The sequence below is a fragment of the Paramormyrops kingsleyae genome, chromosome 10, assembly GCF_048594095.1.
Source record: "Paramormyrops kingsleyae isolate MSU_618 chromosome 10, PKINGS_0.4, whole genome shotgun sequence".
NCBI lineage: Eukaryota > Metazoa > Chordata > Actinopteri > Osteoglossiformes > Mormyridae > Paramormyrops > Paramormyrops kingsleyae.
This window is the reverse complement of record NC_132806.1, coordinates 14,284,335-14,397,515: the sequence shown is the minus strand read 5'-3', so window position 1 is coordinate 14,397,515 and position 113,181 is coordinate 14,284,335. Positions and strand designations below refer to the sequence as shown.

Sequence of the window (113,181 nt, the reverse complement as noted above, 5' to 3'; positions counted from 1 at the left end):
ACACAAAGACACTTCGCCATATAAGATCAACACAGACCTGCCAGAATTACTCTGTGCTGATGAGACACAGGGGTTGTTGTGCAGGAAGATCACCAAGGCAGGACAGAAGGCTTGGAAGCAATAAGCGATGGAGCCAGAAGTCAATGGAGGATTTGAGTCTTTGGGAATGTGGGGAACAGTGCCCCCTGGTGAGCAAGCAGAGATAAACCAAGTGAACAGGCAGGACATGGGTCTCGAGGACAGTGTGGCACATCCACATCCCTACGGCATCCTGCAGACCCACGCATCTGCTGGTCATACGACCCACATTAAGCACTACTGTGTTTTCCCACTAAGAACCCAGATCTTTCTGGATGTTTTTGTGCACTGGAGCCCCAGACTCCTTCAGCTATGTTCTTCATAGCTGACTGTAATGTCTGTGGAACTTCGCATTGTGCACCCTGTTGTTTTATTGTTACATAATGCTGGATGGTGCAATGACTCTGATGTCCAGCAGGTGGAAACAATGGTACAAATTTTGTGGTATTGGATCTCTTTGCCTGGAGTCTTATATGTGTGAATACTAAGGCTATATACTAAAATTTCCTTCGCCAAGACTGTCTTGTTACTCATCAGTACTTTATGCCTAATATTCCATCCTTATATCTTCTAACATTCATCTTATCCTGGTTCACCAGGGGGCTTATCCCAGGATGTGAATTACTGATTTATACACTGAGCACATTTTATTAAAGTAATTACTAAAGTAATTCAGGATATCTACTCCCAGGTACAACAGCCAAAGGCCCACTGTGGTCATTAACATGCTTAAGCTATAAGTTATTACTGCTATAAGAGGGGTTCCGTGTTAGGCAGACTCAGAGGGTTGGGATCTCCTTGAAGGACTGAGTAAATCTCTGCACGATTTTGCTGAAGCAAGATGCCATTTTTGCTTCTTCCTCCCACCCTTTCTTACATTCATTTTGAAAAACTGGGAGCAGTAAAGCTTTAGAGAAGCTTGGGGCTGCTGGTTTGTCTCTTTTTCTTCCGCAGACACCCAGGTGTACTATGAGGTTACTCTGAAGCTGAGCACAGCAGAGGTGGGACAGACAGTGTCCATCCCAGGGTCCAGCTCCAAGGCAGGTCCAGAGGCGAGATAGTTTGGAGAAATCCAGGAGCTTCCGCTTCATCCCTATTTACAGATGTTTGTGCAGAAAACATCTGGCAGTAAATGGTGGAATGAGCAGCAGGGGGCGTTACACAGGTCAGAGATGCTGTAATTCTAGCCAGATCTCTGATACAAAAGATCCCACAGTTGCAGTTCTGGTCTGAGTGATGATCCAGTAGATCCAGCTGAGTTCTTGGTACAAAAAGTATCCCACAGTTCCAGTTCCGGTCTTGCTGGTGATCCAGTAGATCCAGCCAAAGTCCTGGTACAAAAGATCCTGCAGTTTGAATATGACTTTTAGTGCTAAAGAATCTGGTTTTACCACTGACCTTTCACCTTGAGCTTTTGTGAACAGCAGACTAACTAATTTAATCATCAAAAAAACTCATCACACCTGATCCTGTTCAAAGAGCAAAGGCCTTAGGATGCAGAGGGTGTGGATGACGGATTGTCTTCCTTAATTCTTGATCTGAAGAACAAGCTAAAGAACCTCAGTGATTGTTTCTAGCAGTGATGGCTTTGGTGGTCCTGGAACGTAGGAAGATGTATTGTCCTGTTGATTTAGTGTTTATTTCGTGCAAATTGGGGTCACACAAGCATCTGTCAGGACATAGCAGAACACAGGATAATATCCAAAGTAAACTAAGGTTATGGGGTATTCTGCAAAGCCTGGGGTGGCATTTCCCACGGAAGCACATCCGGCTGCAGAGTTCATGGACTATGTGAGGCTCTGGCAGCGGTACAGTGGGCTCCCCAGCTACGGACATTTGGGAACCGGATTTGGACCCGGAGTCGGCCTGTATCCATGAGCTGCAGTGCTACACTGATGGCTTGAATTTGTATTTTTTAACCAAAAGTCAATGGAATTCAATGGCTAAATTGCTAATTTTTAAAAATAACAGAAAAATAACCAAATAAAATAATAAATATAACAATATGAAGATGCAAGAGCATCAACAACTCACAGATATATCAATGTAAGTGCCACATATAGATAACATGTACATAAGATATATCCATCCATCCATCCATCTATCCATCCATCCATCCACTCATCCATCCTCTAACTGCCTGTCCTCGTCAGGGTTATGTGGAGCTTGTGCGTGACATCACAAGGTACAAAGCCAGAAAATAAGATATATGTCACTATTAAAATAGTTATATGAGTATAGTATTTAAACTCCCATTGTGGATGGAGATTTATAAAAACAGCATGTATCAGTAGCACAGCTCAGATTTATTCTTATGATTCATTGTTGTGTGTGTGTGTGTGTGTGTGTAATATGCTTATATTACATTGTGGGGATGAGATGCACCCCACAATGTAATAAACACCTGTTATTTTGATGTTGTGAGGTCCCCACAAACTATGTCACTGCATTCAAAACACTAAAAATGCCTCAAGTCTTGTATTTCGTTTGGTTACTTATGGTTAAGGTTAGGGCTGTCTAGAGGTTAAGGTCGTCATATTGGGATATTGTGTTTGTGCACCCCTAGGCTGTGGCAGACCTTGTGTGCAAACGAGTGTCACTCACAACTCGGCCAGATGGAGGCAGCACCAGCGACCTGCAGAGCATTCCCCAGTTTGATCCAAGCCTACCGCAATGGTCCCAGCTCTGTCTGGGTCCCGAAGGATGATTGTTCAGTCCACAGCACCGAGTCACACCTCTGAGTCACAGCACCAAGTCACACCTATAGTCACACCTTCAAGTCACACCTCAGAGTCACAGCACAGAGTGACACACGTCAGTGATCAGTGGAATCCGTCAAAGACTGCTGTGCGTTAGAAAAGCTTTAAACAAAGGGAAGGCCCATTCTCCTCAGCAGCAATGGAGTGCACCCCCACCCCTACTGAAATTCCACTCACCACCCCCCCCCACTAAGTCCACCCTGCCCCCAGTGAAAGTGCAGCCCCCCCCCCCACTGAAAGGCTGCTCTGTCCCCCACTAAATGTGCACCCCCACCCCCACTGAAAGTCCTCCCCCCAATAAAAGTGCACCTCCACAGTTGTTCTCTTTACTACTGCCCACATTTCTTCTCCATAACAGGGACACTCTGTACATGTGCTGGCTTGCTGCTCATTTGTTTGTTCTCTCTTACAGGAAGTGAAGAGGCAGGGGGGTGTCATTAGTGCGCATCACCAGCAGGGGGAGCCCACAGAAGGTGGATAGAGAGCCTGCTGTGGTTACCCGCTCCTACATTGATGCTTGTTCTGAATATTGGCGGGGGCCAGAAGGGTTATATTGCTCACAGATTTGTAGGGTTATAGGTCAGCAAAGCAAGCAACGAGAGCCGAAGGTGTCGGCTGATTGCAGCATCTGTTCCCAGCACGGAGACACCGATATTTCCAAAAAAACGAAAGAAAAATCACAGACACATTCTCAAAACAGCTGGAAATTGTAAAAAGCAAAAAAACAAAAAATGACTCTGAGAGGTTGATATTCATGTGTTTATTTTTGTTCGTAATTGACTGAATCCTACTTTTTTAGAGACAATGTGATGAAGCAGCGGTGATGGCTTGCGGAGCAAAGGAGAGAGAGATGTGGGAAGAAGTGAGCAGACAGAGGAGGAGTGACAGGACAGAGAAGGATGGAGGAGGAGGACAGAGGGAGGAGGAGGAGGGGGACATAGACAGAGTGAGGAGTTTCAAGTGAAGAGAGATTGTTATGATGATAGGAGAGACATTAGTAATGAGGAATGGATGGAGGGAGTAAGATGGAGGACAGAAGGGAGAGTATGATGATGGGGAATGAGGAATGAATGGAGGGAGTGAGGAGGAGGACAGAGGGGAGAGTTTTAGAGAGACGGATAGCAAGAAGAGGAGTAGATAGAGGGAGTGTGTAGTGCAGTGCAGTCTGAGCAGCTCAGCCTTCCCTGAGTTGTCATGGAAACCACCTCCCCCATCCTGGTACACTCTCTCTCTCTTTCTCTCTCTCTCTCTCTCTGCTCTGTCTCATTCCCCTGTTTTTCCCTTCTGCACACATTGTGTGTGTGTGTGTGTGTGTGTGTGTGTGTGTGTTTTAAAGCCTGCAGTCCTTCTTCTCTGGAGCTAAACTCAGAGCCTGGCACATACACACGCACGCTGCTCTCCGTCCTCCCCGCCCCGTCTGCTGGCTCTACACCCACACTATTACCCTGCTCCTTACCACCGTTTTCCACCAGGCTTCCCTCACGCTTTCCATTCTCAGGTCGGCCTCCTTCTTGCCGTGTCATTTCCTGTCTGTGTGTTTCTATGCCCTGATGCCCTCGTGCCTGATCCAGCCAATCAGAGCATTGACATGACAAAGGCTACAGGCTGATGACCCCAGTTATTCTGTAGAGTCTACACAGTCCAGAAGGGTACAGAGAGAGGCGTCCGCCAGTCCTCAGGTGGGGTGTGATACCTGGTGACCCTGCACCTTTAAATCTATCTCTGCATCGTTCTCCATATATGGGCTGGTGTCCTGTCATGTGACCCACAGCTAAACACGTGATGTGCTGTTACAGGAGGTGTGAATGAGAGCTACTGCAATGTCACTTTTCCCAGGAAAGCACTGCATTCTGTATTTGACTTCTGATTAATCCCCGCTGTGCCTGAGTCTGTGTTTTACAGGTAGACACCTCTGTATTCATTCACTCTGCAGATTCTTCTCAGATGCTGTCAGCCATTAGACACTTGAATATTATAGCATCTCACTGGCCACCAACTGTACGAAACAGGGAAAAGGGAGCTGGATCTGAGCTGATGGTAAAGGCGCTATATCAGGATGAGCTGATGGTAAAGGCGCTATATCAGGATGAGCTGATGGTAAAGGCGCTATATCAGGATGAGCTGATGGTAAAGGCCCTATATCAGGATGAGCTGATGGTAAAGGCCCTATATCAGGATGAGCTGATGGTAAAGGCCCTATATCAGGATGAGCTGATGGTAAAGGCCCTATATCAGGATGAGCTGATGGTAAAGGCCCTATATCAGGATGAGCTGATGGTAAAGGCCCTATATCAGGATGAGCTGATGGTAAAGGCCCTATATCAGGATGAGCTGATGGTAAAGGCCCTATATCAGGATGAGCTGATGGTAAAGGCCGTATATCAGGATGAGCTGATGGTAAAGGCCCTATATCAGGATGAGCTGATGTATTTGTGTTACATGCTCAGGGTGCAGGCAGGCTTCCGATCCGCCGTCTCTGATGTGTTATGTAGGCGTCTGCCCACTGATTGGCCCTGGCTGATCAGAGCCACCGACGCGTTTGGTGTTTTGTATATTATATAACATTAAAGGAACAGGCCGGGTTCGCTCTGGAGACGGCGGTGCGCCCACGCAGACACACACACGCGATAGATATATTGTGGGGACTCTCCACTCATTTCTACGAGCAAATCCCCTAATCCTGACTATGATGACCTTAACCCCTACCCAGCCTTAACCTTAACTGTAGGTAACCAAACAAAGTACGAGACTACTGGCTTTTTTAGTTATTTTAGTTTTTTGATTGCATGCTGATTTTTATAAAATTGAGGTTTATATTGTGGGTATCTGACTAATGTCCCCACAAGCTAAATAGTAACAGGTTTTATCACATTGTGGGGACATTTGGTCGCCACAATGCAGTAAATCAAATCCATCCACCCACACACAGACACTTTGGATTAGATCATTATTCCCTGTTTAGCTGTATCTTATTCTTCTTTTTTGCGCCCTGCACTGGGATGGGATGGTATATAGTATATATAGTAAGTGCATGACATACATGCACCGTTATGATTGGTTAGTGATGAATGATATATAGTAAGTGCATGATATGCATGCACCGTTATGATTGGTTAATGATGAATGATATATAGTAAGTGCATGACTTACATAAAACATTATGATTGGTTAATGATGAATGATATATAGTATGTGTATGACATACATAAAATGTTATGATTGGTTAATGATGAATGTACTTGGGATCAGTGCGTAATTAACACTTAGTTTTGTTTCATTAATCCATTAAGTAAGAGTGTACTACTATATTATTTGTGCCCCCTCAGGTAAGGTGTTAGCGATGTTGAATTTGATTATGAGTTTCTTTAAGGTAGCTCTTCCAAGCCCCGCCTCCCCGCTTTGATTGGTGCTGATTAGAAGGATCTGTGTTATTGAAGCTTCACTCTCTTGGAACTTTTTTTTTTTTTAATCGCTCATGCTCAGCCTGCAAAGCTGCATAAGTTACAGGAATAGAACCACATGGTAACGAAATTACTTTCCTGTGCATGTAATTAAGGGCACAGTCTGACACATACACACATTTGTAGTCATATTACATTTGGTCCCCACACTGTAATATATACATAACCCCCCACACACACGCACACCCATACACTTCTTACTTACAAGAGGCATTACTGTATTATAAATAAAGCTTTATTTTAATGTTTTAGCATTGTTCTCCTCATATCCTTCCCCTAAACCAGGTAACCCTGCTAATCATGTGCACAGTTGCTGGTGGTGTGAGACACTTCCCAGAATGCACCTTTGCCCACAGAAATAACAGAGGGTCACCTTAAACAATACACCACTTGTCTATCTGTGTAAAAATGATAATTTCCAAGTTGAAGGTGCATTTTCACCATCCAGCCGTTTTGCGGCAAATATGTGTCCAGTCCCAAGGAGTATGGGCCCTAACGGGCATGTTTTCAAGATGCATAAAGAGGAAATTTGCCTACTACTCCTTGAATATTTCAATTCATCATCCAGACGAACCAACAGTTTGTCTCCATGGTGACGGGTGCTGATTGACAGGTGCTCATGGCGAGTCAGAACCTCCTTCTTCATGTTGGTACCCCATGTCCTTCTGTGTCCCTCTGAGGCCCCAGAGCCCTGGCCCCCTTCATGCTTTTTTGGCACATGGCCACCTGACAAGGGACTAATTTTGAAACTTGTGACGTTCTCTGGAGGTGACTGTTATTTCTCTTATTGCTATTATTATCATTATGATCACCGTCAGTAAAACCCATCTTATGTGCCAGGTTGCCTGAAGTACCATTTAAACCCTGCAGTCTGAAAATCTGTGGTGGTGCTGAGCTGTGCATGATCTAAGACTTGACTCTGTGGGGTCATTGATGTCTCTGTCTCTGGCTCACACGGTGGTTTAGAGACTCAGGTTCTGCGAGCATGCCCCTTTAAGAAGCAGCCATTGACACCCTATGTACCAGTGTTCCTGTGCATCCTCTCCCCCGAGGTGCACTCCACAGCCCGTTGCGCGCGCCGCCCCTTTAAGAGGAGCTGCCGGAGCTCTCCGCTCTGCTGCCGACGGCGAGGCCGGCAGCCGATTGGCCGAGCGCATCCAGGGCCAGGCGCTATGCTGCAGCCTCCCTCGCTCTCCCTTGCTCTCCCTCGCCCCCTCAAATCTCTTCGTATAATCAGCAAGTAGGACAGGCAGGCGGGCGGCAGGCAGGCGGGCAGGCGGGCGGAGCGACGATTTGGAGCTGCAAGGGAGGAAAGCAGAAGGAAGCGGAGCGGAGGGAGAGGAGAAAAAGCACAGGGAAAGGGAGGGAGGACTCCAGCAGAGGATTAACCACATTTCACGCCTCAGTTTAAAGATATCCTGCTTATATGATAGACACGCACGTCCACGCCGGCAGAGCCCAGCGTCCTAACCCAGCTCATAATCACATCCGAGAGTGTGTCTCCAAGATGGACCTGTGAGATCGTGAAGCTGGCGTGATCCTCGCGTGAAGCTGGCGTGCAGCTGGCGTGATCCTCGGCTCTCCGTGGGACACATCATGCACTGAGGCTCCGCTCGCCACTCCGTGTTTCTCGCCGGCATCTCTGTCCTTCATCCGGCTGCCGTGAGGGGGGGGGGCCACAGCGACAGCGTCCCCCCGCCGTGCACCCCCAGCATGCTCAAGCACCAGCACTGCTGCAGGTGCCCAGAATGCGAGGCGCCCCGCCTGGCCGCCATGCGCCACGGTGACTGGCAGCCCGAGCCCTACGGATACCCGGCCGGCTACGGGGGCGGCGGCCAGACGCTACCGTCCTCAGCCCCTGGAGGGGGGGGCGGCGGGGGAGGAAGCGGGGGCACGCTCGGGAGGAGCAAGGGGAAGAGCTCCTCTAAGGGCGCCGCCAAGGCCGCGGCCAAGATCAACAGCAACGGCTCAGAGGGCCAGGGGGCATGGTGGCCAGAGTGCACCTGTACTGGCCAGGAATGGTACGACCAGGTATGCCACCTCTGTCACTGGGAGCGCTGGGCATAGTTAGCTGGGAGTGTTGGGTGGCATTCACTGAGCATGGTGTGCAGGTTTAACTGGGAGTATTAGGCATAGTTAGTTAGAAGTGTTGGGTGCGGTTAGCTGGCAGTGTTGGGCACGGTTAGCTAGGAGTGTTGGGCAGGGTTAGCTGGTAGTGCTGGGTGTGGTTAACTGGAAGTGTTGGGCACAGTTAGCTGGCAGTGTTGGGTACGGTTAGCTGGCATGTGTTGGGCATGGTTAGCTAGGAGTGTTGGGTGGCATTCACTTAGCGTGGTGGGCAGGTTTAACTGGGAGTATTAGGCATAGTTAGTTAGAAGTGTTGGGCACGGTTAGTTGGCAGTGTTGGGTGCGGTTACCTGGCAGTGTTGGGTACGGTTAGCTGGCAGTGTTGGGCACAGTTAGCTAGGAGTGTTGGGCACGGTTAGCTGGTAGTGCTGGGTGTGGTTAACTGGAAGTGTTGGGCACGGTTAGCTGGCAGTGCTGGGTACGGTTAGCTGGCAGTGTTGGGTACGGTTAGCTGGCAGTGTTGGGTACGGTTAGCTGGCAGTGTTGGGTACGGTTAGCTGGCAGTGCTGGGCACGGTTAGCTAGGAGTGTTGGGCAGGGTTAGCTGGTAGTGCTGGGTGTGGTTAACTGGAAGTGTTGGGCACAGTTAGCTGGCAGTGCTGGGTATAGTTAACTGACAGTATTGGGCACAGTTAGCTGGCAGTGTTGGGTACGGTTAGCTGGCAGTGTTGGGCACAGTTAGCTAGGAGTGTTGGGCAGGGTTAGCTGGTAGTGCTGGGTGTGGTTAACTGGAAGTGTTGGGTACGGTTAGCTGGAAGTGTTGGGCACAGTTAACTGACAGTATTGGGCACAGTTAGCTGGCAGTGCTGGGTACGGTTAGCTGGCAGTGTTGGGCACAGTTAGCTGGCAGTGTTGGGTACGGTTAGCTGGCAGTGTTGGGTACGGTTAGCTGACATGTGTTGGGCACAGTTAGCTAAGAGTGTTAGGCACAGTTAGCAGAGAATGTTGGGCACATTTAGCTGGGTGCAGGGAAGGAGTCTGATTTGATAGTCAGGTTCCTGTCCTGCTGTTTCTGGTGTCTGCCTCAGGATGACGGTCTTATACAGAGGTGGTGTATAGCATCAGCGTTTGCTGTTACACACTGGAGTGTCACCATACAGGGCTGAGAAAAGCGTAGGGAGTGTGGCATTCCTAGCCGAAGTGCAGGATGCCGAGCTTTAACTGCACGTCACCCCAGCTCTGAGAGTGAGATGCCATCACACTGCGCCACCATGAGTTTGGCAAGGAGGGCAAACGTCTCTTGTCAGTCAGAGGAACGACGATGGGGGGGGGGCGAACATGAGGAGTAAGCCAGAAGTCCCGAGGAATCATATAAAAAGGGTGAATGGGGAGTAGGAAGAGTGTCACTGCAAGCAGCTTCCGTTTGCGGCCACCACCTAAACAATCCAGTGAGGCTGGGTCCCAGCATGCAGATCCCCCCCCCCCCCCCCCCCCTGCTTACGCGTGAAGAACCAGTAAGCATGAGAAGAAGAGAAGGAGCTGGTGGAGCACGGAAGTAAGATGGAGAGTAGGATGTCCTGGGCAGAAGGAGAGAAATCCCCATGTAGAGCTGAACATAGGCAGAAAGTTCCGGGTTTTCCTCAGGTTCTCCTCTGGTTCTCCATCGGCACCCTGCAGTACCCTCTGTGCAAACAAGCATTTTGGAGATTAAGACACAGTGATCAAACACAAAGGCAGGCAGGCAGCAAGTAAGAAACGTGAGTGGATTCAGATGCAGAGGGTCTGTCCTTAGGGTCATTTTAGACACTGGATCCTTAGAGCCATGGTTCATCTGGGCATTGGCGCCCCCTATTGGTTAGCTCCTGCAAGGCCTGTCACAGGTGGATGGATAAGAAGTGTCACAGGTAGGGATTTGTTGAAAGTGAGTAATGAGAGGAAAATCAAATAGCATGAGAGATGGGAAACAGGGAGGAAGATTTTATGCGTTACATACAGTAAGACTGTGAACAGATTCTGGAAAGATTCCGATGAGCAGAACCTAGAAAGCTGTTGGTTTGTGAAAGAACAGCTCTGGCTGTGTGTCCTGCTGTTACTCTGTGTGGCTCAGCCAGTTAGGATGCTGTACTTGTGAGTGGAAGGTCGCGGTTCAAATCCCAGGGTCAGTAGAGTAATTTTACCGTTGGGCCCTCAAGCAAGACCCTTAACCCCCAATCGCTCTGGGGACTGGCTGATTATGCTTCCTGTCACTCTACATTAAATAAAGAAAAATAGTGGTTGACAGGGTGTGTGTGAACATCTCCACCTAATATGTCTCAGGCTGGCTCTAGTGATCACCTGGTTCTCCATCACTGGCATGGTGAAGGGTGGAGGTCTTGGTATAGCGCACATGACTAAAAATGGTGAGATGTAAAAGAGGGAGATAAGAATACAAGGGGCACCATCGGCGGGATTCCGAAACCGAGGGCCACGGAGACCCAGGGGAACCTGCTGCCTTCAGGGCCCAATCTGTGAGAGTCCTCCATCCAGCTCTGAGGCTCAGTTCTGTGGCCAGGATCACTGTGAAATATTCATGGCCCTTTATGTTATTTATTAACTTGGAAGATATTGAACATTTTCCAAAAGCTTCTCCTGGTCTCTTCACCCCATTTCCAGTTTTTTGTGTCCACCGTGGGCAACGTAAAACACTGTGCTTGTATGAGTCGGGTTTGGCATGAAGCGGGCCCTCTGAAGGTGTATGGGGGAGATGTACTGGCTTAGATCAGCACTGGAATGGCCCTGGATCAGACCAGGAGCAGCCCTGACATTATGTATTGGGGTGGGCTGCTTAATAGGTCAGGAGTCTGTGCCAGTGATCAGACAGTTGCTGGTCCAAAACCCTGGGACAGCAGACTGATGCTGCTGTTGAGCCCTTGAATATGGTGATTAAGCCCCAGCTCCAGGGGTGTTGCATGCTGGCTGACTCAGGTATCGCTCTAACCTGTGTGTGTCTCAACGGAGAGCATGATTGGATATCTGAAAAGAAGCATTCAAATGTACCTGTACTCATACTTGTATAAATGGCATCTCATTTCATTATAAAACTTCAGAGTTTAATATAAGCAGACTGTGTCTCCTGCCAGCTGTTTCATAAGGGTGTCCGCTTGCATAACGTGGTGATGTGTCCGTTGGCTAGCAGGGTATGGCAGTCAGCAACAGATCAGAGTCATTCACACTGCTTGTTGTATACCTCAGCCCAGCTCTCAGGATTTTAAGGGCCGTCAACAAGCAGCACTTCTGTTCTGGGTCTGCTGGATTCTCAGGTTCATGAAAATTCAGGATTTAGTTTCTACCCCGGTGGCGTGTTTGCACTCTGTCTTCCTACGCGTTGAGTCCGTGTGGCGTGCTGTCATGTCACTGCGCAGCCTGTGATTACAGCAGCCCTTACTCTCATCTTAGTGGATGCAAAACGGGTGAAGAAAACCGTAAATGAGTGTTGAAAAGCCCCCCTGCTAGATTTTAATCGCCGTTCCGGCCAGTTGCGGGTGGTGTGCAGGTCAGTGGGATGGATGCTGTGCCTGTGCTCAATCCCAGAGTTCACAGAATGATTTTACTGTTGGACCCTTGAGCGTGGTCTTATTGCCCAGTCGCCCCAGGGGCCATCTGACCCTGCATTCTCTCAAAAAGAAAAAAAGTCACTTTAGATAAAAGCATCTGCTAAATAAATTAATTTAAACTTTCTCCTGCAGTGTGAATCAAATTTCTGCTTGGGCCTGGAATGTAGTGGTGATCACATGATGAGGAAGCCACCAATAGTAGAGGAGAGAGCCCTCAGTACAGGGACACACAACAGCATAATATATTCACTGAGGGGGAGGTGCGTGGTGGGAACCCAGGGCAGTGGAGCAGGTCTGAAAAGCGGGTCAGTCTGTGAGCAGCGCAGTGCGAGGGGGCTGGAGCGCGAGTCCGTACCGTCACCGTGACACATCCGGTGGCCAGACGGGCTGGCGCGCAGTGGCGTCTCTCTGGACATGCTGTCTGTACAGTGACTGATGATTACAGCACTGACTCATGCTCTCTCATCTGAGCAATTGCTCGCTTGTTATGGGGGTCGTGTGCAGACAAAAACACATAGGAACAGAATCCATCCCCATCCCTACCAGGCTCCTCTGAGGACCACCTGGCGCTGTCCTACAATGCACTGCACCAGACTAGACTGACCGCTTAGTACAGCATTATGCTACAGATTGCGTGTGTGACACAGAATCCACGGTCCAGCAGTCGGTCCATTTCATTTATCCAAAATATCGATTCAGATTCTGCGTACAGATTTGTCACGTTACAATTAAAAACAAAGTTCAGAGAGTGACTCAGCTTACAGGAAAACAGCGAAAAGGACTTTGCGTCGAAACTGGAGCATGTATATTTGAACAGGGCAGCAGTGTTTGGTTAAAAAAAAAAAACGGAAAAAAAAGATTGTAAAACAATGGCATCTGAAGGGGTTAGGGGTAGGTGTAGGGTTAGGTGTAGGGTTAGGTGTAGGGATAGTGTCAGGGCTGATCGGTGCACAATGTGCCTCTTTGATGTTGTGTAACAGTGCGTTTCTGCGGCTCTTATTCCTGCTGAATAACACACACGCTGAACTCAAAATGAACTCAGGATGAGCCCTCAGCTGGACTTGACCCAGAATTCCCAGTATGTCCCTGAGACACCAGCATGTGACCTCAGGTACACACACACACACACATGCACGCACACACACGTTCTGCCCCAAAGGGCCAGTAAATCGGTGCAGCGTGAGTCGCCCTGTTTAGCTGCACCATGCTGATGGCTTTGATCTGTGGTTTTATACTGACCTACAGAGACAGAGCGTGCAGTGTAGGTAGCCCCCCCCCCCACATCAACAGACCCCACCCCCACCTGCTGTATAGCTCCAGATCTGACTGTCCGCAGTATGAGATAGTGAGTCTGCTCATTGCTCAGTGGTTGGCTTGCACCTTCGACTGCTTTCCGCACTTCTTAACACCTAATGCTTAGGTTATGCTTTCGTGCTGCTAATTCCTTTGTGGTGAATTTTTAAAACCGCTGTCTCTCCACTTTTCCTTACAGGACCTGGACTGTGACGTCCACTAAACTTCCTTCTTTTATTTTTGGCTTCTGTTTACTTATTATCTTGTTGAGTGAATTAGAAATAATTGGAAAACTGAAGCTAAAAAGAGTATATTTTATGTCCTTGTTTACTCAGTGTATTCCCCACTGCCACCCCCCCCCCCCCCCCACCCCACCCCACACTAATGACATCAGAGCAGTGTGTTGAATCTAGGAGAGTAACACAAACCTGCTTTTTGCTCACTAACCCGAACCCTTCACGGAGACTGTGCTGCATCATCGCTTCCTAATTTAAAGTCAGTAAATTCCTTGAATGATGATGGTCAAATTTCATTCAATCATTTCAATGATTGTAAAAAAGTTGAGTCATGGAGCTGAATGGCTCATAAATGCTGAAGGAGGGTGCACCCCCCACCCCCATGGTCCCGTGCCCCCTTCCCAGGCCTCTTACCCCACACCCAGCCCTCGTGCAGCTTCTGCAGCTGAAGCCCAGCATGCTGCATTGCTGCAGTCGCAGCCTGTAGCGGCTGCTGTCCTGTTCAGCTGATCATCAGGCATTGCAGGCAGGTTGCATCAACCCAGCGAAGCCCCCACACTCAGTGCGCTCTCCTGCCTACAGACTCTACATCAGGCCCTGCTTCTTTTCCCACCCAGAAGCAGCAAAGCCTACAGAGCTCATGGATCAGGATTCGGCACTATCACAGTGCGCTGGCCGCCTAATGACAGCGGATGTGATGGGATCTGTGGGAGGGGTATGTGGGCAGGGAATTGTGGGATGGGCTTTGTGGGATGGGCTTTGTGGGAGGAGCTTGTGGGCAGGGAATTGTGGGATGGGCTTTGTAGGAGGAGCTCATTGGATAAGCTTTGTTGGTGGAGCTTGTGGAATGGGATTTCTGGGAGGAGCTTGTGGCCAGGGAATTGTGGGATGGGCTTTGTGGGAGGAGCTCATTGGATAAGCCTTGTTGGTGGAACTTATGGGATGGGCTTTGTGGGAGGAGCTTATTGGATAAGCTTTGTTGGTGGAACTTATGGGTTGGCTTTGTGGGAGGAGCTTGTGGGTAGGGAATTGTGGGATGGGCTTTGTGGGAGGAGCTCATTGGAGCTTTGCTGGTGGAGATGGGATTTGTATGTTGGATAGGCTTTGTGAGTGGTGCTTTTTGGATGGGCTTTATGGGAGGAGCTTGTAACTTTCTGGGTTTAAGGGATGGCTTTCAGTAACCAGAGTAGTTTAGGAGGGCCAGGGAATCTGGCTACAACACAGAGGGCAGATTGTGCTGGAAAACCCTGAGGTGATATAAAAGTTTAAAACAAATCCTTCTCTGCTCGGCCTGGCAGTAAACAAATCAACATACGGATAAACATGCACATGAATGTATTCATCAGCTGCTGAGTAGCAGCAAAGTGTTGTTCCTCTGTTCTCCCCACTGCAATGTGCTGCCACCTTCAGCTCCTTGCAGATTTTCTAGGCTGAGGTGGAGGCGTGTTGCTGTGTCGCTAGCAGGGCAGCATGGAGAAGCCCTCCTGGAGGCATTTCTCTGTCTCCTGCACGGCTGGGCCAGGACTCGCTGGGAGTGCTGGATTAACAGATCCCCTCCAGGGTCGGAGCAGACCTGGCCCTTCTACCCTCAGCGATCTGTCTTGACCACACACATTGTGAATCACAACATTTTGTGACCTTCCCAAGTTTCACGTGGATCTTCTCGAAGTGTGTTTTTCGGGGGTTTGGAGTAAATACCCAGTGCAGACCACATCTTTCCATGCTACGCCCGTTCCCATCTACCTACACCAATGACGCAAATGTGTCATTTACATCACTGCTACAGAATGACACGAGGCTCACTTCCCAGATCGTGCTCGGTCATATGACTCCTATGGGTTTGTGCCAAGGTTCTGCCTGGATGGGGCGGTAGGACCCAGTGCTGTGCAGCCGCCAGAGCGGCATAGGGGAACCAGCTGTCAGACCCTGGTACAGGCCTTTAGGGCTGGCTGTGTGTTTGCTCTATGCCCCTGCCTCGCTCTGTATGAGAATGTTCCAGAAACACATGCTCTGGGAATGCAGCTGGATGCTTGAACTGTGAATGGGAGAGCCTCACTGTACTTCCTGTGAGCCATAGCACCACCATCTGTCCCCTCTACTGGGCCTGTCTGTTCCTCCCCTTTCAGGGAGAGACACTGAGAGCAGGGGGGAAATTATACAGCACAGTATGGCCCCCAGCCGGGGACCTGGGGCGGGATATCAGGGAGGAGATGATGTTTATGCTTTATGCTGTATAGCATAGCGGTGCTGGCTATGTGCGAGCTGGTGCGCATCATACCATCTGGCTCCTGCTGCCTCCGTTCGACACTCACTGCCACCCCCCCCCCTCCCCATGTGTGTGTTCTTCCTCCCTGCAGGCCAACCCACCCCCTGTGATGGTGAATGCAGACTCCCTGGATGCTGGTCCTTATGTAAGTACCTGCTCACACTCCTAACTCCCACGGGGGGGGGGGGCTGTAGAAGGCCTGGTCACTGAGGAAATGAGGGGCCTGCTGGAAATGTAAAGGAAACATCGTTATAATGTCCCCATGACATTTCTGAGGAGTGTCCAAACCCACAATCCTGCATCTGACTGGTTCTGTAAGATAAGGTATAATAAGGGAAGAGATGATTTATTGATCCCAGAGAAACACTGTTGTTGGTACTAACAGGAATGCATGTTTTCCGCTGCAGGTAAACGGGAGTGATGGGATGTACAAATATGAAGAGATCATCTTAGAGAGGGTGAGCATTGTTACTCTGAAGATCATTGCTGCAATAGTCTGGTATGTCTGCAGACCAGCATTGAGTTTGACTGAGCTGAAACACTGTCCACTAGATGGCGCCTTTTGCCCAAAATAAATACAGTGATGGAAGGACGATGCTTCTCAAGTCTTTTATGAGCCTGGTGTGTAGGACGGCATTTGTCAGATGTTCAGTCCCGCATTACTGAGTGCTGAGAAATAAAGTCTGACTGACGTCCGAGTCGCATCAGCCACGATCACAGAGCAAGGGCAGCCCCAGCCAGGCAGGAAGAAAGGAATGGAGACAGATGGAAAAAGAGGAAAAGGGAAGGAAGAGGATGGGTACAGAAAAGAGGATGTGAAAGGGTAATGGGGGAGAGAAGGAGAGATATCAGGGAGAAGGAAGGAGGGAGGAGAGACAGGAGAGAGAAGGAAGAGAATGAATAGGTGGGGCAAAGGCAGCAGATAGAAGGAAGACAAAAGGAAAGAGGGAGGAGAGAAGGAAGGAGGAGGGAGCATACAGCAGAGTAAAGGAAGGAGGGAGGAGAGACAAGAGAGGGAAGCAAGAGAAGAAGGGTGAGAGGAGAGAGGTACTGCACGCATGCTGCAGCCCAGCTGTGATGTCTGATTACCTGAACACAGGGAAACTCCGGGCTGGGCTTCAGCATCGCCGGAGGGCTGGACAACCCGCATATCCCCGAGGATCCCGGCATCTTCATCACCAAGATCATCCCAGGAGGGGCGGCTGCCATCGACGGCCGGCTGGGGTCAGTCACCTTGAGCGTGACCCCTAATCACTGCTGACTGCGAGGACTTTGCGTTTCCTTGTAATCAATATGCCCCCCCCCCCCCCTCCCAACAGGGTGAATGACTGCGTACTGCGGGTCAATGACGTCGACGTTTCCGAGGTGGTGCACAGCCAGGCAGTGGAGGCGCTCAAGGAGGCGGGGCCAGTGGTGCGGCTGCTGGTGCGAAGGAGACACACCCCCCCTGGGACTGTGCTGGAAGTGAATCTGCTGAAAGGGCCCAAGGGTGAGACACACACACACACACACACACTCATGTACATATATACACACAAACACATACACATGCACACACATACACGCACACCCTCTGTCTCACAGACACACCTTCCTTTCCCTCAGGTCTGGGCTTCAGTATTGCTGGGGGAATTGGCAACCAACACATCCCCGGAGACAACAGCATCTACATCACAAAAATCATCGAGGGTGGGGCTGCGCAAAAGGATGGGAGGCTACAGACGGGGGACCGCCTCCTGGCTGTAAGAGAGAGCAACTGCATTCAGCACTCCCTGAACATACTGAACACACGAGCACACTGAACACACTGACAGAATGACACTAAACACACTCGAGACACAGTGACCAACCAAACACACTCATCACACTGAAAAGACTGATATACTGACACTGAACACATTAATAAGACACACAGACACAGTGACATACCAAACACACTGAGCACAGTGAAGAGACTGACACATTAAATGACACTGTCATTCTTGTTCAGTGACACATTGCTGCCTGTCACACACTCCTGGTCTTGTTTGTGTGTACAGTTCACTGCGTCGGGAGCATTACACATGGGGACACACCGGCGTGTCTGTGTGTGTGTGTGTGTGTGTGTGTGTGTGTGTGTGTGTCTTTGCAGGTGAATAACATCGTGCTACAGGATATCCGCCACGAGGAGGCTGTGGCCGCACTGAAGAACACCTCCGACATGGTTTACCTCAAGGTGTCCAAACCCGGCCCCGTGCACCTCAACGACATGTATGCCCCCCCGGACTACTCCAGCAGTATGTACCTTCTGCTGCATCCCCCATCTCCACTTATTCACTTCTTTCCCCCACAAACTCGATGTCACCACCCTAGTGGCTACTCTGGGTATCTCTACTTTTATTCTCCTTCTCTTCCCTCTACTGGTCTCACACTTCCTACAGCCTTCCCAGGAAGGACAGAAAACCACGTAGGCCACAATTCCGGTGTGGCTTACATGAGCGAGCCCCCCCAGAACACTCCCCCACGCTACTCGCCCTTACCCCGACACATGATGGTGGATGATGATTTCACCAGGTGAGTGATGGACAGCAGGGAAGAAATTCTTGCCTTTCATGATGCACTGCAAACCCATTGTAAGATTTTCCATCTGCTGAATTGTTTGACTGACAACAGGTCAGGTTGCATATTCTGCTCTATGGCACCAGAGGGCAACAGAGAGCAATAAAGCAGCTCGTATTCTGTCCGTGAACACTGGCCCGTCACCAGACTCTGAGGTGTATACAGAGTGGATATCGGCCTGTTCCCAGACTCTCAGGTGTATACAGAGTGGATATCGGCCTGTTCCCAGACTCTCAGGTGTATACAGAGTAGATATTGGCCTGTTCCCAGACTCTCAGGTGTATACAGAGTGGATATCGGCCTGTTCCCAGACTCTCAGGTGTATACAGAGTAGATATTGGCCTGTTCCCAGACTCTCAGGTGTATACAGAGTGGATATAGGCCTGTTCCCAGACTCTCAGGTGTATACAGAGTGGATATTGGCCTATTCCCAGACTCTCGGGTGTATACAGAGTAGATATTGGCCTGTTCCCAGACTCTCGGGTATATACAGAGTAGATATTGGCCTGTTCCCAGACTCTCAGGTGTATACAGAGTGGATATTGGCCTATTCCCAGACTCTCAGGTGTATACAGAGTAGATATTGGCCTGTTCCCAGACTCTCAGGTGTATACAGAGTAGATATTGGCCTGTTCCCAGACTCTCAGGTGTATACAGAGTGGACGTCGGCCTGTATACAGAGTAGATATTGGCCTGTTCCCAGACTCTCAGGTGTATACAGAGTGGACGTCGGCCTGTATACAGAGTAGATATTGGCCTGTTCCCAGACTCTCAGGTGTATACAGAGTAGATATTGGCCTGTTCCCAGACTCTCAGGTGTATATAGAGTAGATATTGGCCTGTTCCCAGACTCTCAGGTGTATACAGAGTGGACGTCGGCCTGTATACAGAGTGGATATTGGCCTGTTCCCAGACTCTCAGGTGTATACAGAGTAGATATTGGCCTGTTCCCAGACTCTCAGGTGTATACAGAGTGGATATTGGCCTGTTCCCAGACTCTCAGGTGTATACAGAGTAGATATTGGCCTGTTCCCAGACTCTCAGGTGTATACAGAGTAGATATTGGCCTGTTCCCAGACTCTCAGGTGTATACAGAGTAGATATTGGCCTGTTCCCAGACTCTCAGGTGTATACAGAGTGGACGTCGGCCTGTATACAGAGTGGATATTGGCCTATTCCCAGTCTCTGAGCTGTATATACAAACAGGGCTTGGTACTGCTCTGAGAGTCACAGTACTCAACAGCTGCCCCTGTCCACACACATCCCTAAATGGCTTCCCAGCCAGGGCCAGATGCACACACTGACAAAAAGGCTCAGGAGTTATGACCCTTCTGTGACCCGTCAGAATGAAGCCACCTTTGCACACAATGTGCACGACATACCCTGAAACGGTGGCATACTCTCAAAGCTGGTGTAGGTAGGAATGGCAGAGCAGGCAGGGTGACGGCAATCAAACCGTTAACAGCTCATTGCAGCCGATTTATTCTTAGCTCCTCTGACACGCTTAAAATATCTCTGGCAGCTGCCCCACCCCCCCCCCTTCCTTTGTGAAAAAGCACATCTCATGGCAACGACAGGAAATCCACAAGAACATGTGAGGAAAAACCCCTGTGTGATGTGCAGAGCAGAAGAGACATGGAAAGTCGCGGTTCCAGCCGCAAAAGCGAAGCGTCCTCATCCAAAGAGCATCTCTGCGAGTCAGTGCTGTTCCAAAGCCTACTTACCACATTAGCACACGGGAACTAGGACTGTGTGGGGGAAGAGGAGAAGAAGAGGAGGATGTTGGCCAGTAATTACAAACAGAGAGAGAGAACATGAGAGAACTGGAGTGGCAGAATGAGAGGGGGAGAACCAGAGGAACTGAGAGAGACAGAGAGAGTCAGACACAGAACAGTCGAGAATCATTCCACAGCCTGGGGTGTGCTTGCATTCCTAGAGAAGATGAACTGAGGTGGGACGTCCCATGACCAAGTGGGACAGCTTGTTTTCTCCCCGTGAAAGACACACATAACATTCCTGCTGAAGTGCTACAGCTCATTCTCGTTATCACACAGATGTCAGGGGTGATGTCTCCTTGCTTGCTTGCTTGTTGCTGCCAGACGGCCGAACTCTTACAGGATGGAAATCTGTAGCTTCACTTGGGACGTCAAACTACTGGCAGGTTCCTCTGACAGTTGTGTGTGAGAGAAACCAGAAAAGTGATTTGTACATGGCCAGGGGGAGGAGCCGGGGGCGGGCCCTGACTCACACTGGGGAAACTGCTCTTTGGTGGAGGATTCTGTCCGCCCCTTGGTGACATGGGGAATCACCATGAACACCTAGACACAGCAGTGATTGTACCAGTGTGTCAAACGGCGCCAAGAGCAAGACAAGACCAGACTGGGGGCCATCGACCAGCACCTCCGATTCCCCAGGAGCAAACACCCCAGCAAGAGCTGCCATGTTCACCGTGAACATTGCATCAGCCACGCCACACCTGCAGAACCCGGCAGAACACCCCGGAAAGAAGCAACTCCCTGTCCCAGAACAAGGCCCCAGGTGACTGGGGTGCAAGGGGGCCACGTCCTGATCAGCACTTTGGGTTGGACAGAGTGGTACCATGTCTATGTGTGGATCTTTGTCACTATCAGGGTGACCCCCAGGGACAGAGGTGACACCGATGGTGACATAGACTTTTCCTAATAGAAGGGTTGGGGCGGTTGGGGTTCTGTGAGGGGGGGTGTGCATTTGTAGAGCCTGTGTGTCTGTGTGTGTGCTCAGGCTTCCATGTGTCCGTATCTGATGACTTTTTGATGGTATCTCGCTGTGGTTATTACTTGCTGTTGAGTCTTGCCATTGGTTTAGCGTGAAGCTAACAGGAGCCACATGCAGGTTTGCCCACGTGCCAAAACCAGGAAATACAGAGCCCTTTAATGCTGATCTGTGCATGAGCATCCTAGCGGCCTCTGTGCTAGCTCTCTCCAGACCTTTCTCCCCTAATTCTCACCTCACTCCACCAGGGAGGCACGGAAGGTGGTGCTGCACAAAGGCTCCACGGGGTTGGGCTTCAACATCGTGGGCGGCGAGGATGGCGAGGGCATCTTTGTGTCTTTCATCCTGGCGGGTGGGCCAGCCGACCTGAGCGGAGAGCTGAGGAGGGGTGATCGCATCCTCTCGGTGAGATCTACTCTTCCTGTAGGACAGGTTGTCAAGGAAGACAAACAGAGTACATTTACTCTGTGTGTGTGTGCGTGTGTGTGTGTGTGTGTGTGTGTGTGTGTGTGTGTGTGTGTGTGCCTGCCTGCCTGTAGCTTCTCTTGCCTCCTACCTTGATGTAATGTAGATTCCGGGTTCCCAACCGTACAATGACCACAGACCGGTTTACATTGTGCAAAAAAAAAAATCACAGATTAGTAAAACTTAAGACTAATTTAAGAAATGTAATAAGTTTAACCGTATCCATTTCTTTCACATGCAATCGTGATGCGCGATCGTTAGCGGTCACAAAATGTGCGTGGCTTGCAACAATATATCATTTATTCTTGGAAATTAACTAACCCCGCGCAAACCCTCTAGTATCCCGCAATACGGTGGAATATCGGGAACCCCTAAGAGAGATGATTCCTAATGTTCTTCCAGCTGAAATGAACTTAAAAAGCTCAAAGCTGCTTTGGACTTCAGTTCTGGCAAGGGCGGGGGTTCCGGCAGGTGCGCTGACGTATCCTCCTTGTCACAGGTGAACGGCGTGAATCTCCGCAAAGCCACCCATGAGCAGGCGGCGGCGGCGCTGAAGAGGGCGGGACAGACGGTCACCATCATCGCCCAGTTCAGGCCAGAAGGTACAGACCACTCGGTCTCCTCAAACGCAAGATAACAGGAACGGCATCCAGGGATATTTTCGTGCTGCTTTCTCGCTCATTCATATGGGCGGGTCGTACTGTCAGGATTGGTGTTACTCTCCAGTGCTGTGCAGAGACTTTCTGAGGGACAGGTGAAGGTTCCCGGATGAAGGTTGAACTGATCAGATCCCAGATGCACAACCAGCGCATTTCCATTTAAATATCTGACAAGGTCCCCAGTAGCTTCATGTTTAAACTGTAAGATCACTTTCTGCCTGGTCTTCCAATCTAGTTGATGACCACTTCTGGGGTCTCATAGCTGGAAGTTTGTTTCGGCTTTAGGCACAATAAAAACGAAGCACAGCCCAAAGCAGAAACATAACCGACTCAAGCAGTGCTGCGGAGTGTATTTTAAATACAATAAATGCACTAGCGATCCGCAGATTATATGGTTGCCGCCCGCTGGAATAATACCGGGTACCCGGTGTGTAGGTGCAGGGTGTTGGCTGGCGCTCCGCAGAAGGGCGTTAGCCGCTCCTAGCCCTTTAAGGCAGGTAGGAAGCGTATCGGCGGCTCAGTTTCCCGCAGCGCCCCAGAGGAAGCCCTGCTCCGCAAACGAGGACATGCTCTGCCGAGGCTGATTGGCTTCGTGCTCGGACTCACCCCCAGGAGGATCTGCCCACCACGGCGAGCGATTGCTGGAAGCCGGGGACCTACACAGTCTGCGAGAAATAGGCTCCGTGCGAGCCGCGCGTGGGGGATGGAGCGCCCCGGGTGTAGCTAGAGCATGGGAGAAGTGCCGAGCGCAGGGAACCGTACGAGCAGCCAGTAGGCTTGGGGAGGGAGCGGTTTTGGACAGCACCGAAGCAGCGTCCGAGAGCCGGAGCAGCCGCTGCTAGCATGTTGGCTGGAGGTGGCCGCGGAGCCGTGACTCCTGTCCGGCCGGGTAGAGGAGTGAACAGGAGCGCCGCCGCGCCTCTCGGTAAGCGATCCGTGCCAGTGCTGGAGCCGGCTAGGTGACCGTGACCGGCCGTCGATCAGGAGCAGCTCGTCTGCTCCCATTCCGAAGCTGCGCTTATACTTAAAAAGTGAACTGATTTCCTACTGTCGATCTAAACTTGTGTGGTTAGGGTTAGGTTTAGAGTGTTAAAATGAGAGTATGAGTTATAGTTAAGATTTAGGAGTTAGACTTATGGTGTTAGGGTGAGGTTTATGGTGTTAGGGTTCAGGTTACGGTGTTTAAGGTTTGATTTAGGCTTAGGTTTATGGTTAATTTGTTTGGGTTAGGGTTTTAGGGTTTTCAGCTGGTGTCCTTCAGCATCTAGCTGTCCTGTAATACTCAGGGCCCCTGCTGAAGACTTGGCCTATTTAAGAAGAGGCGTCATCACACACACACACACACACACACACACAAAACGCCATGGCTGAAAGCAGAACAATGTGTGTGCCATCCCAGGGAGATCAATGGAAGCACTGCTTCGTGGAATTACCTTAAATATTTATTAGATGATGTCATACTACATTCAGGAATTCCGCCATCACCCTTGGTAGCAGTGGTAAATACCCTGAGCTTTCAAATCTTTCGAAACATGTTAATGGTTGTTTCAGCACTGAGGATGGCAGAATCAGTTTGGGGGTTTGGTGTTTGCTGCAGTTGCCCCCGTCATGGTCCCAGTAGATCACTGCGGTCAGTGTCAAGTGTAACCCAAAACTGGCAAGGCTGGGCACTCCCAGCAGCGAAGAAGTTTACCATCGAAAGCACGAGTCTTAGCCGAGCAGTGGGAGTAGCCAGCTGTTTGTGTGGATCGTGGTGTCAACGTCGAGCAGATGCGAGTTTCTGTTGAGACGTCTCTTCTTTACTATGACAGGAATGTGGCAGCGTAGGTTCTGTTACGGCATGTCTTCCTGTATAGCACGCAGACTCGGGCCCGGCCCTGCCCTCTACGGTGTGGACCTGCCCCCAGGAGCAGCTATTCCGGAGAGCATTTGGCGGTGTGGGCTGGGGTGGCATTGAGATTCAGGGGGGGGTGGGGTGGGGGGGGTTCTCGCTTTCCAAGCCTCGTTTCGATGTCAGTTGAGCGGCTTCTGCGCGGTTTGCAGATATACTTTTCATTTCTCTCTTCTCTTTTTCCTTGCCTTCTTAACAATTCCTTTCGATGTTCTTGATTATCAGACCCTTTCCCATTTTTCCTAGGCAATAAACATTTTATAGAAATAGGCTTTAGGGCCAAACTTCCAGAGGCCAGATCTGGACAGGCCGTCTGGCATGCTGGGCCTTTTCCCAGTGGGCTGATGGCTTTGTGGACCACCACAATTTTTCATAGGGGACTCCCAGCCCCCCCCCCCCATGAATTGGCAAAATTCACAATGGTACATAGGTGCGTGGGCCAGTCTGGACAAAAGTCCAGAGCCAAATTTTAATCTCAGTCCAGCCCTGCCAAAGGCCACCCAAGTCTGGCTACAGGTGTAAAATGTGCCTCTTTTACATCACCTATATGCAGGAGTTGGTCAGGATTATGGGATGGCGGTCAGGTTTCTGCTGTTGGTGCACCATTGGGACCAAGGCGGCTTTCTGTCTCTCTTCTGGGATGCTGGTGACGCTATAGGACTATAGCACCGCATCCAGACCGAAACGCTCTGGGGCTGCAGAGGAGGCCTCATTTTCAGTCTCCCCTTCTCAGCAGCTGCACAGAAATGTCTCCTTTGCTTGCCAGGAGAATTTGCACGTGCATGTCTGTCGGATTGGTCACCAGCTTGCCTCTCCCCGACGAGTCACCATGCTTTGATGGTGACAGGTTCCTTGTCCATCCCTGTCGTCCGCAGTGACTGTGACAGTACTGTGATGTTCTGGCCCAGCCGGTCTTACAGAGGGACAGATATAGCCATCTGAAGAGGTTGGGTTGGGCATGGACTCCTCTAACATCCCTGCCGCTTGGGTTATTTTACGGCTGTGCCACACGGCACTGGAACCCCCCAAACACATAAACACTATCACCTGTTTGTTTTCCCACATCGCAACAGGCCTCGGCAACCAGTGTCTCCCCAGTTACCAGCAGCGCGGGGCTGTTGCCTGGCCTTTTTTATCGCCGTGTCACTGGGCGGCTGATTTGGCTTCGTTCCATGTGTAGCTGCATGGATGCTCCTCACAGTCCCTCTCTGTGGTAACTTGACTCGAGTCATGTGAGGTGTAGTGCCCAGGGTGGAGGTGAGGTCCCACATGGAGACAGTGATGCTCTGATCAGTTTGTTTCTGACCTGGATCCTGGTCACGGTCCACTCCAGCGCCCTCATCGGTCCACTCCAGGGCTTTCCTCTCGCCGTCCTTCTGCTTGCCCCGGGCATTATGATATATGACGTCAGGTCGTGGTTGCAGCTGCAGCTCGCTCGCAGTACCTCTCTGTTAGGAAGCCTCTGTGTCCATCATTAGCAGACCATCGGTCCCTTTGACTTACTGCCAAGAGCTCTAGGAACTGCGCGCGGAACAACCTGTTGGAAATGTCAGTTAAGATAGACGTCAGTTTAATGTGCGTAATTTTTCATGATGATGCCGGCAGTGAAACTTGCCAGGTGTGCTGGTGCAGATTAGAGGAATGATGTTTTTTTATTCTGTGTAAATGAAAGATCAATCTGTGTGCCAGATAAACATCTCAGGCCAGTACTTTGAAGACCTTTTCAAAATGGTCCATGGACCAAAAAATTCCTTGTCCTCCTCTACAGAGAATGGCTGATCATCTCCATTATTTGGTACTAACCTTCAATATTGATTAAGTATAAATATGGACCAGCAATATCAACCAAGACTGACACATTGGGCCCATGCTGATATCGTGATTTTTATTGAAAATTGCCCAATACCAGTGTTAACCAATATATTGTGTATCTCTAGGATGATACCCTGGGGTGAATTTGAATTGAACCTGCATATGGCTCCACCCCCTCCAGGGAGAGCCTGGGGTTCTGGGTAGTGGCTTACGGGATGTTTCTTTCTGGCAGAATACAGCCGCTTTGAGTCCAAGATCCAGGACCTACGGGAGCAGATGATGAACAGCAGCATGAGCTCAGGGTCAGGCTCCCTGCGGACCAGCGAGAAGCGCTCCCTCTACGTCAGGTATGACCCCTGGACACTCACACACCCAGGTGTCTGTCGGTCTCTGTGGGGCACCCTTAGACCCTTATGGGTGTCTGTTGGACTATGTCCCTTACGGGTGTCTGTCTGTCTACATTTCCATTGGATGTTTGTCTGATGAGCTTACAGGTGGACTTTAACACTTCTGCAATGTTTTGGAGAAGAACGAGGCTCTTGTGTAAGCTCCTGACTTTCTGTGAGTATGTAGGTACTTTTAGGAGTACATGCACAGATAAAATGGTCTCCGGAGTGGTGAAGTTAAATACAGAGAGCAGTTAGTGGATTTTTAACTGAACTCAAAGCAAACACGGGTGAATGTAGGTCATAGCGTTGTAAATGTAGGCCTTCCTCTGGGTGATGTCACATGATGAGTCACTGGGCGCCCATGCCATGACCAAAGTTAATGGAAAACTTTTTTAGACAGAGTCTGGCCCACACACACATGTATATTATGGAATTACAAAGTATATGATGTAATGTCGGTAAGTAGGAGCAGAATATATAGAGCTAAAGGAGGTGTTCAGTCACTTTTGATTTAAAATGGGCTTTAGGTTCTTAAAGAACTCCACATATTTGTGCAAATCCTAAATGTGGGAGATCAGTTTGAAGAGCAGGCATTTGAGTATGATGGACAGCATCCCTGAGGAGGTGGGGCATTCAGGGGCAGCGTCCTTGAGGAGCTGGGGCATTCAGGGGCAGCGTCCCTGAGGAGCTGGGGCATACAGGTGCAGGGTCCCTGAGGAGGTGGGGCATTCAGGGGCAGCGTCCCTGAGGAGGTGGGGCATACAGGGGCAGCGTCCCTGAGGAGCTGGGGCATACAGGTGCAGGGTCCCTGAGGAGCTGGGGCATTCAGGGGCAGCGTCCCTGAGGAGGTGGGGCACACAGGGGCAGGGTCCCTGAGGAGGTGGGGCATTCAGGGGCAGCGTCCCTGAGGAGGTGGGGCATTCAGGGGCAACGTCCCTGAGGAGGTGGGGCATTCAGTGGAAGCGTCCCTGAGGAGGTGGGGCATTCAGGTGCAGCGTCCCTGAGGAGGTGGGAGTGGAATATGAGGCTGTGTGTTTGGGAATTTCAGGTATTCACAAAACAGCCTGCACCTGGAGGAAGGCGGTACTCTCCTCCGCCAATCCTCTTACTCGCTAGCTACCTGGCGCTGTTCTCACCGGATATCCTCGTCCTTGCGTGTGAGCCGCCCAGAAAACCAGCAGGACGGGTTTACGGTGTTGTACAATGATGGCCCTGTGTTTTGGTCACCAGCCTTCAGGGCAGGGTTTTCCAGACCCTGGGACGGAATACTTTGGGATTAAGCTTAATCCCTACGTTTTGTGAGGGGTTGATGTGTGTCATCCCTTTGGTGCCGAGCAGTGTCCTACCTATGAGAGTTAAACCATTTGGCTGTCACAAACGTAGTCTCCTGTGTCGCACTATGCGGGGCTCTGTTCAACTACAACCGCATCTGTGACATCTGACTGACAGTCACGCGCTTCTTTGTCAGGTTGTACAGGGCTCTGTTTGACTATGACCACACCCGTAGCAGCTGACTAACAGTCATTCACGTGGTTTTCTGTGTCTGGATGTTCAGGGCCCAGTTTGGCCATGACCACATCCGTACCAGCTGAATGACAGTCAGAAACGCAGTTTCCTGTGTCCAGCTGTGCAGGGCCCAGTTCGGCTACAACCACACTCGTAATGTCTGATTGACAGTCACAAATGTAGTTTCCTATGTCTGGCTGTGCAGGGCCCAGTTTGACTACAGCCACACTCGTAATGGCTGACTGACGGTCACAAACATGGTCTCCTGTGTCTGGCTGTGCAGGGCCCTGTTCGACTACAGCCACACACGTAATGGCTGACTGACGGTCACAAACGTGGTCTCCTGTGTCTGGCTGTGCAGGGCCCTGTTCGACTACAGCCACACACGTAATGGCTGACTGACGGTCACAAACGTGGTCTCCTGTGTCTGGCTCTGCAGGGCCCTGTTCGACTACAGCCACACACGTAATGGCTGACTGACGGTCACAAACGTGGTCTCCTGTGTCTGGCTGTGCAGGGCCCTGTTCGACTACAGCCACATACGTAATTGCTGATTGACGGTCACAAACGTGGTCTCCTGTGTCTGGCTGTGCAGGGCCCTGTTCGACTACAGCCACACTTGTAATGGCTGATTGACAGTCACAAACGTGGTCTCCTGTGTCTGGCTGTGCAGGGCCCTGTTCAACTACAGCCACACTTGTAATGGCTGACTGATGGTCCCAAACGTGGTCTCCTGTGTCTGGCTGTGCAGGGCCCTGTTCGACTACAGCCACACACGTAATGGCTGACTGACGGTCACAAACGTGGTCTCCTGTGTCTGGCTGTGCAGGGCCCTGTTCGACTACAGCCACACACGTAATGGCTGACTGACGGTCACAAACGTGGTCTCCTGTAGGGCTGCAACAACTAATCGATTTAATCGATTAAAATCGATTATTAAAATAGTTGCCAACTAATTTAATAATCAATTAGTTGGGTCTACGTTGTTATACACATAAGTACAGTGGCGACCTCCTAATTTGGGAGCAGTAAGCTAACCAAAGCCGCGGTGGCAGTAAAGTACCATTAAGCTGGATGCCGACCGCCATAAAAGAAAAAAGTAAATGCACATAAACGCCATTTACGCACCTTTTAAATTTACAAAACAGCTTTTACTCACCTTTTTTAAGATCACTAATGTTAATGATATAGTTACCCACCGTTTTTACTGCTGTGCATATATATAGTTTACCCACCTTAAATTTCTTGTTACCACTACACCACTGCTTCATTTCTTCACGATAGAAGTTTATAGTAATATCAAATGTTGTAGTACTCAAGACCAGTTTTTGAAGGTCTCGATCTTGTCTTTCAATCAGCCGTATTTGTACTCGTTCTTGTCATGGACTCGGGATTTTATTTCGAGACCATAACTCTGAGAATATTCTTATTAATGAGCCGTTTACTGTCGAATTGAATAACTAATAACTGCAACCAATGGCGTTACTGCCGGCCGCGTTACCCGCCCCGTCCCTTCACACACGCACATGTGTTTAAATGAACGCAGGGGAAGTTGTGGTTGTCAACACAATCAGCTATTATGGGGCTAGAAATGCGGCTACATATACCACAACGTGTTTACCCTACCATTCTATTAGGTGGGCGCCCTAAGTTAATTTTATTTAATTTCATTTTCTATATAGCTCCAGATCGCAACAGAAGTCATTTAAGGCTACCTTTCCGATAGAACAGGTTTATATCTTGTCCTTTTATTAAACAAACTAAATAGCCTTATGTTATTTATCTTATTTACAGTTCATCACTGTAGTATGCTGAAACAACCGGACACGTTTTAAAACAAAATTTGCCGCCTGCCGTTCACGGGTTTTTCGTCACCAATCGTCTTATTTGCGTTGCTCAGTAATTTTTAGCGTAAGATGCGGAAAAGGCTTTTTCTTCGCAATAAATGTTTACTTTATTTGTCCGTAATAAATGCAGACAGACTCGCTGGCGTGCTCTCTCCCCCTGTCATATATGTGTATCAACATTAAATAACATTAGACAATTATTTAATAATATTCTTAGTAGCAGCAGTGGTAGTCTGTGTTTTTACATTAAAAAACTGGAGTACTGAATACATTATCTAAAGCACCATGCTGTTTGCACTTTATAAAACAAGATTTTGTGTATTTCATTACGTTGATTCAGCTGCTACAAATTATTAATTTTTTTTGTTTACTCTTAATGTAGCATACATTTGTTTTTTATGTGAGTTGCTGGAAACAACTTTTGTACAAAGACAGACTGGGTTATTAAAAATTGCTGGAAATCAAATTGTTTTTTGCCCCCCCATCCGATTAATCGATTAATCGAAAAAGTAATCGACAGATTAATCGATTACCAAAATAATCGTTAGTTGCAGCCCTAGTCTCCTGTGTCTGGCTGTGCAGGGCCCTGTTCGACTACAGCCACACACGTAATGGCTGACTGACGGTCACAAACGTGGTCTCCTGTGTCTGGCTGTGCAGGGCCCTGTTCGACTACAGCCACACACGTAATGGCTGACTGACGGTCACAAACGTGGTCTCCTGTGTCTGGCTGTGCAGGGCCCTGTTCGACTACAGCCACATACGTAATGGCTGACTGACGGTCACAAACGTGGTCTCCTGTGTCTGGCTGTGCAGGGCCCTGTTCGACTATGACCGCACCCGTGACAGCTGCCTGCCCAGCCAGGGCCTGAGCTTCTGCTACGGGGACATCTTGCACGTGGTCAATGCCTCCGACGACGAGTGGTGGCAGGCGAGGCTGATCACGCCCCACGGGGAGAGCGAGCAGATCGGGGTCATCCCCAGCAAGAAGAGGTACTGCTATTTTTTTTTTCCATGGTACAGTGTCGACTCGATGAGACAATTCAGAAATCAGTACAGGAGAGCGGAGAGTCGCCCGCGTGTAGCTGGTGGGGCGGAGGAGGTCCCTGCAGCTGCCCAACTAACCCATCGCCTCTGCCAACAGGGTGGAGAAGAAGGAGCGTGCACGGTTAAAAACTGTCAAGTTCCACGCTAGGACGGGTATGATCGAGTGTGGCAGGGTGAGTGTCCGGCTGCACCCGCCACCCAGCCACTTGTGGTTCTGACTGTGGGGGAAGGGTGGCAGTCAGAATAAGACGGCTTCTTTCCTGGAAAACTTATGGCAATTACTCTGCTCAGGTGTCAAATGTCATGCTGTCATGCTGTGACCAATTCCCAGTGGCGCATCCTGTCCAGATAAACAGTAAAACCAGCAGAGTGTATGAAGGCACAAATCAACATTTATTTTGTCGTTTTGTGTGACTGGTTCATTTTAATTTCGAAATTGTTTTCTTTCCTCTATCCGTTCCTTACATGTCCAGATGTTACCTTACAGATGTACACAGATGGTTATATACTGTGATACAGAAGCACATGCACCGCTGGTTGTGTGTTTTACACCCCGCTTGTGTGTCCTGCACCTCACACCCTGGCTGCTTCACAGCACCCCCATCCCCCGTCATCGCCATGTCACTGTGAGCCATCCAAAATGCAATGACACAGAATCGTGCTGTGCTGCTGGCATCTCGTGTTGGGCGGGGCGTCCCTGTGGCCCCTCACCCCCGCATCCATCCCTCACCATCTGCATTGCCCCCACTGAGTCAGTAACCCCAGGCCCCCAGAGCCTCTCCAGACTGCTTTAGCGGCTGATTCACACCTGTGAGTGCGGTATTTTTTGTCCCATTGTTGACTTCATGGAGGCAACGAAGAGCTGCTTAGGTCAGAACTGACGCAACCCCATCACTTTCAACTGGAGTTAACACCTCCCCCGAAACACTCCTCCCTTATAAAAACACTGGGGGAAATGTAAGCTATGTGGAATCCAGTGATCTGGAATGCATCCTTTTGGATGGGAATGTCCCCTGGTTAGTTACCCTCCCATTCTCATTGTTTCATCATTTGTCGTGCATCTCATTAAGGCTCATTTATGTTTGTCTTTCGTTCTGTCCATCTCTCTGCTCCCTGCAGTCAGTCAAACTAAAGCGTAAAAAGACATTCATCCTCTCGCACAAGTTCCCGTTTTACAAGAGCAAGGAGAACATTTTGGAGGAGTATGTGCAGCCTGACCGTGAGTACCCATGAGTACCCAAGGGGACAGGGCGACGCCCACTCTCCTCAGCACTTTCCTCCCTCCCCTCTCGGCTGTGGGTGCTGTTGGCCCTGGGGTCACTCACGTGGGGGTGGGGCTTTGCTGAGAATGTGTCAGGAGGAGAACCAGCCTTATGATGCTGTGTTCCTTTACTTCTTCAAATTGGTTTTATTTGTCTTATGGTATTAAATGAATTTGCATATTTCAATGGCAACCAAAAAGAACACAATGGGGAGCCACATGGTTTACATTCTGCTTCAGCCTTAATGAAGCTTTAATGAAGATATTAGGACCACCCCAGAGTTCCTGGCATAATTCTTTAGCTTCCTGAAAAGTGGTGGAAAAACCTTCCGACACCATGTAGAGCAATATCATAAGCCGTTATTACACTCTGTGGGTGTGTCCAAATTCAGGGGCTGCACCCTTCTAAGGCTGCATTCAAAGACCAAATGCACCACAGAGGCGCGACAAGGCTGTGCCATTTGGAAGGCTCCTTCAAATGCAGCCTAGAAACACGTCCTCCTTGTGCCGAATCGCAACATCTCCCAACATATCCCAAGACTCCTCTCACAGAGCTAAAATGGGTGTGCCTGGCTAGGCGATAGGAGGGGCGCTTCATAACTCCAGGGTAAGGGTGGGAACATAAAGTAATGGCCAGACTGTCCCGTTTGACAACGCTTTCCGTTCGACCTTTGAAGAACGCAGCCTACAAAGGTTATGCCTTCCTAGACCGTGTCCTTCGAAGGAAGCAGCCCCTGAATTCAGACACAGCTAGTCTTTATTGTTGTGTCTCCCACAAAAGAAGGGAAGTCCTGCCCCTATGCCAAGGCCTCCCATTGGCCACTGGGCTGACTGGCTAGAAGGTGCTGGTCCTCTCCCTGCTGTCTGTCTGTCTGGCTCTTGCTAACTTCTCTCCCCCCTGTCTACTCTCTTGTCTCCGTTTCCACCTTCTCTTCTTGGAATGTCTTCTCAGGACTTCCCAGGGTTAAGCGATGACTTTTATGGATCAAAGAGTATGAGTAAGTGTGTGGGGGGGCTTTTTTGCAATTTTTGCAACCTCAATCCTCGCCTGAGAGGTCACTGTAATTTTAAAGAGTAAAAGCTGAAAATCTTGAACCAGACATATTGTTGGTCCCTCCAGATTCAGTTCTGCAGGGCTCATAAATGAAGTTGGTTCTGTAACTCTAGTCTAGTCTGATCATACAGGATAGGTAAACCAGGATGGCTCTAAGGCTTTTGCACCCCTTCTTAAGATTCCCAACTGTTGGCCATGACATAAAGGCACCCCAGGCATGAGGCTTGTCTCCAAAATATCTGAGGGACTTTTGCCTTGAAGGTTCCACATAGAGTTTTAACTATTAACTGAAAACCCCTGCGAAAATAAGTCAGTATGTGGGTGATTTTTGAGATGTTTTTCTTCTTCCCTAGAATGTTTGACATCTAACACGAGTGACAGCGAAAGCAGCTCAAGTAAGTAGGCCCTGTTCCATGAGATCTTCCGTGAAATCCACACCACACATCGCTGAAGTCACTGTCCATGCTGTTTTAAAGCCTCACTTTTGTTGAATGCACATGTGTATTTTAGGCTCAGCCAGCCCAGCCCTTCTCAGCTCTCTCTTGTCATTTCAGAGGGCCAGGAAGACACCATTTTGTCCTATGAACTAGTGATCCGACAGGAGAGTAAGTGAGTTAAATGCTGACTATTTTTCATGATTGCTTCAGAATAAGGTTTTTAACATGTTTTTTCTTTAAACTCTATTTAGTTCATTACACAAGGCCTGTCATCATCTTGGGGCCGATGAAGGACAGGCTGAATGATGACCTCATCTCAGAGTTCCCTCACAAGTTTGCCTCTTGTGTCCCACGTGAGTGACCCAGTGCTCTGTCATGACGGCTTGGTGGGCCTGGTTTCCTTGGGTTGGTCTTCGGCTCACTGTGTCATTTGGCAGACACCACACGGCCCAGGCGGGAGACCGAGATGGACGGTCAGGACTACCACTTTGTGGCATCACGGGAGCAAATGGAGAGGGACATCCAGGACAACAAGTTCATTGAAGCTGGCCAGTTCAATGAGAACCTGTATGGCACCAGCGTGATGTCTGTGCGAGCAGTAGCACAACAGGTACGCGACACCTAAAGGATCAAAGGCTTTGCCCCGGGGTTTCTCAAACATCACGTCACCCAGCCTTACGTACAGAGTTCCTTGGAAAACAACATAGTACATGTAAAACTTCTGTGTCCCAGCCCATGATCGGGAAGCCCCAGTTCTTAAATTGACGTTGCTCTGCCTTTGTCGTCCTGTTACAGGGTCAACATTGCATCCTCGACGTGTCTGGGAATGCCATAAAGCGGCTGCAGCAAGCTCAACTCTACCCAATAGCCGTCTTCATCAAGCCAAAGTCTGTTGAGGCCCTCATGTGAGTCTCGCATGCTGTGCTAAGCAGGCAACAGCTGAGCATAAAACATGCTGCTATCTAAACCACATTAAATCTGTCTTTGGGCTCAAATAATGAACATGTTACCTTGAACAAATTCATTTATATTTGATCATCTGTTCAGAGTCCTGCCCTAGTTAGTTTTTACAGGTATGAATTTTTACCTGGCTAATTACTGATCTGTCTAGTTCTGTAATGAATGCTCTATTGTGTTGTTCTTCTCCAGGGAGATGAATAAGAGACAGACATATGAACAGGCCAACAAAGTCTTTGAGAAGGCAAACAAGTTGGAGCAGGAGTTCAGCGAATACTTCACAGGTAAGAAGCACTCACCAAACTCACACAGTCTCCCACTACTTGACATGAGGCTGGCTCTACCTTATTGCTGAGGGGGCTGAGCTTGCTGGATGGTTACACTAACCCCCCACCACCACCTTCCTTACACAGTAATTCTACAGGGCGACTCAATGGAGGAACTTTACAGCAAAGTGAAGAAGGTCATCGAGGACCATTCTGGTCCCTACATCTGGATCCCTTCCTCAGAGAGGTTTTGAGCCCCCCAGTCCTCTGGTCCCAGGAGCCTCTCTTATCTCTACAGACCTACATGTGCTGTAGGGTTTTCTACCACTTCACGTCTGACGCCACGACTGCAAATGTGTGTAACTCCTGCATGAGTTTTAGAGAAATCCCCTCAAATCTGGAAGTAACATTCCAGGCTCATTTTATTCGTGGACATGGAAGCAAAAGGAAAGGTACGTGGCAGAAGATGGACAGTGAGTCTGAATGTATGAAAATGTGTACGAAGTGGGGTCTGTAGATGCTGCTGTCAGATTGGGGATGAAGACGGAATAGTTTTTTTTAAGTGTATAAACACTGGTGTTAAAACACAAGAGTAGAAGGTTGACAGGCATTTTGTTTTAGTCCTACATTGTTAACAGCATATGAACTGACCCCCCCCCCCCCCCAACCACAACCCCCTATGATGCTCAGACTATTCTGCTCATGCTTTGTTTTTCTAATTTTATGATGTAATTACAAACTGCTTACATTTTAAATGGCTGCATCAGGACCTCTTCAGAAAATGGGGAATCTGGATAAAATGGCATAACAATGGCAAATTGTTTATATTCTTGAAACTTCCACACGATTGGTAAAAATGTACGATTTTAGTACATATTAAAATGTTTTACACATGATCAGGTTTGACTACACGGTGGACTTGTTGAATCTGATTTTCTTTGTGTGTGTTTACTTTCTGCTGGGAATCAGGGAGTTTACAGGTGAGTGTGGACTCTCTGTAAAATGCCAAATTGCCCTGCATAATTAGCTAAACACAGTTTAGAAGGGCAATCATTAAATGTGATTGTGCCTGCAGTTAGGCAGTGGGGTAGTAATTTCCTGTTCCCCCTTGCTTTCACACCCATTGTTACTTTAAAGAGAGAGCTTCTCTTCATACTTCTGGTTTTCCTGTGGTAAAGGGAGGGTGTGTTACCATTGATAACAGCAGTCTTTAGGAGTACTAGACGCTTTCTCGTGCTCCATGAGGGATTCACTGCACTCAGGAACTGTAACTTGGGCCCCAGCCACTGGAGGACCCCACTGTAAAAGTGAGGAGTTTTATGAAGGGCCACACTTTGGCAGAGGCTAGTGAAACACAGACTGATGTCAGGCTGGACAGAAGTATCACTACTATTGGGAGTGTAAGGATGCTTTTTAAAATGTTTATCAGAGCTGTCCTCCCATGCAACATGGCTGCCTGGGCCTCCTTAATGTCCTCCACCAAACCAGCCATTATACGCGACACACTGTTTCAGATCTGCGAATGTAAATGACCCCGAATGTCTCGCTCCCAGTGCATTATGCAGGGGCTCAGACTTTATATTATTTATTTATTTAACGTTGTGTAAGTCGGCTTTGAATTATTCCAGGGCTAATTTCTGCGCAAATGATGGACAGTTTTAGCCAATCACGGCAGGGCTGTGAGTGCCTCTTTAGGCAACCTGTGTAGATATGGACTCATTGTAGGAATCATGAAGTCATCACTATAATTCAGGCACCAGCCTGCCTCGGAGGGTGCAGGTAACTAAATATTCAAGGCGACAAGTCCTCAAACACAGCTGGCACTGTTTCCACAGGCAGCCCTGTGCTTTAGGGTTTCCCTGTTGTTAGAGCTATATGTTTTTTCTTTTTCTTTGGGGAGAGGGGTTATTCCCGCCAGTTGGTTCAGTTGGCATGGTGGCTTCCTGGGGCTGACCTTGCTGGAGTCTGAGGAACAGAACAGTGCGTCTGCAGTTTCACGACGGCAAGCTTCATTTTGGCTGTTTTTTTTTTTTTTTTTGCTTTTAGTTCTTGGAGTTTGAAATAAAATGTGATAAAGGGTTGCAGTTTGTTTTTTCCATTGACAAAATAAGCCCACAGCAAAACTTTGACTGCTTTTAATCCATAACGAGCTGGTTATCTGTGTCTGAAGGCTCATCACTCCATCACACTGAGATCTTGGGATCTGCCCCTTTTTTCTCCCAGACTTTACCAAGCACAGTTTATGAAACGGATTGAGGGGAGGCCAACCACTTACTGCACACATACTGAGAGTCAGCAGAGAGAACTTCACAAAATCGTAACGAGGAAACAAAATTCAGTAGTTAAAAACTTCTATCCAAGCCAACAGAGGATTGTAAACATTAGGGGATCGGGGCAAAGGTGCCGTTTCAATGTAGGGCCCAAACATGGAAAACGGAGGAAGGCCGTTAGACAGACCCTGTGACAGAGAAGGGCCAGCTGCTTACTCATCTATGATGACATTCCTGTTTGTTTTATCCAGCTGGTCGAGCACCTCTGCATAGAGGCTTGACATCTGTAAAGAAAGCAAGGTGTGGCCTTTCACACATCACTTCACCTATTCGTACTGGTGGTCTTTTTCCTAAAGAAACTGCAGGATGTGAACCACCTACTGGTTAAATTTTCTTTGTGCCTATACTGGCTTTTATCCAAGGGACCAAAGGTCAGTCCACTAATTAGATATTCTGAATCCAATCCAATGCAATAAACAAATGATACTTTTCTGCATGTGCAGTGAATGGGTTCAGTTGGGTTTATAGAGGAATCAAACAATGTTTTTATGTCTGTCACGGGGAATGGCCTGTACATTAACCAGTGCCCGCTGCATTCTTCACATATGACAATGGTCTTATCCAATGTGCATGGGTGGGAGTTCAGGGCATGAGCTCCCCCTGGTGGCCGTACCTTTATCCGGTAGCTCTCCTGCAGGGACCGGAGATGGCAGAGGAAGGCCATACCCAGGCCACACCACCTCTCTGCCTCAGGGAACTGGGCGAGACTGAAGAGCAGGATGCCTGTGTTCCAAGCCCGTGTGAGCAGCCACAGAACCTCCAGTTCCGGCAATTCCTCAGACTGAGACAGCAGATTGGGTACCCAGTAACCTTTTTTGCCATTACTGTTCTTTCTCCCATTATGATGTCGTGCCCTTCTCATGGCCTCAGTCAAACACACGGCCACCAGACCGGGCCTGACATTTTTAGCATGGTAGCGCTACAGCAGGCATGTGGTCTAGAAGTGCATTTGCACAGATAACTGCCCTCACTTGCATGTCACCCTTCTGGGAGGCAGGCTGTCCTGATTAAAGGCTTCAAGTGGCTCATTAAGGATTTTCTTCCAGTGTTAAAAGAAAACGGTTTGCCTTCTGAATGGCCTCCACCACACAGACCACCATGAGATGGTGGTGGATTTTAAAAGGGGTCAGTGGAGCTCACCGCAGAGGCGATGATGGAGCGGGCCTCCTCAAAGTACCCCCACACCTCCTCCAGCGTGCGGGGCTCCACCTCGGACACGCCTCCGGGCAGCGACAGCTCGATCAGACTGCACACCCACCGGCTGCGGGGGAGAAGGGGTGTCAGGCCGAACAAGCACCGCTTGTTTACTCTGAGAGAGACTGAGCCCTCACCTGCAGCGGGACGGGTCCTCCCGGGGCTGCTTCCTGTGCAGGGACAGCGCCATCTTCAGGGCTCTCTTGGACACCTGAGGGAAGTGAGCCGGAGGCTCCACAGCCAGGGCTGTGGGAGAGAAAGAGAACAGCACCGGACAGACACAGCTGGACTCGGCCCACCTGCCAAAATAAACCCTCTCTGATGTGAGAAATTGAATGTTGTCCCCAGGGAAAGGAATGGGGACTGTCTTTTCCCAAAATAATTTTCACTTCTTTGAAACCAGAGCTGCTCATTACAGATGAAGGCAGCCAGCCAATCACGCTCACATGCTGTCTGGGGGGGGGTGTCCACCCAGTGCAAGTAACACAATGCAGATAGTTCCTCAGAAGACACCAGGCAGCTCCAGCACTCTCTATTCCTTGCCTGCAACTGTCTCCAAAGTCTTGGTTTCCACAGGGTCCACCTCGAGGATGGCCTCCAGCACGGCCTCCAGTTTGGGGTCACTGAGCTTGGCACGAGCCTCAAACTCGTACAGGGAGAGCAGAGTGTCGGTGGGATCCCTCAGGAAGTCTCCTGTGGAAACAAGTTTCATGCTGCACCGCTTAGAAATGCCATTACAGCTACACATATTGGAAAAGCAAGCGTTTGATTACCTGGCAAATTCTAGAAAAAGAGTTACTATGGGAGGAATTGAAAATGAATGAGAGGAGACACCTGTGGTTTTTAGAGTTTTCCAGATTTCCCTGCAGCTCTGAATGTGCTCTAAGGCCTGCGTCAGCTGCTCTGTCTGAGGAGTAAATGGAATCTTTGTGACACACTATGCCCTCTAGTGGCTGCTAGCTGACATAGCAGCTGGGAGAAACTGCATATGAGCAGTGCAGTATTGTGGGTATTCCCCGGAAACCCTACCTGAGGTGCTGATTGTGCAGACATCCTATAGAGCTCCAGGCAAGCTGCAGCAGCCATGAGGAGGCAGGTCTTCTGCCCCATGAGCACAGCTTTTTCAGGCTTGCAGAACTGGGACAGCTACAAATGTGCACATGATCACGCGTGTTTGGAGGGAACAGACCCCATGGGAGGTGCTAGATAAATGTCCAGACGTAGCTGTTTCCAGTATCTGGGACAGGAATTGCCATCAGCCCCGGGTACTAACCTGATAGGAGAGCACAAAGAAATCCCGCATCCTGTCAGGAATTTTCACACACTGGAGGGCCAGGTTCCATGCTGGGTAATTAAAAAAGAAAAACAGTCAAAGGGGAGGGTCTCAACTGCTGATTGGGGAGGGGATGGGGAGGGGAGAGCATTTACCGATCTTCCTGAACCAGCTGGCCTCATCGGCCCGTTTTGCTGGGTCTGAGCCAAGCTCGCTGGGGAGCTGGGATACCTTCTGCAGAGCTGTGAAGGTGGGGGGGCGCATGGTTAGCGGATCACTGTGTACCAGACTGAGAGATGTCCTTCTACAGGCAGTCAGTGTCATGCGGGGAGATCCGGTGGACAGACAGGACCTCAGCCTGCTCTAAACCCACACCGAGGTGTCTGTAAATGTCAGATGTCCACATTCAGGAGCTGATAAGCATGACTCACCCATTGCCAGGTATGACAAGACAGCATCCAAATCTGCATCACTGCCAAGACAGAACACAGAAGAGTCGTTTTTAACTTGGAAAAGTTATTTACATACTTCCTTCAAGTGCAAATTAACTACTATGAAAATGGACATTTGATAAAACCAGTGAGGATCGTGTTTGACTTTGGCGCCACCTGCTGCCTGTATAACAACTTCCTCACTAACTACCAACCTCATTTCCTCACTTTCATTTTCCGTGGCAGAAAGAACAAGCCGAACCAAACACCTGTAAAAGACAGAGGGCCTCTGAGGTTTACAAACAGACAACCCAGCATATCTGTGTTATGAATTAACCTGCACCCACCTACTTACTGTCAGCTCCTCACAGCATTATTCATCTAGTCCATTTTTTTATGAAAAAACTAAGAAAATGGTCCAGATTACCAGATAAAATCCTTCAAATACCTCCAGCCCAAAACAGCAGCAGTGAGCCAACCACAGTCAGGAAATTCAATGTCAGCTGATGTGTACCCATGTGGGAGCTAGGGGGCGCCACAGGTGCGTCTATCTGCGGTGTGACTTACCGCAGCGCCCTGAGGGCCTGCGCGCTGTCCGCTGAGCTCTGGCACAGGCTCCGCAGGGCTGTTGCGGCCGTGTCCGGCTGTCCATTCTAGGGGATCACATACAGGCATGGTCACCACACACCCCCTTGGTCGGCATGGTAACTGCGGGCAGCACAGGTCACTTACCTCTAAGGCCATGTGTGCCGCCGCAGCCAGCAGGTCGGAGGCTGCACGGGGCCCCATCAGGAGGCGCTCCTGGCACGAGATGGGCTCCACCGAGAGCTTCGCCATCTGCCTCACGGCTTCCGTGGCTGTACAGACACAAGCCGGGTGAGCCAGGGGATGCATGAGCTTCCTGTGCAGGGTGAAACCTTTCAACCCCCACCCTGGTGCAGAAACAGAACTGCCATCAGTACCCTGCAGCATGTCCTTCTCCAGAAGTGCCACCTTGTAGATGCTGAACTGGGTGAAGATGTTGCCGGGGTCACATCTCTCAGCCTCATTCACGGCATCCTTGGCCTGTTACTCGCATATCACCCATTATACCGTCAGCATACAAATCATTAACAAAGGCTGCCAAAATGGAGGATTACATTTAATGGCAAATATCAGGGTTTGGCACACATCTGGGATGGGGTTGCAGGGAGGCCTAGAGCCAAAACTGCAGGTACCTTGGTGCTTATGGACCGTTTGCCCAATAGTTAACAGCTCTAATGGTGCATTTTCAAACAAGCCATGTAACCTTGATCTATTCTAATGAAAATATTCCCTTGAATACATTTGTGACGTTTATGGTAAGCACTAGTATAAGTCATACTGGGGTCCTTCAAAGCAGGTGCTAGGCATCTAAACAGCTTAACAGGGGACCTGGCCAGGGCAGTACTGAGCACAGGCCCACAAGCAGCACCTTCTCCAGCTGCTGCAGCTGCAGGAAACAGGAAGCCCGGTTCCGCTGCAGCTTGGCCAGGTTCTGATCCATGGTGCCAGCCGGGTAGAAACTCAGGGAGTAGCTGTACCACTGCAGGGCCTCTGCGTAGTTGTGGGCCTGGTGGGTGTAGGAAGAGGCTTCAGGAAGGCGCCCGAGCAGCCCTGAAGGTGTCTCTGTGGCACCGACAGGCCTGGGCCTACCTCAAAGTGCCTGGCGGCTCGGTCCCACAGCAGGCTGTGCAGAAGGCAGAGGGTCTGAGGGGACAGCGGTTTGCCGGCATGGTGTTCTGTGGGCAAACAGACTTTCTGAAGGACTTGGGGGACTCATCCTACCACTGCGGCCAATCGTGGTGTCACTGAGCTACCATCATGACTGTGACCTGCACTCTGAACCCAACCCCTGCTTACCTCACAGCAGCACGCAGCCGCCACCCTCCAAGCCCAGTCCTCCGGACCACACCCCACCACATACCCAGCCACTCCTCCAGTACCTGCCATGATGCGCTCCACCTGCTGCTTCCCCTGCGCCTCCCTGCCCCTCTGCAGCAGCAGCTCCACATGCAGCACCAAGGCCACTCCCAGCTCAGGGCTCGACTCAAAGCACTGGCACACCTGCTGCAGGAACTCAAAGGCCAGGCTCTCCCTGAGCAGAAGGGGCAGAGCACCAGCACCTTTCACTAATAATGGCTACATGAAGCTTCATGATCCATTTTCTGTATTTTTTGTTCCCACAAGACGGCGCTCTTGGTTTGCTTTGGGGCATGACTGGAGCCCTTTTTTGAATAGAGGGCACTATCTAGTGATGTCAGAAAAAACAGCAATTGGTTCATGAAGCTTCATTTTACCTATTTGTCCATGAGAAGATTTGCTTCCAAGCACAGAGCTTATAGCATGCAGTTTGCCAGCCGGTTTGAGGCTAAGAGCCCAGGTCAGGTGACCTACTGCTGGACAAACTGCAGCTCATCATGCTATCTGACTGAAATCAAAGCAGTTCACTCACAAATCTGTTGATCATTTGCGAGTTAAGGTAGACATCAGTGAAAAAGCAGGGGTTGGATCCCATTGCCAAAGCTCTGCAGCTGTACCTGTTCTCTGTCATGAGCAATCTCACTGTGCTCAGACAAACATCAAGAGGAATCTCTGGGCCAAGCAGCTGCATTATGGCTGATCACAAGGGTGGGAACACAGACAGGTGTGTAAAATGTCACTTTAATACATAATACATCTGATTCATTTCATAAACTGTAACCAGCTCTGCTGAGCGGGGCTTCATTCACTATGACCAGTCATGTTTTCTGAAGCCATATTTTCTGAGCTATGCAAATTTGCATTACACCCACCGGCTCTGACGTGTTCGTCTTCGGCTTTGCAGGTCAGTAAAATCCGCATTTTTAGGAATAGTCCTGATGGGTGCACGCTTTCCTGAAATGCAGCAACACCTTACACACTGGGGTTTCGGGACTGTGGGACAGAGGCTGAACCAGGAGCTTTCACAGAGGCGCGCAAACAGTTCCAAATACCGACACGGGTGCACCTTGTTGGCTAAGTTCACAGCACTGAGGGCCTTTTCCTTGTACTCCTGATAGTCCCACTCCAAAAAGACAGTTGCAAGAAGCCTTAGCACTTTGGCCTAAGCAGAGACAGAAGGAGACAGTGGACACTTCACACAGCCTCCTTCATTTTTCTGCCACTTCGAGCTGCCCATCGCAGGTCAGGCACTTACCCTCACTGAAGCTCCGGGACCAAACTCATTCATCTTCCCGATGTCATGGCTCTGGCTGCAAAGCAGGACCAACTCGCCTGAGCCCTTACAGCTACCTGCCCGTCGGCAGAATGTCAACCACTCACAGCATCAGTTTGAGCCCAAATGAGTCAAATTCATTGTTCTCCTTAAGTGTTTTGGGAGAATTACTATTAAACAGTAGGATCTCTTGGTTGCTCACAACCACAAGTCACATTGGAGCAACTGAAAGTCATAAGCAAGTATGTATAAATATCATGAAAACATCCCTTTTTCTTTTTTTACAGGTACCATGTAGTATTGTGCAAAAAATGCTCCATAAACCAGTTTATAATGACCCAGAGTGTTTCCCACTTTCCTTCACTCTTAACACAGGTACCTCAGCCAAAAGGTGCTCTCCCTGTACTTTTTCAAGTTGTAGTTGTTAATGCCAAAGTTATAACACAGGAGACAGAGGTAGCCAGTCTGGAAAAGAAAAAATAACATTTTCCAGAGCCTCACTGCACAGGATCCTCAGCATTACGGTGTGTGAGGGTTAGATAAGACTACCAACATCACTTTCGATTTTCTTAGCCCTAGGAGAAGCCCCAAAATAAGCTCAGTATCCTGGAAGGGGGTCCGTACCTCTTTGGGAAGCCGCTCCAACATGTCCTTGCACCGGGAGACCTGAGAGACGGCCCCCTGGTGGTCATCCTGCATCAAAGCCTACAGAAAGGAGAAGGGTCAAGGGCACAGACAGTCAAACAGGTGTCTGAAATGTTAGCGTTACTGAAGATGAGCATTACCCTATTTGGTATTCATAATTCACTTTTCTGTTTATAGAAATGACACATATCACAGTGTTCTCACAGATTCAGCCTGGTATGTCAGAACTCTGAAAAGGTCTTTCTCGATGTCTCCTTTTGGGATGTTGATATCCATCCTTCTCTCACCTCGGGACATGAGTTTGCTGTATAAGACCTCCAGACTCTGGAAATATTAGGAAAATATCATATAGAATAACAACAATCATCCATCTTCCAACTGCTTATCCAGTCAGGATCCTGGAGAGTTGTAGTCTCACAGGACGAGGCACAAGGCTGGAGTACACCCTGGATGAGATACGAGTCCACCAAGGCTATGCATGCAAAATTGCACAACATGGACATTTTAGAGACACCAGTTTACAAAACTGCATGTCTTTGTACTGTCAGAGTACGTGCAGAAAGCCCATGTAGAAAGAGTAAATATCACATACACAATATCACATGCACAGAGCAGGGGTAAGATTCAAAACCCCAAACCAGGAGGTCTGAAGCAATAGTGTTACCCAAGGAGTCATGGTGCTGACTATTACAGACAACAATGGGATGAAAAGTATAGTTTCACATATACACCATAACTTTCCCAATCTGTCTGAAATGTGGAAACAACAGGTAAGATAATGTTTAAGACATGGGAGTCGGCCTCAGAAAGAGCATTATCAATGTCAACTTATCCAGGCACCGTCATGGTGATCTGCAGCTTACCCCAGAAGACATGGAGCATAGAGTCAGGCTTGGACAGGGCCCTTCTACAAACACTTACACATTCAGCACCCAGGACTACTCAAACTAACCATGTCACCTGCAGAGTACATATTTGGACTACAAGGAAAAAAGCTGTCACCCAGGGGAATTCAAACAAGCCGAAAATGTGAAGTTTCAAGTTGAGTACTGTAGAACTATCATCTTTCAGACTTACTTTGACAGCAAGGCTGAGAAACTCATCTGCCATAGTGGGATTTTTGCAGTCAAGCCACGTTCTGCCAGTCTTGGCGGCCATCTGCACATACAGAAATGCTTGTAATTTCTACCACAGACCGGGCACTGCCTAAATGTCCATTCACCCATCTCCTAACCACTAATCCTAAACAAAGTCGGGGGAGTTAGGGTTGGAGCCTATTCCAGGCAGCACAGGGCACAAGGCTGGGAAACACCACAGTCAACACACCAGTTGATTGGTTTGGGCAATTTAGAGACACCAATTAGCCATAGTGCATGTCTCTGGGCTTGGTGAGGAAATATACACATCACAGAGGGAGTATGCAAACTCCAAAGACACCGACATGTGGGATGCAAAGTCCCAAACTGGAGGTGTGAAGCTGCATGTCACACTGTGCTGCCTGAAGCTCTTCCTTTCAAGATTATTTGTCTTTCTAGATGTCATATCCTATTTTTTAGTGAAATGTTTCAATTTCCTCTTATAATGGGCTCTTTATTGGTTCTTCACCTTATTCAAGTGGCATCCCCCCTATTGTCAGTGTTAAGGCACACATGCCCCTGTTTCGTGGTGACACCCACTACCTCACATTTCCTGTTCACCTATGCTGATTTTTATGTGTGTGTTTAGACAGGGCTCGCAAACTAAAGCAAAGCAACACAGATCTCCTACTCAGACACCTGCAGCAAGAGGTCTACTGAAGTTAATCAGGTGAACTCACCAAGATCTGTCTGCGAAGTGTGCTTTCTGATGGGCTGTCGGACTCACACACATACAGCAGTCTGCATGCCACGTGGCGAACTAATGGTAAGTGATTACAACAGTCCAATAAAGACATGTGTATGTCATACTGTAATTACAGTTGCTCAAAAGCCCCATGCAAGGTTATTTTAAAGGCCACATAGGTCATAACAATGTGATTGTGCATATAAAAACATTTCCATGTTTGAAGGGATTGTTGCTATCTATCATCTACTTGGTCTGTAAATATTTGTATAGTTGTACAGCTTGTATGGGTGTGTCACGATCGCGGGGAAAGACGAAACAGGAAGGCGAAAATCCACAGGCAAACGGGTTTATTACCGTGACCAGGACAGACAGCGACGCACATTAATGACGGATCTGGGGAAACTAACTCAGACTCTGACTAAATACACAGGATAGGCAGAAAATAACAGGCAACAGATGATGACAATCGGGAAGTAACACGAGGTAACGAGGGGGGCGTGGCACACACGAGGATCGGACGAGCCGGGCGTGACGGAGTGAATATTTTTAGTGAAATAATTTGATTCTAATCAGCTGTTTTAATTACAGATCTCTCTAGTTGCATGTTCCTCTTTAACTGTGAAGAACTGTACATTCACTTGCAGATCTCGAAGTTTACACGGTTACCTTTGGCTTTATGCTCGAGACCTATAGCCGAACCCACATGCTTCGTCACTGCCCAGTTCCACAGTTGTACGGCGGTCTCTTCCACCTGCATAAGCGGAGTACGGACACGCTAGACCGCTAAACATATTGGCGCATGCGTGCTGATCGAAATGATTACAAGTGTTGGATTAATTATGGAACTACTACTAGGGTGACCACCTAATCCATGTCAGGAGGGACACTATGAGCTACTTCAGCTTTTACGAACTACTTTAACGCTGAAAGGGTTCTGTGCTCTGCTAAAATGTTTGGTTAGTTCCTAGATTGAAAGACTCATCCAGCTGTTTCGCATTAACATTACTGACACATATGCATGATTATAGGAGACTGACCAATCAGCACACGGCAAGAACCCAGTGCTTAAGTGAAATCCTGCTCCTTTTAATTGAAACGTATGAAATGGTGGTTTACAAATCCTGTTGTAGCTCATAGTGTCCCTCCTGACATGGATTAGGTGGTCACCCTAACTACTACATATCATTAAAATCTAAATTTTGGTGGAAGGGATTATCTTATTTAACGATCTCTAAAGCATATCACTGAACTTTAGCTGATGACCTGTAAATTAAGTGCACAACAGAGGTAGTTTGCGCGTTCCAGGTATGCGCGCGCCCCGCGACGCACGTCCGCACAAATGGTTCCCACCTCTGGATCCCACGATTTGGCAGCGGTCAGAGTTTTCAGACTTGAAACTTCATTGAACAGGTTTTCAATTATTTCGTCTATATTCACATTTATTTGGTTCTCCAGGAGTTTTTCTGTGGAAACTAAAAGGAAAATGTAAAAATAGGAAATGCAGTGCTTCCGAGCCCGCTAAACTGTGTCAGACGAACCGGAAAAAAACAATATACCACACTAAATAATTTAAACCGGTTGCTGGCTGCGATAACACCTTGTAAAAGACTGTCAGGCAGCGTACTGGGTGGTCGAGAACTACCTACCTTTAATCTGTGCAAATAACGTTTCCATTCGTAAAATTAAAAATTTATACTGTGTGTGAAATGGCTTACGGGTGTGTAGCTGTACACGGCTAACCGGCACGCGGGGCCTCGCGCGAATGTCCGCGCGCCCTCATGTTACAGGTAGGTTTGCTATACATCCTGATTTTCCTGGGATTATTCTCTTTTTTTACTGTCTGTCCCGGAAAATTGATCATCTTTCCCGGGACGCCTATTGTCCAGGTTTTCCATTCATATATTCATTAGTTTAACTTATGAATAAACCTATAATTCTGCTGTTTTTGCATAAGTGTTCTCTCCCCCGCCATTTTGAGAGGTCTACATAGGCTTGCTGGTCTCTGTGTTGCTGCAGCGGACGCCTGCTTTTATATACCACATTCAACGCAGATTGTATGGAAAAAAAACCACCTTTGCGGAATGGGTATGGCCTACCCAAGCAGACCCGTTCTCTGCCTCCCGTATTGTGTGCCCAGCCAAAATTTTAGTGAAACATGAAGAGAAATTGGCACTCTACAACCATTAATAAACAAAAAAGCATCAGCATGGCAAACTGTATCCGTACACTGTATATCCAATATTTCCATGAAGAAGAGGGTGTTAAATATGGGCTATTGGAATTTTACGAGGACCCCCATGAAACCAGTAGAGCCATCTATGAAAAGATAGTGGACATCACAGAGTCATGTGGGCTGAGTGTCAGTAAGATCAGTGCATGTTGTGCTGACAGTGCCTCAGTTTTGGCAAGCATAATTCCGTTTTTCAAAAACTGAAAGATGTCAATCCATATATCATAAAGGTCAACTGCAAGTGTCACTTGATTCACAATAGCCTGAAAAATGCAAGCAGGATTCTAAGTTCAGCAGGACATGATGTGGAGTGCATTGTCCTTAAAATTCACAGCGAGTTCTCTTGCTCAGCCAAGAAAGTAGAATATCTCAGAGTTCTGCGAGTTTACTGTAGTACAATACAAACAGATTCTGAGACATTTACCCGCCCGTTGGTTATTCCTACTGCCTGCAATTCATCAGATCTTAGAATGTTGGCCTGCCCTGAAATCCTTTATTTTCCGTTAGGGAAGAATGATTGTCCTGCTGTTATTTGGAAGGCAATGTGCAACGGTGATGCTGCAGACAGCGGTGATGACGTGACAGTATCAGAGTGTATCCTATTGCTCATGCATAATGTCATGCAGGAATTTGACAGTGCAATTCGAAAGTTGGAAAATGAGAATGACTGAGTTTGTTAGATTGGCCGACAACTTCTTTGGAAAAGGTGTCCAACATCTAGAAGCTAACTTTGATTTTGATGACCCGATACAACCTGCCTGCGACTGAGCGCTCCAATTGAATGGAATGCGCTCGAAGAATTAGTTGAGAAATTGAAACTGAAGGACATTGACTTTGACAAGCTGTATGATAGCTGTACTGAACGATGTGTTTGAAAGCATTCCAGAAGAGCTGACCCCTGACAAGAAATGGGCATTTTCTTTCAAGAGGGAGAAAACAGCGACAGAATTGCTGAAAGTGGTATCGTTTGTTTTGTCCGTTCCCGTCAGCAACGCTTATGCTGAGCGTGTATTTAGTCACATGGAAGATGTGTGGTCCGACAAAAGGAATAGGATGTCAGTAGAGATAGTCAAAGCTGAACTCCAGATCAGACTGAACTTTAAACTGTCCTGCTTGGAGTTCAAAGCATTCGGACAGAAGGAACTTTTGCAGGCAGCAAAAAGGGGTGAGAAGTACAAATGGAGAAAGAGGTGAGAATTATTTAGTGTTCAGTTAAAGAAATATATGAAAAAGATAAATTAGGCTAAATTAAAATACTGTGTATAGTCTAAAAATCTATATTCAATATATAGACGGGGAGAGCAGCAGGGAAAGGAGGCAGAGTTCAGGGCCAGTGGCAGTGCGAGTGCGTGTGTGTCAGAGAGTGCACCACCCCCCCCCCATATATTTCTTGAGAAAGCTGGGTCAGCCAGTCCCTGGAGCATTTGCGGTTATGTGTCCAACGACCATGGGGTCAGCACCAGTGACTGATGAGCCACACACCAGGCTGTGTATGTTTGTAACAAATATACGGGAATTGGCAAAGGTGCCTCCCATCTTCATTTCTTGGGCTCCTCCTGTTGTGCAGTTAACTGGCACCTCAAAATTTCCCATTGTGTGTGATTGAATGTGCCCTGTGACAGACTGGCATCCCATCCTGGGTGTACCCCTGCTTTGTGCCCTGTGACAGACTGGCATCCCATCCTGGGTGTACCCCTGCTTTGTGCCCTGTGACAGACTGGCATCCCATCCTGGGTGTACCCCTGCTTTGTGCCCTGTGAATATCTGTTTTCCTGTCCAGGATGTTCCTCAGCCCTGTGGTGCATGAGATAGGCTGTAGGTGCTCCTGTGGCCCTAATTGGGAAAATTGCTTGGAACATGGATGAATTTGACCAATACAGATTGCACATAGTGTGTGATTGTGTGGTATAAAGTATTTGGTTTATTAGTAATTCAGGAAGAGTGAGGCATAGTGACTGGTGAAATGAGATTCATTCATCTAACAATATAACTATATAACAATAAACGATTCAAATCGTTTATTGTTATATGTATAGTAGAAAAGTACATTTCTCTGTGCAATGAAATTCTTACTTTGCTGTCCACACAAAATGCCAAGGTACAATATAATAGAAAAAATAAATACTTTTAAGTGTAAAGTACAAAATAGCTTAATATGCAAAAAATTACAGTATGAGGTAGTATGGTACGGTATGGTAGTATGATGCCCATTATTCATACTCCTGTCGGCTGTTAAGGAGTGGAGGTTCTAGATTTCACATTTCTGTACCTCCATCCTCAGGGCAGAAGTGTGAACAGTCCGTGTTGGGGGTGTGTGGGGTTTTTGAGGATGGAAGCAGCTCTCCTCTGGATTTTGGTAGCTGCTCTGCAAAGAGGGCAGCGGAGTCCTGATGATCTTCTCCGCAGTCTTCACCACTCTCTGCAGGCGTTTGCAGTCCATAGCTGTAGTGCTGCTGTACCACGCTGTGATGCAGCTGGTCAATGTGCTCTCCACAATGCAGCTGTAAAAGTTGCTCAGGATCTTTGTTGACATACCAAACTTCCTCAGCCTCCTCAGGAAGTACAGCCACTGTTGAGCCTTCTTGACCAGTTCTGAGCTATTAGTTAAGTTCTCCCCAAACGAGCATGATGGGCCGAATGGCCCGCTCTCGTTTGTAAATTTCTTATGTTCTTATAATAATAATAATAATAATAATAATACATTTTATTTCAAGGCGCCTTTCAAGAACCCAAGGTCACCTTACAAACATAATAAAAACAAAAACAATAAATTACAATAAATTACAATAAGATAAAAAAGGAAAAGCTATAGACATAATTGACTGCAAGTAAATACTGTAATTAAAGTAAGTAGACCATTTTGAACATATGTGTTTTGAGCTGTGACTGAAATGAGGAAAGGGAATCAGTGTTCCTTAGTGCTGGGGGAAGTGAATTCCAGAGGCGAGGGGCAGAGCGACTGAAAGCTCTTTGCCCCATAGTAGTAAGACGGGCAGAGGGAACAACGAGACGAATGGCAGACGATGACCTGAGAGAACGGGAAGGAGTGGCAATATGTAATAGATCACACAGATAGGGAGGGGCGAGGTTATGGATGCACTTAAAAGCAAAGAGTAGGATTTTAAAGTTTATCCTAGCATCTATGGGCAACCAGTGCAGTTGTTGGAGAACTGGTGTGATATGATCTCTTAACGGAGTCTGAGTTATGACCCGAGCCGCAGAGTTCTGTAAAATTTGAAGTTTATGAAGAGATTTGTTGGAAAGGCCAAATAGGAGGGAGTTACAATAATCAATGCGGGAAGTGATGAGACTATGCACAAGGATTGCAGCAGCATGGGAAGTAAGGAAGGGACGGAGTCGGTTAATGTTACGTAGGTGAAAGTATGCAGAACGGGTGATGTAATTAATGTGGGACTGAAAAGAGAGTGTACTGTCCAGTATGACACCCAGACTCTTTACCTGGTGGGAAGGATGGATAAGGGAGTTATCTATGTCAATAGGAAAACTATGGGATTTTGTTAAAGTAGAAGGTGTACCAATGAGCAAAACTTCAGTCTTATTACTGTTAAGTTTTAGAAAATTGGAGGAGAACCATAATCTAATCTCCATAAGGCAGTTAGAGAGGGAAATGGGGGGAAGCGATGAATTAGGTTTCGAAGAGATGTAGAGCTGGGTGTCATCTGCATAAAAATGAAAATCAATGTTATATTTCCTGAATAAATGGCCAAGAGGGAGCATGTATATGAGGAATAAAAGAGGCCCCAATACTGAACCCTGGGGTACACCTGCAGAAACAGGAAACAATCTTGAGGAGTGAGATTTAAATTGAACAAATTGAGTGCGGTCTGAGAAATATGAGGTGAACCAAGTGAGAGGAATATGACTAATGCCAATGGATGTTAGTCTGTTTAAGAGGATATCATGAGAAATAGTATCAAATGCAGAACTGAGATCCAGAAGAATGAGAATGATGAGAAGGCCAGAGTCAGCTGCCATCAGAAGATCGTTAGTGACCTTTATCAAAGCAGTTTCAGTACTATGACCGGGGCGGAAGCCAGATTGAAATTTTTCATACAGATTGTATTCATTGAGGTGAGATTGGAGCTGGGAGGCAACAATTTTCTCTAGGATTTTTGAAATGAAAGGGAGGTTCGATATAGGGCGGAGATTGTCAAAGTTATTGGGGTCTGCACCAGGCTTTTTGAGTATTGGGGTAACAGCAGCAGTTTTCAAGGATGAAGGAACAATTCCAGTGTTAAGGGAAGAGTGAATAATACTGGTTATAAGAGGAGCCAACGAGGGCAAACAGGCTTTAACTAACACTGTAGGGAGGGGGTCAAGCTGACAGGTGGATGGTTTAGATTTTTGAATGAGATTTGATACATCAGTTACAGAGGGAATGGTGAATCTTGAAAATAGCTGACAGCTAGACAGTGAAGTGAGTGGGGAGTTAGCTACAGAATTAGAAGCTCCTATAGAGTTAAGTTGTTGGTGGATATCAAAGATTTTAAGAGTAAAAAAGGACATGATATTGTTGCAAAAATCAGTTGAGTACATATGGGGGGGGAATGGATCAGGGGGTTTTGTAATTTTTTGAAAGAGAGAAAAGAGAGATCTGGAGTTCCCTTCTCTAGAACTGATTAAACCGGAATAGTATGTGGATTTGGCTGAAACTATGCTGTTCTTATAAAGCAAAATATGATCACTGTACATTTCTTTGTGTATGGTAAGACCGGTTTTCTTATACAGACGTTCCAGCTGCCGTCCTTTGGCTTTGAGAAGGCGCAGATTGGGACTAAACCATGGTGCTGTTTGAGAGAAAGAGACAGAACGGTGTTTGAGGGGAGCAAATGTATTAAGAAGATTATGGAGGTTGTCGTTATAGTGTGAAACAAGTTCTTCAGGGGTCGAGGAGCTGTGGATGGGTGAGAGTTCATCTATAGCAGATGAGAAACTATCCGGATTAATATTACTAATTTTCCTAAATGCAATGTCACGAGGAATACAGGTTTTAGAAGCAGACACATTAGCAGTAAAAGAAATAAACATGTGATCAGATTGAGGAAAAGTATTAGCTTTGCAATTTGTGGGGGTGACACCAGAACAACAGACCAAGTCCAAGATATGACCTTTAGAATGTGTAGAAAATTTGATGTGTTGTTGTACTCCAAAACTATCCAGACAGGAAGTAAAATCTCTGGAAAGAAGGTTGTTGTCATTGTCCATGTGTATATTAAAATCACCAACAATTATCATATTTGGAGTGAGTACAGAGAAGTGAGTGAGTAGAGCAGTAAAGTCATTTAAAAAGTCCTTGTTTGGCTTAGGTGGCCGATAAACAGTGCATATGATGGTGGGAGAGGAACCAGGGAGCTGTATTGCTGTGTATTCAAATGAATGGAAGAGTGGTGCTGAGAGAGGGAGGACTTTCCACTGCTTCCGGTGAATTATCGCGAGACCACCACCCCTCCCTGAGTTGCGAGGTTGACAAACGTAAACAAACTCAGGTGGAGTGGAGTCATTAAGCGAAACAAAGTCATTAGGCTGTTGCCACGTTTCAGTCAGGCAAAGAAAGTCCAACTTACGGTCGGAGAGAAGATCCTGAATGAGCTGCCCCTTGCCAGTGAGAGAGCGGATGTTTAGTAGACCGAAGTTGACGCTGGAGGTGCCGTTTCTGATAGTTGGCTTGGCCGACCTAGCAGGGTGTGCTAGCGTGTTGTGGCTGACAGTCCGGTAGGTATTGCGTGGAGGACGTCGAGATCTGGACCAGATGGACTTTATGGAGTTAGTGTCATTGATGTTGAAGTTTCGCCGGGACCCTCGGTGGATGTACCTGCGACGGGGCTTGAGAGCGATGTCTGGATGGAGATGCAGAGACACGGGTGGAGGGACAGATAAGTAGAGGCGAAGCCTAAAAAGTTCGCTTGCGGAATACTGCAGCAGAGCTGTCGCCGGGTGGTGAACAATGGATAACAAAATCCCGGTGAGCACAGACCACACACACAGCCTGTAGATCCACATCTTCAACAGCGGAGCGCTGGAATATAGCCGGCTTAAAGGTCCCGATGTGGTAAAATCCAAACAGACAGCAGCAGCGTGAGCATGAGACACCCGCAAATGTTATTAAAATATTAAAATATATCAAGGTACGATTACACTTTAGGTAATCGATTAGAAGTTTAACAAACTTAAAAAACAAAACTTAAAAACAAACTTAAAATAGTAAACCGCTGAGTAGCGGCAGCCAAGCGCGCCAGCGTTCACTCAACGATAGAAGCCCCGAGCAAAGTGGGGAGTCATCTCAAAAGGGTCAAGGGATGTTCTTAGCTGTGTGGTGTTCAGTGTCCAGGTGAGGTCCTCACTGATGTGGACACCCAGGTACTTAAAGCTGCTCACTCTCTCCACTTCAAGCTCCTGGATGAACAGTGGCTGATAAGGCCTCCTTCTCTTCCACATGTCCACTATCATCTCCTTGTCTTGTCTGTGTTGAGGGTGAGGTTGTTGCCCTCACACCATGACTTGAGACCGGCCACCTCAATCCTGTAGGCCGCTTCGCCCCTCCAGTGATGCGACCGATCACTGCGGTGTCATCTGCGAACTTCAGGATGATGCTGTCTTTGTGGGAGGCGACATAGTCGTGGGTGATCAGGGTGTAGAGGATGGGGCTGAGGACACAACGCTGTGGGATGCCAGTGTTTGTGGTGATGCTGGCTGAAGTCCTGTTGCCGATCCTGACAGACTGAGGTCTGCCAGTCAAAAAGTCCAGGAGCCAGTCACAGAGGCATAAATGGTGACATTGCTTTTGTTCAGCTCTGCAGCAGGAAAGGAAAAGCACAGTAACTTGCTGCATAGTTATAGAACCACAAGGTGGCACAGTACTAAAATGGAGCCGAATGGCTTAGTCAGAGGAGAGTTGTCTACCTAGAATAAACACACACACAAAGTTGGAGACAATGACCAAATGGGAATCAAAGCCGTAACTGTGGAGGTTTAAGTCGGCAGTACTGGCTGTGCTGTTCCATAATGTATGCTAATATTACTCAAGCAATGTCTTAGGCTAAGATGCGATGGGGAATTCTCAAGAATGAACAGCTACGGAACATGCTTGGTCATATAGATCTAGAAGTACAGCAGATAGCAGTGCTTGGTTTTAAGCCTAGTGCTGAAGGTGTGGGTGTAAAACTAAGTAATCTGGGCTGATGCTCTGGAACAGTAGTCGAAATGAACCCGAAATGTCAAGACGACCCTGTACGGGATGAGGAGTATGGAAGATGGATCCCTAGATAGGTGGCAGTATATGTTTGTTCTCCTGGTTTGTGTTAATTATTTGCTTGCTAATTAGTTCCTTTACATTTCCTTTGTACAGCTCCTTGACTCATCACCTTTGCCCATATATGCCTGTGTTGCCATGTTAACATCAGGAATGCCTCTGGGATGGGGTTCTCCTGTATATTCATGGCTGAATCATATTATATGGACAACATTATACGGACAAAAGTATTGGGACGCACCTCCTAATCATTGAATCCAGGTGTTTCATTCAGATTCATTCCCACAGGTGTTTATAATCAGCCACATAAGTATGCAATCAGGTTTACAAACATTTGTGAAAGAATGGGTCATTCTGAAGAGCTCAGTGAATTCAAGTGTAGTACTGTCAGAGGATGCCACAAGCAATAAGTCAGCTTGTGAAAATTGTTCCCTGCTAGATATTCCACGATCAACTGGAAACTCGGCTACGAATGGCAGACCATGCAAAGTAACAGAGTGGGGTCACGGAGTGCTGGGGCACATGGTGCGTATATGTCGCCAACATTCTGTTGACTCAATAACTTCCAAACTTCCTCTGGCATTAAGGTCAGCAAAAAAGTGAAGGGAACTCTTTATGCTGCAGCATACCAAGACATTTTGGACAATTCTGTCCTTCCAACTTCGTAGGAACAGTTTTCGGAAGGTCTTTTTCTGTTCCAGCATGACTGGACCCCAGTACAGAAAAACCAAGGTCCATAAAGACATGGTTGGGTAACTTTGCTGTGGAAGAACTTGACTGGCTTGTACAGAGTCCTGACCGCAACTCCATCAAACACCTTTGGGATTAACTAGAATAGAGATTGTGAGCCAGGCCTTCACGTCAAACATCAGTGCCTGACTTCACAAATGCTCTTCTGGATGAATGGGCAAAAATTCCCACAGACACACTCCAAAATGAAGCTTGACACCACAAACTGGCCCCAGTTCTCCAGCAAAAATGGCTTTTGAGCACTGTGCTTTTAGGTTAGCATTTCAAGCATTATTATCTAGCCACCCTGCTGGGGTGTTAGCCTTAGTCTGAGGACTTACTTTAGGGAAAAAAAACAATAATAAAACTATGCGCCTACACTTCATATAAACTGATTAGACTAATCTGATTTGTCTTGAATACTTTCCTATTGCAACCATGGTTACATTCAAGCATCTAGTAATTGCATATTAAGAGATAGAGTTTGTCAAAGGTTAATTTTAATCCATCAAATCCGTCATTCTTCTATAATCCAGTGCAAAGTCACTGGAGCTTATCCCAAAAAGGAATGGACACTGAAAATGATTTTTATAGGTAATTATATGGGGAAAAGCATATTATATTGAAAAAGTGAAGCGATAGTGTATATTAAAACAGCTAAATAACACACGTACACACACACATTTATTTATTTCGAATGTAGCCTACCCTTAAACTACCCTACAGTATTGGCCGATCCCCTGAGTATTGATAGGAATAAAGTACAAGAGGATAAAAATGTGAACTCCCATAACCTGTCTTCTTTGGGGTGGGAGCTTGTTTTCTATATTAAGCCAGAGTGTCTGCAGCTCGGAAAGTCGCTTTGAGGCATTACTCGCGACTCGCCCCATTTGCACCAGAAAACCCCGTTCCAGCTCATCCTGTGACGCCTCCCTTCCTCTGCATTTCCTATAAAAGCCGCTGGTTCAAAGCGTGCGATCACTGCTCAAATCGGAGAGCTGCAAATGCAGTGCGGACACGTTTATTTTTAAAAAGGCATCGGTACCATTTATTACCCATCATGGAAGAAACTGGTTGAAAATCAAGTACGTTTATAGAAGCGCAGCACCTGTCGGAGATTGGCAGACCTCTGTCCGGGGGCCTGGAGTATAAGGAATACAAACAATATTCTCTTAAAGTTTATTATATGGACAAACTGGTCCTTTGAATTTATTTCCAGAAGTATACACATCGTCGGCACGTTTCCCAGCGGTGTTTTCGCGGGGCTTTGGGGAAGTTCCCGTACCCCGCTGTAATCCCACCAGTGAGAATGAACAGATCTCCGTGCGCATCGCTCTCACTCTTCTTATACTGTGTAGCGAGTGGTGAGTCCGGCAATCTTGTGCATGATTTCTTATATTTCCCATTTCTTCAGCCATGAACCATACCATTTGCCATATATGATAGGCCAACTCGGCTTCAAACTTGGTTTTTCGACATATCTGAGTGCCCTGGTATCAACACTGCCCTTGCGGGATATAAAAAATCGCAAGTTGCCAATGTAAAATGTTTGTATTAGTTAGGTTAAGTTTAAAAGCACCATGTAAAACAAAGTGTCACATACTAAGTGTTGATACATTTTTATGGTTTATTCGCACTTGATTATTTTGTATTCTTGAATACAAATTGTATTCGTTTCTATAGAGGAATCGTCAATGAAAAGCGAATTATTTCATTTATTTCATTTGCAAATTTGAAAAGCTGACGCATTTGTCTATGTTTAAAATTTATTTTAAAGTGTTATTGTGGAAAAAACAGTGGCATATCAACGGAAAGTGTTTCTTGTACCAGTAAACTCCGCATTTACGTCGTGGGTGCGGTCCCTATTGTCTCCACTAGAGGGCATGGTTGCGCTGAATCTCTGCTGTGCAATGGCTCGAAGCGCTGTTCAACTTGTAAAATGCTGGAAGGGGGCTTGTGCTTAATCAGTCATTCTTGTCAGCGCGTTATTACCCGTGTGTTTGTAAGGACACTGACCCACAATAGTATTTCAATAAGGCATATATGAAGTACACACAAATGAGACAAACCGTTTCTCCCACAGTTGAAGAAAGTCAGACTGATTTGATAATCTAAGGAATGCTTGCACCAAGGGCCCCATCGTGTTTGCTGCTTTTCCTCCCAAATCAGTCTATGAATTGATTTGGACTGAGTGAGCTGTAGATGTTGATATACAAGTTAAACCATTTAAATACTGAAAACAACATATGCTTTAAAATATTACTTACATGAGGATTGCCAATTTGACAGAACCTAATAATAACAATAACAATAATAATAACATTTACACCTTCTCACACAAGTTAACATTCTTTGCTTGATTTATGACCCTATAACAGCAATCTTACTTACACAACAATGTATACAGATTATACCAGTTAATGTCTGCATCCCAACACTTTTCACAGAATTTTTATTTGTTTAAGAGACAGTTTTTTTCAGTGGTTGCCTGCAGATATTGAAGTGTTACATGAAGACATTGCTAATGATTTTGTAAAGTACTAAAGCTGATCCACGCTGTTTTCCATTTTCTGTGCATATGACCTGTGTGATCATACAGAGTGATAATGTCTTTTGTTATGGACAGTTAGTTACTTCTCCAATCTCTCCTTAATGCGAGATCACTACAACGGCGGTACCTCTTATTCGTCATTGTATCACTCCTAGTTTTCGGAGAGTTTTATCATTTTATTATACCGCATCAGTTGTATCAGTGCTACAGATTTGCTTTGATGTCAGACTGATATTTTGAAGAAGAAGATGCATGCAATGAAAAGTATCCGTTCCTTGTTGTCCAACCTGCCACACGGTCACGCAACCGACGTCCAGCTAGTGGGAACAGACTGTTCAGAACAGTGTTAGGAGCCCAGCTATGAGCACCAGCGAGAGGCCGGGGGGTCATGGAGGCTGCTGATGTTTGCACAGATGCGGAGGAGTCTGAGAAGCTAAAGGCATGCTCCTGTACCGGATGGGTTTCAATCTGGATTTAACTGGATGAGACCCAGTTCCAGGTTTGCATAGTGTAGGGGTTCTGGGGGGAGGGGCGGGGGACTGAGATGTTGTGCAGTGATTACAATAGAAGTTTTGCCGTAGGGTGATTTTACGTCCCGCATTGTATTCTTACAAATGCAAACATAAACCATGATTCAAGTATGAGCGCTATTGGAATGAAAGGTTATAACACAGACGGCTTTGATTTCCATCTTTCCTGACAGCCCACCTCATTTTGCGAGTGTGAAAGGCTGTCAGCCTCCCTAAATATCCTGCTCTACCCACAACCACAAACAGCAGCTTCCCCCCCCCCCTTCAAATGATGTAATGTTTCCCAGCCTGCTATTGATCTTGAGCATATTCTTCTGGGTCAGCTATGTTCCCATATGATCATAATATGGTTTTTTTAGCATTGTGCACCTTCCCTAGTTCCCTCCTCACGAACTGACGAGGCACGGGGAGGATGGTGCTTCAGCTTCAGTAGAAGTTGGCCAAAGGCAGGGGACCTCAAGGGGGATCTAACTTCACATATCACACAATGTCGCTGAGCTCAATGAGGGCTGTCGGCTCCCTCCTGGTTTTCCGTCATGCTGCTTGGCCAGAAAGTTCAGCAGCATCGTGACATTTTCTGCTTTCTCCTTTTCAGTTATCTGAGCGATCATGACAACCTCTTCATCTGAATTACATGTTGACAAATGCAGGACATAATATTGCTGGACTGAGCCGCTGGCGTGAATCGGTAATGATTTGTGTGATTATTTGAGGCACTCAGCACTCATATTAGGGCTGGTCAGACCAGTGCGTGATGAGTAGCCACTGAGCCCTTGTGTTCCATGTCTCCCATTTCCTAAGAGAAAATAGGAGAGGCCCGGGATGAATCTTGTTCGTACTGTCTAAGTATCCAGGCTCTTCAGATTTGAGTGTGTGTGTTTGCATGGATTTTGCTGTATTTGTAGGGAAAAAACTTTGAATTATTTTAAGTTGTAGCACTAAGGATTCGTTGCAGTGGGTTAAAACATTAATTGCCCTTGATGGGACATTGATGCATGGCGTGTGTTTGAGTGTACTGTCACTTTTAACAGGAGAATCTGCAGCCTAACAAAAACAATCCTATTGCTTCTTTAGCCTGGAAAGCAGGCCAAGCCCTGCTCCTGGGAGCCTGCAGTCCCCCCTTGCTGCTGAATCAGTGACTACACCTTATTTTGGAAAAAGGCCTCACTGCCTTTCCTTTCCCCAGTGAAGTCCATAAATCTGCCTTCAGCACACATTGTGCTCTGGCTCTCCATTGTCCTCTCCGAAGATCCAGATGTAAAGGCAGCTCATTGCCGAGGCTCTAGCTTTGGTTTTCTGCGACCGCGTGGCACAGTGGTATGGACTGGGACCCTGGAGCCTGCAGTGGACCGGCACTGTCAAACAAAAAACATTGTTCTCCTTCAAAGTAAAAAGCATGAGTAAAGAATAGACCCGTCACATTACACGTCAGTAGCTTTGGGTGAGAAATGCTTATGGAAAAACTGTGTTAGAAAGGATGTTTGAGCCAAAGAATAACACCCCAGTTCAACCCACAGACAGCAGGTCCTCTCCAGTTTTTGTGGGGTCCTATATTTCCCTGCTGTAAGTGCATAATAACCAAAGAATTAAAGGTAACGGTCATGGCTGGGGTATTCATCACAAAATCATGAGTCTGTCAGGACCTTTGCAGAAGAGACCCATTTAAGGACTATGCAGAAACAGGGAGGGACTGACAAGAAGGTCCTTGCTGGCTTCTGTGTAACTTCCAGTGGCCGCTGTTCTGCTACCGTAACCATGGAAACCACATATCGGCAGTGAGTCGCCTTGCCTTTCCTCTGCTCTTTAGTGCTTATCAGCTAGCAGGCCCCAGAATATTTTTGTTCCTTTTGTCTCTTCAGTCTCGGATTCTGTAACAAGGGCGATCGGTGAGGTGACGCGGCATGGCCGTGCCTCGCGTGACGTGCCCACCTTCACCCTGAGCCTGCCCTGGCTCATGGGGCAGTCCTGCCCACGTGGGCGGATGGCACTGCCAACGCAGGAAGTACACAGAGATCCGCTGCCAGGCCAGTGAGCAGTTCCGTGCATTCTTCTCCAGCGGGTGGGCTTACAGCGATGGGGGGGCTTTCCCCAGGCAGACTGAGATTCAACAACACCCGTGGTCTGCCCCGGGGGAGTACAAGGTCCTGCACTTACCATGTCGCCATGGCATTTATGAGTGTATTTACAATACAACAATACAGCTCAACCATTAGCCTGTATTGTTCCCAAAGTGTGCCTTTGTTTAGCGAGCAGCCTGGTGCTCTTCATTGTTTTGACAAGGACATTTCTCATGTCCCTCAGGGCAGAGGTTCATCTCTGATCATGTCGCAGTGTGTTTCTCTTCAGCCTTTGAGAGCAGTAGTTTGTGCAAGCAGTTTCAGTTTAATCACTGGCCAGACGGCTCAGCCTCTCTGCACCCCCTAAACCTCCCATTCCGCTAGACACATCACCGGAACACAGCTGATGTCGGCCCTGGGAAGCTGGAGTGCAGGAACATAGCATGGTGGGGTTTGACTAAGGAGATTCCAAGTCCTGCTGAGAAAGTCAGCAGTAGATACTAAACTAGAGACTCAAGGGCCCATGATCTGCACAGCTCTCTGATTTAATGCTTAAAGATTTTAGCTCATATACCTTTATTTGGGTTGAGTAGATGATGCTCAGGAGAAACAGTAGGTACTCGTCTGGAAACCTCTGTAGGTAAAAACCCACCAAAGAGGTGGCGACACTACAAAGGTACAGTACTATGCAAGTCTTAGGCAGTCAATGGAAATGTTTAAAGCTGTTTATCTGGGTAGTAAGTGCACATTTGCTCAGAACAAAAACATGATTTACTATTAGAACATATGCAATAGTAATTAATAGTAATGAGGTGTTGACTAGGTGTTGCAGTGACTGAGTCAAAAAATCCTTGGCTGTTCTGGATGGTTTCTGCAAATACTGGGGTGGCTTTTGGAGAGGTTTTGAAAAGGCTAAGCTGACACACTTTGACAGACATCACAGTTTTACACCAAGATGAAGATCATCTAAACATCATCTTCTTTGGTTGCCTAAGACTTTTGCACAGTGCTGTATATGTGTCCCTTTGTGTGAATTGATGAGCACTAGTATGAATAAAAACCCATGTGGAAACAAAGAAGATACTGCAAGCAAATTAACGGCACTTACTGACCCGGCTCCCCCGATTTGTACTGCGCTTTGGATAAAAGTGTCTGCTGAATAAATAAACGTGAATGCAAATTAAGCCATGCCTTCCCCAGGTCTATGAAAGGCATGTGCACCACATGTGAGCTTTAGGGAAATAAAACATTCTTACGGCAAATTTGGGTTAAAATCTTGGAATTAATATGCCGTGTTATTTTCACTTCCATATGTGTCCTGTTGCTTTTATTTATACACATGCATACCAGGGCTGAAGGTCAAGCACAGTTTCCACATAAGTGGGTTAGAGCTGCCAGCATGGTTTCTGCCATCCAGTCAGTCTAGTTGACGCTTCAAAGTGTACATTAACATGACCTGTTTCTGTAATGCTGAGATCATTAATTTCAAAGGTTTTAGTGCAGCGTAATCACAAAGCGTCCCCACCAGGCTAATAGCAGTATGACAGATTGAGCTTGTTTAGGCTCGTGAGGCTCTTCCTCCCACCAGCACTAAAAGGAACAATGACAATCAAGTCTCTTTGTATTTTTGTGTGTATTATGTGTGTGAGGCATGTACAATGACTTTTTCCCCGAAGACATCTCAATCCGAGCAGCCATTTGAATGCGCTTTGTTGCTGAGCCTGGTGAGTGACTGTCTCAGTGGAGAGCAGCCTGAAAAGGAGGAAGTCGTTCATGTCATGAGAGCAGCACCTCGCAAACAGGAGGCAGAAGGACAGGCCTTCCAGCCCCCAGAGCCATCAGCAGGACCTGTCGTCAGCCCTTGCAGGCCTGCCATCGACACACCCACACCCTGCTGCCCCTTGTCATCCGTTGTTCTCCATTTATTTAGCTTGTTCTCGTCTGTTTATTAATAGCCCGTGAGCCTGAACAAGGTCAGTAGTGGAGGGCAATGGGGCACCATAGAGTAGAATCTATTACAAAAGCTGGCTGAGATGATGGGCCATGGTTCTGATGTGACCTGGAGCGGGCCACTCCGGCCGCGGGTTTGGCGTGACCTTGAGCGGGCTGCTCGCACCCTTAACGCTTCACCTTAATAACATGCATGGTTTAAACCAGGGAACCTGTTCCATGGAGGGCGGTGTGGGTGCAGGTTTTTGGGATGGCCAGTAACAGAGGGTCCCCAGGACTGGAGTTGAGAACCACTGTTTAATTATTGGCTGATGGGAAGGTCTTCCCATAAACCCACACCATGGAACAGGTTCCCCTGGTTTAAAATCTTCACAGATTCAGGTTTATTGGCCAAGTATGTTCACACACACAGGGAATTTGTCTCTGGCTGTCAGTGGCTCTCATTCATGCAGCTAAGAGGAAATGATATGTGGTTGATACACTGAAAAAATTGCAAGAATTTATGTCATTGAAAGGAATGTAGGAATAAATGCAATAAGTACAGGGTCATTTACAGCATGCTCTACTTTGGATAGAGTGGTGGCTCTGAGGCTAGGGATCTGCGTCAGGCTGTTGGTTTAAATCCCCTGAATGCCCAGTGTCATTCTACTCCATTGGGCCCTTGAGCAAGGCCCTTAACCTGCAATTGCTTTATCTTGGGTGTGACATTAATCTACATCCAGTCCTATAAATCTTGGGGGTTGGTGGCAGGATTGGCACTCCAGCCACCAGAATAAACCTCACACTGGTCCATTCAGACTAGCATGGTGCTGAGGTATCACACACCACATGGCTGCACTCAGGTTCTCGTCCCTGAGGTGGCTCCGCACAGCGACGCGCTGCTGGTGTTCAGTGTGTTCAGTGTGCTGCTGGAGCAGGGGCCATTTCCACAGCCACGTGCTGCTGTGCCCCCGCAGGGCTGCAGGAGGCGCTGAAGCTGCCGGCTCCGCTGCTGCTGCCCCCCAGCGACACGTTCCTGCACCAGGCTGGAGACTCGCTTCATCTCGCCTGCAGGTACGTGGCCTGTCCCACTCCCACCTCACAGCCGTCCGCTTTCTGCGTGAGCTCTGACTCCTACTCCCCCCGCACACCGGCATACGTGTGTCCCGCCCCAAGACGGCAGATCGCACACCCCTCTTTGTCTCTGTACGTGTCAGAAATCCCCATTGAGGAATTCACCACTCAAGCAGATTAATCTTGCAGGAGTAACATCTGTTTCTCTCCTTCATTGTGAAAGTCATATTTCCTAAGTTTACTTCTGAATGACCACATGCGGAGCAGAATTGTTGCTTCATTGTTTAGTTTGGAATGCGGCTCACAGCATTCGTATCCTCGGATCGCTCATTTAGGAAGTCAATAAGTGCCGCTTAGGTGCTTCGCCGATAAGGGGGTTGACACCGGCTCCTTAGGCCAGCGTGTACCGCACTACTTTCCATCTATGTTATCTTCAGTCCATTTTCCATGGCCTTAAACTCAGTGCCAGCTTGAAGCCTTTCCAAACAAGCCTGACACACTAAGGACTAGTTAGAGCCTGCTGTCCATGTGAGCTGCATGTGTTTGGATGACCGGAGAGGTGGGAATGAAGCAGAGCCTCACACATATCTGTGACATTACTACCAAATCAGAGTAAACAAAAAAATTCACCTGGACACCTGGATTAGTGCACAGGAAGTGTCTGACAATTTAAAGTTAATGCATCTGTTAGTAATCCAGTTCTTTAAGGCTAAATAATGTTGAATATCTTTAAATTACTCTAGTGAGTAGCTGAGTGAAGCCTTAGATTTCGGCTGTGAATATAAGGCAGCATTCACTTTGCCGTTTGCACCGTGACCCTCCTTGCGGTTCACCTTGTGCTGCCCTCCTCCTTCACTGTTGATTTTGATGGCTCTGGAGTGACGGAAGCGGTTGGGCCTGATACTTGTGCTGCTGTGTTGCTGCCTCTAGGGGGCAGTCTGGGCTGAGCTGGAGCCTGCCCGGGCGAGACCTGGGATCGGAGGGGGTCGCGGTGTACGAGGAGGCCTGCGAGGATAGCGTGTACAGCCACTGCAGCCGCCTTGCCGTCCACGCACTGACACACAGGGACACCGGCTGGTACTCCTGCAGCTACAGCCAGCAGAGCCTGGACAAGGACAGCGCCACCTACGTCTTTGTCAGAGGTGAGCAGTGCCTGCTGGTCGCCAAACACTCCTCTCTCATCATTGGCTGCGGTCTTGTGTAGCAAGTACAAATCCAGACCAAGGTTTTGTTCCAACCAACCTGTTGAATATATAGAGTCACAGCCACAAGTACTCAAGTGGTTGGTTTTAACAAAACCTTGCACAGCTTTACTCTTTTTTAAGCTCCCAGCAGTGCCCAGTCCTGTGTCTGGACAATAAAAGGAATGACAGACTCCCTGCTATACGTCAGTTAAGGCAGCCATAAATGGGGGGGGCAGGGGGGCCTGGTCCACAGCAGCACGCTTTACCAGCACATGCCAAGGGGCCGCTTTGTGGGGGCAGACCTGGGGGTCCGCATGTCCCGAAGAGGCAGAGACAAAGGACTGTGTGGGGGCAGGCCTGGGGGTCGGCATGTCCCTATGAGGCAGAGACAGAGGACTGTGTGGGGGCAGGCCTGGGGGTCGGCATGTCCCTATGAGGCAGAGACAGAGGACTGTGTGGGGGCAGGCCTGGGGGTCGGCATGTCCCTATGAGGCAGAGACAGAGGGACTGTGTGGGGGCAGGCCTGGGGGTCGGTATGTCCCTATGAGATAGAGACAGAGGGACTGTGTGGGGGCAGGCCTGGGGGTCGGTATGTCCCTATGAGGCAGAGACAGAGGGACTGTGTGGGGGCAGGCCTGGGGGTCGGTATGTCCCTATGAGATAGAGACAGAGGGACTGTGTGGGGGCAGGCCTGGGGGTCGGTATGTCCCTATGAGACAGAGACAAAGGACTGTGTGGGGGCAGGCCTGGGGGTCAGCATGTCCCTATGAGGCAGAGACAGAGGACTGTGTGGGGGCAGGCCTGGGGGTCGGCATGTCCCTATGAGGCAGAGACAGAGGACTGTGTGGGGGCAGGCCTGGGGGTCGGTATGTCCCTATGAGGCAGAGACAGATGGACTATGTGGGGGCAGGCCTGGGGGTCGGTATGTCCCTATGAGCCAGAGAGAGAGGGACTGTGTGGGGGCAGGCCTGGGGGTCGGTATGTCCCTATGAGGCAGAGACAGAGGGACTGTGTGGGGGCAGGCCTGGGGGTCTGCTTGTGTCAATGAGCGAGTGACAGCGACTATATGGGAAACCCGGCTCACTGATTGTTATTTCCTCCCTGGACTTCTGTTCATCCCCAGGAAGGGGGGGGTATGACCTGTTGGAGTTTATGGTCTGATCTCCACAGTCAGTGCACTCTCCCTCCCTCTGTTTTTCTCTCTGTCCCCTTCTCTCTGGTTCTCTCTCTCTCTCTCTCTCTGTCTCCCTCTCTCTCTGCCTCATAGCTGCATACAGAATCAGCATGTCCGTCAGCTGTTTGATTGATCCAATCGGTGGGTCTATAAGCCCCAGTGAGTCGAGGGCCCGTCCGCCTTCTGGCATTTCATAGCAGTCAGAAACATTTCATAACCACTTTGTTTCTTTCTTTGCTGTTACCTGTATTATTCTTCCATCCCATAATGCCCTGTTCAGCTAGCCTTACTTGGCTCTGGCGCCTCTCCCCGGCTGACCCGCCATGCCTCTCGTCCCCGCAGATGAGCGGTGGCCCTTTGTGGAGCCGCACGCTTGGAGCCCACACACCCTGTTTGTGTACGACGACGCCGACAGCATCGTGGTGCCCTGCAGGGTCACGGCCCCTGACTTCAATGTTTCGCTCTCAGGGGTGAGATTCTCTTCCTTTTTGTAGAATGTCTCATTATATGCAGCCCCTTGATTTTGCCTGTTTGTGATATTTTGTGATATATGAAAAGTACCTGCACACATAATGTTTGACCGAGCATACATAAGCACAACGGTAACAGATATTGGGAAGAGGTGCTATGGGTCCCCAGCATTTCCTGTCATGTGACATTGAGGACAAACGGGCCATTCTGTCTGCTGGCTGTGGGCACAGGAAAGGGGTGGAGGTATACAAGTTACAGCTCATCTTAAATAAACATTCTGCTTTACACTTCATAATGACGAAAATTCCGTTTATAGGTATCCGGGGATATTCGGGGATTCCTGGTGCTTCCAGGTGACAGTCACATGTCTCCTTCTGAGCCGCGTATTTGGCGGGGACTTATGTGACCGAACTCCCAGCAGAGAGGATCCCATTTACACGCTTCTATAGGGCTGGGAATGGCCCCATGTCCTGCAGACAGTAGCCTATGAACTGATGCATACATGGAAGCCTGATCGGGAAGGTGTCTGTGTTCAGATCCCGCCCAGTGTCAGGGATGCCGTGCAGTGGGACCCGAAGGTGGGCTTCCGGGTGCCTTTCAGCCGCCAGGCCCATTATGGCCTCCTGAAGTGTGCCGTGTCCCCCGACGGCTACCTCCACGAGTCCTACTACATCACCCTGAAGCAGCGTGAGTCTCAAAGGCGGGAAGCGGGCTTACAGCATGCCACACAGGATAGGTACACATCTCGGAGGTTTCGTGACCGCAAAGTGGTGTGCGGCTCAGCAAGTTAGGATGCGGTTCCTATAATTGAGGGTCACCGGTTCAAATCCCAGAGTTAGCAGAGTAATTTCACTCTCCAGGGATTATATGAGCCTGCTTTCTCAAAAATGTTTGCTGCTTTGGATAAATAAGTAGGCATGGTTAGTTTAGCTTGCCCAGGTCTGTTTAGCTGTGGAATACGGGAAACCTCAGTGGCTGATGGATTCTGACTTGGCCCTCCCTGCTCCGCCCTCCCCAGCCTCCCTCCTGACGAATGTCCGGATCCAGCCGGAGCGTGTAGAGTTACTGGTGGGAGACACCCTGGAGCTGGTCTGCTCCGGAGACACCACCTTCAATGGCAAGATTGTCCTCACGTGGGAAGTTCCAGAGACCGCCGTGAGTCCCAGTTGGGGGCTGCCATCCATCAGCCTAGTCCTAGTTAAATACAGCTGTCACCCTCCCCCCCCCCCCGGTCACACGCTGTGATGGTTATACATGCCAGGACACATAGATAGGGACAGATACACAAAAATGCAGCGTGTGGGGGAGGGGGGGAAGTTGTGTGTGTGAAGATGTTGTGCCCGTAATCAGAAGGTCACCAGTTCAAATCCCAGGGGCGGCATTTGCTCGCATTTGCATTTGAGGGACCCTCTCAAAAAAAAAAATTCCTGTCGCTTTGCATTAGTGCATCTGCTAAATGATTGTAAGGCTGCCTGCTGACACACTCATGCCGCAGGTGAATCAGACGCATAACTTCAGGAAGTACCGGGGCCTGCAGAATAACGTGGTCTCCATGAGCAACAAGCTGTTCGTGAGGGGCGTCACCCCGGCTGACAGCGGCCGGTACCACTGCAGAGCCCAGCTGCTCTCTGAGAAGCACGTGGCAGCGGACGTGCTCGTTCACGGTGAGCGTGCGCAGCTTCTTCTCCTGATGGCTGTTAGCATTTGTGTCCTCCGGGAGGCTGAGGATCTCGCCTCGTCTACATGCCTCACCGGGTGAAGAGATGTGTTGTTGTTGTTGTTCATATTTGATGCCCTTTTGCAATTGTCTCTTTCTTTGGAACATGCCAGAGAGGCCTTTCCTCAACGTGTCACACAAGGGCAGCAGCGTGATCAATGTCCTGGAAGGCCAAAGACTGACCTTTGACCCCATGGTCAGTGCGTATCCCCTCCCCAGCACTGTCACATGGTAAGGTTGACACACAGGGCACAGTCTCTGTACGGTGACACGCTGTAGGTCTGTGTGCGGCCCTGACCATTAACTACAGGGCGGCGCTCTCTCCAGGTTCAAGGACGATGCACCCCTCCAGGAAAACTCTACGTGCTGCAAGCAGTCGCATTTCAGCCTCCTCCTCAAGGAGGTCCGGCAGGTGGACGCTGGCGTCTACACCGTTGTTGTGGACAACGAGGACAAAGGCCTGTCCGGGAATCTGAGTTACACCCTTGTGGTGAATGGTGAGGCCCTGTATCTCTGTAATAAATATTGAGATATTTATAAAATTAAAAAGGAGCTGAAACTATAGCCAAAATGGTGCATGTTATTTTCTCCCAAAAGTTGGTGGTGTTGCCACAAATTGTGCCAACAGACACAAAGCATTACCGACAAATCACTTGCTTTTGCTCAATATCAGCCCTATGGAATCCAAAATATTTCCGGATAACAGAAGACAAATGTCTTTTGGTGGCCAGTTCTTGTTTACTTTTCTCCTTCTCTTTCTCACAAACACGTAAAATAACCTATAAGTGAGTCTGACAGCAAGGAGGAAAATATTTATGTTTGGCTCAGAGAGCACATGCAGAGCTCATGCAAAAGCAGTGGCAAACTTTTAACATAAATTTTTCACACATATTAGATGATCTTGAAAAGAAACAATCATTAAAATTCCAAAACTTCCTAAGTTTTGTTTCTAATGACAAAAATGAGTAAAAATGTTTGTAGATGGTCGTGGCTCAGCTGACTGTCACAGTCCATGCGATGTGATAGTCGCATGTGCTTAACATGCGATGTCAGTAACAACATGGCACACCATGCAGATCTTGTGTCAGGTCAAAGGAACACGACCTGACGCAGCATCACTCCCAGTAACCGGCATGATTTTTGATCACAAATGTGGACCCCCTGCACTGTGAATGTGAAGGAGACGCTGCTGTTTCCCACCGATCTGCTGGAGGAACTCCTCCTGTGTGCTGCTGGCGTCTGGCTCTGGAAATAGCAGCATCGGAGCCCCCCCGCAGATGGTCTTGATTAGTGGCCCCTGCGAGTCCCCCGGTCCTCTCGCTGCAACACCCACCCCTCCTACCCGCCACCATTTTATCTCCATCTTTCTGCAGCTCGTCTTTCAGTATTTTGCTGCTCTCTGACATTCTTCCTCCCTCCTTCTCCTCCGTGCTGTTCCATTTCCTCCCTTTCTCCCAGTCCTGCCGTGCTCTCGGCTTCTGCCTCAGCCCCTCGCCCGTACAGCGTGTGGGTTAGTAAGTGTTTAATTAGCAGAGGGAGCCCAGGGTTCCTGTCCAAATGGTGTGTTGACCCACTCCACCGCAAGACACTTGCTATGGACTGACTTTCCAAGAGATTTTTCTCCAGCCGCCTTTTGCAGTCACTGCAGATTTTTTTTCCCTTCTTTTTAAAAAAAAATTCTTCTGGAGTGCTGCCTCGCGCATTAATCACTGACCAGCTCCCTGCCATTCAGCTTTATTGGCCTGTAAGGGAGAAGGGCTCCAGGACAAAGAGAACAGACACGCGTGGGTCCTGGCAGTGATTAGGAAAGCAGCGCAGGCTTTGCTCATGCAGCGTTTGAAGACCACTTGCTGCTCCACTTCACTCCACGCTTCATGTGCAAACAGCTGGATACAGATGCAGCCTCATTAGGCCTCAGACTGCGCTGCCTGAATGGAGACATAGGGGGCTGCCCTCTACTGCCACATATGTCAAATCATCATGTTGTCTTTACTGTTGCATTTTAAATATATATTTATTTGTTTAATATATGCTTTTATCCAAAGCATCTTACAATAGAGAAATTCCATGTCTCTTTTCTCACACAATTCATCCCGAGTGTCTGACCTCTCACACGTTTGATCCCATGTCTCTGTTCTCTCACAAACTTGATCCCATGTGACTGGTGTTCCTCTCATACTTGATCCCGTGTGATTGGCGCTCCTCTCATACTTGATCCCATGTCTCTGTCTCCTTTCATCACAGTGAAGCCTGTGATCATAGAGAAGGAATTGGATACGTTGACCCCCCAGCCCTACCTACTTGGGAGGGAGTACTCGCTCACCTGCACTGCCTTCGGAAACCCCATGCCTGACATCGTCTGGGAATGGCAGCCCTGTGACCCGAACCCCACCCTCACACAGTGAGTGTCCCCTCCCGTCCCCGCAGCAGCTCACGGCCCACCTCGCGGGCAGGCCCACCTCGCGGGCAGGCCCACCTCGCGGGCAGGTGCTTGTGGCAATCCATTACAACGTGATTTACACAAAGTGGTGCGGGATGCAGGAAAAAGGGAAGAAGGAAAGAGAGAATGCCAGAAGACAATGGAGGAGAGGAACTGAAACTCCCAAGAAATGAGAAAAAAAATCTGGTGGTCCAAGGTCAACTGAGAGTATATGTTACAGATTAGAGTTCATGCCACTATCTGTGCAGCTCTGCCCCACATGTCTTTATTTGAAAATGGGGCTTTAGTAATATTGCTGTTAGGGTTAAGGTTAGGGTTAGGGTTAGGGTTAGGGTTAGGCAATTCTCCCTGGGTTCTGGACTCACCTGAACTCTTTAGGGTCAGATCTCTGTCTTTGCTTGTGTCCCTGGCATCTCTGTGCCCCCTGCTGTGATGAGGGTGCGATCCCAACCAGCTGGGGGCGGCCCTAAAGCCCCACACAGCCTCACCCCAGACCATGGCTCAATCTGCCATCTCACCCTTTTTTTAATTCACCCCCAACTTACCTATTCGATTTATAAAGATAAAGAACTTGCCAATTAAACGCTGTCACCAGGAGGCTCGGGGGCGTATCTCTGTTGGCTCACACCACCAGGGTTGTGGGTTCAGTTCCCTCTTTGTATTCTTGGATTTTGTGGACTTTGCATGTTCACCTCATGTTTGTGTGGGTTTTCCTCTGGGTGTTCTGGTTTCCTGCTGTAGTCCGAAGGCCACCACGCAGGGTATTCAAAGGCTTCAGGGCTCTAGGTTAAGAACAGATGCTGTTCTCGAAGAGTTCTAGGCTCTGTCATATGATCAGTTAGAAGGTAATTAGGTCTGCTTCCGCCAGAGATCAGGTATATCAGGTCTGCTTCCGCTTATGGAAACTGGAATCACCACACTGGGTGAGATTCGGCTCTTGGCCTATTGAACATATGGGGTGTTTACCAGGGCCGGGCCAGTCCCCGGGGACCCTATGGCTGCAGAGGGCTTGTACCTGAGTCTGCACCATCTGGCCTCTCTTGGTGTCCTTGCTGACAGGATGTTCCTGAGACTCTGAGCATGTGACTCACTTTCTGGCGAATGTTTTTATGAATAGTAACAAACTGCATTCTTACTCATGCTGACGCGCTTTCCCATTCAAGCTGCACGTTTCCCGCTTAGTATCCCTCAGTGTCCCTCATCTTCCCGTGGAAAACAGCTGAGAAGCTGAGGCCTGGCAGGCGCCACACTCGTCCTCACTGGCATTTCCTTTGGCGCGTCCTGTGCCGGCCTTTCCGAGCGGGACGCTTCCTGCTGGCGGAGTTAGCGACTCAGGGGCTCTGAAACATCGCCGCCCTGCTGTGCCGTCATTGCTGGAAGCCCTCATCGATTGGTCTTATTTATGGCATCGCCGTCTCTTTTACCGGTGTCTTCCTCTTCGCCTCATTGTCCCCCAGCTGTGAGCAGGCCTTCGAACCCAGGCGGGTCCAGTTTGGGGAGGCGGACCTCAGCGATGCGAAGATGAACCGACTCTACAACAGGATCAAGGGCATCGAGAGGAAGAGCGAGTCAGTCAATGGCAGAAACAGAGTCAGTGTTACCAGCTCTTCCTCTTCTCACTCATCTCCTGCTCTTTGTTTGAATAATTGGTGATTGTTTTCAGCTAGAGCACCTCATCCTTTTGGAGCTCAGCTGTCCATTTTAAGATTGAGATCTGCTGGCTGATTCTTTGAACTTCTGACACGTTCCACTGTAGTATCTTGCATAATATACTATGACAGCTCGGTATTGGAAAATTTTCAAATATCGCAATTTAATTTTGTTGTAATAAATATTGGGGTATTTATGAAACAAAAAAAGAAGTTCACAATTAATTTCTCACGAACCCATCTAGGAGCGATTTAAACAGCGAGGATGAAAATGATTATTTTTGTCTCATAGAATGCATGCAGTGCTCATGCAAAAGTCGCAGATGTAGACTTTAAACTGATTTTTAAAAAATACTAGATAATCTTGAAAAAGAATAATCATTAAAATTGCAAACTTGCTAGGTTTAAAAATGTTTTAGCCACACTTAAATTTCTTGCACTATAATATCCGTACCAAATTGAAGAAAACACCTGATCTTGATCTAGCTGACTAGTGATGTAAGAATTGCATGTGCATAACACGTGATGTTGATATTAATATCACACGTCTTCCAGTCATACTACAGCCATTTTTCGAAGTATAAAATAACCTGCCTTGAACTGTGATGTCATTCGGCGCTGGTGCTAGTTTTTACACCCACACCTTGAAGTACCGTACTTTTCATACCTTCTTGTAGTACAGTACCTGGTGCAGTGGAAAAGAGTCCCTCAGTTTAACAGTCAATTGGACAGCTTTATATAGTACTGTACATTTTGTATGTACTGTATGTCCTCTGCTATGCTCCAAACTTCTTCTGTGTACCAACTTCTTCTGTTACTTCTGGGTTAAAGCCCAGGGTAGGGGGGTGGGGGGGAGTGCCTAGGCCAGTCTGAATCCGACTGAACGTATACATGCAGGAGTAAACTGACTCCCAATCGCATTATCCAGGTGTCTTAGTCCGACTTGGAGAAATTCAATTTAGTACAATTTCAGGCAGACTAGCATGTTTACATGTACTTTAAAAGTCTGATTTTAGTCGAAATAACACAATAATTCGATTTGTAAACATACTGACTGTGAGAGAAAGATCAGGTATTCAGAACCTTCTCTCGGTAAACCACACCAGCTACTGCAAGATGTGAAAAATATCACATTTATGCACCACTGTTTGTTTCTTTTTCTTGTTTCCTGAAAACCTGTGACTAATTGTCCTTATCGATGAACAAAACTAAGACGTACAATTTTTATCCTGTCTTAGTCATTAAACATTAACCATTAAATTACGGATCAGCTTCCACGAAGAGTGATGGGAGAGGACTTCTTGTAAGGAGTCTTACTGATGTGGATCGAGGTTAAATCAAATATTCAGGGATGATCACTCAGTATCAGTTTGTATTGGTGAGGAGACCAGTGACTGACTCTCTGCCATTTTGACATGCCGCAGACCATCAGCACACTAGTGGTGGCAGCAGCCGAAGTGTCCGGGAGCTATACCTGCTTGGCCTGGAACGAAGTCGGCAATCGGACATGGAGCACACCTTTCTACGTGGATGGTGAGCGCCCCCTAGCTGTGACGTTCATTAAGGCACGGCGTTTTCCCAGTCTTGCTGTGTTACATTGGCCACGCTCTGTACAGAAACCCACACTCGTGAAAATGAGCCACAAAATGAGGAATGCGTGCACCACGCAATTGAGAGTCCTCGGGGGGCTAATGGAAAACATCTTGCCCCCTCCCTCCAAAGCCAGCGTACATGTAGACCTAAAGACTATGAAACAGAAAAGTCATATGGCTCTCAATAACACCGCAGGGCACATTCAGCTTCTCTGCCATGCTCTGGTCTGTCTGGTAGTTTCTGACTCTCAGTCATGTGACTGATGGGATGTTTAGGTGTCAGCCAGCAAAGGACCGGCCCTGCTCTGGGACTTGGAGAGGGATCCGTGATGGTTAGATGCAGAAGCTGGGTGGGGGTGGGGGTGGCAGCAAGCATCAGTCCTGCAGATGTGATGGGGGGGGGGGGGATGCTGAGGTCAGCTCTGGAGTTATGACAACAGGCACAAAGGTAAATAGGCATCCGTCCCAAACCACCCACCCCCCAAGGCCCGAAGCTGTCTGGTTCTTACTGACCTGCCGTACTCTGGCCGCCATCTCTGTCTGCTGACAATGTGCTTCCAATTATCAGTGATGAGACTGGAAATTACTGCGTGTTTCCTGTTCTGCCGTCCAGGCCATGTGAAGTTCAGTCCCTCTTGCATTTTCTCCACCATCTTGCTCAGACTGGAAACTGCCTGTGGATTTGTCAGACTGGGCATAAACCCCTGTATTTATCCATTAATTTCTCTTTCAGATCACGTGGAGAGCATCGGAATAGAGCCTCAGAAAGCCATCGAGGGGGACAATGTGACATTAGCATGCCGGGCCACGCGGTACCTATACACGGAGCTGCATTGGTTCGGCCCGCAGAATGCTACAGTCCTCGTCGCCGGCAGCACGCTGCAGGTTGAGCCGTACTCCATCTTCCTGCCACTCGCTCTTGGAAGTGTGCCCAGGGGTAATGTCCGGGACTACGAGTGCCGAGCACGTAACAGCTACACCCACCGGGTCGTCCTCAGGAAGTCTCAGCTGGTTGTTGAGGGTAAGCTTGCAACATAGGTGAGGGAGAGACTTGAGTCACTCCAGCTTGTTCTTAAGGGCAACAGGAAGGTCGTATATTTTTAGCAGAGCAGAACTGTTAATATGAAGCAAATGTGCCGTCTATTTTGGGAGTTGTTTTCCTCACAGCATTTCTTAAGTGTAATTAGTCATTTATTGTGTTGGTGTTTGTTCCTGGAAATAAGCCCTCACACAGCTCTGGGAAAACCGTAGCGGGGGGCTGGCCGTGCCAGGAGGCGTAGCTCTTAGCTAACGCTCGCAAACACCCGCCTGAGAAGCCGGGAGCGTTTCCGGGGTGACGCCATAGACACCCAACGCTGCGATGTGCTTCCCCAGCCAGGAGAGGCCCGTGGGTGCAGGTGAACTTGACCAGCCAGGCAGTGAACGCCAGCAGCACGCTGAACATGGTCTGCCACGCCCATGGCGTCCCACCCCCCCACATCGCCTGGCTCAAAGACGGGACCCCCCTGCAGGAGGCACCAGGTAATGACCAGCTCCGGCCGCATGCTGGCTGTCTGTCTGTCTGCCTGCCTGCCTGTCTGTCTATCAGACTGCCTGTCTGTCTGTCTATCAGACTGCCTGTCTGTCTGTCTGCCTGCCTGCCTGTCTGCCTGCCTGCCTGTCTGCCTGTCTATCAGACTGCCTGTCTGTCTGTCTGTCTATCAGACTGCCTGTCTGTCTGTCTATCAGACTGCCTATCTGTCTGCCTGCCTGCCTGTCTGTCTGTCTATCAGACTGCCTATCTGTCTGTCTATCAGACTGCCTGTCTGTCTGTCTGCCTGCCTGTCTGTCTGTCTGCCTGCCTGTCTGTCTGAAGGTGCTCAGAGCTTGATTCTGCCAACGGGCTGTTATAGCATTTTAATCTGCTCTTCATAAGCATTATTTAAAATCATATATCAAATCTTGTTCAAAGTCAAAGTCACCTTTATTTCAATTTCAGTTCTATGATGTGTGGGTCATGCACAGACGAAATATCAATCTCTTTGGTCAGAAAAGTAACAGAATATAAATAAAGATATAAAAACATGACTTTAAGACCTAAGACATTAAAATCTACACATGCAAATATCCCTGCTTATCAGATGCTTCTGTCTAAAACAGCTTTAATTAAGACTGTATCCTACTGCTTTGGGGTAGCACTGTGTGGATCAGCAGCATAGGATAATGTTTCTGTGGTGAGAAGGTCACTGGTTCAAACCCCAAAGTCAGCAGAGTGATGTCACTATTGGGCCCCTGAGCTAGAGCTTAACCCCTGCTTTCACAAAAATTGTATGTCACTTTAGATAAAAGTATCAACTAAATAAATGTAAATGTATTGTTATGTCTACATATTTAGTGAACTCCAGATAATAGACTTCATCCTTATGATTACAGCTACTGGCCTTTTGCAAAGGCTTTCGGAGAACCAAGTGCGCGCTGGGGTCTGTGCTGTTTACACAGCATAGCTGAGGGCTTTGTAGCACATGGAGTGAAGCATGAGAATGTTCAGTTTGGCTGGAACGCTGCTGTGCGTGACCCCACACCGCGCGTGTGAAGCCAGTCTGAATCCGCAGCAGATGCGGGGCGGGGCGGGCCCCCCCTCCCCCTCCCCCCTCCCCCCCCCCCCCCCCCCCACACTGACGCTGCCGCTCGTGAATCTCCAGGAATCGCCCTGACCCCCAGTGGTATGCTGACCATCGAGAGGGTGAAGAAGGAGGATGAGGGGATGTACGAGTGCCTGGCCAGCAGCGCAGAGGGCGAGGCGAGGACCTCGGCCTTCATCACCGTGCTGGGTGAGTGCCGGCATGACCGCCCTCGCCAGCCCCCAGCGCCCATCACTTTCTCCCATCCGCTCCTTTGATCTTTGAAGGAGTGACGACATGCTTCAGCTTTTCCCAGCAGAGGTCAGCGCTGATGCATGTCCAGCATCCATTATCCATAATTTAATGTGTAATGCGGAGGTGGAAAGTTTAGATTCAGAAAGTATAAATCCAGACCAAGATTTTGTTCCAACCAACTAGTTGAGTACTCTGTGAATGTGACTGTTTGTACTCAACTGATTGGTTGAAACAAAATCGTAGTCCGGATTTGTACTTTCTGGACCCGAACTTTCCACCTCTGATGTAATATCTATTAATACGTGTCTTGTCCTCTTTCACAGTCTTTCACATTTCCCTGCACATTGTACCGAGTATAATCATGTATGTTTGAAAACTTTGAAACTGGAAATTACGGACATGCAGTAATGTTGCTGGTCCCCAGGTGAGGACGGGAAGCCCAACACGGAGGTGATCATCCTGGTGTGCACCGGGGCGGCGGCCAGCTTCCTCTGGCTGATCCTCACCCTCATTATCCGCAAGCTGAGAAAGGTACAGCTAAAGCATCTGCCCCCCCCCCGGCTCCCAACCTTAACAAAGACACAATTATAGCATATCGTGGCACAATCTGAATTCCTTAAAATACCTAATTTCCCCTGAGGCTTCTTAATAGACTGAAATGCACTAAGTAACCAATAAAGTATGGCAGAAATACTAATAATTGATAATATTTGTTTATATATGTACTATTACAACAGGACTGTCTGCCCTTTGACCTGACTCTCCCTACGCCTCTCTCCCTGCCCGTCCTCCCATCCAGCCCAGCTATGCAGACATGGAGCCGGGCTACCTGTCCATCACCATGCCCCTGGATGAGCAGTGCGAGCTGCTGCCCTACGATGGCACCCGCTGGGAATTTCCCCGAGACCGCCTGAGGCTAGGTGAGCACATGCTCCGATGACGTCAGCGCTGGGAAGCTCGCAGTTTGTTCCGTGGGCGTGTGTCTGTGTACATGGGGGCTTCCTGGCCATGGGGCAGTGTGAACCGCTGCTGTCCAGATGCCCTGCAGCCCCCAGGTCTGCACAGCGGGGCTCTGCTTTCAGCTGCTCTCACCTTCTCCCTGACAGGTAAAACGCTGGGCCATGGAGCTTTTGGAAAGGTGGTGGAGGCTTCTGCCTTTGGGATCGACAAGCGCTCCACCTGCACGACGGTCGCTGTCAAAATGCTGAAAGGTGCCACTATGTGTTATGCTATTACTCTGTATGGGGGTTCATTGATCTAACGCAGAAAGAACGGAAGAGCAGTGATAAGCACAGGCGTGCCGAGAGCCTGTGCACCGCTGACAGCCGGCTTCCTGCGTTATTCATAAGTGTGTTTTGCAGACGAGGCAGCGTGAATGTGTCCCATGTGCTTTATGAATCATCTTACGCAGAGGGCCCTTAGATATTATTGACTGAGAGCCAATATCACCCCCTACTGATTTATGACTGCTGATGTCTCACATTCCAAAATCCAAGTCTCCCCTAATCAGTTATTGCACAGTACATTTCCAGCCAATGAAGAGAACTTGAATCAAAAGAATTTCCTCCCGTGGCCAATAGTTTGGAAACCAGATCATTCTTTACAACATGGTCAGAAATAATAAGTGTCCTAGCATTTTAAACATATTTCTTTCAAGCGATATATTGATTTCAAGTTGATGTAGATGAGCTCAGGTGTTGCCCTTTCAGCCTTTAAATCAAGCTTTACAAAGGACAAAGGACTGATTTCCCAGTGCTTAACTGACTTCTCAAGCTGCCAGAATAAACACTGGCTACACAGAAACCAGCCATGAGCAATCAAGCTAGAGGTCATCAGGCAGATCAGTGGTCACTGATAAGCAATGTTTTTACTCTGGATGGTTTAGCACCTGGTGACATGCCACCAGATCTGGGCATCCAGATTCCCTACAACTATTTAAGATAAAATGCATTTTCCTCTTCATAGAGACCATGAATGAGTCCAGTCCCTTTTATTATGGTTCGCATTTGTGTCATTATGACACATTGCAGCTGTCCCAGAGTCTGTATGCTATCATTAGATCTCAGGGCTGCTCTCTCCACATTCCATGAATAAGCTTCTATAAACGAAAGCACTCCATTCATCACATATCTGGAAAAAAAATGTTTGCAATTTAAATTATACATTGACTCCACATGCACATTGTATTAAAACAGTGTTTGTCTTCTTTAGTCTGAAGACTTTTTAATACAGTTTGATGAGAGATCTGAGCAGGTCTTTATATAATTCTGTCAAAGCGTGTGAGGCCAAAGGACAGTCACGCTCACACACCATTCGTTCGACCATTGCCGCTTTCAAGTGACAAACAGTGGGGTTTATAAAAATTGCCTATCACATACTTTCAGAGAAATTCCCTTATATGCCCATAGAATCTCAACCCAGAAGTCCTTCCTAGCCAATCGTGTGACACCACTCTGTGTTGGACAGGGGGGGCCTCAGCCAATGAGAGCCGGGCCCTGATGTCTGAACTGAAGATACTGATCCATATTGGACATCACCTGAATGTGGTCAACCTGCTTGGGGCATGCACCAAGCCTGGAGGTAAGTGGGGGTTATTTTTAAGGTAGGGGGAATAATAGGGCCCAAAATTCATACGGAGGGGCCATGCTCTGAGTCAGTTACTGACAGGAGAGGGGGCACTCAATCGGGCTTTAGTTGCCCCTGTGGCCCTGCCCCCGTATATGCTGCTGCATACAAAGAATTTTATTTTTATATGAAAAATATCGGAAAAATATTTAAATCAAAAAAGAACTGCTAAAATTCTCTTAAAATACAGTTGTTGTTGACTGACCCTGTGTTCTATGCCCCTGTAGGGCCCTTAATGGTAATAGTGGAATATTGTAAATATGGGAATCTGTCCAACCACTTAAGGAGCAAGAGAGGAGACTTTGTGATTTATAAGGTAAACTAACCTCCTGGCCGGGGTAGCAGCGGTCGGCGTCGCTCCGTCATGCCGCTTCAGCCCGAACACTTCCTGTCACGCCTGTGTCTCGCTCTCCCTCAGAGCCGAGATGGCAAGGCGGCGTCCCCGCGCCCAGGGGGCGACCTCGGCGAGCCCCCCAAGCGCCGGCTGGAGAGCGTGGCCAGCACCGGGAGCTCTGTCAGCTCTGGCTTCGTGGAGGACAAGAGCTGTGACTCAGAGGAAGAGGAAGAAGGTTAATGGCGCCCCCTGCACCACTAACAACCTGTCAGCACCTTCCTTCCGGAACCTTCATTCTAGCCTCTGCCTCCGTGCATCCCCCTCCCTGCAGTGCCCACCCTCCCCCCAGGCTTAGCTGACCTATGTTATACTCCGAACATCCTCAAGAATTGCAATCAGACTGACTCCAGTTTTGTGACTGACCTGTATGCAGCAGTGGTCCCATTAGGTGTGTGTTGTTTTGTTTGATGAGCTGCTTACTTGGGCACCCTTGAGTCACCAGAAGCCCCAACACTGACGTTCATTTCCCGCTGCCCGAAATAAAGGACGTGTGGGTTGGGTCTACCCTGTTATTCCACATGGTTCCTGCTGTTCCGATTGGCTGTAGCGAGAGATCAAAATCTGATCTGATGCATATACTTCCCCACAACATCCATACTGTGTCCACAGAGTCAGAGGACATGAGCAGAAGGCCTCTGACAATGGAGGACCTCATTTCCTACAGCTTTCAAGTGGCCAAAGGCATGGAGTTCCTGGCGTCCCGAAAGGTACGAATCTCCGGGGCTGGTTAGGCAACACCGAAGGCAGAGGTGGATAGTCCAGGTCCAGAAAGTAAAAATCCAGACCAAGATTTTATTTCAACCAACCAGTTGAGTTCTCTGTTATTGTGACTCTTTATGCTCAACTGGTTGGTTGAAACAAAATCTTGGTTTGGGTTTTTACTTTCTGGACCAAGACTATCCACCTCTAAGTGACTTCTGACTGTCTTTCAAAGCCGCCTCACGGGCTTGTTTCATGAGCTGAATGTCTGCACAGATTTGAACTCCCCCCTCATCTTGTTTTTGGTGAAAATTGAGAAATAAACTGCCCATCGAAATGAGAGCAGTGTTATCGCGTACAGAACGTGACCCTGCTAAAAGTGCCGTAGAATTCTTTTTTTGTTTTTCTAAATTGTTCTCTGGTGTCTTCATGGAATGCGAACTTGGTTTGGTCGAAAAATGTCCAGAAGTGGTTTTACAGGCCCATTTAAAACCCTATGATTTTGGCCCTAGAATGAAACGGGCTGTTTTCCCTTATTTGGGGGGCTCATTAATATGTTTATTAGCTCTGCTCTAATTGGCTGGTTCACGGCGAGGCACTACAATTGATCACACTGAACCAATTTGCCACATGTAACTGTAATAGTCCCACTTCAGTCTAGGCACAATGTTAGCATAATCTTAACTTGGCTTTCAGGATTGTAACAAGAACATCAAAATTATTTTTCATCTCAGCCAACAGATGATTTTATGATGGCAGCTTTGTCATGCAAGTTTTATCAAGAATCCGAACAGAAAGCTGAGCAGCTTGTAAATGTGTTTGTAACAAATTTGGAGGTTTTTTGTTTTTACTGCAATATCAATTAGATACACTATATTGCCAAAAGTATTGGGACACCCGCCTTTACACACACATGAACTTTAATGACATCCCATTCTTAATACATAGGCTTTAATATGGAGTTGGCCCACCATTTGCAGCTATAACAGCTTCAGCTCTTCTAGAAAGGCTGTCTGCAAGGTTAAGGAGTGTGTTTATGGGAATTTTTTACCATTCTTCCAGGAGAGCATTTGTGAGGTCAGGCACTGATGTTGGAAAAGAAGGCCTGGCTCACAGTCTCCCCTCTAATTAATCCCAAAGGTGTTCTATCAGGTTGAGGTCAGGGCTCTGTGCAGGCCAGTCAAGTTCCTCCACACCAGACTCACTCATCCATGTCCTTATGGACCTTGCTTTGTGCACTGGTGTGTAGTCATGTTGTACAGGAAGGGGCCATCCCAATACTGTTCCCACAAAGTTGGAAGCATGAAATTGACCAAAATGGCTTCGAATGCTGCAGCATTGAGTTCCTTTCACTGGAAAACAACCCCACACCATAATCCCCCCTCCACCAAACTTTACACTTGGCACAATGCAGTCAGGCAAGTACCGGTGTCCTGGCAACCGGCAAGCCCAAACTCGTCCATCAGATTGCCAGACAGAGAAGCATGCTTCGTCACTCCAGAGAACATGTCTCCACTGCTCTAGAATCCAGTGGCGGCGCGCTTTACACCACTGCATCCGATGCTTTGCATTGCACTTCGTGATGTATGGCTTGGATGCAGCTGTTCACCCATGGAAACCCATTCCATGAAGTTCTCTACATACTGTTCTTGAGCTAATCTGAAGGCCACACAAAGTTTGTAGGTCTGTAGCTATTGACTCTGCAGACAGTTGGCGACTTCTGCACACTGTGATTTTACATGGCCTACCACTTCATGGCTGAGTTGCTGTTGTTCCCAGTTGCTTCCACTTTGTTATAACACCACTAACAGTTGACCCTGGAATATGCAGTAGCGAGGAAATTTCACGAATGGACTTATTGCACAGGCGGCATCCTGAGCTCCTGACAGTGACCGATTCTTTCACAAATGTTTGTGTAGAAGCAGCCTGCATGCCTAGGTGCTTGATTTTATACAGCCGTAGCTATGGAAGTGATTGGAACACCTGAATTCAATGATTTGGAGGGGTGACCCAATCCTTTTGGCAATATAGTGCATTTGTTTAGCCAAAGTAGGCTACGGGACGTACAGACGAGGAGATGTTTTCCCAAAAGCACAGTTGCTAGCAACGTAATTTGCAATTTGTAAGTTACTAACTGGAGCTTTTGGGAAACATACCCCTGACTTACCTGTTAAAGATCATCATCAACCTGGCCTGCTGACAGTTCAGTTTCTTGGGAAGTGCTGACATCCTCAGCCTCAGATGGCATACTTACACATACATCCTGCCATTTTCGCTGTCGTCCTCCACTTGGTTCTTCACAGTCCCTGCTTGAAAGTAGGCTGGCATATGTTACGTTTGGAGCCATAGTTAAGATTGTTACATAACAGTCTAAGAATCTGAAAACAGCCTGTTTCATTTCCTTCTTTTATATATTCAGTAATTAAATTTGAAAGAGGGAACAACAGTGTTTCAGATTCATGGTTTGTCATTTCCATGTACTGAACTTCCCTTTTTCATCTAAGCCGGGGTAAAGTCAGATTTTCACTCCATGGCACCTTTGATGTTCATATCTTCTAATGGCCTGTAGCAATGTATCCCTGCATCCAGCATCCCCTTAATGTAGGCAGTGCATCGCAGTTACCTCACTAACATTTGTATACCATCCCACACGCACTGCGCAGCATTGAATTCCAGTGAGACATTTACAGATTTGCTGCTGGTCATGCCTTCATCATGGAAGGACATGGAGCCCCTGTGTAGCCTCCTGGTCAGATTCTGTGGTGTTTGACCCTTTTCTTGTTTTCAGTGTATCCACAGAGATCTGGCTGCCAGGAATGTCCTGCTGTCAGAGAACAACGTTGTGAAAATATGCGACTTTGGTCTTGCACGGGACGTCTACAAAGACCCGGACTACGTGCGCAAGGGCGATGTGAGTGCACCCGCCTTGGTGCGGGGTGATGGATGGTGCAGAGCATGCTGTTAACATCTTTGGAATGCTGCCTTACCGTTCACCGCCCGCTGCGGGGGGTCGGGGGGTTTCTGGGGGCTCATGTGATCTTTCTCAGCCGCTCAGCATGACTGATGGTTTGCTTACCATCTGCTAAGCCACCCCTGCAAAGCACACGCACAGCAAACCGAGCCCAGCTGAGGAAGGCGGCAGAGCAGTGCTCAGTGATGATGATGATGGTGGTGGTGGTGATGATGATGAGGAGCAGTGTTCCTGCTTGGCTCTTAAATCATGATTTAATCATTTGGAGGCGGACTTTGCAAAGTGCCACCACCTGACACACGCTGTGTGCTTTGAGCTCAAAAGGAAAAATTGCCGATCACTTTTGTACACCCTCATCACTCTGGTCAGCCATAGTGTAAATATGTAGCCGAGCAGGGGCAGTGACAGCCATAGCACAGTGATGTGGCTGAGCAGGGGCAGTGACAACCATAGCACAGTGATGTGGCCGGGCAGGGGCAGTGACAGCCATAGTGCAGTGATGTGGCCGAGCAGGGGCAGTGACAGCCATAGCGCAATGATGTGTCCGGGCAGGGGCAGTGATAGCCATAGGCCAATGATGTGGCCGAGCAGGGGCAGTGACAGCCATAGCGCAGTGATGTGGCCGGGCAGGGGCAGTGACAGCCATAGTGCAGTGATGTGGCTGAGCATGGGCAGTGACGGCCACAGTGCAGTGATGTGGCCGGTCGGGGGCAGTGACAGCCATAGTGCAGTGATGTGCCTGAGCATGGGCAGTGACAGCCACAGTGCAGTGATGTGGCCGGTCAGGGGCAGTGACAGCCATAGCACAGTGATGTGGCCGGGCAGGGGCAGTGATAGCCATAGGCCAATGATGTGGCCGAGCAGGGGCAGTGACAGCCATAGCGCAGTGATGTGGCCGGGCAGGGGCAGTGACAGCCATAGTGCAGTGATGTGGCTGAGCATGGGCAGTGACGGCCACAGTGCAGTGATGTGGCCGGTCGGGGGCAGTGACAGCCATAGTGCAGTGATGTGCCTGAGCATGGGCAGTGACAGCCACAGTGCAGTGATGTGGTCGGTCAGGGGCAGTGACAGCCACAGTGCAGTGATGTGGCCGGTCAGGGGCAGTGACAGCCACAGTGCAATGATGTGGCCGGTCAGGGGCAGTGACAGCCATAGCACAGTGATGTGGCCGGGCAGGGGCAGTGACAGCCACACTGCAGTGATGTGGCCGGGCAGTGACAGCCATAGCAAAGTGATGTGGCTGGGCAGGGGCAGTGACAGCCACACTGCAGTGATGTGGCCGGGCAGGGGCAGTGACAGCCATAGCAAAGTGATGTGGCCGGGCAGGGGCAGTGACAGCCATAGCAAAGTGATGTGGCCGGGCAGGGGCAGTGACAGCCATAGCAAAGTGATGTGGCCGGGCAGGGGCAGTGACAGCCACACTGCAGTGATGTGGCCGGGCAGGGGCAGTGACAGCCATAGCAAAGTGGTGTGGCCAGGCAGGGGCAGTGACAGCCACACTGCAGTGATGTGGTCGGTCAGGGGCAGTGACAGCCATAGCAAAGTGATGTGGCTGGGCAGGGGCAGTGACAGCACTAAATAGTCAATAAATGTATTCCTTATTTAGCAGATGCAGCAGCATGTTCCGCTACCCATCTCACTAGCTATTATCTTCTGACTCTGCTGACTAGTTACTTATTTAGTTTTTGAAACATCTGAGGGGGGGCAGGGGAGGGCTTCGAAGTGACTTTCTGAGAGGGGACCCAGACACAACAAAGGTGCCCCTGGGGAGGGTCCCGGTGATTGACGTTGGTCTTCCTCACGCAGTCGGTGTCCCTTTGCTGCTTAGGTCAGGCTGCCCCTGAAGTGGATGGCACCGGAGGCCATCTTCGACAAGTTGTACACGGTGCAGAGTGACGTCTGGTCCTTCGGCGTGCTCATGTGGGAGATCTTCTCTCTAGGTGTGTATCCGACCCTCGTCTCTCATTATTACAGCTGACACTTTGCTTCTTGGAAAAAAATATCCAGTGATAATTTTTTTTTTCCTAGCTTCAAATGAAAGTGTCTGTCATCACTCTAAATCAGTCAGGATCTGGGCCCGATTAAGAGTATTAAGTGCCCCTGGGCAACAGCACGTATGACATCATGTCAGAAAGGAGCACGGCTGATTGGTGGCTCATGAAATTCTAAAATGCAGCTAAGTTAGAGAAAACATTACATAGGCTGCTGACTGCGTGCCAGGTTACAAGAAACAATATACAGTCATATTAAATAATATTAAATATATTAGATATTGAATCGCTTCTCAAAAGACATTCGTGAATGAGATGGGGGGGGACTCTTGGGGGTTGCCCTGCATAGTGCACCCCCCCATGGATGTGGAGCCCCTGGGTACTTGCCCAAATGCCCATCTAGTTAGTCCTGGCCAGGTCAGGCCGGGTGGTGGATATTCTCCAGGGAGCGACTCAGGCACCCTGTTTGCCACCATTGAAGCATATGGATGTCTCCCCCCCGTGTGTCGCCCCTGTCGTCTCCCCCCCCTGTGTCGCCCCTGTCGTCTCCCCCCCGTGTGTCGCCCCTGTCGTCTCCCCCCCCCTGTGTCGCCCCTGTCGTCTCCCCCCTGTGTGTCGCCCCTGTCGTCTCCCCCCCCCTGTGTCGCCCCTGTCGTGTCCGCCCCCTGTGTCGCCCCTGTCGTGTCCCGCCCCGTGTGTCGCCCCTGTCGTCTCCCCCCCGTGTGTCGCCCCTGTCGTCTCCCCCCCGTGTGTCGCCCCTGTCGTCTCCCCCCCCCTGTGTCACCCCTGTCGTCTCCCCCCCGTGTGTCGCCCATGTCGTCTCCCCCCCCTGTGTCGCCCCTGTCGTCTCCCCCCCCTGTGTCGCCCCTGTCGTCTCCCCCCCGTGTGTCGCCCATGTCGTCTCCCCCCCCTGTGTCGCCCCTGTCGTCTCCCCCCCGTGTGTCGCCCATGTCGTCTCCCCCCCCTGTGTCGCCCCTGTCATGTCCGCCCTGTGGCTCAGGAGCATCCCCCTACCCCGGCCTGCACATCGATGAGGAGTTCTGCTGCACGCTGAAGGAGGGGACACGGATGCGAGCGCCGGATCACGCCTCTCCACAAATGTAAGCCGAGCCCGTCCACCGGCTCAGATCACCTTCGGTCTAACAGCCCTTTCAGATGGGGGGGGGGGCGGCTGTTCCAGGGGAACCTCTCAGCTGGTGGGGGGCATCTGCAGTGACTATGTCTGACCACTAGAAGGGCTGTACGGCCATCCGGACAGAGGGGGGCACCAGAGCAGAACCTTCAGGTTTCAGGTTTTATTGCCACATATGTTCAGAGGAACACAGTGAAATTCTTATTCTTATTAGTTAGGGTAGAGGTCAGGTGGATCAGGTAGGTCAGGTGCATCATGGGATATGGCAGACAGCAATGCAGTACAGTTAAAGACAGTGCAAGACAATATGCAGTATAAAAATGCAATGGGGAGAAGAATACAAATACCACGGAATAGTAAAATGAATATGAGTATGAATATTGAGATGCAGAAGTGGAATATTAACAATGTGCAGTACGGTGCAGTGGGGGGACAGATGTAGGTCACCGGTTGCTTAGCGACCTGATGGCTTGGGGAAAGAAGCTGACTTTAACAGAACAGATGCATCAGCGTGGGCACATGAGGACGCAGCAGTGACCTTTGACCCCATAGCACACCGGCCGTGTCCCTCACCAACAGGCTGTTCACAGACCTCTCCATTTGTGCGCCATGCTTCCTTCTTACTGGGGAAAAATGTCAGCTTTTCATTTTCCTGGAAAGCATTTTATTTGGAGCTAAAACCTCAGGCAGATGATGTTCTAAATGCAATCCAGACATTGGCATGCAAACAATAAAGATGGCATTCCGCTTCATTCAGCAGGAGGCCCAGTCAGCCTGATGGCCTTGCTGATAGGCTTGTTTCACAGGGTGGCAATAAGTATGTGAACATGTGAAAACGTTTAGATGAGTAAGGCCTTAACTTATGACTCTGACCTTTCACCCATGACCTCTGACTGAACTAGCACACATGAGATGAAAGGAGATTTGCTGATTAGCCACCCAAAAGACCACTATTGCTGTTAAGAAAATATTTAGTTTGCACTGTGGGTAACCATTAGGATAGCATAGATTAAAGGTTCAAGGTTTTTTCAGTATATTACAATAATAACGAATATAAATAGGTAGGAAGGACAAAGGGTACAAAGGGAGGATGGTACAGCAAGGAGCCGAGAATCTCATCCCACTGTCATTCCCTTATAATTGCATAAATGTGGGATTGTGGCAGAACATCTGTGGTTTTATGCGACGATTCCCCAGCACTGTGGGCCAAGCAAACAGATCACTCATGAATTCGGTTTGCTCCGCATGTGCCAGCATTTCTTCTAAAAATCAGCCCTGTTTATGCTCTTCGTGCTGTGCTCTTGAAAACCCATATGAGCAGCTGATAGTTCGTCCAAACCTCCTTCAGCTGGCCCTCTGATCATGTAAGCAGGGTGGAGATTTATACTAAGAGCAGCTGGGGTACAAGAGCACCGGCTGATCTACATCACAGTCATGTACCATCAGGTCTTAGACCTGAGCTAGAGAGTGATTTGCCTTTAAGCTTCTTTGACTTGGACTAAGTTACCCTGTGAGTGATAATTTACTTGATGGGGCACAAATTATACAGTATTATACTATTGTTTCTGTATTAACCACAAACTAAGTCTTATATACGTACTGATCTCTAGGGATGGGAATCACCAGTGACCTCACGGTATGATATTATCAGGACACCTAGGTGCCAATTCGATATGTATTGCGATTCTGTGAACCATCCCGATTTGATAATATGATTTTTTTTTCTTTTTTCCTTTTTCAGAATTTTAAAGCCTTGAACGTGTAAAAAAAACATTGAGTCATACCGCTAAAGTTTTATTCGATAGCTGCACAGCTGAATTGAACATGAGTAAGCATAGCACACTCCAAGTGATTTTCCTCCTCAGAAAGCCAAAGGCAGCATTTAAACAATGCGAATCAACTTCAATTACAACAAATAAGATGCTAACAAAAACCTACATTTGCTGCTGTCGTGGATCAAACTACACTGAGCTTTCATGCTTCTCCGCTGCCTGGTCGATCTCAGCATGATGTCTAGCAATATCTGCCCTTATGTTCATCATATTGCCACAATACTTTCACAGGGCAAAGTTTGCATACACCAAAGATCATGTCCAACTCCTCTTTACTATATAAATTTTGAAAGCCAGCGTTCCCCCGTACATTGAATTTAAACTGTGGAGGAGCAGCACGAATCTCTGCTTTGTCATCCGTCATTCCTGTTCTTGCTAAACAAAGTTAGAAAATAATTGGCTCCTACTACAGGGGATGCTGTGCTGCCTGTCAATGTGGGAATAGTTTAGAGCACGCCACCTGTAGGATTACAGAGGAACTGCAACGTTTCTCCACCTCGAATCCAAACATATATAAATAATAAATTACTTTTAAAAAACGATTTCAGAATTAGTGTTCCGATACATGAATCGCCCCACAAAAGAACCTCGATACATAACTGAATACATTTTTTTTCCCACATCTTTGCTGATCTCATGTTAATTCATCATTAATTAATCGTGACACGTTTTATCTCAACCAGTTACTATATTTGTTACTATATTTATTATATTCTGTAAACCTTTGTGTACTACTGAAGGAACTACTGAAAGGACAAGTAATGAAAAACACAAATGAAATACTGATCTCATGTTTGTTCATCATTAATGAATCATGACGTCTTTTATCTCAAGTAACGACAATATTTGTTCATGTTTGTTTATGATTGTTTATGATTTGTACTTCAGTAGTAACTGAATCATTACTAAGTATTTGTGCCCCATCGAGTAAAGTGTTACAACCTCTGTTTATTTATGAGGTTCCACTTCAGTAAGGATCCTGTCTGTCCCACAGATACCAGACCATGCTGGACTGCTGGCACAGCGAACCTGGGCAAAGGCCCACCTTCACACAGCTGGTGGAACGACTGGGGGACCTGCTTCAAGATAATGTGCAGCAAGTAAGGCCACCCTAACCGTAACCCTGATGCAGTGGTGCCTGTGGTTCACGCTGTGGCTTACGAACAATTTGGTTCACCACCAAAAATTTTGTGAAAAAAATGCATTGGTTCGCGTACAAAATTTGGTTGACGAACAGATTCCTTGACCAGATTTTTTTTTTTATACTAGTGTAGCACCGGAAGGGCGCATGTCCCAGCATGCCCCGTACGGAATTGTAAATAGAAGGACCACAACAGGCACCCAACGAGCACTGAACCCAAATAAACAGATGGGAAACACAAGGTTGTCAGACGCCGAACTGCAAGATGCACGCACGGTGGGAGATTTACACATGCTAAATACATAAGACACGGGCAAACACACACGCGACAATAGGGAATGCAACCATTAACATTAACATTAACAACAACAATAATACAAGGGCTTAGGACTGTTAATAAAGAGCCTGATTTCCCCGGCAAGTCTCCATGTCTCTCTCTGCTCCCAAAATGCCTCGGTCCACCCGTCACCACACTATATTGTGTTTTTCTTTAATGTTTTTACAAAAAAAAATAGAAAATTTATTTACAAAAATCATTATTTCGTAGGCTTGTGAAAGAATTAATTTCAGTGCTTTCTTATGGGGAAAATTGCCTTGGTTCGCGTACAAATCGGTTCACTACCACTTTCCCGGAACGGATTGTGTTCGTGAACCGCAGGCACCGCTGTACTGAGTAGGGCCCCCCTGATACGCTAACCGTAACCCTAAAACGGGGAGGGTCACCCTTTGCCCTCAGATCAGCTTCAGTCCTACTTGCAACCATCAGTGGTGGAGGAAGTACTGAAGCTTAGTACTTAAGTAAAAGTACAAATATCCTGCAAAATATGTACTCAAGTAAAAGTAGAAGTGCTACATCAACAATCTTACTTAAGTGAAAGTACTAAGTACTTACTTTTAAATTTACTTTAAAGTATTTTTTTAAGTAAAAGTACACAGTGGTTTGTCTCAACGTCTGGGGTGTGCCATTTTGTAAAAGAATAGTAGATATACTGACTTACACCTCTACCGATGTCATTGCTCATAATAATTACAAACAACTATACAGTATATGTGTATTGGCTCTGGGTCCATGTTGAATGTCTCGTCTTCTTGAAATCAAGCCAGTCTACCAGCTCGTGTTGCTAATTGACGCGCGCTCTGACATCATTGGAGATAATAAAGCCACCTGATTGGTAGGAAATGGCAAACAACACCAGAACACAACAGGCTAACTATTTTTTCATGCAAGATTTTGAGGAAATTGTGTTCATAAAATGTAACAACTAATGACATAAATTGTAGAAATGTAGTGGAGTAGAAAGTACAGATAACTGCCGCAAAATGTAATGGAGTAAAATAAAAAGTATGCATTATTATTTTTACTTAAGTAAAGTACAGATACGTAAAAATGTACTTAAGTACAGTAACAAAGTACAAATACTTCATTACATTCCACCACTGGCAACCATGTATAATGGAACATAAAGAAAAGTCTGTACCTTGATGGATGGAAATCTATTTCATGCTTTGAGTCCCAGAACTTCCCATAAAAGCTGAGGGATGTTTAGATGATTGGCCTTTGATTGGTGAGGCCATGGCAGGCATCTGACTTCACCTTAGTGCTCATGAAACCTCGTGACTTTGTTCACTCTGGTGGCTGTTTCCCTACCATAAGGGAACAGTGTCAGGCTGCTGCTGCTCCTGCAAAATGGCCTCTCCTGGGCTTTATACCACCTTGCAGAGCAATCATAAGATCTAATGCTTCCCACAAGAGGGCTGGGCTGCCCAGGCCACCAGGGACCACCACCATTGTGAGCTAATCTCCTATCTCCTAACATAAACCCTGTCCAGATGCAGGACTTCTGTAGCTGTTATTGACTATGCCTTGTAACCAAAGACTTATATTCTGGAAAAACTCTGTGAGTATTTTGGGCCATTCGCTCAGATTATAGTTTTACATATGGATGCTGTTGTGGGCGGTCATTGGAAGCGTGCGTGTGGTTATGTGTCCGCACCACATTGGTCATTAGCTTCAGCTGCCCTGAATGTCCTTGCTGATCTGTGGTTTGGCCCCTTTGCACTGCGTAACTTTGGGTGCATCCAAGTCCTCCCGACTTCCACACCACAAGCTGCTGAGAGGAGTTTTTTGCTGAATGTCTGTGTCAAAGCGTACTGTCAGGCTTCAGAGAAGTGAGTCATTCGTGAGAGATTACTGCCCACTGTTCGCTGGAACAAGCCAGGACAACCAGAGGAGAAGGACTGAGCGGATGGTCATTCTCAGCCGGAAACACAAACAGCTACCAAAGCAACCTACCTGCATAAACGGCAGAGTAACCTCCAAGCAGATAGGGGGCACAGTGACACATGGGGAGACACTAACAATCCCTGTTCTGTCATCTACAGGAGGGTAAGCACTATATCCCCATGAACACAGGCCTGCTGAGCAGAGATACGGAGCCCCGCAGTACCCCTGTGCAGGGGGATTCCGGGGGTACCTGGTAAGGCCTGGCATACTTTCCTTTCACCTGGCACATGATGAAGTAAAAGAATGTGTGATACTGCTTTCAGTAGAAGGGGAGTAAGTTGGAGATGCCAGTTCATCGAACTGTGTGTGTGCATGTGTGTGTGTCTGTGTGTGTGCGAGCGGGTATACCTATCCTTATGGGGACACAATGTCCCCATAACGTGATAAATATCCATTTTTTATCCTTATGGGGACTGGTTTCCTGGTCCCCATAAGGGAAAACTCTATTTTATAAAAATAGGTGACTGCTATGAAAAAACTAAAAATGCAAAAACTCTTGTATTTTGTTTGGTTACTTATGGTTAAGGTTAGGGCATCGTAGGGCAGGGTGGGGTTAAGGTTGTCATAGTTAGCGTTAGCATTTTTCCCATAGAAGTGAGTGTCGCATTCTGAAGCCATTGATATCCCCTTCAGGAATGACGACGTCATCCCTAGCATTGTGAAGAGCATCTATCAGGTGACCATGGAGGAGAAGCTGGACCAGAATCAGGAGGTGAAGGGATCCTGGCCCACTACACACACACACACACACACACACATAGTCACGCAGACACACACATACACACACACACAGTCACGCACACAAAGTCACACACACACATACACACACATAGTCACGCAGACACACACATACACACACACACAGTCACGCACACAAAGTCACACACACACATACACACAGTCACACACACATACAGTCACACACAATTGATTGCATTGATGGTGCGTGGGGCTTGCAAGTGTTTCATCACAAGCCGTTCTTCGGTTACTGCACTACCTCACGGCCTGGTGTCACACTGTTTCATTTCCCACAGTCAAGCTGCAGAAGAGAATTGCTTTGTACAGTGAATAAATCAAAATGGCCAGCCAGGCATCAGTGACATGTGACATCATCAACTGGAGACAAAATAATGTCATGTTTGATTCCCCAGGGAGTGCAGTCGGGCAGCGGCATGATCCTGTCACCTGACGACACTGCTATGCTACGGCCAGGCTGGGCCAGATCAGTTCTCGGCCGGCCATCAAGCATCACAGCCCTGGCGTAAGTGATTTTAATCTGACCTCAGACTCGTCTCGGACAGCCCGGCATCGGAGGGCTCTCCTCCCCCAACACTCTCCCACAGTCCTGAGTGCAGATGTGACCGTTTGCCCACTGGTGAATATTCACATTCCTCACAATCACTAGACAACCGTCACTGCCCCATGAGATTCCCAAAAACCTGAGCAGACTGCCGGTCTCGCTCCAGGCAGACCAAGGAGAGAAACGGGGAGATTATGGACTGTTGGGAAAGGGGCGTGGGGCTTAGTTCCCAAGGACAACACAAGGACAGACAACAAAAGTGGGAAGGAAGTGTGACTGGATAACAGCAAACTAGAAAGAGACACCCTCAGGCAGTACGGGCTGGATCTGGATGTTGGGTAGGAACTGAACCGGCGCGTACCTGCAGTGCAGCGGCTGTGGTACCGTGGCTCGGATCCTGCCGCTCCAGGTTCACATAGCCATACGAGTAAGGCAGCTTTTCTCTGAGTGCTGCTTCACAAGATCAAAAACAGCACCACCTTATAAGGAAATGAAGATGTAAATCTTGCGCCAGGAACATATTACAAGTTACCAGGGGGAGTTATGTGCTGATATGAGGTCATGAGTCAGCCCCCCTCCCCTCCCCTGAGTTGTGGTACATGCTGGGACCCTGGAGGACCTCAGTGACCTTACACACCCTCCACCTCAGCCGCCGCGGATCCCCCTCCCTCTCCCAGCCCTGTCCTTCACACTGTGACTTTTCTACAGGTTTAGAGCAGCGAGCAGGAGCCGGGAATCCATCCTACATGAGGGGCAAAGAGAACGAACCCAGCACCCTGTACCTCCTCTGGACCTCAGCCCAGACGATGCCAGCCTGGAGCAAGCCCTGGAGTGCCACAGTCCACCCCCTGATTATGATGACGTGGTCCGCTACTCTGCTCCACCCATATAACTACACCCACCTTGGGGAATCCAACATACTGACTTGGAGGCAACAACTGAATAACCTTTCCTGCTCAACATTATACTCACTATATTGTGTGTGTGTGTGTGTGTGTGTGTGTGTGTGGTAATGTATGGCTGATACAAAGCGATGTAGCAATACAGCAACAGGCCAATAGCCAAGGCTACAACCTTGCAGCTAATGAAAGAGAAGCATCATTATGCAGTACATTAATGCAGCAACACTGCAATATATAATCTACATCTTATGAATCGCTAATCAGGCCAGAATATTTGGAAGAATGTGGCTTGGTTGGGTGAAGTAATGCTGGCCAGCCAGTGCAGAGGTGAAGGCTCAGTACAAGATGAAATGCGTTCAGAATGAGCTTACTGCTCTTTGGGGAGGTTTTTGTACAAGCAGACAGCAGAGTTACAGTGCAGAAGTAGTGGAATCGGGGAGCAGTCTTTCGCCGTCACATGCAAACAGCAGCCTGAGACGCTGGCTGTACGCAGGTGATGGGTGATTTAAGGCCAAAAGGAGAGTTGTCGCTTTATTAACGCACCGTTTGTATTGTAAACCTGCTCTCAAATTCTAGGCTGTTTATTACACCGGAGTGAACTTTGCTGGGCTTCCTCCTATTCATGCATCATAGTTCTTTGAGTGGCAACAGATTCTGGGGCGTTAGTGTTCCGGGAGAAGACATCAGGAATCATGCACACAGACACTATGACGGTGCCTATAGCTACAGGGACAGTGAGTTACGCTTCCATGGTAACAGATGGTGTCCTGATGGGAGAGATTTATGTGGGCTGACAGAATTAGCATCAGTCCCGCAGGTTATGTCAAGATGCAGACTTCTTCTAAGCCAGGGCCTTCTGGGCATTCTGAGCAATATTTACAAAAGCAGACCTAAGATGTGTGATTAATAAGAAGAATAAGAATAAGCTTTATTGCCAGGTATGTTGACACATACGAGGAATTTGTTGTAGTGACAGAACTCTACAGTTCAACAGAAAGACAGTGACAAGACAAGACACAGGTAATAAAAGAGTTATATACAGATATACAAAGATATACAAAGTAGCGTGCAAAATAGCAAGACGTGTTCTTTGGTGTGATAATATAAGTGTATATAGAGTGTATGTAATCCTGAGTGCCCTGGGGGAGGTGCACAGGAACCCGGGGAGGACATGCAAGCCCCACGTACACAGGACAACAGTCGGTGCCCAGAAGCTGCAGTACCTACTGCTGCACATTGTAGTAGCAAGAAATTAATCAGCATTGGGAGCCGCTGACATCCGAGTGTTTTTTTAATAAGGGGCATTTGAGCAGCATCGGCCCAGATTGTGCAGCGTCTGGACGTGGAAACCTTCTGTAGTATCTGCGCATGACCTTCGTCCCTGTGCTTAAGGCTGGCTTTGACCCTGGGGTCCCTCTGCCTCCTGTCTGTGGTCATTTCCTCTGTGCTATCTCTTTAAATCTTCACATGCTGTTGCCTTAATTATTCACTTTCCCAAGAAATTGCGACAATTAAACTGTCAGTCACCAAGAATATATGCTAATGCTCATTTGAGAAAATGAGCAATAAATGTCATAGCTGTTAGATCTTCAGCATAAAACTGTCTGACAGTCCAGTCTATTTTTTTTTTGTGTGTGTGTGTTTTGCTGCTCTCTACTTCATGTAGTGGCATATTGAAACCAAAAATCGTGTTTATGCTTATACAAATATTTTGTCGTGTTCCTAATGTCTGAATCACTGGAATCTGCAAAGCAGTTGTGTGGATAACTGACCTCAAGTTGGCTGCTGTAAGTCGCCTCTGTAAAGTGCAGCCACATCCAGGCCGGCGGCTGCTGCGTAATGGAGGGACTTTCACCTGTTCAAGGTGATGAGCAAATTGGCACTAACAGCCACACCCGCCATGCTTCCCCTCAGCTCTGCCAGCCCCCCCCCCCCCTGGCCAGGCACCCTATCGGCTTGTAGCCTGAGCTGATCCATGCCAGGTGTGCAGGCTCCAAACCGCCTACCATCAGTACTTTGACAGATGTGCCCAATGACCAGCACGAAACGAGGTGTCCACTACTATAATGAGCCAGTAAAAACCATACAAACAACCATAAGACTATTATCTGAGCAGTGAAAGTGTTTTTTGTCTTAATATGGACTGGAAGCCCAGTATGGAGAATTATAAGCACTGATATTATTGTCTTTCATATGTAGTTTAGTTTCGTATTTCACACATTATTAACCAAAATAATGGAAACATTATTATTATTATTGTTATTATTATTATTAAATAAAGATTTATATATTTATAGACTAACTCTAACTGTGATTCATTGTCTTGTGATTCCTTGGTGGGACGGTCTTTCCCGTAAACATGGTTTCAGACTGAAGTGGGGTGTTGATAAAATGGTTTGCTTGCACATGTATGTTGGGGCGATTCACCCCTGTGCCCTTTTGAGGATAATTGCTGTCTGCTCAGGTGGTCTGGAGCCGCATCGGGGGTCTGCTTCATCATACCCTCAGGGTAGGGGTGAGGGTGGGGGCCTGCATCTCCCCATCCTCCTGATTTATTGACTTTTGGTGAGTTGGTGGTTGTGTGAGGAAAAAAGGCTCTCAACAACAAGTATGATCTGATTTATCTGCCTCTCTTTGAGCCAGTAAGACATTCAGAGTCTGTCTGTCCAAAGCAGGGACTGCCCATCAACTCCTAGCAATTTCACAATGATTATGCTAAATGATGTTTAGTGGGGTCATGGTATGGTTAGGGTACATCCAGCGGAGTGTGATGTTGGATGGTGCGTGGCTCAGCAGGTTTGGACTCTGTGCCTCTGATCAGAAGGTCAAATCCCAGGGTTGGCCGGGTGATTTCACTGTTGGACACTGAGCAGAGCCCTTAACCTCCAACTGCTCTGAGGACCATCTGACCCTGTTTTCTTAAAGCAAAAGTATCTTGTTTTGGATCAAAGCATTTGCTAAGTAGAATAAATTAACTCTGTATCAATTGAGGACAGAAGCATCACCATTGTACACAACCGCTAATGACTTCAAACGATCAAACACTCATTGGAGACATCACAAGTATGTCACCCAGAAAAACTAAGCTTGGAGCGTCTAGCACAGCACTTCTGAAGACAGGTTATTTCATCTGATGGCAAAAGTGATGTGGATTAACCTAAAATGCATGAAAGTTCTTTATTATCCGCATGAAGATATGCAGTGTGTCATTGGCTCTGGACTTGCATAATCTCCTGCCTTGCTATGCTCCACAAAACACAATAAAGTCAATCAAATGCTTCCTGTAATTATAGTACAGACGCTCCTCTACTTACTAACTTTCAATTTACAAACTATCAGACATACAAATGAAGAGAACTGTAAGTCCAAATTGTGTTCTTTAGGCTCCCATTTCCTGTCTGCAACATCATTTTTTCTTTCTGCGCGCCAATTCCGCCTAGTACGACATCTGTCCGCTACTCCCGCCGTGCAGCAGTGTACTCCCAGCATCCTAGTTCTTTGTACTTGCACATACCCTTAAAATGATGTTAAATAACGACTTACGAACATTTCAAGTTACGAACGGCCATTCGGAACGTAACTCATTTGTAAGTAGAGGAGCGTCTGTATATACAAGATTCATTTCCCCTTTATTTCAACATCCACTTTGCCTGGTATCATGTGGATATTTTTGCATGGGTCAACAAAAATTTTAAAAAAGGTTAATATCGTCCATCTTCTAACTGCATATCCTGGTCAGGGTGATGGGGCACTGGGGTCTATCCCAGGCAGCAGAGGGGACGAGGCAGGGGAGACTCTGGGTTGGATGCTAGGCCGATTCATATCAGATCAATACGGATTTCTAGAGCTGGGCTTCCTGAAGTAAAAGGAAATGGTGATTTCAAAGACATGAAAGGGGCAGGTGCTGTTTCAAGGAAGATTATGAAAAATACTGGATGGTCCCTGAGCCAATGTCTAAGTTTCTGGTGAGGAACAGTAGCGCCCTCTAGTGGTCAGGATAAGGCAAATAGAGTTTTTACTTTGGGGTAATCTGTGGCCGATGACTTCGCGAACTGAAAGAGGAAAAGGCAGTTCATCTAGCTCAAGCTGCTCAGCTACAATGTTGATGATATGACAAAATTATGATCTCAGGGACCCATCATAAAAACTGAAACTAGCTCCTGTCCAGCTGCCTTCACAGTAGAGTAGGTTTGCCACGTTTTACTGACATTGCTGGAGAACGTATGCCCTGTGTGAGCATGTGCACTAACTGAGTTTGCAGAAATTGATCTGTGAAACCAAGTCATGAAGAACTGAGAAGTTCTGCTCCACAGATAGCTGTGACTTTCTAAGGCAGCACTGAACGTGTCCATGAGCTTACGCACACCCCAAACTGGGAATGTTTCCCTTCATCCAGCAGGTCATTGTCAATCCAGAAGGCAACTGAGTGGAACCTCAGCGGGCAAAAGATGAGACTGAAGCTGAGGCAGTACCAGCTGTAGGGTCTAAATGACAATTTAAAACTTTTAGGACAGAAGTAAGACATCAGTGGCAGCAGGCATTTGCTGACAATCCAAAAATGTCTCCTGTCATTTGTGGCTGCCGCGGCAGAGAAGAAGCCTTTTTTATGCAGAATTTTACCCTGTGTCCTTTCTGGCAGCACTGACTAACTGCTCAAGCCTTCTTCTGTGTAAGGACTGTGCATGAACATCCCTGACCTTGGGGGGCTGAACAAGCTGGAACTTCAGACAGAGACTCCTCCGGCTGTCAAGAGACGTCAGCATGAATATCAGCTCCCCAACCCAAAAGGCCCCCTCCTATTGGCTGATTCGGAAGCCCCCAGAATCCCATTCTGCATGCTGATTGTACAGATATATCTTGCATGGTGAGGACAACATATAATCAGAAATGGTGGTATGTAGAATATATACGTAACTGAGATGTAAAGAAAAATCAGATCTTTTACAAGATCACATGCAACAAATACAGCAAATTTGATCAAATTTTATTTATAGAGTGCATTTAGAACAGGAACACATCAGGAAAGTCCATCCATTTTCTGTAACCTTGTCCTATTTAGGGTCTGGGGCCTATAGGTACACGGCAGGGAACAACCCAGGATGGGGCACCAACCCATCGCAGAGCACAAGGCAGGGAACAACCCAGGATGGGGCACCAACCCATCGCAGAGCACACTCACACACCAGTCACTCACACACCATCCACTCACATCTTTGGGTGATTTAGTAACTCCAATTAACTTCAACATGTTTTTGGACTGTGGGGGGAAACCAGAGCACCCAGAGGAAACCCCACAATGACACAGGGAGAACATGCAAACCCCACCCTCATGGAGCCATGGCAGAGACTCGAACCCTGGTCCCAGAGGTGCCAGGCAACAGTGCTAATCACTGTGTCCCCCTGGGTCTGGGAAAGTGTTATATAAAATCAAAGAGAAGTTCCTAACACAAATTGGAATAAGAGCAAAAAAGACTAAAAATATATTATAATGCCTTTTTATCTCTGGGCATGATGCGTTACATGTTCACCTACCTCCAGCTCTGTACTTACTGTGTTCGCTTGCTGTAGTTATGTCGCCTGCCCACACGGGGACAGTATTAAAACGCTTAACAGCTCCGGTCACATGGTCCACCTGTGGTAGGCGGGACGTGGTCTAGGTAGGGCTATGTTATAATACAGTGTTTGGCAATGTGTCTGTCTTGCTTACAGTCAGGCTTCTAATAAATAACACAGTTACTGTTCAACTACTTAAGGAGCCGGAAATTGGTGAAAAGATTATTTTTACTGATTGGATTTTTAAGAATTAACATAGGCCTAGACGAAACGAATCTGAATGGAAGTAGTCTGACAACATTAACTAAGTGAATGAAATGCATGAACTAAATGTATGAAATCAAGACAATCTAATTCTTAAATACCTACGACTGGCTGGATGGATGGATGGATGGATTGGTGGATGGATGGGTGGATGTTGCTGACGTGTTTTAAAAGGCGACACACCTATAAAGAGATCAGCATTTCTTATGATTTGGCTGTTGTCTGATTATAGACTCAAACATTCCTACAGATAGGCTATGAAATTAGCGTTATCTGAAGAGATGTCATGACGTGAAGGGACGCTGTGTTCTGTTATTCCTGGAAATCTAAGAGGAAGATAAAATGTGTAGTGGCAATTTTAGAGAGTTCAAACCTAACATGTAATTAATGGCTTAAACGGTTATTCTAATGCATAAATATGTGCCCAAGAGTTATAGTCTTGTAGATATTTTTTGATGACCTCCGGTGATCACACGTAATTTTAAGTTGGTTAACATTTTTGTGAAGGAATTATCGAAAACTAATCTAAGCGGGCTTCGTAGTTCATTTTCTCCAATTCTTTGGTTTGACGCAGCACGGAAGTTCTTTTGTATTGTTACATGTTAACATGTTGTTTATAATACTTGTACTTTTCTGTACTTATTTCTGACTATGTACAAAAATAGTGACAACTGAAAGCCAAACTTAGTTAAGCGTATCTTCGTTTTAGAAGCAATGGTAGCTAAATTTTCGACGAGAATAAATAAAATGCATATTTTCACGTATTCTGCAGTTAACAAATCCCTTAAGAAAAGGCTGTCCTAGTTTATTAATTTCTATACTAGTCTGATGCCTCTTAATGCTCCCTAAATGATCTTATGTTGCACTTCTGCTCTGCTTACACTTGTACTTGGGCATTCACTGAAAGCTCAGCCTAGCTGCACGTAAGCCTAGTTGATTAATTGACAGCATTTATGTTTGTAATGTGCTATTTTCCTCACTTGTATGTTGCTTTGGACAAAAGTTTCTGCTAAATACGTACATGTAAGCCCAATGTGATGTAAAAACTGAATTTTAACGACATGAAATTCTAAATGAAATGAACATGTGAGATATCCTTACACCATGGAAAGCTTTGAAATTTCCATGTCAGATTTTTTGGCTTTTAGGCCACCTGGGGGAGGAGGGATAAGATCCATACAATTATTATATATTCCATCCATCTTCCAGCTGTTATGGTCGCATGTTGAGTCTATCGAGAGCAGCAACAGGGCACAAGGCTTGGGTGCAGCATGGAAGGGGATGCCAGGAAAATTCTGCGTCTTTGTAAAATTGAATAGTGCCGCTAAAATAAACATCGATAATGAAATGTAAAAACTGTTTCACTTTTCGTGCAATCAAGTACTTCAACTTTACAGATAGGCTTAATTTGTGATGGCACCTAGTAGGAGTCCGCATGTAAACTGGTGATGGGTTAAACGCATTTTACCTGGGTGAAAGTGGTGCATTTCAAGTAATATTCCAGGATCCCTACAAGCGGAATTAGCTGTGGAAGTGCGACCTCAAAGTGGTCAGGTGAGAAGGAGGCGGAAAGTGAGAAGTCCGCCGTAACTGCATCGAGTAGCGTCACTTTTCACCTCCTTTGCAGGAGTGCGTGTTCAACAAATACTCGGAGGCCTTCAAGAGCCCGGAGAGTGTGGATGCGTCGCTTTCCCATGCAAGCAGGTCGCAAGCGAATGCCACGAAATTCTTGCAAAATATGACGAGGGAACAGTTACAGAAAGCACCGTGTATAACTGATACTCTCCCTGTGACGTGAAACTGATGCGTTTAAGATTAAGTTTTAATACAGGTTTATTAAAGGATAGCATGATAAAGACAAGTTTATTTCAATAAATACTGTCAAATTAAAAACCCAATAATATTACAAAATGAATACACCGAATTTTAATGAATGAGATATACATTTCATATATATATATATATATATATATATATATATATATATATATATATATATATATATATATATATATATGAGCGATGTATGAAATCAGCGTGAGCACTCGTGGAATCGATTGAATTAAATTAGGGCATAAAGTATTGGAATTGCGACTACAGCGTCTTTCAAATACTGGACCACGCAGGCTGGTTAGAGGTTTGTGGTGCGTAAAACAGGGGCACTGGGGGGAATATAGGAGGTGCATTTTGGCGGGGTTGTCGATTCGTCATTTGAATGCAAATGTCATGGGTTTCAGGCCCGTTCTGACGTCAGGCGGGCCTTGCTATACCTTTGCCAGCAGCACCTTGTCAACAGACCTTAATCATGTGCGACTGAGACGCATCTGGAAGTACGTCGCAGCGCTATCAATCTGCAGAGCCGCACTGGACTACTCTACAGGCATTTAGCAGAAGGTGCTGAGGGAGCAGTAAGACCTTTGGCTTTTGAGTAGCTATTATGTCCCCATAAAAATATTTAGCTGTTGTGTTTGTGAATCATGTACGTGGGTTACCTTGTGGATAAAGAGAGCAACATGTACCACCAAGGACCTATGAGGCGTTCCATTAATCTTCCTCCGCAGAACTTTGCGCCCAGCGCGCAGTACTCCGACTTCACGGGGTACCACCATGTACCCAACATGGAGAACCACACGCAGCCCTCAGGGGCCTGGGGCTCTCATTACGGCGCACCAAGGGAGGACTGGGGCGCCTACGGCCTGGGACCCCCTAATAACGTACCTACATCCATGAACACCTCATCACCCGGCCAGGTCCCGTACTGCTCCCCCGACTATAACTCAATGCACCCGGCCGGATCATCAGTTTTGCAGCAGCCACCAGAGAATATTAATGTTGCGCAAATGTCCCCAGAAAGAGAGAGACGCAGTTCATATCAGTGGATGAACAAAACTGTCCAATCGTCTTCTACCGGTAAGTAGGAAAAACAGAGCTGTTCTTTTCCATAATGTTTTCTGAATCTACTTCAATCGTCCTGAATCGGAGTGTCGCGTTAAAACTTTCAAAATGTAAATAAGACAATTACTTTGGACTATATGCAGCTGTATAGTATGCCTATGTGCTACATAGGAATATAGCTTGTATGCCATATAATACCATCAATCACATAACACGTACAGTAAATTTGAATTTCACGTATTTTAGGCCCCCTTAAATAATAAGTGAAATAATGTAGGCCTATAAGGAAAATTCTAGGCTGGATTTGCTTGTGTGTTTTAAAAGTACCTGTTAAATGTAATTTAAATTAAAATGTAAAATTTTGCATGTCAAATAAGCAAATCTAGTCCATCAACAAACAGTACAGTGCTTGTCTGTTCAATAAATGCATGCATAAAATAAATATATTTCATTTTTAAATATTGTACTCCGAAAGTATATGGAATAGGCCAATAAATAAATAGATATATTAAGTTAATCAAATAGGACTATTTTATTGTAATAATAATGCAGACATTACTACGTTGATGAGTAATTCTTAAAATATTCAATAGGCAGAAATTTTATATGGGCAACAAAGTCTAGGCCTAATTATGAAATAATGAAACTGGGAAACAAAACTGCAATGAAAAATAATTGTACGTGATATTTCGGTATTAAAACATGATATGATGGTTATCAGACGGTTAATCGGGGGGTTATAAGATGCCAGTGAAAATGTGATATGGATTGATTTTATGGATGCTATGGTAGATCTGCACGGGTAGGTGTTTTGTGCATAGAACGCCAGACACGCTTGTAATGCTAATGTCTCTACTCTCGTAAACTTAATGTGAGGTCCATTTTCCTGGGCGACATTGTCTCAGGGTTTCGGTGTTATCTGTCATGTTCAGGCGGCGGCCCCTTTTAACCCTTGGTTTTACTTTGATATGCACCAAAGTTTCTTCCTCGGTCTCCATTATTCAAAGGTTATATTGCCCGGAAAGGGCGATGATTTTCACAGCAAATAAAGACCTCGTCCCTTTCGTACTGCCAAAGGTTCTGTTCACTCAAACGACAAGTCATTACCAAAAAAAAGACCCACTTCATATCTCACGATCTACTAAAATGCACTGCTTGCGAACTATTATTTATTTGTTGTTCGTGCTATTTCAAGACCGAATCTTTAGTGAAATAGAATTTCGCCAATGGCATTCATACTAACTCAAAATTAATAGCACATTTATGTGTAATCTTCCTTATTAGCCCTAAACAAAATTAAATACGATTTTTTTTATTTAGCACTGCAAATCAAGATTTTATTATTTCTGTGAGATGAAAGGGCACCGACCTTCTTTACGGTTTGTAAATCAAACAAGTCGGACCTGATGCGGACCAGAGAAATTTCTGCGATAGTATCGCCTTGTGAGCCCTTTGTGAGACGCGTGTTGCCGCTTAACACTTCAATGGGGTTTGGCTCATTTTTCCGAGGCCCTTTGTTCTGCAGTTTGTTCAAAAGTCACATCAAAGACCATCTGAAGCGCGATTTGCATACGCAGCAACAAAGCGAGAAGCTCGCAACTCCCAGCCACATAAATCTGGATTTTAAAATAGGCCTAAAGCTATCATTTACTAAGGTCTAATGATTTAATTAAATCATTTGGTGTAGTATATCAACGATATTATGATGATGATTTGGCATGCATTATGCCTACTGTCTTTTTAACCTTTATTAGAGCATTAGGAATTAAATTTAACATGACTCAATGTCCACACACACTATTGTACATCACGTACAATAATCAAGATCCATTTTTATTTGTCTGTATTTTTACACTTATAAGTCATCAGCTCCAAATGAAAACGTAAAAATAATTTACATTTAAAGTAGTTTATATAAAAAAGCATAAACGTTTATTAAATAATATAGGACAAGCAGTCATGGAAAATGGACGGATGCGTGGATGAGTAGTATGACTCAATAATATTCTCACTGTTGCAAAGTCAAGATTAATTTATTCGCAATTAAAGTGGCTTCTTGTTTACTCTCAATACCTACCCGTTAATCGTATGATCGTTATATTCTTTATAGGCAAAACGAGGACGAAGGAAAAATACAGAGTCGTTTACACGGATCATCAGCGGCTAGAGCTGGAGAAGGAGTTTCATTACAATCGATACATCACGATCAGGAGGAAGTCTGAGCTGGCTGTCAACCTGGGCCTTTCGGAGCGGCAGGTAAACAGGGCGATGCGAGCCCGGGAGCAGCCGTGCCATGAACGGAGGGTGCATTATTTAAGATGCTTATATCCGATTCTTCTGTTTCTCCAACAGGTGAAAATCTGGTTTCAAAACCGCAGAGCGAAAGAGAGGAAACTGATCAAAAAGAAAATGGGCCAGTGCGATGGGAGCGGCGGCTCGGTGCACAGCGACCCCGGTTCCGTCAGCCCGCTGGCAGTGCCCGGCTCGCTGAGTCCGTCGGATATCCACGGTTCCCTGTATCCACCGCCGGGCATGAACTCTTTGCCACCAATTGGGAATATACAGCAAGTCACTGTGGGCCAGTAAACTCCTGCTGGGAACTTTGCAACTTTAACTGAGCACTCCATCACGCCGCGAGGACAACGCGGCGCGACCCGCTAACGTGGATTTATAAATTATTCCAAGAGCAAAGTCCTTTTAAGCCCGTGCTGTGGATTACAATACAGAGATTTCAAATGAAAAATGCTGGAGGCTCTTCGAAAAAGATTCTTTTAATAGGATATTTTTAAAAGAACGCGGAAAACAATGTTTGTATGGGCCAGAATTAAACATTATTGGTTGTTGTATGATTTATTAAAATATAAATAGGCCCATCATTTTCTGTACGTGACGAGAACGAGTGTTTACATGTTTGTAAATAAAAGCAATCAGGTGCATTTTAATTGCACTGCATCCCTACCTCTGTAAATGTGGAAAAAGCTCTTTAAACTGCCATGAGCTTTCGGATTAGACATCATTGCCCTTTTTTCATACGTACGGGTACAATTTTAAACTTTGGTGTCAAAAACATACGGGTATGACGTTTGATGGAAACGTTTATAATGTAAATAAAATATTTTTTCCCGAAATTGGCTAAGTTTACTATGTGACTGATAGAATATATCGAAAATAACGTAATGATGGCATCGCTGCTGTAGGTCTGTGTTTTTCTGTCTTAATCGAATATTACTATTAGTCAGATGTTTAGGAAAAGGTCCGGGGGCGAAGCAATATACTTTTATCTGAAGATGCAATTGAAGTTTACATTCCTAGTGTATTGATTAACGAGCATGTTCGAACTTACAAACAGCTGACGCTATTTAAGATACAATTGACAGGCATTTAACTATTAATTTTAAATTGTCTTGCGAGTAAAAATAAATTTAGTTCCGTGATTTTTTTTACGTGATTTCCGTAATTACAATGTATAAATACAATAGGCCTAGTTCAGTAGGCCTATCCTCCTTTTTCCAGGCGCTCATTCAGCACTGGATCGCGTTGGAAAAACATCCCTGAATTTTATTAAGCCTTTAAAATTTCACCTTTACTTTCTAATGCAGCTAGTCCTACGTGTATTGCAGTTAGTTTTCACCGGTCTATAAAGTAATTTTATGGGCAGTTAAATTACTAGTTAAATTACTGTTATTCCTCTCTGCTAATTCTACAGCCTTACGGGTAGGATTTAAAGCAGCGATTTAATTGCTCCGTATTTAAGGGATTTTGTTGACCAGTGACAAAATCAGTGTCACCTCACCTATCTGCTATATGAAGCGATATAAACGGCCTGCAGAGGAAGGTTCGTTATTGTTTCGGGTAATATCTTAAATATTCCCATAAGGGCTGCAAGGATTCAGAGTTTATGGGCACAAGGCAGGGAACAACCCAGGATGGGGCACCAACCCTTCACAGGGCGCATTCACACACCATTCACACCTATGGGCAATCTGGCAACTCTGATTAACCTCAGCATATTGTTGGACCTTGGGGGGAAACCTGAGGAAACCCCACGATGACACATGGAGAACATGCAAACTCCACACATGTGGAGCCATGGTGGAGACAAAAACCCCAGTACCCAGTGTGGGAAGCTACAGTGCTAACCACTGCTCCACCATGCTGCCCCAACAAAGCAATCACTTAGAATAACACAATTATCATTACCTTTTGTATTATCATTAAAGACAGAAACTAATAATGTAAATAAAAATATCACTGGTTATTTTTGATGCAGGTGTGACTCTTAATTGCCGTGACTTTAGGCGGACTGTTTACCCCTGGAGGGAAGGACTGTTAATCCCCTTCACAGGGTATTAATCTCATACTAATTAGGGTTAACCAGCTAACAGCAGCCCTACTGTGGGTGGGTAGATGGAAGCTGGCCGCTTCCAGCAGCACTTTGGGGTCGACTTCTAGCTGGGTTTTCACTCCGCCAGCCTCCTGACTGTCACACACGTCGGCTGACTTCATTCAGGGTGTCACTGACTGCTTACGGGATTTCATGACTCATAGTCACACACGGCACTATGTCACCATCTGAATGGGGAACCGAGGCAGGGGGCCTGACATCTGGGGACCTCATGGTCATAATTCAGTCAGACGGTCAGTCGCGCTTAATCGGCTTGATAAATGTAGTTTGGCTGGAATAAATCCTGATCAGCCAGACGGTGGGTCTGAGAGCAACCATGCAGGTGAGGATGGATGAATGATGGATGGATGGATACTTTAGTATTCCAGAAGAAAATTGCAGGTTTACAGTAACACTACACACACATTTAGACAGTAAAAAGACATTGAGACATGAATACACAGTAACAATAAATAATAAAAGACAATACACAATAACAGTGTAAAGAATGCCAGAGAAAGTATCACACGGAATTCCCTAGTATTGGCTCAGAATAGTATGACACAGTAGGCTGTACTGTGAATGAATGAATGTTCTGTGAATGTCCAATGAAAAGTGCCTAAGCGTTTCAGATCCATTCAGACAGTTGTTGGCCGGTGACTCATTAAGTCAAATGGCTGGAGGTAGGGATGACCTTGTGTAGTGCTCCTTGGAGTAGGGGAACTGTCTGTCTGCTGCTGAAGATGCTTCTCTGTTTAGCCAAAATGACAGGCAGAGGGTGGGAGTCACTCTCCTGCACTTTCCTGAGTGATCGCTCTGTTCCACCTCGAGTTTAGCTCCAGCATCGTAACTCTATGACTAGATAAAGGAGGCTATCTTCACAACCACAGAAGGAGCCTGGCCAGCCTCCCCCCACTGGCCAGCCCCCCAGCACTGGGTGGGTCCGTCTCCAGGTGACGCGAGTCCGGGGTGGAAACGAGAGGGGGCCGCACTAGGCTGTGGGAGGGGGCAGACAGGACAGGCCAGGGGAAGTGCGGGGCAATAAAAAGTACCTCCAGTATTGTGACCCGAGGTGACAGGAGATGGACGAGGTCGCGATTATGATGATTGAGGGTTCTGGCTCTGCCCTTTTCGGGCTTTCTGCTGAGGGTCTTTGGCTGTTTGCAAAGGGGCTTCCACATCCTGTCATAAAAGATTACGACCCCCTGCTTTTACGGCGCTCGGGCCCTCAGAGGAATGGCCGTTCATTCATGCCGCCTGTGGCTTATCTGGCCCCTTTTTGTCCTCCACTGGCCTGAGAGGTTAGCAAATTACAAGCGACAATTTCTCCGCATCTCTGGAACACATCTGCTCAGATTTACCTGTTTATTTAAGCACCTTTGATCTGTTTCAGGATCTCTGGGATCTGATCTCAGACCTGCGAGCCGTGGAGGAGATCGCTGGCTTTTCTCTTTTTGTTTTCTGTGCTGTTTTTCTGTGTTTTGGCCTGACAGCCACAGTTAGCCCTGCGTCTCTCTAGCTTTGTTTATACAGGTCAGCAAACGGAGAGCCAGACCAGGCAGCCTGCACCTCCAGCTCACAGCGTATTGAGTGGGACACAAATAGCAGCGAATAAAAAAACGTCAACATGACTCTTTTAGGAGGTCGTGACTATGGAGAGCAGCACCTTAGTGGCTGTTTCTGGGTGTCAGTGCTACTGCTGGCTGTCTGTGCTGCCATTGCGTGTCTGTGCTGTTTCTGGATGTCTGTGCTGTTTCTGAGTGTCTCTGCTGTTTCTGGGTGTCTGTGCTGTTTCTGAGTGTCTTGCTGTTTCTGGGTGTCTGTGCTGTTTCTAGGTGTCTGCTGTTTCTGGGTGTCTGTGATGTTTCTAGGTGTCTGTGCTGTTTCTGGGTGTCTGTGCTGTTTCTGGGTGTCTGTGCTGTTTCTAAGTGGCTGTGCTGCCATTCCGTGTCTGTGCTGTTTCTGGGTGGCTGTGCTGTTTCTAAGTGGCTGTGCTGTTTCTGGGTGTTTGTGCTGTTTCTGGGTATCTGTGCTGTTTCTGGGTGGCTGTGCTGTTTCTAAGTGGCTGTGCTGTTTCTGGGTGTTTGTGCTGTTTCTGGGTGTCTGTGCTGTTTCTGGGTGTTTGTGCTGTTTCTGGGTATCTGTGCTATTTCTGGGTGTCTGTGCTGTTTCTGGGTGTCTGTGCTGTTTCTGGGTGTCTGTGCTGTTTCTGAGTGTCTGTGCTGTTTCTGGGTGTCTGTGCTACCTCTTTCTGGCATCCTGCTCCCCACAGGCTAGCTAACTGCTCTGTGACATGTTTCTGCATCTGTGCTGTCTGGGGTTTCACCAAAGCAACATTTCAGTCCCGTGGGTAGCACCCCCCCCCCACCCCTCCCCCCGTGTGCAGTGGTGGCATCTGTGTACTGACCCTCACCCTCTTCCTACAACGTAATGTTTAGTAAAGCTGCACCAGTCCAGCAAAAGTGCCGCTTCCTGAGTCTTCCCTGCCGTCTTTGACGTGTCCTGAGATACGTGCAGCCATCGGCGTGATGTCACCAGAGGGCAGAGCAGCGCAGGGGAGACGCCTGTCTGAAGTGTTACCATTATTGGCACAAAGTGGAAATTACTGGTTGCTTTAGTGGATTCAGAGTCAATAATAGAGAAAGCTGTGTCTAATTACCATGTAGCGAGTGAATCTAGATCTGGGTCAAAGGAGTGTGTCTTATTTCAGCAGTGTGACCAGGTGATGCATTTAGAAACTACTGAAATGGAGAAATATTAAGGACATTCTAGAATTGGTGGGGATTTTCTGTCCCCCCCCATGAAATTTTAAATAACTCATGCACAAAATAGTAAAATGTGCACTTGCACTTGAAGCTTATAGTTCTACTGAGATTAAATGTAAATATGTAATTATTGTTGTAAAGGAAAATATTATCAAAAATACCAAGCTTTCAAGCACCCCGTAAAAATTGCATGTTTTCTCGTTTACCAAGTCCATGATTACCAGTTTGCATATCAAATATAACAATTAAAATAAGTTTTAAATTGACTTTTTTATGATTTTGTGGATATACAGCATGTCTCTTGTAGTTGTTAAAACAATGAATCATCATTTTAAATAACAGCAGTTGCATACTGGGGGCAGCAGTGGTTACCACTGTCGCCTCACACCTCTCCACCACGGCTCCATGTGTGTGCAGTCTGCATGTTCTCTCTGCGTCATCCTGGGGTTTCTTCTGGGTCCAAAAACATGCTGAGGTCAATTGGTGTAAATGGTGCAATGGGTTGACGCCCAATCTTGGGCTGTTCCCACCTCTGCAGTGGGATGGCGCCCCCTTTTGGGCTGTTCCCACCTCTGCAGTGGGATGGCGCCCCCTTTTGGGCTGTTCCCACCTCTGCAGTGGGTTGGCGCTCAATCTTGGGCTGTTCCCACCTCTGCAGTGGGATGGCGCCCCCTTTTGGGCTGTTCCCACCTCTGCAGTGGGATGGCGCCCCCTTTTGGGCTGTTCCCACCTCTGCAATGGGTTGGCGCCCCCTTTTGGGCTGTTCCCACCTCTGCGGTGGGTTGGCGCTCAATCTTGGGCTGTTCCCACCTCTGCAGTGGGTTGGCGCCCCCTTTTGGGCTGTTCCCACCTCTGCAGTGGGATGGCGCCCCCCTTTTGGGCTGTTCCTACCTTTGCGGTGGGTTGGCGCCCCCCTTTTGGGCTGTTCCCACCTTTGCGGTGGGTTGGCTCCCCCCTGTTGGGCTGTTCCTACCTTTGCGGTGGGTTGGCGCCCCCTTTTGGGCTGTTCCCACCTTTGCGGTGGGTTGGCTCCCCCTGTTGGGCTGTTCCCTGTCTCTGGGACAGGCTCTGAATCCCTGCAACCTATTATAAGACAAGCAAAAAGGGATTCATAATTATGCACTAAACTTGTGTCCCACAACATTAGCCTTGCAGAGGACAAGAATAAAACAGTGTGACATGACACATGACATTATCAAGCCAATTGCTAATACCATTTCATTTCCTCTCTTTTTCATATTTTTCCAATCTTTTCATCCTTGATTGTGTCACGCTAACTAATACAACCATGATACTCATATTATCAGAATAAGAATTTTAAAAAAATTCTTTATTTATATAACTAAGTTTGTCCCTGACTTTAATAGTAATGTCACTTTCCACAGCAAGCATTTATTCCTGAGTTGTGTATCCATGCAGGATACTCTGTAATAGAAGGGGGGGGGCATTCTGAGTTCTGCAGATGTCCACGGACACCCAAGTCAAACACAGGGGCAGGCTGGCATCACAGACAGAACTGGAGGGAGGTCAGTGCCGGTCAATGTGACCCCTGAGCACAGGGAGGGCGGAGTCTGAGGCCAGCAACCAATGAGGGCGTGGAGTGCCTTGCTGGATGAACTTCCTTAAAGATGCTATGTAAGTATGCATGTATGGGGAGTCGCGCTGGGGGTTACACGGGTAAGGCTATTTTAGAACAAATTTAAATGTGACAGAAACATAAGGAAGCCTGACAAAAATCATTTAAAAATGTGTTCAAGTAGCAGTGTGCAGCAGGAAGTGGAAGGAGGATGTTACCTAGCAACAGGAACACAAACTGACATACAAAGGAGAGGCAACACATTCGGGGTGCAGGGTAGGCAGCTGCTGATGGCCCTGTGCTTTTCCTGGGAACCAGCAGGAAGGAGGGGGGGTGACCTCTGTCCCAGCAGGGAACCCAATGGCCTTTAGCAGAGTGAAGGACTCGCTGGACCAAAGTTAACCATTGATGCTCCAGCACCTTCCAGACACACAAGCTGCGGGGGGGGGGCACAGCTTTTCATCCATTAGGATCACATCAGCGCTTACACTACAGCAGCACCCCCTCCCCCCCACAGGGTTCAATGGCAGTCACAGCTCCTGAACTTCCCACTTTCTCCACAGAATTGAAAAGAACGACATACTTAAAGACACAAAGCAGACCATTTCATTCATGGTTCCTTAATCACTGACAAAAGGCTTGAGGTCTCCTGGTAACTGCTTATCCAGTACAGGGTGAGTTTGAAGCCAGTCTCAGGAAGTGCAGGGCAGGGGCTCACCCTGGCACCCCAGCAATAATTAGGGTTCTCATTTCATTGTTAAGAATGTTCACCAAACTGCAGTATTGTTTTACAGCTTTGTTTTCTACTAGATGTAGAAACTTAGCACAACAGTTTTTTATGCTATTTTAGATGGGGGTCTTTATTATTTTGTGTGCAGAACACAGGACTGGCTTTCTGTGGTGCATTTTGATCTCATTTCTCCCTGATTTATGCCCGGAGTCTCCCCAAGCTCTCATTGCAGTCTGGGACAGCGGGGGGTACAGTCGTAGCCAACCCCCCTCGTAAAGCTTGGGTTTGGCCCTTAGTTTGATTTATAGTCCCAGCTAAAGGCGGTTTTTAAGAAAGGCATTTACTCTTTGGCAAATCAGATAAAAGGAAGAAGCATCATAACAGTGACAGGAGCCTTTGGGGGTGCATGTGATAGGGACAGGGGTTTTTGGGGGTGTATCTGATAGGAACAGGCATCTTTTAGGGTGTATGTGACAGGGTCATACATCTTTGGGGTATATGTGACAGGGACATACATCTTTGGGGTATATGTGACAGGGACAGGGTGTTTTGGGGTGTACGTGACAGGTATGGGGTGTTTTGGGGTATATGTGACAGCAGGATAATCTGAGAGGATGGGGAAGCAGGAAGGTGGAGGACCAGACAGGGAAAGCAGCAGCTGTCTAGCTTCACCCTGCCCCAAACTGTG

At 47.5% G+C, this 113,181-nt stretch overlaps 4 protein-coding genes and 1 long non-coding RNA gene across 8 annotated transcripts in view; 4 read left to right on the top strand and 1 right to left on the bottom strand.

Moving 5' to 3' along the window:
• Positions 1-7,524: 7,524 nt before the first annotated feature.
• On the top strand, positions 7,525-35,588 carry dlg3 (discs, large homolog 3 (Drosophila)). 4 transcript variants are annotated; one of them, XM_072717334.1, is made up of 21 exons: positions 7,525-8,329; positions 15,844-15,897; positions 16,160-16,210; positions 16,852-16,976; positions 17,072-17,241; positions 17,358-17,494; positions 17,884-18,030; positions 18,157-18,305; positions 21,350-21,506; positions 22,066-22,168; positions 26,161-26,275; positions 30,487-30,663; positions 30,815-30,890; positions 32,931-32,976; positions 33,386-33,427; positions 33,587-33,637; positions 33,721-33,822; positions 33,907-34,079; positions 34,265-34,374; positions 34,619-34,710; positions 34,840-35,588. In XM_072717334.1, exons 1-21 carry the CDS (start codon positions 8,012-8,014, stop codon positions 34,944-34,946), a joined length of 2,502 nt encoding a protein of 833 aa, XP_072573435.1. In that variant the 5' UTR covers positions 7,525-8,011; the 3' UTR covers positions 34,947-35,588. The 4 variants fall into 4 exon arrangements, with proteins under 4 accessions (XP_072573435.1, XP_072573434.1, XP_072573436.1 ...); XM_072717333.1 differs by lacking the exon at positions 32,931-32,976 and adding an exon at positions 31,837-31,936 and having other exon boundaries at positions 7,529-8,329; XM_072717335.1 differs by lacking the exons at positions 7,525-8,329; positions 15,844-15,897; positions 16,160-16,210; ... (4 more) ...; positions 18,157-18,305; positions 32,931-32,976 and adding exons at positions 20,400-20,888; positions 31,837-31,936.
• Positions 35,589-36,812: 1,224 nt separating this feature from the next.
• Positions 36,813-47,361, bottom strand: tex11 (testis expressed 11). The gene is made up of 29 exons (XM_023794935.2): positions 47,250-47,361; positions 46,954-47,075; positions 46,270-46,354; positions 45,596-45,675; positions 44,857-44,937; positions 43,984-44,103; positions 43,759-43,839; positions 43,514-43,599; positions 43,117-43,171; positions 42,928-43,023; positions 42,734-42,815; positions 42,479-42,557; positions 41,885-42,036; positions 41,595-41,680; positions 41,374-41,511; positions 40,883-40,985; positions 40,653-40,777; positions 40,488-40,573; positions 40,136-40,189; positions 39,921-39,961; positions 39,645-39,731; positions 39,490-39,560; positions 39,246-39,362; positions 39,051-39,123; positions 38,760-38,909; positions 38,354-38,462; positions 38,163-38,283; positions 37,636-37,803; positions 36,813-37,246 (listed from the first exon to the last, which is right to left on the bottom strand). Exons 1-29 carry the CDS (start codon positions 47,275-47,277, stop codon positions 37,175-37,177), a joined length of 2,748 nt encoding a protein of 915 aa, XP_023650703.2. The 5' UTR covers positions 47,278-47,361; the 3' UTR covers positions 36,813-37,174.
• Positions 47,362-56,826: 9,465 nt separating this feature from the next.
• On the top strand, positions 56,827-96,624 carry kdrl (kinase insert domain receptor like). The gene is made up of 30 exons (XM_023794963.2): positions 56,827-57,196; positions 63,877-63,973; positions 64,904-65,115; positions 66,674-66,801; positions 67,339-67,489; positions 67,821-67,957; positions 68,298-68,466; positions 68,633-68,750; positions 68,847-69,016; positions 70,764-70,920; positions 72,417-72,549; positions 74,033-74,141; positions 74,934-75,221; positions 75,575-75,721; positions 76,882-77,010; positions 77,480-77,586; positions 77,855-77,975; positions 78,162-78,266; positions 79,522-79,635; positions 79,908-79,996; positions 80,099-80,249; positions 80,684-80,781; positions 83,562-83,684; positions 85,573-85,684; positions 86,736-86,835; positions 89,694-89,799; positions 92,223-92,317; positions 92,758-92,836; positions 93,276-93,385; positions 94,133-96,624. The coding sequence occupies exons 1-30, from the start codon at positions 57,142-57,144 to the stop codon at positions 94,314-94,316; spliced, it is 3,894 nt and encodes a 1,297-aa protein (XP_023650731.2). The 5' UTR covers positions 56,827-57,141; the 3' UTR covers positions 94,317-96,624.
• Positions 96,625-102,427: 5,803 nt separating this feature from the next.
• On the top strand, positions 102,428-106,098 carry cdx4 (caudal type homeobox 4). The gene is made up of 3 exons (XM_023795024.2): positions 102,428-103,053; positions 105,149-105,294; positions 105,391-106,098. Exons 1-3 carry the CDS (start codon positions 102,621-102,623, stop codon positions 105,622-105,624), a joined length of 813 nt encoding a protein of 270 aa, XP_023650792.1. The 5' UTR covers positions 102,428-102,620; the 3' UTR covers positions 105,625-106,098.
• Positions 106,099-111,657: 5,559 nt separating this feature from the next.
• Positions 111,658-113,181, top strand: part of LOC140593169 (uncharacterized) — a 3,316-nt gene continuing 1,792 nt past the window's right edge. Inside the window, exon 1 of the long non-coding RNA XR_011993433.1 lies at positions 111,658-111,822. This is a non-coding gene — a long non-coding RNA (uncharacterized lncRNA). The remainder of the gene's footprint in view (positions 111,823-113,181) is intronic.

Excerpts from the sequence above, each read along its gene's own strand:
- dlg3 (XM_072717333.1), top strand. The coding sequence starts at position 8,012 with ATGCTCAAGCACCAGCACTGCTGCAGGTGCCCAGAATGCGAGGCGCCC. Across the intron at positions 33,823-33,906 it reads GTTTGCCTCTTGTGTCCCAC|ACACCACACGGCCCAGGCGG; the intron begins GTGAGTGACCCA and ends GTCATTTGGCAG. Across the intron at positions 34,711-34,839 it reads GTTCAGCGAATACTTCACAG|TAATTCTACAGGGCGACTCA; the intron begins GTAAGAAGCACT and ends TTCCTTACACAG.
- tex11 (XM_023794935.2), bottom strand. The coding sequence starts at position 47,277 with ATGGAAACGTTATTTGCACAGATTAAAG. Across the intron at positions 44,938-45,595 it reads CACTTCGCAGACAGATCTTG|ATGGCCGCCAAGACTGGCAG; the intron begins GTGAGTTCACCT and ends CTGTATGTGCAG. Across the intron at positions 40,986-41,373 it reads AGCTGCAGCAGCTGGAGAAG|GCCAAGGATGCCGTGAATGA; the intron begins GTGCTGCTTGTG and ends TGCGAGTAACAG.
- kdrl (XM_023794963.2), top strand. The coding sequence starts at position 57,142 with ATGAACAGATCTCCGTGCGCATCGCTCTCACTCTTCTTATACTGTGTA. Across the intron at positions 89,800-92,222 it reads TTCAAGATAATGTGCAGCAA|GAGGGTAAGCACTATATCCC; the intron begins GTAAGGCCACCC and ends TGTCATCTACAG. Across the intron at positions 92,837-93,275 it reads AGCTGGACCAGAATCAGGAG|GGAGTGCAGTCGGGCAGCGG; the intron begins GTGAAGGGATCC and ends TTGATTCCCCAG.
- cdx4 (XM_023795024.2), top strand. The coding sequence starts at position 102,621 with ATGTACGTGGGTTACCTTGTGGATAAAGAGAGCAACATGTACCACCAA. Across the intron at positions 103,054-105,148 it reads TGTCCAATCGTCTTCTACCG|GCAAAACGAGGACGAAGGAA; the intron begins GTAAGTAGGAAA and ends TATTCTTTATAG. Across the intron at positions 105,295-105,390 it reads TGGGCCTTTCGGAGCGGCAG|GTGAAAATCTGGTTTCAAAA; the intron begins GTAAACAGGGCG and ends TTTCTCCAACAG.